This window comes from Ursus arctos, unplaced genomic scaffold (genome assembly GCF_023065955.2).
Source record: "Ursus arctos isolate Adak ecotype North America unplaced genomic scaffold, UrsArc2.0 scaffold_12, whole genome shotgun sequence".
Taxonomy (NCBI): Eukaryota; Metazoa; Chordata; class Mammalia; order Carnivora; family Ursidae; genus Ursus; species Ursus arctos.
This window is the reverse complement of record NW_026622786.1, coordinates 2,554,916-2,672,543: the sequence shown is the minus strand read 5'-3', so window position 1 is coordinate 2,672,543 and position 117,628 is coordinate 2,554,916. Positions and strand designations below refer to the sequence as shown.

The 117,628-nt window shown below is 39.4% G+C and overlaps 3 protein-coding genes across 3 annotated transcripts; all 3 read right to left on the bottom strand.

Moving 5' to 3' along the window:
- Positions 1-33,124: 33,124 nt before the first annotated feature.
- ENSA (endosulfine alpha) lies at positions 33,125-43,055 on the bottom strand. The gene is made up of 4 exons (XM_026486626.4): positions 42,849-43,055; positions 41,006-41,131; positions 39,575-39,741; positions 33,125-36,604 (listed from the first exon to the last, which is right to left on the bottom strand). Exons 1-4 carry the CDS (start codon positions 42,903-42,905, stop codon positions 36,589-36,591), a joined length of 366 nt encoding a protein of 121 aa, XP_026342411.1. The 5' UTR covers positions 42,906-43,055; the 3' UTR covers positions 33,125-36,588.
- Positions 43,056-54,609: 11,554 nt separating this feature from the next.
- On the bottom strand, positions 54,610-94,578 carry GOLPH3L (golgi phosphoprotein 3 like). Its single transcript, XM_026486624.4, has 5 exons — positions 94,377-94,578; positions 92,306-92,500; positions 70,875-71,006; positions 68,743-68,857; positions 54,610-57,392 (listed from the first exon to the last, which is right to left on the bottom strand). The coding sequence occupies exons 2-5, from the start codon at positions 92,486-92,488 to the stop codon at positions 56,965-56,967; spliced, it is 858 nt and encodes a 285-aa protein (XP_026342409.1). The 5' UTR covers positions 92,489-92,500; positions 94,377-94,578; the 3' UTR covers positions 54,610-56,964.
- Positions 94,579-95,868: 1,290 nt separating this feature from the next.
- On the bottom strand, positions 95,869-113,808 carry HORMAD1 (HORMA domain containing 1). The gene is made up of 14 exons (XM_026486621.4): positions 113,495-113,808; positions 112,617-112,761; positions 109,063-109,126; positions 108,471-108,507; positions 106,673-106,693; positions 106,382-106,408; positions 104,795-104,862; positions 104,132-104,283; positions 102,445-102,704; positions 101,028-101,094; positions 100,871-100,947; positions 100,074-100,157; positions 97,982-98,053; positions 95,869-96,079 (listed from the first exon to the last, which is right to left on the bottom strand). Exons 1-14 carry the CDS (start codon positions 113,525-113,527, stop codon positions 95,999-96,001), a joined length of 1,188 nt encoding a protein of 395 aa, XP_026342406.1. The 5' UTR covers positions 113,528-113,808; the 3' UTR covers positions 95,869-95,998.
- Between the last annotated feature and the right edge of the window lie 3,820 nt (positions 113,809-117,628).

Sequence of the window (117,628 nt, the reverse complement as noted above, 5' to 3'; positions counted from 1 at the left end):
AAATGGGGACGCTCCAAGAACTGCCCCATGGATCATTTATATGTAAGTCGACTAAACGAAATTGTTCTGCCCCTGGTTAAGTTTTATTCCTGCCTCCCTACTTGCTTTCTCTCATCCCCTATCTCTACAGTCTCTGGTTATTTACATGTAAGCTTTACCCTATTAGCATCTCTTCTGAGACTCATGACACTTTTTTTTTTTTTTTAATTGAGTGTGAGGCACTTTTGATTCTAGGGGTAAAACCTCTTAAGGAAAGGGATCCTGCTATATGCCATATATGTAAGTTAACATTAATGGAAGCAACCCCTTTTTTGGTTAAAAATATCTGTAGAAATAATAATAGCTAAAATTCAAGAGCCAGGTGTTTAAGGGACATAAGCTGGAAAGGTGAGCAAGGTTCCTGTTCCCCAAAATATCACAGATTAATAACGAGATAGGGCACCCATATTATGTATTTGGGCAAGACCTAGAACCATGGGGATTTATAATATGTGGCAGAGAGGATGGAGAGAATTATCCTGTAGTTGTAATGAATAAGAAATGGTTTCTCTAAACTGGGGCAGCCACTCTGGAGCACAGTATGGAGGTGCCTCAAAAACCTGAAAATAGAACTACCCTATGATCCAGCAATTGCATTACTAGGCATTTACCCAAAGGATATAAAAATACAGATTCAAAGGGATATATGCGCCCTGATGTTTATAGCAGCATTATCAACAATAGCCAAACTATGGAAAGAGCCCAAATGTCCATCGACTGATGAATGGATAAAGAAAATGTGCCATATATGTGTGTGTGTGTGTGTATGTGTATATATATATATATATATATATATATATATATATATATATAATGGAATATTACTCAGCCGTCAAAAACGAAATCTCGCCATTTACAACAACGTGGATGGAGCTAAAATGTATTATGTTAAGTGAAATAAGTCAATCAGAGAAAGACAAATACCATATGATTTCACTGACGTGGAATTTAAGAAACAAAACAGATGAACATATGGGAAGGGGGGAAGGAGACGGAAACAAACGATAAAGAGACTCTTAATGATAGAGAACAAACAGGGTTGATGGAGGGAGGTGGGTGGGGCATGGGCGAGATGCATCATGGGCATTAAAGAGGGCACTTTTGATGAGCACTGGATGTTGTATGTAAGTGATGAATCACTGAATTCTCCTCAAACCAATACTGCACTGTATGTTAACTAACATTAAAAGAAAAAAGAATGGTTTAATTTAAGAAACTCGTCATCTTACACAGTACTACGAGAGATGGAATACATGCTCCATAGGAGGCGTCAACATTTATTTTTGGAGTTGAGAGGCTGGAAAAATCACTTGGGCTGGGAGAGCTAGCTGACCTTATGGAAGAGGTAGCTTTTTTAGTGGGCTTTCTAGAATGCAATTTTATCAGATACACAAGGGAAGAGAGATTGAGGAAGCAGCAAGTGCAAATGCTTTTTCTTTTTAAAGGCTGAAAAAGGAAATGCATTGCTGCTTTCATTTAAGTTTATAGCTAGAAATCTCAAGTGCTCAGCATTCCTACTGCATTTCCTCAGTTCACTCTCCTGTGATCCAAAATGACTATTGTACACTTTCTCTTCTGTCCCTAAACCTCTAATGTTCCCTCCTGCCCTCCTCATTCTCAGCTGTTTAACTTACTTCACTGAGAAAATGGAAGCAATCAGAAGAGAAAAACTTCATTTCACACTACCAAATCTACGAATTTACTCCTTCCACCATTCTGCCCGCTTTTCGTGTGGTTAAAATAAATGAGCCTTTCCTGCTATCTCAGATCAGCCGCTTCGCTTGTGCATCAGATCCCACTTCTTTGCCTCAAGTACTTGCAGTTATCCCTTTACGTTCTTTTTTTTTTTTAAGGTTTTATTTTTAGAGAGAGTATGCACGTGTGTAAGTGGGGCAGAGGGGGAAGGAGAGGGAGAGAAAATCTGAAGCAGAGTCCACGCTGATCATGGAGCTCGGTGCGGGGCTTGATCTCACTGTCTTAAGATCATGACCTAGGCCAAAACCAAGAGTCAGACACCTACCAGACTGAGCCACTCAGGTGCCCCTGTCCCTTTACATTCTTGTATCAACTTCTCTCTGTTGAATCATTCCCACCAACATACAAACCTGATGTTCTCTCTCACATCCTCAAAAAGCCTTCCCTAGAACCCAAATTCTTTGATTCTCTCCTTTATAGCAAACATCTTCAACCTTCTTACCAGCTTTCTCTCTTGAACCCACCCCATCAAGCCTACATTCTCACCATTCCACTGAAACCATTCTTGTCATCAATGACTTCCACATGGACAAATTCTAGGGGTCAATTTGCAGTCCTCATTTTATTTTTAAGATTTTATTTATTTATTTGACAGAGAGAGAGACAGCCAGAGAGAGAGGGAACACAAGCAAGGGGAGTGGGAGAGGAAGAAGCAGGCTCCCAGCGGAGGAGCCCGATATGGGGCTCGATCCCAGGACCCTGGGATCATGCCCCAAGCCGAAGGCAGACGCTTAATGACTGAGCCACCCAGGCGCCCCTGCAGTCCTCATTTTACTTGACCTTTCACAGTATTTGATGTGGTTGATCATTCCCTTCTTGAAACACTTCATTTATGTGTTTTTTCGGGCACCACACTCTCCTGGTTTTCCTTTTTCCACCCTGGCTACTCTTCAGTTTTATTCATCTCTTCCACTGGCTGTCCACTTAATGGGGACATTACAGAGGGACTGTGTTTCCCTCTGTAACCCTAGCCATGCCTAGACCCTCCATTGTTGAATGGATGAATCTGAATGTTTACTAGTATGGGATATATAAAGGCTAGAAAAGTGGGATGGGGTAATATTACTGAGTGCTTTGAGAGCCAATGAGCTTTGAACTTTTCTAGGCAGTTGGGATCCACTGAGCACTAGAGTACTGTGATATATGCTCTAATTTAGGTTCAGTATTCTAATTGTGGGTTTTAGAGTGGATTGAATGAAAAAGGATTGGAAGCAAATAAATTAGGAGGTACTACAATAATGTAGGCAAGAATTATAGGTGAACTGTGCTTAGGTGATGATAGTGGAAATGAAAAGGATGACATGGAGAGACACTGTGGAGGCAGAGTTTATAGTGCTTGATGACTAAGAGGATGACAGAAGCGTTGTGACACTATCATAATGTAGACATCCATATTACACAAGATTAACAGGTAGACCACCTTCCAGACTCCTGTGGACTGCCCTACTGAACTACTAATCTCACCAGTAGGAGAAAGGGTCTGTATGGCTTAGAAGCAAGGAGTTAGGGCACTTGGGTGGCTCCGTTGGTTAAGCAACTGCCTTTGGTTCAAGTCATGGTGCTGGATTCCTGGGATTGAGTTCCACATCAGGCTTCCCGCTCAGGAGGGTGTCTGCTTCTCCCTCTGATCCTCCCCCCTCTCATGCTCTCTCTCTCTCTCTCAAATAAATAAATAAAATCTTAAAAAAAAAAAAAAAAAGAAGCAGCAGCAAGGAGTCCAGGATATCTGGGAGGTCCTGTCCTCAGGGAATTTGAGTTCACTTAGGACTTCTGACCCCTAGTATTGTTCAGAGTCACAGTAACCTCTGGATCTGTGTACACACCCTATCAAGAATGGTTCTTGTTCTTAGGAGAACTATTTTGGCCACAGTCCTGACCCTCAGTAGAAAACCATTGTTGAAATCCGGACTGTGCCAATCTTTTTTTGTAGGCAAGTATTAAATCCTTTGAAACTTCCCCAAACTGTGAGCACATTTCCTCTTCAAAATGTGCCTTTGTTTCAGAGAATTCATTTACATCATTTCTTTAAAAATAGGAAAAAAAAATAGGTCCCAGTGTAGGAACTAAGATGTCTTCTTTTGTTGTTTGTTTGAGAGAGTGTAAGTTGGATGTGGGGAGGGCAGAGAGAGAGAATCTTAATAAATAAAATCTTTTAAAAAAATGGGGTGCCTGGGTGGCTCAGTCAGTTGAGCTTGGACTCTCGATTTCAGTTCTGTCATGATCTCAGGGTTGTGGGGCCAAGCCCCACGTTGAGCCCCACATCGGGCTCCACGCTCAGCACGGAGTCTACTTAGGATTCTCTTTCCTCTCCCTCTGCCCCTCCCCTCCCGTGTTCTCTCTCTAAAGAAATAAAAAATTTTAAGGATTTACTTGTTGGGGGGGAGGGGCAGAGGGAGAGAGAGATCTCCCGCTGACTCCCTGCTGAGTGTAGGGCTTGACTCCACGACCCTGAGATCATGACAGAACTGAAATCAAGTGTCCCATGCTCAACTGATTGAGCCACCCAGGTGCCCCAGAACTAAGATGTATTCTAATAACCTTGTTCTCCATCTTTTGGGGCCTGAAATTTGGTGTGCTTAATATTTCATGTTGCCTTTCCCCTTCTGTAATGAAAAAACTCTTGCTCTCATCCTTATTACCTCTCCTAATTATTCATTCCTCTTACTCCTCAGGCTGGGAAAGCAGTATTTTTGTTTTGTTTTGTTTTGTTTTAAGATTTTATTTCTTTATTTGAGAGAGAAAGTGAGAGAGCACGATCTGGGAGGAGCGGCAGAGGGAGAGGGAGAAGCAGGCTCCCTGCCGAGTAGGGAACCCAACTCGGGGCTTGATCCCAGTACCCTGGGATCATGACCTGAGCTGAAGGCAGACGCTTAACTGACTGAGCCTCCCAGGCACCCCCCCTTATATATATATATAACTTGAATTTTGAGAGGATCTCAACTCTGCTGATAGAAATTTCCAGAATTACTGGAGCACCTGTTCTCTTTCTCTAAGGTGAGGCTAATCTTTTGCCTTTAAGCTCTAAGGCCCCTTTATGCCACACTATTTCTTTTTTTACACATTTCAAATTTTTATTTACCTCAATAATGAAGAAATTAACAGAATGGCAAAACTGATTCTGTGAAGATACAAAAATTGAGGCTTATATTTTTAGAGAAAGAACTGCTGAAGAAGGGTGCTAAATTAGGTACAAAAGCAGTTAATGTCCTATAGGGCAATAAACTATAACTTTTGGGTTTGTCTTTTTTTAAAGATTTATTTATTTATTTTGAGAGAGAGCGAGCAAGCACAAGTGGGAGGGGCAGAGGAAGAAGGAAAGAGACTCTCAAGGGGACTCCGAGCTGAGCATGAAGCCCACCGCAGGGCTCAATCCCAGGACCCCGAGATCATGACCTGAGCCGAAACTGAGCCATTCAGCCAACAGTGCCCCTGGGGTTATCTTCTTTAGTAGACAGGAAAAAAATCACTGCACGTTACCCTCTAACTTTTGAAGGTTGTAAAACTTTTGGGTGCTAATCAAACAAAATTATATTCCCCAAGATAAATTGGTGACCCTCAGGCAGATTTCCTGAAAAAGCTCTAGCACGATGTTAAAAGATCACATAGTCATTTTTTGGCCTTATTTCTAAGGTGTGCATAATTTTTCTTAAACAGTCCCCCCTGTGACCATATTCTCTAATGGTTATTTTTGCTTGTACACTAAAATGGTTGATCTCCTGGTTTTTTTTTGTCAAAATCATTAACTGAACTTGCTTAGTTGGCCGTTTTCTACACTTCGTACTGCAAGTCTTACTCCTTCACACCGCGCCTTCGGCATCGGTATTTTCCTACCCTTCCATCACAACACTGTAATTGTCATCTTTGCCTACAGGATTACAATTTCAGACTCTAGTGCCCACAGGTTAAACTAGCATATAACTAGGTTTCAGTTGCCTCTCAGAAGGTGTGACAAACATTGCTAGTTGCCTTATCCAGTATTCATTCTTCTTCCTTTCTGCTGACAGAAGCCAAAGTTGGCATGGTGGTTCCATTGTGATTAGGAACTCCTATATCTTCTAATATGTTGTTCTGGTATCCTCATGTGTGCTTTTTTTACTTCATGGCTAGCTTCACCCATGTTACCTGCATTCCAACTAGCAGGAAGGAGAGAAGAGAAGGCAAATGGCATCTAATTTCCTTTAATGACACTTCCCATAAATTGCATACTATTTTTGTTATTATCACGTTAGCCAGAAATTAGTCACATTATCTCTTACCTGCAAAGGAGGCTATGAAGTATAGTCTATTCTGAGTGTCTATGCGCCCAGCTAAAAATTGGGGATTCTGTTATTATAGAAGAAAGGAAGCACAACTAGCAGATTCTACCACTATGTGCAGAACTATGTAGGAAAATTATAAAACTCTATTAAAATACATTTTACAAACCCAAATAGAGACCTAAACCATGTTCCCATGTAGATGGACTCATAATTGTAAAAATCAGTTCTCCTTCAAACTGATATACATATTGAATGCAATTCCAAATAAGGAGCTGGGTAAATTGATTCTGAAACTTATAGGGAAGACCAAAGGGCCAAGATTAGCCAAGACATTCTTGAAAGAAAAAGAAAAAGAAAGGAACAACAAGACAGGTAGCCATGCTGGACATCATGACTTATGAGTCTGTAGAGAAAAAAAAAAGTGTGGTATTAGCAGGGATAGACCAATACGTAATATAACAGAATAGAGGACCCCAGTAGACTGATGTATATCTGGAAATTTGGTAACAGAAGCAGCATTGCAGATCAGTAGGGAAAAGACAGATTGATCCATACACAGAGCTAGGATACTGGATATTTATATGCAAAACAATAAAGCTGGATCTCTGCCTAATACCATGTATAAAAAAATATTCCAGGTGGATTGAAACTGAAAACATTATATATATAGGAGAATATTTTGTGAACTCAGTGTAGGAAAAGAGTTATTAAACAATATAAAAAGCAGTAACCACAGAGGAAAAAATTGGCAAATACAACGACATTAAAATGAAAACATGTTTGGTGCTAAAAGTAGACTTATGAGCAAAATACATAAGCACCCGGAGGAGGGAAAAATGCCTTGTTTAAACTTTGCCTTGGGAGAAAGTGATTTCGAGGTAGGTTTTGAAGTGTGTGTGAGTGTTCACTGGGAGTACATGAGGCAGAACATTCTAAGCAGAGGGAAGAACCTATGCCAAGGTACAGAGCCAAAACAGTGTGGCGTAGTCAGGAACTACCATAGTGAAGTATACAGTAGAGAGGGGCTGCGTGACAACACAGCCTTTCAAATCAACTCAACTCAGCTCTGCCAATTACCGCTTCAGCGACCTCGCCCAATTATTTAGTTTCTATTTTTTCTTTTATTTTTTTTATAAATCTTTTTTTTTTTAAAGATTTTATTTATTCGACAGAGACAGAGACAGCCAGCGAGAGAGGGAACACAAGCAGGGGGAGTGAGAGAGGAAGAAGCAGGCTCCTAGCGGAGGAGCCTGATGTGGGGCTCGATCCCACAACGCCGGGATCACGCCCTGAGCCGAAGGCAGACGCTTAACCGCTGTGCCACCCAGGCGCCCCTATTTTTTTAAAGATTTATTTATTTTAGAAAGAGAACGTGTGAGTGAGCGGGGGAAGGGGCAGAGGCAGATGGAGAGAATCTCAAGCAGACTCCCTGCTGAGCACAGAGCCCAACATGGGACTTGATGCCATGATCCTGAGATCATGACCTGGGCCAAAACCAAGAGTCAGACACTCAACCACCTGAGCCACCCGGGTGCCGCTTTCTTTTTTCTTTTTCTTTTTCTTTTTCTTTTCCTTTTCCTTTTTTTTTTTTTTTTTTTTACAAATTTATCGATTGAAGTATAGTTAATATATTAGTTTCAGGTCTGCAGCATAGTGATTTAAAAATCATATACATTACAAAATGCTCACCATGATAAGTGTAGTTATTTTCCACCACCATATGAAGTTATTACAGTATTATTGACTCTATTCCTTATGCTGTACTTTTCACTCCTGTGACTTACTCATTTTATAATTGGAAGTTTGTACTTCTTAATCCTCTTCACCTATTTTGCCCATCTCCCACTCCCCTTCTCTTTGGTAACCACCAATTTGTTCTCTATATTTATGAGTCTGTTTCTGTGTTTTGTTTTGTTCATTTGTTTTTTAGATTCTACATATAAGTGAAATATATGGTATTTATTTTTCTCGGTGTGACTTCACTTAACATAAAACCTTCTAGGTCTATCCCTGTTGTCCCAAATAACAAAATCCATCCTTTTTTATGGCTGAGTAATATTCCATTATGTACATATACCACAATTTCTTTATCTAGTCATCCATTAATGGAACTTAGGTTGTTTCCATATCTTAGCTATTGTAAATAATGCTGCAATGAACATAGGGGTGCATATATATTCTTGAATTAGTGTTTTTGTTTTCTTCAGGTAAATACTCAAGTGAGATTACTGGGTTGTATGGCATTTCTACCTTTAATTTTTTGAGGAACTTCTACACTGTTTTCCATAGTGGCTGCACCAATTTACATTCCCACCAACGGTGCACAAGGGTTCCCTTTTCTCCACATCCTCACCAATACTTATTATTTCCTGTCTTTTTGTTTGTTTGTTTTAGTATTTATTGTAGAAATAGATTGATTTCCTGTCTTTTTGATATTAGTCTTTCTAACAGGTGTGAGGTGATATCTTATTGTGGTTTTAATTTGCATTTCCCCAATGAGTAGTGATGTTGACTATCTTTTCATGTGCCTGTTGGCTATCTGTAGATATTCTTTGGAAAAATGTCTATTCAGGTCCTTTGTCCATTTTTAAATCGGATTATGTGATTTTTTGGTATTGAGTTGTATGAGTTCCTCATATATTTTAGATATTTACTCCTTATCAGATATAGCATTTGCAAATATCTTCTCCCACTCAGGAGGTTGCATTCTCAATTTGTTGATGGTTTCCTTCATTGTGCAAAAGCTTTTTAGTTTTATGCAGTCCCAATTGTTCAGTTTTGCTTTTGTTTCTCTTGCCTGGGGAAAGATATCCAGAAAAATATTGCTAAGGCCAATGTCCCAAGAATTTACTGCCTATGTTTCTTTAGGAGTTTTATGGCTTCAAGTCTTACATTTAGTTATTTAATCCACTTAGTTTATTTTTGTGTATGTTGTAAGAAAGCGGTCCAGTTTCATTCTTTTGCATGTAACTGTCTGGTTTTCCCCAACACCATTTATTGAAAAGAGTGTCTTTTCCCCATTGGATATTCTTGGTTCCTTTGCTGTAGATTAATTGACCATATAAGTGTGGGTTTATTTCTGGGTTCCCTATTCTGTTCATTTTGAAACACTTGGAAATACTCCTTCCTCTTTTACTTTTTGGGATAGTTTGAGAAGGATAGGTGTTAATTCTTCTTTAAATTTTCGGTAGAATGCCCCAAAACCAGAAGCCATCTGGTTTTGGACTTTTGTTTCTTGGGAATTTTTTGATTACACATTCAATTTCTTTACTAGTAATCAGTCTATTCAGATTTTCTATTTCTTCCTGAGTCAGTCTTGGAAAACTGTTATGTTTCTAGGAATTTAGCTATTTCTTCTAGGTTATCCAATTTGTTGACGTACAGTTGTTCATAGTAGTCTCTTATGGTAGTCTCTGTGGTATTGGTGGTAACTTCTCTTTTATTTGAGTCCTTTCTCTTTTTTTTCTTAATCAGTCTGGCTAAAGGTTTATCAATTTTGTTTATCTTTTCAAAGAATTAGCACTTAGTTTCATTGATCTTTTCTATTGTTTTTAAGTCTTTATTGAATTTATTTCTACTCTGATCTTTATTATTTCCTTCCTTCCCGGGAATTGGTGTTTTCTCAAAAATAAACAAAGTGAGCCAGTCACTTTAAGGAAAAGAACAAACAGTATTTGTACCAGTGATAAAATTTGAGATTTCAAGCAAAACTTTTAATTTTGGAAAACTTATATCTACTACAGTGAGCTTGACAGCTTCCCCAGCACTTAAAAGATTTGCTGATGGGTTTGGTTGTGATTTTAATGAATGTGTTTTTAAATTTATTCCTTCCTTCCTCTCCCACCCTCCCTCTCTCTCTCTTTCTCCTTTCCTTCCCTCCTCCCTTCCTTCCTCCCTTTCTCCCTCCCTTCCTTCCTTTCTTTCTCTCTTTCTTTCTTTCTTTCTTTCTTTCTTTCTCTTCCTTCCTTCCTTCCTTCCTTCCTTCCTTCCTCTTTTCCTTTCTTTTCTTTTGTCTTTTCGTTTCTTTTCCTTTCTTTTCTTTCTTTTCTTTCTTTCCCCTAGCATGGGGCCTGAACTCACGACCTTGAGATCAAGAGTTGTGTGCTCCTCCAACTGAGACAGCCTGGTGCCCCTTAATGAATTAAAAAAAAACATTGGGCTCCCTGCTCTGCTGGGAGCCTGCTTCTTCCTTTCCCACTCCCCCCTGCTTGTGTCCCCTCTCTTGCTGGCTGTCTCTCTCTCTGTCAAATAAATAAATAAATAAATAAATAAATAAAATCTTAAAAAAAAACCCAAAAAACATATCAAAACATTAAATGCATAAACAGATAAGAAAATCAAGCTGTTTTTAATTAAATCAGATATTAAGAGATTTGCAAAAATATAAAAAGATATTTTCTTGAAAATATGTCATTTATATTAACCTAAATTTGGTTGTTTATTATTATTATTATTATTACATAGATTGCAGCATACAAGGGAGAAAAAATCATATTTATTGTCTGTTACATGCTATTCTTCTTCTTCTTAGGTTTATTATTGTTGTTTTAAAATGAATTACTGTTTTAGAGGCACGTGGCTGGCTCAACCAGTAGAATATGAGACTCTTGATCACGGGGTTGTAAGTTCAAGCCCCATGTTGGGTGTAGAGATTACTTAAAAATAAACAAATCTTTAAGAAAAATAATATTTTATTATTTCTATTTTAAAGATTTATTTATTTGAGAGAGAGAGAGCATGAGCAGGGGGAGGGGCAGAGGAAGAGGGAGAGAATCCTCAAGCAGAGCACCCCTACCCTACTGAGTGAGGAGCCTGATGTGGGGCTTGATCCCAGGACCATGAGATCATGACCTGAGCTGAAACTAAGAGTCAGATACTTAACCAACTGAGCCACCCCGGCACCCCTGAATTACTCTTTTTAAAAGTTTCTCAGCTTTAATTTCTAAGGTGGTAAATGTCAGTAGATAAAGCCAAAATAAACACAAAGGTCTTTGGGGTCCTCAATAACTTTTTTTTAAAGTTTTACTTATTGAAGTAATCTCTACACCCAATGTGGGGCTCAAACTCACCACCTCAAGATCGAGAGTCACATAGTCACATGCTCTTCTGACTCAGCCAGCCAGGCACCCCAATGACTTTTAATAACATAAGAGGATTCTAAAACCCAAAAGTTTGAGAACCACTGGTCCATGAGTGTGTGTGTGTGTGTGTGTGTGTGTGTGTGTGTGTGTGTGTTTATAAAATTTATCACAGGATCCGGCATCTAAGGACTCGCATAAATAGTGGCTGTTAGTCTGCAGTAGGAAGGAGCACAGGGGAGTGGCAGGAGCTAAGATTGAAGAGAGAGTTTGGTGCCAGATTGATTGTGAAGTGCCATTGATAGCATTTTAAGCAGGGGATGACCTGACTGAATTTTGTATTTTAGGAATCTAATCTGAGAGCAGTAGGCAAGAAGGGCTAGTTCCTGGAAACCTGGCTAGGAGGTTAGTGCAATTGTCTGGGAAAGATTTGACAAGTATTTGAATGAATGTATCTAGAATGGGAAAGGAGGAAAAGACCTAGATTTGAGAAACATTTCTCAAGGTAGAAGCAGCAGAATCTGATACCTGATTGGATGTGTGACATGAGAGAAAGGAAAGAATCTGGGATAACTGCAAGATTTTTATAATGGGAGACTGGGTAACTAGTATGCTTTTAACACGATAAAGGTATATATTTGGAAAACAAGGTTTCTTGGGGAAAATGATACATATTGAGCCTGAAGTGCCTGTGAGACTTGTAGGTTGGGCATCTAAGAGGCAGTTAGAAATGCAGAATTGAGGCTACAGGAATTGTCAGGGCTACTGATACTGTTTCAGGAGTTATTAAGAGAGAGATTGCAGCATAAAAGGGAGAAAAGCATACTTATTGTCTGTTACACGCTATACATTCTGGTAAATGTGCATGGGTAGGGCACTTATAATTGAAAGGGAAACCATATACGAGGAATGGAGGGGTGGGCAGCCACATGGACTTCTCGAGAAGAGTTTGGGACTGCTCCTTTGGGACTTTAACCAGTCTTAATCATTCTCACAGAGAATGTTCCTGTCTTTGCTGAGGTTCTTTCCTTCTGATGAAATAGAAAATTCATTGGAAAGGATGGAAATTCCTTTCTACTTTACCTTAACATTTAGCTATATTCACAGAGCATAGGCTTTGAGATCAGATAGATTGGACTTGAATCTTCTTCTGTCCCTTACTAGTTGAGTGACTCTGGTCAAGTAATTTAAACTTCTGGCCTGTTTCTACATCTATAAGATGAGTAAAATAGCTACCTTGTTGGGTTATTATGAAGAGTAAGTGAATAAAGAGGGTAAAACAATTATTAGCCCAGTCCTTTATATATGATAAGTACCGAACAAATGGTATCATCATCAACACCATCATCTTTCCAACAACTCTGAGATAAATATGAATTATCCCCACTTTTATAGAAAAAGAAAATTAAACATAGATTCAGAAACTTATTTACAGTCAATTTTTATTATTTTTATATTTATTTTTTTAAAGATTTCTTTTTAAGATTTTATTTATTTATTTGACAGAGAGAGACAGCCAGCGAGAGAGGGAACATAAGCAGGGGGAGTGGGAGAGGAAGAAACAGGATCCCAGCGGAGGAGCCCGATGTGGGGCTCGATCCCATAATGCTGGGATCATGCCCTGAGCCGAAGGCAGATGCTTAACGACTGCGCCACCCAGGCGCCCCTAAAGATTTATTTTTTTAAAGTAATCTTTACAACCAGTGTGGGGCCTGAACCCACAACCCTGAGATCAAGAGTTGCATGGTCCTCTGACTGAACCAGCCAGGTGCTCCTACAGTCAACTTTTTTTTTTTTTAAAGATTTTATTTATTTATTTGACAGAGAGTGAGAGAATACAAGCAGGGAGAGCACAGAAGGAGAGGGAGAGGGAGAAGCAGGCTTCCCACTGAGCAGGGAGTCTAATGTGGGGCTGGATCCTAGGACCCTGGGTCATGACCTGAGCTGAAGGCAGACTCTTAACTGACTGTACATCCCAGGTGCCCCTCAACTTTTTAAAAAGGATTTATTTATTTGAGAGAGAGAGAGAGAGCGCAAGACAGTGTGCATGAGGTGGGGGGGTAGGGAGAGGGAGAGAGAATCCTCAAGCAGACTCCCTGCTGAGCACAGAGTCCCTCTTGGGGTTCGATCCCAGGACTCTAGGTCATGAGTGGAAACCAAGAGTCAGACGCTCCACTGACTGAGCCACTCAGGTCCCCCTACAGTCAACTTTTAAATGGTGGCTAGCCTTTGAATTCAGAACTAATTTTAGAGTGCTTTCCACTGCAGGGAAACTATATAGAGGAAGAGAGGAGAACCATATAGAACTCTGAGGAATACCAAAACTTAAGGGGTGAACAGGAAAAGAGATATCATCAAAGAAGAATCAGAGATAATAGTTTGTTAGGGCTGCCATAACAAAGTATTTTGGGCTTAACCAACAGAAGTTTATTTTCTCACGGTTCTGGAGGTCAGGAGTCTGCAATCAAGGTATTGTCAGCCTTGTTATTTCTGAAGTGTCACTCCTTGTTACACATAGCTGTCTTCTGTCTTCACATGGTCTTTCCTCTGTGCACGTCTGTGTCCTGATCTCCCTTGGTAAGGACACCAGTTACATTGGATGAAAGCCCCCCTCATGACCTCATTTAACCTTAATTACCTCCGTAAAGATCCAATTTCCAAGTATAGTCAAATTCTGAGCAACTGGGGATTAGGACTTCAACACCTGCATTTGGGGAAAAACAATTCACTTTATTATGTATTATAGCATTCTTAATTTTCCTTCACAGCATCTATAACAATTTTCATTGTGTTTTAATAATAATTCTAAATTACTTCTTTTAATTATATGTCAAATTTCTAGATCTTAATTGTCATTTTTATAGTCTTTTATCCTTCAGTCATAACTTATATTTCCTTTAAGTTTATTAAACATACTTATTTGTATGCTGTATTATTCCAATCTGTGGGCTTAGTTCTGCTATTTATAATTTCTGCTCATTCTCATTCATGGTGCCTTATTTCCTGTTGCCTTGTGTTTTGGGACTTTTGTGAACTCATATTTGAAGAAATTTTAGGGAATTTTTGAGGTCTGGATTGAAGCTGCCTTTCTTCAGAGAGGATTTGTGTTTGTTTCTTTTCTTCTCTTTCTTTTTTTTAAGAACGCCCAATGCAGGGCTTGAACTCACAACCCTGAGATCAAGACCTGACCTGAGATCAAGCATTGAACACTTAACTGACTGAGCCATCCAGGTGCCCCTGTGTTTGTTTCTTTCAAGTGCCTGGGGATACTACCAACTTGTAAATTACTTTAAAATAAAATCTGAGCTTAAGTTTCCCTGTTTATTCAGGTAATGTGAATTTAAGCTATAAACCCCATGAGAGGACTAACTTGTGAATTCTAAGGAAAGATCTTTTTCCCTTCACTCTAAGGCAAGACTGAGATAAGGACATTTCTTTTCCATCTGTCTTCTCAGGGTGGGTATTTTCTAGTTTACCCTTTCACTGAGAGTGGAGTCTGTGGAGTCCTAGCCTTATTCAGGGGTATTCCCATCCAACTGTTCTTTTTGCACAAGCCCTAGGCTTTGTCTGCTGTCCCTTGAGAAATCATTAAGATGGAAGCTCTGTCTCTGGGGCTTAGCAGATGTCTCTAGAACAGCCACCAATTTCAGCCTTATGTTTTTGGATTCATGCTTTTGCTTTTTATATTTAAGCTGGTGTTTTGAGGTGTTTTGTTGTGGAATAGTTGTCAGGGTATCTGGCCTGTTATATTGCTAGAATGGAAGTCTGATTCTTTGTTGAATGTTGGTGACCCTACACCCTCCTGTCTCCCCCACTACAAAGTTCCACGAGAGCAGTGGTCCATCTTGCCACTGCTATTTTCTGGCACACGGAAAGCAATCGATAAATATTTATTGACTGTATGAAAGTGGGAAAGAAAGGAGTTCCCTGAGAGGGAAGAAAGGAAAAAATTCAGGTAAGAACCGAAAATAGGCCACTGTACTTAGAAATTAGGTCATTTTGAGAATAGATTTTATAAATTAATGAGGGCAAAAGCTGAATTTCACTGGGTTAAAGAGTAAATAGTACTTGAAAATTTCTTTATGAAGAAATTTTAGAAGGATGAGAAAGCAGAGGGTGGTTGGGTTGAAGAAAGAATTTTTTTTTTAGAATGAGGGATTCAAACATTTGTAGGTTAGGGAGAATGATCACCTGGCATGAAAGGAATTATAAAGGAGAGAGAAGGGAGGCACCTGGGTGGCTTAGTCAGTTATGAGTCTGACTCTTGATTTCAGCTCAGGTCATGATCTCAGGGTCATAAAATGAGCCCTGTGATGAGCCCCAAATGGGGCTCTGTGCTCAGCAGGGAGTCTGCTTGAGATTCTTTCCCTCGTCCTCTGCCCCTCCCCGCACTTGCACACACACTCTCTCTCTCAAATAAATAAATAAATCTTTTTTTTTAAAGATTTTTTTTTTAATTTGAGAATTAGAATGAGAGCACAAGCAGGGGGAGCAGCAGAGGGAGAGGGAGAAGCAGACACCCTGCTGAGCAGGGAGCCCCACGTGGGACCTGATCCCAGTACTCTGGGATCATGACCTGAGCTGAAGGCAGACGCTTAATTGAGCACCCAGTTGCCCCAATGAATAAATCTTAAAAAAAAAAGAAGAAAAAGAATAAGAAGAAGAAGAGGAGGAGAAGGAAGAGGAGGAGGAGGAGGAGGAGGAGGAGGAGGAGGAGGAGGAGGAGGAGGGAGAGGAAGAAGGAGGAGGAGGAGGAGGGAGGAGGAAGGGGGAGAAGAAGAAACAGGAGGAGGAGGAGGAGGAAGAAGGAGGAGGAGGAGGAGGAGGAGGAAGAGGGAGAAGGAGGAGGAGGAGGAAGGAGGAAGGGGGAGAAGAAGAAAGAGGAGGAGGAGGAGGAGCAAGGGGCAATTGATAGGGCACAGTATTCCAGAAGAGACAGATGGGAGGGCAAAGTCAAAGCCTCTATAAGGAGCTCGTCTTCTTTATTTAACTAGGCAAGATAGGGTGCCCATTCCTTTTGAGGTGGAATGCAAGGTGGTCTACAAAAGCCAGAGGCTAGGACTAGAGTGAGGTACTTGAGGAGAACAGCTCTTGGAAATGCACAAGGGATCTAGCTTCCCATGCGGACTGCCAAGTTAAGGCTGGAAACCACACATGAGTACTAGTTCTGACTCCCATAAATGCTATCCCATAAAGCAGCAGCCTATAACCAGAAGTAGAGAAAACACACTTCTATCCCCAATACCCAGAACAACTCTTGGCACATCAGTAGGCAGTTGATAAATATTTCTTAATAAACATAAAGGTTAGAGTCATTAGAACTGGGGAGTGGCGAGGTAGTTGGGACCAAAGAACAAAAGACAAAGGTAATTGAGGGTGTGGTACCGTGTCTTGAGGTAGATCATTGTCCACGGAGCCTCAGGTGGACAGGCTAAGAAGTGAAGCCACAAAGGATCTGATAGGCTGCAACTGTAGTTGGCCCAAACTAAGTGATACAAAATTTAAGAATGAATGACATTTTTTAAAAGATTCTTTATTTGAGAGAGAGAGAGAGAGAGAGAGAGAGAGAGAGATTGAGCACACAGAAAGAGAGGGAGAAGCAGGCTCCCCGCTGAGCAGGGAGCCTGATGCGGGGTTCAATCCCAGGACCCAGAGATCATGACCTGAGATCATGACACTTAACCAACTGAGCCACCCAAGTACCTCTGAATGACATTTTCTAATTAAAAAAAAAAAAAGATTGTATTTATTTATTTGAGTGAGAGACAGAGCATGAGCAGAGGGGAGGAGCAGAGGGAGAGGGAGAAGGAGACTCCTCACTGAGCAGGAAGCCCAACGCAGGGCTCTCTTCCAGGACCCTGGGATCATGACCTGAGCTGAAGGCAGACGCTCAACCGACTGAGCCACCCAGGCACCTCCATTTTCTAAGTTTTTAGAAAATCTGTAGATTCTGAAATGGAAGAAGCAGATCCTTAGAGAAGCTGACCCAGATAACTAAAACCAGGAAAGGGGCAGTAAACTTGGTTTATTACCCAATTTCAATGTTTCTTCTTTTGACCTGGGACAGGGAACTCAGATTGACTTCTCTAATGTACAGTCTGACAATGGGACCTGCAGCTGCAGGTTCCAACTGAACCAGGCTCTTGATTGCTATAAGGTGAAAAGGCAATGTGAGCACTACCCAGAATCCCATTAACTAATAATAGGTTAATACCAAATTAGAGGTCCCTAGTACATTCCACCAGGCTCTAACCTGAGAGCTGTCCTGTTCAAGGTTTGTACAAATGGCTTAGTTAAGAACACTGGTGACAGCCGCACCTGGCTGTGGTGGTCTGCAGTTGGTAGAGCCTCGACTCTTGATCTTGAGGTCATGAATTCAAGTCCCATGTTGGATGTAGAGATTATTTTAAAAATTAATTAATTTTAGAAAAAAGAACATTGGTGACAGATGATCACATCTGTAGATAACAAGAATATGGGAGGGATAATGAATATATTGTTGGAGAACAGAATCAGAATGCAAAGAGATCTTGGCAGGCTAGACCAAATCTAACAAGATTTAGTTTAAATGGGTTAAATGTAAAGTGTAGCACAAAGGGTGTGTGTGTGTGTGTGTGTGTGTGTGTGTGTGATATAGGAGATATGACATAATATGTTTTGAAAATTACTTAGGAAACTGAATAGAATTATGGGCAAAGTAGAGGGTGCCTGGGTGGTCCAGTTAGTTAAGCCTCCGATTCTTGGTTTTGGCTCAGATGGTGATCTCAGGGTCATGGGATCAAGCCCCATGTTGGGCTCTGTGCTCAGTGCAGAGTCTGCTTAAGACTCTCTCCATCTCCCTCTGCCCCCCCCACCCCGCTCGCTCACACTGTCTGTCTCTCAAATAAAATCTTTTTTTAAAACATTTTATTTATATATTTGAGAGAGAGAGAGCGCGCGTGAATGAGAGAGCGAGAGAGCAGAAGCAGGGGCAGAGGCCGAGGGAAAGGGAGAAGCAGACTCCCCATTGAGCAGGGAGCCCAACGCTGGGCTCAATCCCAGGACCCTGGGAGACACTTAACCAACTAAGCCACCCAGGTGCCTCTCACATAAAATCTTAAAAAAAAAAAAAAAAGAAATATGGGCAAAGTAGGCAATTAAAATAGAGGACATACAAATGGCATATACACACATACACACTTACATATATACATACATATACATGTATGTGTGTATTAGTATATGAGATAACTTTTATTTATCTTTCTTACTGGCAAAAACTTAAGACTGCTAATACCAAATGTCAGCAAAAGTATAGGAAAGTGTCCAAGGTATTCACACAAGGTTGGTGGGAATATAAATCATTTTAGGGAATTTTTAAAGTATATATTAAAATTTTAAAAGTACATATCCTATAACCTAGCAATTGAATCTTTTAATATTTACCCCAGAGAGTCTCAGTTGGGTCAGCATCTGACTCTTGATCGCAGCTAAGTTCTCAGTCTCATGGTTGTGAGGCCTGTGTTGGGCTCCACGCTGGTCATGGAGCCTACTTTTTTATTTTGTTTTTTTGTTTTTTTTTACCCCAGAGAGATACTCCTGTATAGCACTGAGTCATAAAGAATTTTCAGTGAAACATTGTAATAACCAAAAATATGGAAACACCGCGTGTGCAACAACAGAATGGTTAAACTGATACGTGCATACGATAGGATACTATGTGACAGTTGTAAAAGGGAGATAGCTTTAGATGTACTGATGTGAAAAGTTCTCTGTAATGTGTTAAAGTGAAAAACGATGTAGAATAGTACAAATCGTTTGATATATTTATGTTTTAAAAATCTCTTACAAACTACATATTTCCACATGTAAATATATATCCATGTAAATACATAGGAAAAAGTTTAGAAGGATACATACCCAAAATGAAATAGTATGTATCTCTGGAAGGAAAGGACCAGGATTTGGGACAATGGTCAAAGAAAACTTGGGAGGGGGGCGCCCGGGTGGCTCAGTCGTTAAGCGTCTGCCTTCGGCTCAGGGCCTGATCCCAGGGTCCTGGGATCAAGCCCCGCATGGGGCTCCCTGCTCCACTGGGAGCCTGCTTCTTCCTCTCCCACTCCCCCTGCTTGTGTTCCCTCTCTCGCTGGTTGTCTCTCTCTCTGTCAAATAAACAAAATCTTAAAAAAAAAAAAAGAAAATTTCAGATTTGTCTGTCGTTTTTTTGAATGAAGATTTTTAAAAAAAAATTTTTTTAAAGATTTTATTTATTTATTTGACAGAGATAGAGACAGCCAGCGAGAGAGGGAACACAAGCAGGGGGAGTGGGAGAGGAAGAAGCAGGCTCCCAGCAGAGGAGCCTGACATGGGGCTCGATCCCAGCACGCCGGGATCACGCCCTGAGCCGAAGGCAGACGCTTAACGACTGCGCCACCCAGGCGCCCCTTGAATGAAGATTTTGATCCCTATTATTTACATGTTTTATAAAGTTAATGCATTCATGTTATTCATGAAGTCAAAACAAATTAAAACAACCCCACCTCACCCCATAGTTACACCTGTAGGTTTTATGTAGTATCAGTTTTATTTATTTATTTTAAAGAATTTATTTATTTATTTGACAGAGAGCGAGCACAAACAGGGGGAGCAGAAGGCAGTGGGAGAGGGAGAAGCAGGCTCACCGAGCAGGGAGCCCTATTTGGGGCTCGATCCCAGGACCTTGGGATCATGACCTGAGCTGAAGGCAGACGCTGAACAACTGAGCCAGCCAAGTGCCCCTATAGTATCAGTTTTAATGAGTCGACAGTGTGGAGCACCTGGGTGTCTCAGCTGGTTAGGTGTCTGTCTTCAGCTGTGGTGATGGTCTCAGGATCCTGAGGGCTCGATGTCAGTCTCCCTGCTCAGAGGGGAGTCTGCTTGTCCCTCTGCCCCTCCCCCTGCTTGTGCTTTGTCTCTCTCTCTCATTCTCTCTCAAATAAATAAAATCTTAAAAAAAAAAAGAGTCAACAGTGTGACAGGGTAGGCAGTGACTCTAAGGATGCCTAAGGCTCTCTTACAGTCCAAGTCCACAACCAAGCAAGTGACGGTTTAGTTCGTGGCTCAGTCAGGCCACATCTGGACCAAACGTAGGCGCATTGACATCCTGGAGCTCTTCCAGAAAGCAGCCAGGGTCATACCAGGAGTGCACATCACATCAAGGAGAAATAATTGAAGGAAGGGAGAATGCTTAGACTAGTGAAATGAGATGCAGAGAGATGTAGAACATTTGATACTTGAATAGTTTTAAAGATTTTATTTATTTATTTGAGAGAGAGCGCGTGAGTGCATATGCACGCAAGTCGGGGAGGGGCAGAAGAAGAGCATCTTCAAGTAGAGTCTCCACCGAGTGCGGAGCCCCACATGGGGCTTGATCTCACGACCCATGAGATCATGACCTGAGCCGAAAGCAAGAGGTATACACTCAACTAACTGAGCCACCCAGGCACTGCTATACTTGAACAGTTTTAATGAGGATGAAAATAGTAAATTTCAAGACACTGGAGTTATTCAAGAAAAGCCTGAATGATCACTTGTCAGGGATGCTGAGGAAGAGATTAATGCAGGAGGAATTAGTTGGAACTAGATGATATCCAAGGTTTCAACTAACTTTAAGAATCTATTTTAAATTCCCTTGGCCTCAGCCAGATTTGCCAAACCCCAAATCCCTAAAACTCCTTTCTTTTGAGTTGTCTTGTTATAGAGAGGATGTTAACTTTTCTTTTTTTTCCTAAGATTTTTGTTTGTTTTATTTTGTCTTTTTGAGTAGGCACTAAGCCCAGCATAGAGCCCAGTGTGGGGCTTGAACTCAAAACCCTGAGATCAAGACCTGAGCTGAGATCAAGAGTCAGATGCTTGACTGACTGAACCACCCAGGTGCCCCTTTAAGATTGTATTTTTAAGTAATCTCCACCAAACGTGGGGCTTGAACTCACAACCCCAAGATCAAGAGTCTCATGCTCTACTGACCGAGCCAGCCAGGCACCCCAGAGGATGTTAACTTTTCAAAGGTACTTTGGCAGACCACAAACTGGAAAGAATAGTCTCAATTCCACGAGTGCCAATTAAATGCCTCAAAGAATACAAAGATGGTTATAACTGGAATGCTTAACAAGTACCAACTGAAGGGATGTAATAAAAATTAAAAGTTTGTCTCCCCCTGCCTCTGCAAAGTTTCAGTGGGAGAAGTTTTCCTCTGACATGGATGAAAATTCCAGCACCCCTCCTTATCCTTTCATTACCTTCAGGTAACAGCCTTGCAGTCACTTTAAGCAAAAGACACTCCTGATTCAGAAATATGTTAAGAAACACACCAGTCTTCATCGTATGTGAGAACATCTCCACCCCATAGCTAGGGTCAATGCGGCCTGCCTTTATGGAAGAGGGGTGGTTGGCTTCTCCTCTCCTTTTGCTACATGTCCTTCTTCACTTCCTGGATGCTGACACTGACATCTCCAGGAGTGGAGCAGAAGGGAGATGGTGAAATGCTTTCTAGGCTTGGCTGATGTTGCAGGCTGATGGTCTCATGGGCATTTGTACGGATCCATCAGGGGCTTCCCTGCTGGGCCTTTCCAATGGCAATGGCAGCTTTCCTGACATTAAGATGACATTGGGATGATGCATTGTATTTCTATGGCCACCACATCCCCTCTTATCCTTCTGTTTTCCAGAACCCTTTGTGAAGAACCCCACTATGCTTCTGCAAAGTTCTCCTGAGTAGGATTTAAACTGGCTCCATACTTGGTCCCGAGGATTAATGTATATTTGACCTTTTGTCAGAGGGAGTGCAGTTACTACCAAGATGTAGCTGTTTACTTGGTTATCTCAGGCTTTGTTGCTAGCCAACCTTTGCCTTGAAATTTCTCTACCATGAGTCATATGCAGTCTAATGACTATCCTCTACCCAGAGACAAGCATCAAATGCTTCAGTGGTCCCTCAAAGCCTCTCTTCCTAGGCTTGAGAAGAAGAGAGAAGTGCTCCCGACTGCTTCTCCTTGGAATTTGGTGCAGCTCACAACAGGGTAATAGCTGCCTCCAAAGAAATCTCTTTTGAAAACCCTGTGTATACACTTTTTATATGAATAGAATTTCTTATCTATTATATGTCAGTATCCCAGCTGAAATATCCAATTTAAAATCTTTTTTTTTTTTAAGATTGATTTGAGAGAGGGGCGCCTGGGTGCCTCAATCGGTTAAGCATCTGCCTTTGGCTCAGGTCATGATCCTGGGGTCTTGGGATCGAGTCCTGTGCGAGGCTCCCCGCTCAACAGGGAGTCTGCTTCTCCCTCTCCCTCTGCAGGGCCCCCGCCCTCCGCTTGTGCTTGCACTCTCTCAAATAAAATCTTTTGGTTTTTTTTTTTTTAAGATTTTATTTATTTATTTGGCCCAGAAAGAGAGAGCATGAGCAGGGGGAGCCGCAGGCAGAGGGACAGGGAGAAAGCAGATGCTTAACCAACTGAGCCATCCAGGCGCCCCTGAATAAAATCTTAAAAAAAAAAAAAAAGATTTGAGAGAGAGTGTGTGCGCACCTGCTCAAGTGTGAGTGGGGGAGGGGCAGAGGGACAGAACTTCAAGCAGACGTCCCACTGAGACCAGAGCCTGACTTGGGCCTGGATCTCATGACCCACGAGATCATGACCTCAGCTGAAACCATGAGTCCGTTGACTAACCAACTAAGCCACCCAGGCAGCCCCCAACTTAAAATCTTACTAAGAGGCACTCGGCTGGCTCAGTTCCTAGAGCATGTAACACTTTTTTTTTTTTTTTTTTTTTTAAGATTTATTTGGAGGGGGAAGGGGTGGAGGGAGAGGAAAGAGATACTCCAACAGACTCCCTGATGAGTGAGGAGCCTGACTCGGGGCTGGATCCCACAACCCTGAGATTGTGACCTGAGCCAAAATCAAGAGTTGGATGCTTAACCAACTAAGCCACCCAGGCGCCCTGAACATGCGACTCTTGATCTTAGGGACACGAGTTCAAGCCTCACATTGGGCGCAGAGCTTACTTTAAAAAAAAAAGAAAAAAGAAAAAGAAAAGGGGCGCCTGGGTGGCTCAGTCAGTTAAGTGGCCGCCTTCAGCTCAGGTCATGATCTCAGGATCTTGGGATTGCACCCCACGTCGGGCTCCCTGCTCAGAGGGAGTCTGTTTCTCTCTCTCCCTCTGCTTCTCCCCCCAGCTTGTGTGCACCCACTCTCTCTCTCTCTCTCAAATAAAGAAAATCTTTAAAAAATTAAAAAAAAAAAAGACAGACACTTTAAGTGTCTTGTCAATAGATAAATAAATAAATAAACAAATAAATAAATAAATAAATAAAATCTTATTAAATATAGGGACCCCTGGCTGGCTCAATTGGTGGAGTGTGTGACTCTTGATCTCAGGGTTGTGAGTTCAAGCCCCCAAAATAAAATCCTATTAAATATAAAACATAATCTGCTTTATCAATTCTGCTTTACAGCCTTCCCTGTTTCCTATCTGGAGTCTATGTGATTCAGTCATACTTCACAGGTCAACTCATAGGGTAGTCAGCAAGTTGTTCTGACATGGTCTGGGCAAGTTCCCCTTTAGCGATTAAAAAAAAAAAGAAAAGAAAAAAAGCCAACCCAAGGCCTAGGGCTAGACAACAATTCCATTGCCCGTGAGATGGAAAGTTCAGGACTCCCTCCTGGCTCTAAACTTACTTCTCCCTGAGGGTTGAACACAGGGCATTGTGGTGTGGTAGAACAGCCATGGACTTTGGAGTCTGTCAATTATCAAGTGACCTTAGATAAATTACCTTTTCTGAGCTTCATTAAAGTTTTGTAAAATATAAAATAGTCCTTTAAGTCAAAATTTAATTTTTAATTACACAATTAATACAAAAATATTCTCCTTGGGAAAAAAACATGACAGATGAGACTAAATTTCCTTTGATCACCACCTTCAAGCCCACTCCTTAACCCACTCCCCAATGGCCTCCCCGAGGTAACCACAATTCTCAGTGTAGTATTTATCTTTCCAGGACTTCTTCAATCAAAAACAATTTTTTTTCTTGGGGCGCCTGGGTGGCACAGCGGTTAAGCGTCTGCCTTCGGCTCAGGGCGTGATCCCGGCGTTGTGGGATCGAGCCCCACGTCATGCTCCTCCGCTATGAGCCTGCTTCTTCCTCTCCCACTCCCCCTGCTTGTGTTCCCTCTCTCGCTGGCTGTCTCTCTCTGTCAAATGAATAAATAAAATCTTTTTTAAAAAATGATAATAATATCTATTCCATGAGACAGAACAGTGGTGAAAATGCAAGTGCATAATGTTTTCTTCTTTCTGTTTCCTGAGTGTGTTGGAAGGAACTAAGACCTCCTGCAGGAAGAGAAATCTTACCTATTTCCTGGGGTAGAACTGCCTGCCCTCTATCTGGTATTAGAAAATACCAATTTTTGTCTGTTTTTTCCCCCCAAAAATTCAACAGACATCATGCACAGAATCTACAGCAGGAATAAGCCGCAGCTTGTTACATGGACAGAGCCAGCCTCCTCTTGAATAGGGGTCTGCTGGAAGAGGGTAGCCAGAGCCAAAGGTCCAGAGAACATTTTGCCTTTTTATTCTTCCATTTTAGCCAGGCAAGGATAAGTTAATGTCTTCTGCCTTCTCTTCCCTGTGGCTTTCATTTTACACTGCAGAAAGGAAGAGATCATACGCCCAGATTTTTCCTCCAAAACAGCTTTCTGAGTACAACAAAGACAAAAAACAAAGCGACCCCCCCCCAATTCTGCTCTTCTGTCACTCCACAGGACAAGGGGTACTCCCACAATAGCTTTTTCCTATTATCCGGGAGGAAGCACAAGCCAAGATTTCCAAAGGCATTAGTGGTTGGTTCCCAGGCGCCCCAGACCAGGATTTTATTTTAGCACAACAAATTCCATTTATTGAGCACCTACTTTGCCAGTCATGATACAAGTTTCTTTACATATTTGTTTATTAATTCTAATTGATTCTAACAAAAGCCATATAAGTTTTGTATTATAATTATCTTGTTATTACAGACGAAGGGACTGATGCTCAGAAAGGTTAAGTATTCTTTTGGTGGGGGAGGGGCAAAGGGGGAGGGAAAGGGATAGAGAATCTTAAGCAGGCTCCATGCTCAGCACGGAGCCCAACGCGGGGCTCAATCTCACAACCCTGACATCATGACCTGAGCCAAAATCAAGAGTCAGACACTTAACCAATGGAGCCACCCAGATGCCCCCCAGTTCTTTTATTCTTCTTTTTTTTTTTTTTAAGATTTTATTTATTTCTTTGACAGAGAGAGAGACAGCCAGTGAGAGAGGAAACACAAGCAGGGGGAGTGGGAGAGGAAGAAGCAGGCTCCCAGCGGAGCAGGGAGCCCGATGCGGGGCTCGACCCCAGGACCCTGGAATCACGCCCGGAGCCGAAGGCAGACGCCCAACGACTGAGCCACCCAGGCGCCCCCCCCAGTTCTTTTATTCTTAAACTGTGACTTCCTGAGGCAAAGGAGATATTTAAGAACAGTACTTGTCAGTAGGAAGTGGTATCTGGAAGCAGGAATGAGAAGCATGGAAATTTGTGGAGAACAGAAGAGGTAGGGAATAGCAAATTAAGAAAAACGCAGGTCCTGGCAAGAACTGCCATTCACCCCACTGCTCCGCCTGGGCCATGCTTTGGGGGTGAGTGTGAACAAATCTCTATAACAACCATATGGTTTCTGTCTTTCTACAACACAGGCTTGCATGTGTCTAAATATGGGCACTGGTGAGGATGAGTGTGGCTGGGGAGGGGACATTGATGGCTGAGTCAAGAGAAAATTGTGCAAAAAAGGCAGATTCTTTTGGTATGCCCTCATCTGCCTCTCCCAGCCCAACCCCGAGGTAGGAAAGGGCTTAAGGCCCTGATCTCTCCTTGATTCACAGTAGTCACAGTTAAGAGCTAAGCCCTGCGTACATTTTGTCTTATTTTAACCAAGTATGTAAATTCTCATGCAGTCAGGGGGATCCCCTTGCTGAAAGAAGGGGAGGGTAGAAACTTTTGCTTCCCATTTCACCCCAGGTGCCACTTTCGGGGCCACTGAGGGCATGGTAGCCCCAGAGGGAAAGGTGAGGGAGAGAAGCCAGGCATAGGGGTACAGGAGTAAGGATAGGCACTGCTCAGAGGATTAAATGGGACCAGGACTGAGTTACAAGAGCCTCTTCCTTAAGTCAGCACAGGGGTTCTCAACCAGGGGAACCCAGGGGACATTTGGCAATGTTTGGGGACTTTTTTGTGGTTCTGCCTGAGCATATAGTGGGTAGAGGACAGAGCTACTGTTAACATCCTGAAATACACAGGACAGCCCCCACAACAAACATGTGTCTGGTCCGAAATGGCCACAGTCTCAAGGTAGAGAAACCCTGAGTTAGAAGAGCCCTCTCCTTGGTCCACTGCAGGACACCATCATATTACTTGAAGGGGATACCATGGATGCCAGCTTGTTCGCCTGGGCCCTGAGTTCCTCTCAGACTTCCAACCCAAGTATTTAGTTTGTTTACTTCTAATAAAAGCAAATGAAAACCAGAGTCCCAAATTTGCTGTGAAATCAGCTATTTTTTTTTTTAAGATTTTATTTATTTGACAGAGAGAGAGAGAGAGAGAGAGCTAGCAAGCACAAGCAAGGATAACAGCAGGGAGAGGGAGAGGGAGAAGCAGACTCCCCGCTGAGCACGGAGCCCGATGCGGGGCTCCATCCCAGGACCCCGGGATCATGACCTGAGCAGAAGGCAAACACTTAACCAGCTGAGCCACCCAGGCACCTCTGAAATCAGTTTCTAGAGAAGAGAGCCTTGGGTGTAGGAAAAGCCGCCTGATAGAGGCTGTGCAACTCCGGGCAAAAGGTACCATCTCTTGGCCTCAGTTTGTGTGTGTGTGAAATGAGCACACTGAACACAATGACCTCTAATGTCCCATTAGTTCCAAAACTTGTCCTTCTGAATATTTCCCATATGTAGTTGTACCAGTTTGGGTCATTGGAAAAGGAAATGACTCAGAAATTCGAGGAGGAACGTCTGAGGATGACTCAGACTTTCCTAGTCATAAAAGGCGTTTCAGACACGGACCTTAATGCCGAGCCAGGACTCCTGATCACTGAGTGATGCCAGGACTTCCGTTTGTATATATGAGTAGGTGGTCTCCTCATGGGGTAATTTCAGCAACAGTAAGTTGCTTCTGCTAACCGGCCCCCCCACCTCTGCTCCCTGCTGACAGGTCTGCTAATGCCTGAGAGTTTTCTTTCTAGCTGAAAATAGAAGCATTCTAGCGTAAGGATCAGTGTGATGTTACTAACTGGGTTTGAGGTGGTAAGGCAGGTAGCCGGCACTGGATCAAGAATGGTGCTTGTTCAGGGCTATGCAGTCCTAGCAGTTAATGTGAATACTGTGAGAACAGTTCATTTACTGTGTCCATTCCATTCTATTTAGTTGGAGCTTTTCAACTAAATATTATAATAAAGATTTAATAACCAAGAGTTCATATTTTGTATTAATCTCTAGTATCTACCTACGATAAATATGTCAAAACAAGGCTCAAAAAAAGTCCATCTAAATATACTAAGTGCCTCTGTCACCAAACTTCCATTTATATCAAAACTTTTTTTTTTTTTTTTTTTTTTTACCTGAAGGGGCCTCTTGACCGCAGTGTGGTTATCAGTATCGAGTGCTCTCTTCCTGTCATAAGGAGACACTTTAATGTCTTGAAGAAAAGCTATCCTTGGTTGATACAGTATTTGGCTCTTACTTGTTCTTAGTCATGTGGCTCATCTAAAAGTTTTCCAAAAGAGAGGCCCAGCTGTGTCTGTCCAGTGTTGTTCTCTCGTTAGAGGTTTCATCTCTGCTTATCCATGATTGCTGCTGCTTAGAGACTGCTGAGAGAGGTCAAACTCTTTGTAATATTTTCTGAATATTGATAGACTCACAATGAACAATTCCTTCCTTCAACAAATATTTATTGAACACATATTATGTGCCATTCTTGATGGTGAGGCTAGACCAATAAATAAGACAAAGTCCTGGTGGTTCAATGCGTACTTGTGAAATGAGTGAAGGACCCTCTTCCAGTTGTTTGCTTTAGGCTAGCCTACTTGCTCCTCTTTGTAATCAGTTTAAAACTACCACTTCATTCTCTTTTTTCCCCTAGGATACGTTCTCAGAGGTGGAATGCTTAACCTATCACTTAGCACCTATCACTCGGGCAGGCCTGAGGAGACTGGGCCTCATAACCCTTTGAGGCCTTCGGTCAACATGGACACCAAACAACTTTTAAACCAAGTTGGGAACCTTAAGGCTAATTCATTGCACAAGTGGTTCCCATCTCTCTATAATCCTTGGATTCTGCCCCAAATGCAGAAACTCTCCCACTCACACCTTCATCCCTGGTCTACGCATTTCTCTGATGCCTCACACAGAAACTCTTTAGAGAATTTCCCTAAACCCACGCATTCAAATTACACCTAGGTTTCCCCTAAGACACTGCTTTGTTTGCAGCCCTAGAGGTTCCCCCCCCACTTCCAATATCAGAAAGTGGGAAAACGGAGATACTTCCAGCTCCCTAATGTCACTTTCAGGTCATTATTCTTCCAAGATATTTACATGCCATTCCTCCTGCTTTAGAGTTCATTCCATCAGGCTAAGCTCTCCTTTATGTTCTTTGCTAGTCCTGGTCACGTTCTGTACCAGGATGGGACTAGGCTTCATCTTCTCCCCGATCCTGCGTAATTCTGGATTCATTCCAACAACCTGATTTTCTGATCCAACATTCCACACCTATAATTCTTCGTTGTTGTTTTCTAAGCTAAATGCTTTAATCTTTTATAAAAAAAATACAGTTGGGTTTAACAAGAGATAACAACAAACCACAAATACACGAGCCACCTACCTTTGCAGCTGGATGTGGGAACTCCCTTGTTCTTTAACACTCTGACGACCTTTACTTTTACTCCACTTCAGACACCTGTTCCTACTACCCATGTTGTTACACGGAAGAGTTTCACCTCTAAAATCTTCAACTCTTAATGTCATTCTGACTACCAGGTCCCAAGCTTCCAGCTTAACCACTTCTTTGACTTCTAAATCATCAGCTCTTTGACCTTATCCAGACTTCTCTTGACCAGAGTTGATCATACCTTCCTTAGCCTACCTTGTTCCCCGGCCTGAATCAGGTGGATTTCTTGAGCTCTCTCCCCAGCACCTTTCATCCCCTTATACCCTTGTCAGTCCACTCCCTGTGTCTACACATCATGATCCAGGAGCTAAACAATAATGTATCTTCTCTGCTTCTGTACCCAGGCAGCTGGGTGTTGCTAGAGAAAGCAGCAGAAATACACAGATTGGCACCATTCCAGTAGATTACACATTCCAAGGATTATACATTCATGGTTTCCAATCTGTTAGACCTCGGCACTGTTCCCTAAACCTTTTACTTGGTATTATTGTCCGCTCTCTTCCATTCTCCTCCCTTTCATCCTCTCTTCTAAACGATGGCCACTCTTCTTAAACCCCCTAACCCCCACCTCCCTTTCAACTTGACATCTCCACAAAGAACAATGAAGCTGTCAGACAAGGACTCCCATCAATCACCGACCCCCAGTCACAAACAGCTGTGAGTTTACCCATTGTTATATCTTCACCTTGAATCTCAAGCCGGATGCAGTATGCATCTTCCTGCTTGAGACCAATTTCCTACTTAGCTGGCTTCCCACTGAACTAACCCCAGCACCTCCCCTTGCATAGTGGTTGGCACATAATAAGTGCTTAATAAATGTTTGTTGAAGTGTTTAATTGACCACATCCACCTGAACTAGTTTACATCCACTCCTTTCTCTCCAGAACCCTTTTTAGTTATCATTCGGTACTGAGCTTCGACTTTTACTTGTTCCTTTCACTCAGTCAATAAATGTGCCTAAATCATTCCCATCCTAAAACAACAAAATCTTCCCATACTACTCAGTTCAATAGGCAAGATTCCACCTCTACCAATCCACTGACACTGGTGGATCAAAACGGTTACTAACTACCAAATCAAATGGACACCCTTTAGTCCATTTTTGAGAAAACATTTTGAGATTTTTATTGTTTTAGAATTAAAATGACCTCTATCATATATATACTCATTGCCAAAATCTTGAAAAGTACAGAAAGTGGACAGACATGTATACTCTAAATTATATTCTTGACAAATAGTTACTGGCTATTGTGGCACATTTCTTGGACACTTTAGGGCACTTTTTATTACAAAGGTGAGATAGTCTAATTTTTGCTTCATCAACCTCCAATAGCATTTTACATTATTGACTAACCCAGTTCTTCCAGTAAACTCTATCACTGGGCACCACATCTTCCTGATTCTCCTATTTTGTCAGGCCCTTTTCTTTATTCACTTCACATGTTAGCTTTCATCAGGGTCCGCCCTCCAGTCTTTCTGCTCTGTATGCTTTCACTTCCATGGTTTTACTAAGTATATCTTGAAATCCACAGAATCTACATTTCCTATTTTGATTTCTTCTCCAACCTCTAGACTCATAAATCCAGTAACTTCCCAGTCATCTCCTCTTGGATGTCCCCTAGAGGCACCTCAGATCATCCCTTTTGCAACACTGAACTCATTATCTTCCTTGTTAAACTTGCCCTTCCAGTAGTAGTGTCTCTCTAGGTAATGGCATCATCCCTTACACAGTAACCCAGGCCAGAAGCCTAGGAATTTTTTATTAGAGTTCTGTCTCTTCCTAAGTCGCACACCGTCTCCCCCCATCAAGTTCTGTTGATCGTACTTTCCGTGTATGTCTTGAATTTGTCCACCCTTCTTCATCCCCACTGTCCTTTCCTTCTTTAACTCCTATTCATATCTAACCTACAGCACTGTAGCAACACAATAGTCTCTCTTACTCATAACCAGCCCATGGTAACGGTTAACTAAGTGGAGTGTAGTAGAGAAGTCCGCACTTAAGTGTTTCATTGCTGCTTGGAATTTATTATGCCACAAATTGAATCATCATCTTTCTCTTCATGACAACCATATCCCTTAACTTTTCCAGCCTGTTATCAGCACCTCTAAGAAATACATAAATTTTACCCTCTCCAGTCTCTTGCCCACACTGTAGTCAGAAAGATTATTCTAAAGAGCCAATCTGATTATATCATTCCCTTGCCCCAAATCCCAGCAGCTTCTCATTGCCTCCAGGATCAAGTCCAAAGGGCCCTTTGTGACTGGACCCATTTCTCAGCACCTCATCTGCTGTTTGGTATGCTACAGCTACTCTCAATTCTAATTATTATTTGAAGATTTATTTATTTTAGAGAGAGAAAGAGAGTGCATGAGCAGGGGGAGGGATAGAGGGGAAGAGGGAGAGAGAGAAAATCTCCGGCAGACTCCCGGCTGAGTGGGCCTGATCTCATGACCCTAACTGAAACCAGGAGTTGGACACTCAACCAACTGAGCCACCCACGTGCCCCTCAATTATTTTAAGTTCCCAGAATGCAATCCTCTAAATCTTTTCACATGCTGTCCTTCCATTTGGAAGACCCCCTTCCCCAATCTAACTCCTTAACATGACTATGTCCTACTGCTCTATCAGATTTCAGCTTACAGCTACTTTCTGTGAAAGGATTTTCCTGACTATTCTTCCACCTCCCCAGATTAGGTGGGTGCTTTCAGAGCATTCTGTGCTTATCCCATCTTTCCCATCTTGTATTCTAATTGTCTGCCTACCCGTCTTTATTACATCCCCCTATAGTCTGTAAGCTCCTTGAGGGCAGAAACCGTATCTTATGTGCTAATACAATCCCTGAAGGGCTTTACACATCTTATTTTGTTTAATCAGCACAACCACCCTTTATGGTAGGTATTACATCATTCCTATTTTACAAATAAATAAACTGAAGCAAAGAGAGTTTAGGAAACTTGTCCTGAGTTAAAAATATATCAAAATCAGAGTTTAAAACCAGACAGCTTGACACTAGAACCAGTCCATCCCGAAATCCTTCACCTTTAATTTAAATCCTTCTCCACACAATTTGATAGTAACCTACCTAAACACAGGTCTGACCAGGTTTTTTCTTTGCCATCCCCTCAGAGGTCCCAGGCCTGCCGGCCTGCCATATCCTCTGTAACCTGGCTGTCTGCCTTCTTGGCCTTGGACCAACCACTCTCTAGGACTCCTGACTGCTGCTGAAGTGCCACCCGTTCCGAAGGGTCTCATGGTTCTCCGAGTGTTGGTCTGTCCACCAAAATGCCCCTTATCACCTTATCTTTCTGGAGAAATCCTGTTCCTCTCCTAGAACTTACTCCATGAACGTATTCCCCATCACTGTTTCCCCCTCCCTTTGCAGGCATCGGAGTGACTCCTGCCTCCACTCTCAGAAGCTGTGTGACTTGGGCAAGTTATTGTTTTAGTTTCCTCACTTGTATAATGGCAGGAATATGACTGCCTACTCATAGAATTGCTTTGAGGAATGAAAGGATCTAAGTTAAGCGCTTAGCATGAGTACATCCTAAGTACTCAAAAACATTTAGCAATTATTAACTCATCCCTATTTGTCTATGTAGCTAGGCCTTATGACCCAAGTTTAACACTATAGTATGTTTTCTTCATGTGGAAAAAGAAAGCACCCACATATCACTTATATTTTAGCACAGTGCCTGGCATATTTTGGGCTCTTATTAAGTAACTGAACTGGACTATTTATAATTTTTTAAAAGATTTATTTATTTTTAGAGAGAGAGAGGGCGGGGACAGAGGGAGAGAAAGTCTTAAGCAGATTCCATGCCAAGCTGGGAGCCTGACATGGGGCTAGATCTCACCACCTGAGCTGAAACCAAGAGTCGGAGGCTTAACTGACTGTGCCGGCCAGGTGCCCCTAAAACTGGACTATTTAAGTACTGCCCATCTTTCAAGGCCCAGTTCAATTTCCATTTCTACCAGTAATATTTACCTAATAATTCTGGCCCTTTGGATTTTCCCTTCTGAGATTTTTTTTATTTTTTAAGATTTTATTTGACAGAGAGAGAGCACAAGCAGGGGGAGCAGAAGGCAGGGGGAGAGGGAAAAGCAGAATCCTCGCTAAGCAGGGAGCCCGATGTGGAGCTCGATCCCAGGACCCTGGGATATGACCTGAGCCGAAGGCAGATGCTTAACCAACTGAGCCACCTAGGAGTCCCTGAGAATTTTTTAAAGGATTTATTTGAGAGAGAGGGAGGGAGAGAGAAAACCCAATCGGACTCTGTGCCGAGCATGGAGCCCGACACCGGCTCAATCTCATGACCCTCAGATCACAACCTGAGCCGAAACTAAGAGTTGGTTGCTTAACCAACTGTGCCAGCCAGGCGCCCCTCAGAATTCTTTTACCACAGCCTGACTGATGATATGCAGTCTGGCATCACACGTAGAAGTGCTGTCTCAATGAGGCTTCAAGTTCCTCCAGGGCTGACACCATCTCTTACACTGTCTGTCTGCCCACCAACAGCTAGTATTTCTGATTGCAAAGTGAGTGTTCACCAGTTACCTGTGCATGAACGTATTCTCGCCCAAGCATGGGAGGCCTCACGTTATCATTAATAAACCCCCCATCTCTAAGAAGATTCAGCTAACAACTCATCTCCTGACTCTCCTTCCCTCGGCTCTTGGCATTGTGCTGAAACTACATGAATTTGCCTTTGTTGGTGTGCTTCTGTCAGGGTTCGCCTCCCTTTCCTTGGGAAGCTCCCTAAGGCCCAGTAGAGGGCACTACACACCCGCTGGCTGCTTGTGTGGGTGCTGCTTGCTCACTGCAGATATTCTCAATGGCGCCCCTCCAAGTTATTTTTCCTTTGCCTGCGTTCTCCATGCCCAGGCCACATCAGCTTCAAATGAATGCTGCTGGAAAAGAGTCATGGTGACTGCATCCCTGCCGCCCTGCCTATCAGACAGCTGAGAGGCTTGTCAGCAGAAGCCTCACTCAACCATGGCGCACGAAAGGAAGAACGCTTGAGTCCACCGTTTGGAATACGGGCAGGAATCGCTATTTGAAGCAGTGCAGAGCAGACTGGTCTGGTTGTGTGGCCCCATAGTAGGGGAGTGAGGGAGAAGGAATGACAAGGTTTTACACTACAGTAGAGATTGCCACAATCCTTTCTTGGCACCCCAAGATTCTTAAGACTACAGCTTAAAACTACGGACCAGGGAAGCCAGGAATAATGGAAAAGTCATATAAAAGCCTAGATACAGGGCACCTGGGTGGCTCAGTTGGTTGAGCGTCTGACTCTTGATCTCACCTCAACTCTAGCATCCTGAGTTCAAGCCCAGGGTTGGGCTCCACGCCCAGCGCGGAGCCTACTTTAAAAAAGAAAAAAACAAAAAAACAAAAAAAGCCTAGATACTATCTCAGGCTCTTCAGTGAACTAACTGCTACCTTAAAAGCAATTTATTTCTATACTTCAACTTCTTTACCTGTATTAAAAACGGAACTGCACCAAATGATCCGACATTCAGCCTCACTGATCTCACTCCCCAGCTGTATCCACCTGGCAAACATACACTAGGGATGGCGTGCTCAAAAAGAAGCCATGGGATTGGTTTAAGGGGAATAGGGATGAGAAGACTCACTACCCCCACCACTGTAAACATTCTAATTTGTGTATGTATAGCTCCTAGCTTTGAGTTTATAACTTCTGAAGTACGTGAACTTTTGCATAGCTTTTCTTCCACAAAGACAATAAACCTCACAAAGGTAGGGAATGTTTTCAATGTATCTCCATACTGGCTCACTCAGAAAGGCCAATGGTTGGGAGGTATCACAATCCCCTGACTCAATCAGGAGAGGGCAAATCAGTAGTATCCTGAGTAGCTGAAAACATATTTGGAAAACTTCTGATTAAGGAGAGAGAATGAGTTAGATACTGAGAACAACATTCCTAGTCCAGTTTAGAATTGCCCTTCCCCCTCAATAAGATGGAGAGTTCTCTGGAATGTCTAGGTCTACTGGACCTTGTTTATCTTCCTTGATGCACACTCATTCGAGAAGCCAATCTCGTGTGGGGAAATATACTCTCCTACTCAATGCTGGGCAAAATGGGCAAGCAGGCTACCACATATGAATGTTGGTGTGTGTCGGGGAGACAGGTGTGAGTTTGTCAGTAACGGTCTTTTCAATAATACATTCAACAAGCAGTTTTTAACTTCTAGCGGCAGGATTCTGGTGATGCTTGGGAGGTGGTGAGAAAGAAGTCACTCTGCCTCCTGCTGGCCACAAGCAGAAAGGCTTGAGTTCCTTTTGGCTTATTACTAGAGGTCCCATTTCTCCTTCACGAACATGAGAACTTGTGAAGGAACGGAAGACTGAAAGGGAAAAGGAAGAGTGGGCTTCTCTTTTTTGCTTAGCGTGAACTAAGCTCGAGGTGTTAATACACTATGTAGATCACATTCCTCATTTTGTGAGCCAAACCTGAGGCTGATGCATCTTCTACGTTAGCCACAGAAACAGAAGGATAGACAGGAGTCAGGAAAAGCCCGCATCTGTATGCTAACATCCCTATTCCCTCTCCCTGAGTGATGGAAGCCGGGAGCCCAGTCACATCTCGTATTAAGGGCCCCTGTTCTCATTTAGAACTCAGGGCCTCACACCAGCTTCTTCCCTGAATGGAGTCTTCAGTTTCATTTTCTTCCCTTTCCCCAAGCCCCAATAAAACACACCAACTGCTTCAGAATATTTCTGGGTTGTGTTTTTTTGTGGGTCGTCGTCTTCTTTTTTTATTTCAAATACTGAAAAAGTCTCCTGGGCTCTGTGGGGCTCCCCACGCTCATGGCCCCCTTTCCCCACACTCACTGCCCTTCTCCGCACAGCAAATCTATTCCAAGGACAGCACTTTTTTCAATGAACAATTAACATTGTGTTCTCAGCTTGCTCTGCAGAACCAGAGGAGCTGTTTGCATCTGTCATATTTAGATGGACAGTTTCTTTCATCTGACACCAGATCCCCAGCCACATCCAAGCAAACAAGGCATTTTTCTACAGAGCTGAATTAGAACTCCTCATCTGGAGTCTACTCCACTCCTCCCCCTCACACCCATCCCACACCAGCCACATGGTTAGGAAGGAGGATAGTCAGGAATGTTTTTATCAACTCCAAGCCCTATTTCATATCCCCCACAAATTTCCCACCCCACCCTCTCAAACACCACACCCGCACCCCCCCACCCCCTCCCATCCCCGCCAGGATTTCACTGAGATTTCTCCCAACAGTTATTTGGAAAAAAGGTAAAACAAAAAAGGTTCAGGGTCTTGGTGCTCAGCCCAAGGGGCTCCATGCGCTGGGACACCGACGGGCAGGGGCTTCTGCCTCTCCAGCCCGCGCCCGAGCCACCTCCTGACCCCTGGCTGCAAAAGCAGGGAGGGGCAGGAGCCAGCACAGGACCCAGGAGGGCAGCGTCTCAGGATCTGGCGGAGCCCCGGGCAACATCATTCAACTTGGCCACTGCGGACGAACACAGAAGAAGAAAAAGAAAACACTGTCAAGTAATAAGGGAAAAAACCCGAAGTTCCATCCCAGTCCCTACCCCAGACTCTTCCATACTTAACAACCATTAGGCTACCTGGCACAAGCCTGAATCCGATCTGCAGAGAGTTGGGAGAGAGACAGACAGAGAGACAGAGAGACAGAGAGACAGAGGAGAGGAGAGGAGAGGAGAGGAGAGGAGAGGAGAGGAGAGGAGAAGAGAGGAGAGGAGAGGAGAGGAGAGGGAGAAGGGGGAGGGGAGAGGGAGAAAGAAAAAGGGAGGAGGAGCGGGAAAGACGGAGAGAGAGGGAGAAAGGGGGAGAGGGGGAGAAAGGGGGAGGGGGGAAGAGAGAGGGAGAAAGAGGGAGAAAGGGAGAGAGAATTTCAGTTTTTCCTATCCACAAAACAAAGTGTTCTCCGTCTTTCTGGAGATACCCATGAAAACAATACAGAAAATTCTTTAGACAAGATCAAAATAACTGGAGGTTTGCAGGGCTTATGCTGCCTGGCTTACAGCAGGCTTGGCTCCACAGGCATGGCACAGCCACTTGCAGCAGCAGAGACTGACGAGGGCACACAGTGATGAGGAGGTGACGGCATGGAAGCCAGGGCCCGACAATACACATGTTGTTCTGAGTGGATTTAATAATCTAGGTTTAATCAAAGTGATCTGGATTTGGAATTGCGAATGACCCTTCTCTGCCAGGGAAGTGATGTTATTTCATGCTGTGGAAACAGGTGGCAAATACAGAAATGTGGCTTGTTTGTTTTCTTAGCCTTGAAGATGACCAGGTGGAGAGAGAGCAAGGGAGACCAACAGTTTTCTGATTTCCCTATTTCTTCTATTTCTTCCTAGAAAACAGACTTGTGACCTCAGTCTTGAGGATTCAAGTGACCAATAGAGAGAGCAGCTCAGACAGAAAAGAAAAAAGTACAAAATTCGAGAAGATCGGAGATGAAGAAAACGTACAAAATTATATATATATTTATATATATAATAACATGACATATCTATGTACAACATGGCTGGGACAGTTGAGGAAACTATACAAGGATGTTCGGCATTTTCCCCTTCCCACACGGACTTTAGACTAAGGAAGACAGCATGAGGAATGGAGCAAGAAACACAAAAGTTATATACAATTACAAGTGACAGTCAAAGGAGTCTGGGGGCCAGGGAATCCAGGGATCCTGCTCTCTCCATTCCTTCCTCACCAACTCTGTCCTATCCAATCTGAGCGATAGCCTGAAAAGTGAATGGCCGGTCAAGAAAGAAGTATACACACCTGCCATCACCCCGCATGCGCATCAGCAAGTTCACGGTCATTCTCATTGGGCCAAATGTTTGGCATATCGGAATTAATGAGGTGAGACGGCAAGAGAGGATTACAGAACCTTGCCCTCTTGAACAGTTAGTTCTCACCCTGGCCCTCTCTGTACTAACTAGCAGTAGGATTCAGGCCAAGTGAAGTAGACTGAAGGTGCCCGCCACCTGCACCCCTTTCCTCCACCTGCTCACGAATCCGCATTGCTGCTTCTCATCCCACGGGAGCTGAGTTACTGAGCTCTAGAAAGGCAGAGATTTCTTGGAGATCTCTCCCCCTGACCACCTCCCCGCACCAGCTTCCTCCCAGGTGAACCATCCCCTAAGAACCTGCCGCTCTCCCTGCGTAGTACCAAGGCCCGGAGGCTGGCTTCAGCTTGTCCCTTTTCTTCTGCTCTCCCTAACAATACACTTGACGTCTGATTACATCTGAAACGTGGGACTCCACCACATGTGCGTGACTGAGCATGTGTCCTCAGGCCTGCAGATGGGCTGCCAGAGCAGCTTTTTGGCAGCAAAGATCCAGACTGGAGGCCGGGAGAGTGGGTGCGGGCAGAGGCAAGAAGCTTCCATAGAAGCTAGCTTCTTAGAACTTTTTCCTTGAGCCTTGAGACCGTGATACTTATGAGGCCCTCTTGACTGAATTTATAACTCCCACATCTCAATGTCCTCTCTCCCCATGTAGTCTTCAAATGGTTCCCTCTGTAGGCTCACCCACAGGTCTTCCCCGCTTAGTTTTACAATGAATAGCAAAGACTTTTTTTTCAGCTGGAGGTTAAACGATTTTTAAATTTGAATCAATCTTATCTATATTCAGTTCTTTTATAGATGAGGAAATGGAAATCCATAGAGGTTAAATGACTTGACCAAAGTTACACATCAGCTCTGCTCAGACAAGTGCAACTAGAATGCAGATAACTTCAAACCCAATGCTCTTCCCACTACCCCATACTTGCAAAAGCAACATACTGGAAGAGAGAGAGAAGGTGCCCATTTCGTGTAAATGATGTTCTCCAATCTTTACATTACTTAGGAGCCAGGGCAAACTGTCAGAGACACTCAATGAGTAAGGGAGGTTAAGTGGGCATTGTAGTTTTAGGCAAGCAAATCACTTTTTCTTTTTGAGGATTCTCTAAACCTGCCATAATGGAAACACGAAGCAATAGCAGCCTAAGGGAAAAAACACTTAGAAGCACAGAAAACAGATCTCATTCAATCTACCTTTCCCAGCTATGTCAGGTTAGCCTCTGGATGTAAACCTACCAAATTATTCCCGAGGCTTAGCCTAACCAATTTTGGGATATTCTCTTCCAAAGGAAAAATCACATCTTCCATTTCTCATACAAAAGAAAAAAGAGCATTTGCAGCATTATCCAATCCTAGTCTCTTATTCCTGGGCCCCTACCTGGGCTACAGTGAGGGTGTGGAAATCTCAATTTAATCAAAGAAATGAACTCAGAACCCCTTTCCAACCCACATCACCTTCTCAGCAGCCCCCAGCAGAATCACCGTCATTTCTGGCTAGCAAGCTGAGAAGAGCTAACTAGGCGCTCATTCCATCCCTGCCTATGATATATAAAAGTCCAGTGGGTGAGGAAGGGGACGGGGGGGAGGGCCCAGGTTACCCCGCAAGCTTGCTGGTGACGAGCGAGGACTTTCTCTGGGGCAGATCCTGTGGGGTGGGGATGTGGTCACCAGTCACCAGGTTCTTGTCTGGTCCTGCACTTGGCAGCTGCTTATTCTTCATCTTGGCTTTGGCCATGTTGTAGTCTCCTGAGTCAAAGTACTTTTGCTAAGAGACAAGAGGAATGTTTAAGTGAGTGAGGAACTCTGGCCTACCTCAAAAGCAAGGAGACTCACAATCATTATAAACCCTCATCAACTTAGATCTTTCCAGTCTTCCTTGATTAACCTCACGCACACATAGTTCAGCATTAATTACACGTACTTATGTCTTCTCCCCAATGTGTTCTGACTTTTTCAGGTATGTAAGCAGTTTCCTAGCTATTAGGAGTTAAGAGATAGCCCCTACATCCTTTATACACCCACCAGTACAGGATGGTTCTACCAAATTACTGACTATTCATAAAAGCTTACTGAGGGGTCAGTCTCCAATGGACTTGGTGCGGAGGAAACAAATGATAAGATATAGAGAAGCGTCAATCTGGGGCTATCCTAGCAGTCAGCAGGAGATCAACCTCAAGTCAACAACCTCAAAATTAAAAACGATTCCCTCAGACCATGAATAGAAACTGGGCTTGTTCATGAGGATAATGTACTTTTCCTCTGACTCCCACGGCTCCCACACATGTTCCATGGCTGTGACAGCCTGCCCACGCCTGCCTTGCCTACAGCAAGGTAAACTGCAAATCAGCATCACATCATCATCTGTGACTAACACTCAGTAACTAGGATTCTCCACAGGGATCTGTTTTACTGTCCATTTCACCACACCTAGGAACACACTCCAGTTTAATGACTCACAATCCTCAGTTAGTTTTAGGTACCTCGGGACAGAGAACCCGGGTCAGGAGCTAGATGGCTATGAAGGCAGATTCTCCCTTGGTGAGGAGGACCACTCTGGATGGAAAAATAAGTCTCTTGAGGGAGTACAGTTAATGGCTGGTACTAATTTCAAGGATCTGAAGAAATCTATTTCAAGTTGAAGAAATCTATAGGACAGATGGTTTGATCTTTTTTTGAAATCATGCACCCCAAAATTGAGCTCTAATCTTAAAACATGCAGTCCTAAAACTCCCACCATCTAAACACACAAATGCCTGGGGGAGTCAGCATTTCAGTTTCTAACGTCCTTCTTTCCGTCAATCCCCCAATGCCCCCACACCCAAATGTCTCAACTTAAGCCTTAATATCCTGTATGATACCAAATCAGGGATTTATAATCATTTGCCTTGCTCTTTACAAGTTTCTAATTCTTCTCTGCTACTGCCCAACAACAAAACCTCCAGATAAGCATTCAGGAGAAGCTCTACAGTTCTCATCCCTAAAGCCCCCTTGGGCTCTGAAGTAAGAGTATAAGAGATTGTGTCCCATACCCCCTTCTGGAGTCTCTTCATGAGGAAGTCGGAGCCTCCAGGCTTTTGTCCTAGGCTTGGATATTTGGCCTTTAGCTTTGCCTCCTCAGCTCTCTCAGGGAGAATACCTTCTTTCTCCTGTGTGTCCTGGAGGAAACAAAAGGGCCAATTAAATTAAAAACTGAGAAGCAACTGCTTCTAATATCTAATAACTTTTATACTATCAACTTTTCCTAGAGATGCACCCTCTTGTGAACATACTGTCTCTATTCTGCTCCTAAATAAAGCTAGACCTTTGTTCAAATCCCTGAAGCTCAAGATGACTGTACTGTGAGGAAAAACAAAAACAAAAACAACCAAGCTGCTTCTCACACTACACCCAAGGAACCACCTCAGTGACCTGGGAGTACTGGGTTAAAGATAACACCTAAACAAAATACTTCAATCAAGAGCAAACCATAGCTCATTCAGCACAGAAGCTAGGGAAGACAGAGAGAAAAGAGCTAACCAGGGTTTCTGGTGACCCAAGATGAGTAGCAGTTCTCTGGCAGTCCCTAACACACAGTACAGGTCAAACAGAAAATCAAAGGGGATAATTCTACTGAGATGTTCCTCTTATCCAGAGTCTAAGGTAGTGATCTGATAAGTCTCTCTTTGGAGGAGACCAGAGCTATGTGGCCTTCTCCAAAAATCTCCACCTTAGTAATGGAACAACATCGCTTCAGCATTTCCATAAACATTAGGTAGGAAGGTGACAGGTAAACAGAGATGAAAATGACACTATTGTTAACCCCAGGAGAATTAAGATACAGGAGGCTCACTAGTATTTACCCACAGTTGTTGCCAAAAAGTCAACACCTTCCCAAGTGGGGCAAGTAATGGAAGTTTGGGGAACATGCCAAGAGCGTGTAACCGGTTTGCAGGAGGCTCACACAGTTGTTATTACTCTCTTCTTGCTTTTTGTGAGCCCCAATGCTCTTTTCTTTGGTGACTTTTTACAAGGACCTGAAGCTAAATTGTGGCTCTTTTTAATGGAATATATTCCCTTCCCTTGACAATCCGGCACAGTTACAACCAGGTGCCTTTCATGAACTCCTAAGCTCAGTACTAAATGTTGTAAGTCAAATACAAGCCCCAAAAGAGGCTTACTTGGGGTGTTTTCATCCCAGAACTGTGGGTGAACTAAGGCCCATTGCCTTGGAAGTTGGGGGGGGGGTGGAAAAAGGGTGGCGTCTTTCTTGTCACGACTCTTTCGATGTCTTTTCTAGGTTTAACCTCCATTATTCTGTATGGAACTCTAGTTCCTCTTCAAGCCTATTCGTTCCTGACTGTGAGTGGGCAACCGACCATCCCCAAACGTCAAAATAGGTCTCTTGAGAAAGTTGCCGCCTTAAACTAGCCATGATAATAATTACTTCTTCTCCCTTCTCCCAGTGCTGGTCTTTTAAACATCTTTACCTCCACTTCTACCTTTCTGATGCGGGCCCCAGCCTGGTTGTTGGGTCATTTGCCTCCATTAACCAATGATACACATAGCTTCCCGGTACCACCAGCCCCCTTTCATTCACCCAGTCTTTCCAAACACCCGCCCCGCGCCCAAGCTTGGCCAATGATAGCATAGCTTCAATGACTAGAGCGGTAGGCCTATTGGCCAATCAGGAAGAGCACGGCACTGACAGACAAAGGGCCCAACTAATCAGAGCCAGAGCTGCGAGCTGTGTTGAAGCTCACCCGGCGTGATGCAAGAAGTGGCCAACCCCTGCAGAGCTTGAGACCATGGCGACCAATCCGCACTGCTGGGAGACCGTCTCCCGCCCCCTCACAGTCGCCCCCGGCTCGCCCGCCCGCACCCCCTCCATTTCACCTGCTTCTCCTCGCCGGTCTCCTCCGCAGGGTTCTCTTCTTCTTGTTTCTGGGACATGGCGGGACCAGGACTGTGGAGTGCAGGGGGCCTGGGAAGTCAACCGGAGAAGGGAAGGGGGAGGGGAAACGGGGACAACCTGCGCTGCTGCTTCGGCTCCTGTCAGTAGGTTTGCTCAGTCAAAATGGCGGCCCTTCCCTGTGACGTTGTGGCCGCCCCTTCCAATGAGAGCCAATGGGAATGGGGTAGATGGGGCAATGACGTAACGATCTACCAATAGTCACTGGCTAAAGGCGGGGTCTTTGGAGGCGACAGGCAAGCTGGAACACCAATCTGAAAAGAGAGTGAGCCCCAAGGACCAATTGGAAGCCCGTGGGGGATTTTAGGGGACGGCGCTGCTAGCTTTGGCATTTTTGTTCCTTTGGTGGGAGCAGATATTCTTCAGCTCTGGCACCCGGTGCCCGGAAGGCTTTGCTGAACTTCAAACTGGAGAGCGGAAGGATGGAGACCTTTTATTTTCAGATGGAGAGGATTAAGCTTTGCGCAGTGTTAGGAGAAAATTATCACTCTCCAGAAAATAATTTGGAGGTCAGAGTGCACCTTAAATTGGTACACGTTACTATTGTAATATATGTACTTGGCGTGTGGAACGGAGAGACTGGGACCCCAAACCAAGTTGTCCGCAGAGATGGCTTTACGTTCCATGATTTAACTCATCTGTACAGTTTTATACTTGTTCGGGGTCAGCCCATGGAGAATAAGTTCCTTGAAACGGAAATACAGTTCTAGGTACATACAGTTAACACAAGTTAACGTATCCTGAGTCACAGTTAACAATATTTCTTGAGTGTTGGTGTGTAGATGGTAATGTATTAGTTTTACAGGGGTACGTATAGAGTAAGACAGTCTTTGCCCTTAGAAAGCTTAGTTTAGTGGGCATGTGGGGAGGGTTGTCACAGTGTGCCAGGTGAAACCCAAATCCCTGAGATGAGATTATAGATACTGGAGCGTTAGTTCACATTTTATATTAAAAACATTAATACTGATAACACTGCAAAATTCATATTAAAATGTAATTTTCCAGGCAGCTTCTTGTGACAGCCTTGGGGCTATCTGCTCATTTTTCTGTATAATTAGGTGTACTTCTGGAAAAGTCTGGGAGGCATTGTAATACACAGATTATTATAGAAGGCAAAATCTGGTAAGCATTGAAATAAAAATGTTAAAGTACTTATAAGGGTTCAAAAGAACACTAATTCAGTTTAGATTCCACCCCCCCCCCAAAAAAGACTTCATGAAGGAGGTGATATTTGAAACAAGTTTGTTTGTTTGTTTTAGGAGAGTGTGGTGTTGGGGGGGAAGGGGCAAAAAGAGAATCTTAAGCAGGCTCCATGCCAGCGCAGAGCCTGAAGGGTGGGGGGGCTCGATCCCATGACCCCAAGATCATGACCTGAGCTGAAATCAAGAGCAGGACCCTTAACCAACTGAGCACCCAGGCACCCCTGAAATAAGTTTTAAAGAACTTAGCAGTTTGCTGGGTAAAGATGAGGGAAGGAAGGGTATTCTAGATGAAGGGCTCAAAATGAAGGCCAGAAAAACAGAATTGAATTCAGATATGTAGGGCTTTGAATGCCAGGATAAGGAATTTGTGAATAATTTAGTAATCCATCAGAGACATTTAAGATTTTTAGGCCAGAGACTGGCAGATCAGAACTTCCCTTTAGGAAGATTAATTAGGAGGTAATAAATAAAAATAATTCAGAATTCTAGGCAGAAAGACACCAGAGACCTGGCAGTCTAGCCAGGAGTATACTGCAATATTCTATGTGGGAGATAATTGGGATTTAAACTGGAAATGTGATAGTTTAGAGTAGAAAACTGAATCTAATTGAGAAAGTCTGTGGCAATGGAGTCTATGAGATTAACAGCTGAGTGAATATAGGGAATGAGGAGGCCATGTGCTTCAGGGTGACTGCAGAAACAATAAATTCAAGAAGAGGAGTCAATTTGGGAATGGAATCGGAAACAGAAAATGAGGTGTTCAATTTTGACTTTTTAAAACCAGTGGGCTATTTTGTAGAGATATCCAGGCAATGAAGCGTTAGATAAAGACCTCTGAGATCTCCTCCAGAGCTAAAATTTTCGAGGTCTAGGAAATGTAGACCTAGCGTCTGGGAGAAAAGTAGAAGGTAACTATGAATAAAACTTCTTCACATAGGGTGCCTGGGTAGCGCAGTCGTTAAGCGTCTGCCTTTGGCTCAGGGCGTGATCCCGGCGTTCTGGGATCGAGTCCCACATCCGGCTCCTCTGCTGGGAGCCTGCTTCTTCCTCTCCCACTCCCTTGCTGTGTTCCCTCTCTCGCTGGCTGTCTCTCTGTCACATAAATAAATAAAAATCTTAAAAAAAAAAAAACAACAAAAAGTGACATAAATGTAAATAAAGTTGTGGAAGTAGATGAGATCACCAAAGGAGAAAGAAAAAAGGGGCCCCAAGATGGAAACCTGAGCAAAAGTTGGCAAGGGACACAGACACAAAAGATCAAAGGGGTAGGAGAAGAACAAGGAGAAAAGTGACAGAGAAATTAAAGATGGAGAGGACAGGGGCACCTGGGTGGCTCAGCTGGTTAAGCATCCAAGTCTTGATTTCACTTGGGTTGTGATCTCGGGGTCCTGGGATCAGGCCCTGCGTCACCCCCCACCTCCGTTGGGCTCCATGCTCAGCAGGGGGTGTGCTTGAGGATTCTCTCTCTACCTCTCTCTGCCCCTCCCCACCACTTGCAACATGCATGTGTGCACGTGCTCTTTTTCTCTCTAGAGTGAATAAATAGATCTTTAAAAAAAAAAGATGGTGGGTACAAAACTAAGTGCATGTGGTTGAAGTATGAGGAGGTGGTAACAATATTTAACTGTAAAGCAAAGAAGGGAATCAGCAATGAATTGAAGAGGAAGCAGCAGAGGATTTTCTTTTTTGGAAAACAGGAAAAATTCAAGCATATTTTCAGAAAGGGCAAGGCGCTAATTGATAGAAACTAAAAATGTAATTATCCATTTTAAAGAGAAGATAATGAAAGAATTAAAGTCTCAGAGGACAGCATTAGATCAAGAGGGAGAGAGGCCGACAGGTTGGAGGGGAATGTACAGAGAGATTTTGAAGTACCTAACATTTAGGGAAGTCACATTGCATGGCCTTGCTTTTCTGAGGTCAATCTTTTGAGAATAAAAAGGATGGCGGGGTGGGATAGAGAATCTAGGAAAAATGGGGGTAGAAACAGCACTATAGAAAATAGTAATGTTTTGAAACAGCAAGAAAGATCCGAGATTAGATGGGAATGAATTTCTAATAGTCCTAATCACCATGACTTTGGTCAATAACTCTTGATTGCCTTGGAATGGAGAAAATAGACATCCTGTTAACAAGGGAAAAGGACTGGAAAAGAAGGAACAGTGGAGGGAGGACGATGAGAAGTCCAGATTGCTTTGCTGGTTTGTTGAAATAGCTGACCATGGCATCTAGGCTCTTTAGGAAAGACAGAGTAGAAAGGAGATGAAGAACTGGTCATGACGCAGATGAAGCTCAGATTTGGTGGGAATGACAGGGAGAGGCAGAAGAGTAGGAGGCTGCAGTGAGAGGGGAGTTTCAGTGTGTATCTAGGAAGGTGGAGAAATTACAGGTTATGATGAGCTCTAGCCTATAATTATACTTGATGCAGATACGGCATGGCTATAAAGTCACAGACTTTGATGTAATCAAGTAAATGTGAAGTCACAAATGTTGAAGTCTCAGAGCATAATCATAGGGAAGGAGGTTAGGACAGGGTAACCCTGAACCCTGTGTTGGGAATAAGCTGTAAGTCTTCAGCATATATATATTATTTAAATATGTAAGGCACCACGTTGTAATACCTACAATATTAGTAAACATCTATGACACTTACCAAATGAGTTGTATTTGTAAGTGTTTAAAAGAACATTTCTGGCTGACCTGGTCAAGGAATGTTTCAGACAAGGTAGAACCTAAACTGGGACTGTAAGGATGAATAGGAAGGTTGGAGATTGGGGGGGGGGAAGGAAGACAATTTAAAGGACCACCTTATCTTATAAAAGGTTAGAGGGTAAATGAGGACAATGGAAAAGAGAGAGAGAAACTATACTAAGAGTAACAACTTCCTAGAGGGAGAGAGACCCTACTAGCCCAATCTGTATTTTTGAAAAGCTCCCTAAAGAGAGTCTACGGCTAAGGCTGATCTGGGAACCTGTGTAGAAGCAGCAAAACACGAAGCTGTTCAGGTTGCTGGGGTCCTGAGGAGACTAGTAATAAGTCCTGCTAACGTTTTGGGGTTTCATGAAGACAAAGGGGAACCCAGTTTCAAGCAGGAAAACGGTATTGTTAGACTTGGGATTAGGCAAGATTTAACTGTGGTAGCTGTGTGGAGTGGACTAGAGGGAGGGGGAGGCCAGCTGGACCTCTGACTGTGGTAGTCCAGGCAAGACTTGAGAGGCCTGGGGCGCCTGGGTGGCGCAGTTGTTAAGCGTCTGCCTTCGGCTCAGGGCGTGATCCCAAGTCCTGGGATCGAGCCCCACATCAGGCTCCTCCGCTGGGAGCCTGCTTCTTCCTCTCCCACTCCCCCTGCTTGTGTTCTCTCTCTCGCTGGCTGTCTCTCTCTCTCTGTCAAATAAATAAATAAAATCTTAAAAAAAAAAAAAAAAAAGACTTGAGAGGCCTGATCAAAGACAGGCCATGTGAATGGAGAAGAGCAGAAGAGACAAATGATACTGGATGTGGGAAATAAAGTTAAGGAGAGGACCAAGGGTGAATCCCAGGTTCCTGAGTGAAGTGCCATTTACAGAAAACCAAGTCCAAGGAGAAGAGCAAATTGGAGGAAAGGAAGTAAGGAGAGAATGGGACTTGACCTCCTTAACTTTCAGGGATTCTTCTTGCCTCTGTCTGAATTTCTTAAGTCGGGACCTAAATCTGTTCACAGAGCATGAGATGGGCTATCTGGAGTAACACTGTAAAATGTGTCCATGCTTTAGCTACGTTCTACAGAAGAATGGCTATTAAAAAGAAGTGAGACTGCAGAAATACCTGGGTTTAAGACCTATGCTATTAGCACCCTCTGATGGGCCAAACTGAGAATACCAGGAAATTAACCAAGCTCTAGCCTCTCCTTGCCTCCTTTACAAACATATACTTTTAAAACGGGCCTGAAGTATAGCCTAAGGAAAAGTAGCTAAGTGATCAGAATAGAACAATGTTAAAGACAATTTTTTTAAGGATCTTATTTATTATTTGACAGAGAGTGAGAGGACACAAGCAAGGAGGAGTCGCAGGCAGAAGGAGAGGGAGAAGCAGGCTCTCTGCTGAGCGGGGAGCCTGATGCGGGGCTCGATCCCGGGACCCTGGGATCATGACCTGAGCTGAAGGCAGATGCTCAACTGACTGAGCCACCCAGACGTCCCCTTTGCTCATTTCAAAGTCTTCTATCATTTTTTCCCTGAGAACAGAAAAGCCTCTCTTTTCATAAGCACCTCACCTTGGCCTTTCATTGCATTGAAGTTCCATTAAAGTGACAACATATTACTCAGAAGATACCAAATCAATTATTATCAGTTGCCATTTTAAATTTGGGTTAAGTAATCAGATAAACTTTAACTAACAGCTACAATGTGAAATATTGGCCCAGGGAAGGCCCTAGAGAAAATCACAGAAAAGGAAGAAAATGTACCTAGTGTCAGCTACTGATAGCAGCTTACTCTTTGTTGTAGTTTTTGTATTTAAAAGAGTATTCAGCCAAAAGGGGGCAATTATAACCCCAAAGAATGGATCACTAATGAAATTTAATGTGCTACCTGAGACTTGTGAGGGAGAGTTGGAGCAAAGGGCTTTCAACCTTAAAACCCTGTCAATGGAGGTGGGGTAGAGAAAGAGGTAGGAGGCTGGAACAGGAGAAGGAAGCAAGCTTTTTGGGGGGGGGGGGTGCGGGGAGAGCGAGAGAAAGCATGAGCAGAGCAGAGGAAGAAGCAGACATCCCCCCTGAGGAGGGAGCCCAACACAGGGCTCCATCCCAGGACCCTGAGATCATGACCTGAGCTGAAGGCAGACACTTAACCTACTGAGGCCCCAGGTGCCTGAAAGAGGCGAGCTTAAGGAGAGTATCACAGTTGGGTTTCTTGGGCAGCCAAGCAGGTAGCAGATTTTCTTTCTTCAAACCTCCATTTTCCCTCCCTCCCTCCTCATCCTCATTTTCTTTCCCTCTTCCCTTCTCCTCTTTTTAGATCATCTGGACCTCTCCTTTCCAACTTCGTTTCCTCCACTAAGCTGCTTTATCTGAAAAACCCTGTTAAGGTAAAACTGGTCAGTGTTGTTAGAAGTTACCCTCAGAGGGTAGTAACTGGGAGGGAGCACAAGGCAGGTTTCTGAAGTGCTAGTAATGTTCTGATTCTTAATCTTGGCGCTGGTTACATGGGTGTGTTCAGTTTGTGAAAACTGAGCTGTACACTTAATACATGTGTACTGCTCTGTAAGTGTATTTCAATGTAAGTCTTAAGCTAACACAAAACAACCCCCCCCACTTGTTTCACTTGCTTCAGGGAAGTGATTGGATAATAAAAGGGGGTATAGAGGAGTGTAGAAAATGATCTTCATATTTTTGCCCACAATCACCAGCCACTGTTCCCAAGGTCTCATGACTCCAGTTTTGGCATATTGACAAGGGCCAGTGGCAGTAGGAATGGAAAGGCACAGAAGAATGAGCCATCTCAGTTACCTTAAACAAACAAAAAGATGGAATCGAATACACAGAACTAACTGGGAGAGGTTTGGGGGATAGGAAAAATAGAGAAAGGAGATTAAGAGGCAAAAGCTTCCAGTTATAAAACATTCATGGGGATGAAGAGTACAGCATAAGGGGGCGCCTGCATGGCTCAGTCAGTTAAGCGTCTGCCTTCAGCTCAGGTCACGATCCTGGAGTCCCGGATCCAGCCCTCATCGGGCTCCCTGCTTGGCGGGGAGTCTGCTTACCCCTCCGCCCCTCACCCTGCTTGTGCTCTCTCTCAAATAAATAAATAAAATCTTAAAAAGAAAAAAGAAAAGTATAGCGTAGGGAACATAGGATCTTGTAATAACGTATGGTAACACGTGGTGACCACACTTACAGTAGTGAGCACTGTGTATAGAATTGTTGAACCACTCTGTTCACCTGAAAATACACATTTACGTCAACTACACTTTAATTTAAAAAGCCATCTTTTTTTAAAAGATTTTATTTATTTTAGAGAGGGACGGATGGAAGGAGGGGGAGAGAGAGAGTGTGTACCAGGGGAGGGGAAGAGGGACAGAGAGAGAGAGAGAGAAGCAGAACTCTGCACTGAGCCTGGAGCCAGACTCAGGGCTCAACCCTAGGACCCTGACACCATGACCAGAGCTGAAACCAAGAGTCGGAGGCTCAGCTGACTGAGCCGCCCAGGCACTCCAAAAAATCATCTGTTTTTGAAACATGTCTTGTATTGCCTTAAGCATTTAAAAATAAGTATTTCCTCAGTCTTTTAAATGTTCATGATGTTCTTAAGAATCTGGGGCGCCTGGGTGGCTCAGTCAGTTAAGCACTGGCTCTTGATTTCGACTCAGGTCATGATCTCAGGGTCCTGGGATCCAGCCTGGTGTTGGGCTCTGCACTCAGCGGGTTGTCTGCTTGGAATTCTCCCTCTCCTTCTCCCTCTGACCCTCCCTGCTGCTCTCTCTCTCTCTCTCTCAAATAAATAAGTAAACCTTAAAAAAAGAATCCATTCAGCTATTCTGCTACCTTCTGTACTTTTCCCTCTTTGATCATAACCATCTCTCCCACAACCAAACAGAAGTCTAATTTAGGTTTTTTTTTGTTTTTTTTTTTTAAATATTTATTTGAGAGAGAGAGAGAAAGAAACAGAGAGTGAGCATGGGGGTGGGGAGGAGCACAGGAAGAGGGAGAGAGAAATGCAAACAGACTATGCACTGAATGCAGAGCTTGACGTGGGGCTCGATCCCACAACCCAAGAGGTCATGACCTGTGCTGAAACCAGTCTGACGCTTAACCTACAGGCGCCCCTAATTTAGTTTAATATAAATCAGTTTAACCTAAGTTATCTACGAACTTTTTGGCCTCCACCTGAAGTTTAAGAGAAGCTGAGGTGACAGAGCTGGGGATAAATTTTTGTTTTTAATATTAGGCTAACTCAGAAATATTTTGAGGTATGATGGCTTTAAATATCCAGAAATCTTTGAAGAAGTACTCATCTTAGCATGGGAGTGGGAGGAATTTCAACATCTCTGAAATGCAAGAAAAATTATGGCTTTGAATTTTTCCCCATCAAATCAGGAAAATGATGCACATCTACTGGGCCTATTTATGTGTCAGAAACATGTAGATTTGGTCAAGAAGTCCTTCTGAAGGGGTAAAAGCCCCTAGATTCCTGATTTCTAAAGTAAGTTCAGATAAACTATGCTATTATACTTAGGGAGGTTCAAGTAGGTTGAAAAAAACCAAAGTGGTAGACAGATTATTGATAGGGGAAAAAAATCTACACAAAACGTGTCTATTTGAAGAGCTCTTAGGGAGTACTTGATCTCCCCTCCCCAGTTGAATCAACTTCTTTATAATTTGGAATGTAAAGGAAACTAATGGCAGTAAGTTGTACTGCTAGAAATAGATTTTTGCCAGGATGTGACCCTTTCTTTGTCTGACTTGCATTCTGAGAAAATTTTACTGCTTCCTGGGAGAGATGGCTCCCTTTCTCGCTTAATACACAGTCATGTCTGTCTGGCTTTTTTTACTGGAATTCAATGAAAAAAAAGGGAAGACAGACCAAAGCCTGGGGAAGAATTGGGGACACAGGAACAGAGATCATGTATATATGTAATAGATAATAGGGGGAAAAAAGTTCTACCTTATTTCAGCATTAAAGCAATTATTTTTAGTATTTAGGGATTAAGACATTTTTAGAAGTCATATGAATATATGTCTACAGATATTTTCGCTGTATGGAAAAGGGGAAGAACAAATTTTTAATCTTTTTAATTAGAATCCTCTTCACAGTTTTTAAAAAATTTGATGTCAGAAAACATGCATGCAAGGAGAGAAAAAAATATTTAGTGTTATAAAAAAATAACAAAACAACTCTTTAACCTAGAATTCTATATTTAGTGAAATTATCCTTCAAAAGGGAAGGATAAATACTTCCTCAGACAAAAACTGAGGGAATTTATGTGCAGCAGATATGCCTTTTAAGAAATATTAAAAGCAGGGGCGCCTGGGAGGCAAAGCGGTTAAGCGTCTGCCCTCGGCTCAGGGCGTGATCCCGGCGTTATGGGATCGAGCCCCACATCAGGCTCCTCCGCTATGAGACTGCTTCTTCCTCTCCCACTCCCCATGCTTGTGTTCTCTCTCGCTGGCTGTCTCTATCTCTGTCGAATAAATAAATAAAATTTTAAAAAAAAGAAATATTAAAAGGAGTTAGAAGGAAAATGATACGTCAGAAATTCGGTTTTATATAAAGAAAAGCGTCAGGGAAGGAATAAATGAAGATAAACAAAAACAGATAATTTTCTAGTTTCAAAAAACTTTTATTTTTATTTATTTTTTAAAAGATTTTATTTATTTATTTGACAGAGAGCGAGCCAGAGAGCACAGGTAGGGGGAATGGTGGAGGGAGAAGGAGAAACAAGCTTCTGCCCTGAGCAGGGAGCCCAATGTGGGACTCGATCCCAGGACCCTGGGATCATAACCTGAGCCGAAGGCAGCCGCTTAACTGACTGAGCCACCCAGGCGCCCCTCAAAAAACTTTTAGTTAACTTCAATATATTTCCTTAGAATGGTATCTTTTAGAAATCTAAAGACATGTGAATAAGCACACATATTCACAAATTCCAGCACATGACAAATTATTTTGTACATACTGTTCTCCTGCCTCAACTAGCTCAGCTCTTCCTCCTCAACCTGAAAAGATTCTTCAAGACTGAGTTTAAATGGAGGCAGGAGAGAGTGGTGGCTAAAAGCATGTGTTTGAACTTAAGGTCTGCATTGTGTCCTTAGGCAAGCCTTATTACCTGAGTTTTCCTTAAAATAACATTATAGGATTTAGTGTTGTGAGGAATAAATAACACAAAGTAGCATAGTACCTCACAAATGCTCAGTACATGGAAGCTACTATAAATTAATATAACTCCTCTAAGTCTGTCCTAATGGTCCCAGGAAGAAGGTTACTTCTTTCTTTGTGCGTCCAAATATTAACTTTAGGGGCACCTGCGTGGTTCAGTCGGTTGGGCGTCTGCCTTCAGCTTGGGTTGTGATCCCAGGGTCCTGGGATAGAGCCCCATGTTGGGCTCCGCAGGGAGCCTGCTTCTCCCTTTCCCTCTGCCTGCCATTCCCCCTCCTTGTCCTCTCTCTGTCAAATAAATAAATAAAATCTTAAAAAAAACCCCACAAATATTATGTTTCTATTAGAGCACTTATCAAAAAGTATCTTATTTGCCCACTTTAATGTGAATTCTTGGGAGTGAAATTGTGTCCTACACACTTTTTATTGTCAACACCTAGCAAGTGCCAGTTTTTGGCACTTGTAAGTGCCAAATTTGTAAGTACTCAATATTTTGGGGATGAATGAATTACAAGCAATAAAATATCAAGCGGTGTTCTCAAAATTTAACATGCAGCTTTTGGAGACTGTATTTAAAATGCAGCTTCTTAAGCCCCTAACCTACCAGAGACGGATTTACTAGGAACCTGCATTTTAGCAAGGTAACCCCCACCCCAAGGTCATTTTTGGTGCAGTACTCTTTGCACCACATTTTGAGAAACGTATAAAGGATGACTTAAGGGAACAATGCTTTGCCTGAAATAAAATTAACAAGTATAAATAATCCTAGTAAATATATTCTCGTCCCTTGTGCTGGAGACATTATAAAGAAGGGAAGAATAATAAGCCAATTACAAGCACGATTATCTTTTTGTAGATGCCACCTTTAGGCAACAGGCTTGAGCAATGAAAACTTGAGCAAGGCAGAAGGGCCCACCATAACCCCCTGGCCGAATACAGACAGGCCATCAGGTGACACACCTCAAAATATCCAAAGACCCCAACTAACCAAGGGGCTACTTACAAACAGGCACAGTTACCCAAAAAGGGAAAATCCCCTACATCCCCATACCTCCTCACCTTCTCCTTTTAAATACAGTCCCCACAGTCTCTGCTTTGCTGTCCTGCCCACCACTCCCTTGCAGTGTATTCAGTAAACTTCTATCTTCTTTGTTCTGCTTCAGGTGAAATCCTTTCACCACTTGCACCTCCAGATTCCACCTGACTGGGCTGCCTCACATCTAATGGGGAGAGACACCATATTTTTCACATGTTGTTAACTCTGGCACAGTGAGGTATGTTACCTGTGTTGTGAACTTAAGACTTTCAGCTCTTAGATAAGTTTAGGTGTCACTTGCAAGTAGATATTAATAGGACAGAACATACTCCTTTTCTTCATGATAATAATGTTATAATTGGGTAAATTATTTTGATTGAGAAGGAGACATTATCCAGACTACAACATTAGCTGCTTTTCAGGTTAGCCTTGATGTGCCCTGCCCCCCAGCCTACATATGTTACAACTCTATTTGTGTATTCCTAATTTTCTACACAGGATGAAACAGGCGGGTCTCCTGGTGTAAAGGGATAGTGTTACTGGCCTTGTGTGGAAAGTTCTTATTTCCAGTTAAAATAACTGAAGTTGTAACACCAGAGAACCAATAATTGATATTTATTATACAGAAATGTGAAGGCCATATGCATTAAAGCAGAAGGTGTTTTGCAGTGAATACAGATTCAAACTGAAGACATCCTCATTGAGATACAATATAAAAATAAACACTGACCAAGAGTTGCAAGAAAGAACTCAACTTCTACCCCCCATCCCCCCAATCAAGCTGATACTTTCCACAGGAAAACCTGGTTTCAATTCGTGCTGAATTGTTCAAATGGAAAGGAAAACTAAATCAGGTAGATACAACACATGGACTGGTTTTTGTACTTTCAGAGAGCCAGACTGAAACCCTACTCAGGCTCACATTTAGAATTCATTTCACACTAAAACTTGTATGTCTAGTCACATAAGCAACACCTGAAGTGAAAAACTTAATTGAGTTGAGTTGGGGAATTTGGTGGGGCTAAAAAGGTTTGAGGGAAGGGATGAAAGTTGCAATCATTTGGGGCGCCTGGGTGGCCCAGTCGTTGAGTCTGCCTTCGGCTCAGGGCCTGATCCCAGGATCCTGGGATCAAGCCCCGCGTCAGACTCCTCTGCTGGGAGCCTGCTTCTTCCTCTCCCACTCCCCCTGCTTGTGTTCCCTCTCTCACTGGCTGTCTCTCTCTCTGTCAAATAAATAAATAAAATCTTCAAAAAAAAAAAATTAAAAAAAAAAAAAGAAAGCTATTTTCTAAAAAAAAAAAGTAAGTTACTGAAGATCTGGTATCAGGTCTGGGTTGTCTGTATTAGCCCTCTGACAACCTGTTTCTCTGTAATGGTCAAGAAGCATGATCCATTAAAAAATATTAGCATAATAACTGCTTGACCTTAGCACAACTTGGTGCCTGTCCTCTTTATACTCCCAAACACTAGACTTTATATCAGCATGCTTTGACCCAAATTGCTCTTCTAAATAGGATTTGTCCTAATCTTCACTTTGTACTCACTACTGAATTGAAAAAATTGAAACTTTTTAGAGATTTGGGTAGATAGATGGTTGTGTTAAAACAAGACTAATGACTAGGAGGGTAACTGGATTAAATACAGACAAAAATACTCCTAGTACCCTTAAATATAGACAGAATCTATCAATTTATGAAGGAAGGTGAAAATGGGGAGCAAGAACATCTGGAGTTTAGATGGACTGTCTGGACTCAGGATGCTGCTGTTCAGCAACTGAAATTTCTAACTCCCCTCAATTCAATCAGAGACATGTAGAGGAATCTGGAGGAATCAGGACAGTCATGTGCTAAGGGGTGGAAATTCTCAGGCTACCTCCCTCCCTTGTAAATCATACTGCTGACTGAAGGACATGGTTGAGAGATACATTTTTTTTTTCATTCAGATTTTTGTCCTAATGAATGAGGGAGTAGGATAATGCGAAGAGATAGTATAGAATATATTTCTGATTCTAGGGCTGTGAGAACCAGGCAATCAATTTGTAATATTCTCATTTGGTTAGAAAAGGAAAGATGAAACAATCATTAGTGGGACCTACAATCCCAGAGACCATCTGCTCCAAAAATAAGTTTTGTTTTCACTGCCCCTTATTCAAAGAGACAGTTATTTCAATAACTACATTACTTAGTAGAGTCTGAAAGACAAAGACTGTGAAAACATGTACTTAAGGTAGAAAACAGGGGTGCCTGGCTGGCTCAGTTGGTAGAGTATGTGACACTTAATCTCAGGGTCATGAGTAAGCCCCACATTGGCAGTGGAGCCTACTTTAAAAAAAAAAAAAGGATAGAATACAAACTTTAAAAAACTTAATAAATGGTTTGCTCTATATCTCATTCACATTTTCTTTTTTTTTTTTTTAAAGATTTTATTTATTTATTTGACAGAGACAGCCAGCGAGAGAGGGAACACAAGCAGGGAGAGTGGGAGAGGAAGAAGCAGGCTCCTAGTGGAGGAGCCTGATGTGGGGCTCGATCCCAGAACGCTGGGATCACGCCCTGAGCCGAAGGCAGACGCTTAACGACTGCACAACCCAGGTGCCCCTTCATTCACATTTTCTGACTGGAGAACTCCAAATCCCACTTAGATATTCCTGCTTATCCAAAAGCACACTGGGTGGAAGTAAACCAAGAAATGAGAGAAAATGATTATTGGGTGTGTGTGGGTTCACCTAGTTTATTCACCTCTGTAGTGGAAAAATACGGGGAAATAAAGTCTGTTTACAATGGCCAAAGTTTATGGAGAAGCCCTGAAGCTGCTCTCCCCAAATCACAAATCTGATTCAAGAGAAGGAAAAAAAAAACAAACGATGAAAAACATCTCATCACACAAAACTCAGTGTGGTGTCTCTGACAGTCACCAGCCAGCAGGGGAAAAAGAAGAAACCCACCCACTGGCTTTAGGATTTATTGAAGGCTGCCAACACAGCCCAGATCATCTCTGTAGCACTGTGCTTTGTCCCCTCCACTTCAGGGTCCAGTTCTACTAGGTCCTTGGCTCGATTCATAGCCACATCATACTTGTCATCTGTCAGAGAGGAGAAGACATTCTCTAGCACATCAGAGGAGTGGGCTAGCACCAGGAGTGCTAGTGTTCGCTTGTCCATACGCTGAGGGTCATTTACCCACCGCTCTAGGACACTATCTTGAAGTTTTTTCACTAGTCGCTGTTTCTCTGTTGTATTGGTCACTGGATGAGTAGTCATGTCAAATAGGAGGAAATTCTGCTTCTCAGTGGTTAGAATACCCTTTTCTACTAGGTTCTTTGCAATTCGCTCTCTTACATTTCTTAGCTGGTACTGTAATTTGAAGGGGTTCCAGGTCTCACCTTTGGGGGAAAAAAAAAAGAAGACTTGAACAACACTATAACTAGACCTAACTAGACCTAACACGACATCTACAGAACATTCCACCCTAACAGCAGAATACATATCCTTCTCAAGTGCACATGGAACATTCTCCAGGATAGACCATATGCTAGGCCATAAAATCAGCCTTAACAAATTTAAAAGGACTGAAAACATCCAAAGTGTGCTATCTAACCACAACAGAATTAAATTAGAAATTAATAGACAAAAATTTGGGAAATTCAAAAATATGTGGAAATTAAACAACACACTCCTAAATAACCAATTGGTCAAAGAAGAAATCACAGGGAAATTTAAAAAAATGCTTTCAGTTGCATGAAAATGAAAACACAACAGACCAAAATTATGAGCTGCAGCTTAAAGCAGTGCCAAGGCAGAAATTTATGACCCCAAATGTTGTATTAGAAAAGGAGATGTCAAATCAATAACCTAACTTTCTACCTTAAAAAAAGCAGAAAAAGAAGAGCACATTAAACATGAAGGAAGCAAAAGAAGGAAATAATAAAGATTAAGAGAGGAGATAGAAACAATGAAAACAATAGAGAAAATCAATAAAATCAAAAGTTGGTTCATTGAAAAGATCAACAAACTGAAAAACCTAGACTGATCAACAAAAGAGAAGACTCAAATTACTAAAATTACGAATGAAAGAGGAAACATCACCACTGACCTTAAAGAAATAAAAAGGACAGTAAGAGGACACTATAAACAACAGTATGTCAACAAATTAGATAACCTAGAAAAAATGAACAAATTTCTTGAAACACACAAATTACCTAAATTGACTCAAGAAGAAAGACAAAATCTGAATAGATCTATAACAGTAAATAGATTGAATAAGTAATTTAAAATTCCCCCTCAAAAGCATGGTTAACATGGGTTAGTGGTAATTCTACCAAATGTTTAAAGAATACTACTAATCCTTCACAAACTCTTTCAAAAAAACAGACGAGGAGGGAACACTTCCTTAAGTATTACTCTGATACCAAAACCAGACAAAGACATCACAAGAAAACTATAGACCAATACCCCTTATGAATATAGGTACAAAAATATTCAACAAAATACTACCAAAAAGAAAATCAAGCACATATAATAAACACTATGTAACAAAATTAGGTGGGATTTATACCAGAAAGGCAAGGTTGTTTTAATACCCCAAAATCCAATTATGTAACACATCATATCAATAGAATGACAGAAAAAACCAAATGATCATCTCAATCGACACAGAAAAAGTATCTGACAAAATCCAACATACTTACATGATAAAAACACTCAACAAACTAGGAATAGGTAGAAACTTCCTCAACCTGATAGACAGCATTTACAAAAAACCCACAGCTAGCTTCATACTTAATGGTGAAAGAGTCAGTTTTGTCCTGCTAAGATCAGGTACAAGACAAAGATGCCATTTCCATCACTTCTATTTAGCACTGTACTGGAGGTTCTAGCCAGGGCAATTAGGCAAAAAAAAAAAAAAAAAAAGAGAGAAAAAAAAGGAAAGAAAGAAAGAAAGAAAGAAAAAGAAAGAAAGAAAGAAGGAAAGAAAGAAAGAAAAGCATTCAGACAGGAAGAAGTTAAGCTATTTTTATTTTCAGATGACATGATCTTGTATACAGAAAAATCTAAGGAATCCACTTAAACTATTTCAACAAATAAATTTAGCAAGGTTGCAGGATACAAGATTAATATACAAAAATCAATTGAATTTCTATTCATTAGCAACAAATAATCTGAAAATAAAATTAAGAAAACAATTACATTTATAATAGCATCAAAAAGAACAAAATACTTAGGAATATATTTAACAAAAGTAGTATAAGACTGGTACACTGAAAATTACAAAATATTGTTGAAAGAAATAAAGATCATCTAAATAAATGGAAAGACATCCCATGTTCATGGATTGGAAAACTTCATATTCTTAAGACAGCAATATTCCCCCATACTGATCTACAGATTCAGTACAATTCCTATTAAAATCCTACCTTGCTTTATTGTAGAAACTGACAAGCTAATTTTATAATTCATATGGAAATGCAAAAGACCCAGCATGGCCAAAAAAATCTCAAAAAAGAAGAATAAAGTCGGAGGGCTCACGCTTCCTAATTTCAAAGCGATCATAAAACTATAATAATAATTAAAAAACACCAAAAACAAGCAAAACCTACAATAATCAAGAGAGTGTGGTACTGCATAAGAATAGACATATAGATCAAAAAAAGAGTCCAGAAATAAACCCATACATTTATGGTCAAATGATTTTTGACAATGGTACCAACATAAATCATGGAGGACAGAACAGTGTGAGGACAAATAGTGCCAGAACAACTGTATTTATGTTTTCATGCAAAAGACTGAAGTTGGAGCTCTACCCCATACCAACTCAAAATGGACGATAGACCTAAATGAAATAGACAAAGCCTCTTAGAAGAAAACACAGGAATAAATTTTTAAAAAAGATTTTATTTATTTGAGAGAGAGGGAGCACATGTGTGCAAGAGAGAGAGCACAAGTGGGAGAGGGAGAGGCAGAGGGAAAGGGAGAAGCAGGTTCCTCATTGAGCAGGGAGCCCAATGCAGGGCTCAATCCCAGGACCCTGATATCGTGACCTGAGGTGAAGGCAGACGCTTAACTAACTGAACCACCCAGGTGTCCCAGGAATAAATCTTCATGTTAGGTTAAGCAATCATTTCTTAGCTATTACACAAGTAATAAAAGAAAAAAAGATTAATTGAAAAGTATTAAAATTGAAAAGTTTATGCTTTGAAGGACACTATCAAGAAGTGAAAAGACACAGAATGGAAGAAAAGTTTTGCAAATCCTGTATATGATGAGATTTATATCTAGAATATATTTGAAAAGTACAAATCAATAGTAAAAAAAGGTAAACCTAATTAAAAAATAGGTAAGGTATTTGAATAGACAATTCTCCAAAGAAGATATACAAATGGCCATACATAAAGATGGTCAATATCATTAGTATAAGGAAAATCCAAATAAAAATCACGATATACCACTACATACTCATTAGGATAGATAAAATAAAATAAAAAAGAGAATAACAAGTATTGATGAGAATGTGGAAGAATGAAAACTCATACATTTAAAATCTAGTATGGGGTGATAGTGGGGAGACAAAAATAGTATTTGAAGTGGGCCCTAATGACAAACTCAAACTGGACATAGATGATAAGGTTCTCTAAATTGTTAATCATTGAGGTATGACATCAGGGATGATGACAGAGTATGAAGTGCCAGACATTCATATCTTCACGTAGACAACAATTACACTAGAACCTAGAATCTTTCCTTTTTCCTTTTTTAAACTGGGTTCCACGCCCAGGGTGGAGCCCAACACAGGGCCTGAACTCACAACACTGAGATCAAGAGCTGGATGCCTCACTGACTGAACTACCCAGGAGCCCCTAGAATATATCTTTTTAATAACTATTTGGAACTCTGGAACCAATATGAATGCTCGTAGGTTCCAGGCCGAGGCTTGACTGGCAAAATGTGGTTCATATAGGCCAATTTCAGCCTTCGGCATGATAGTGGCTACTTAGCCCCTACCTCCCAGCCCTGTGATAGGAACCTATAGGGAGGGCAATCTGTGGTTTTGGTGAAGCTTGCTGGAATCAGGGTGGGCAATAAGGACCTTGTCCTTGAAATATCAGGATCTGTGTTCTGATTACAGATTGCAGTTTCTCATGGCTGACATGAAACTAGAAGCTGGATGCCACTGTTCAAATCCCCACCAGCTAAAGCAGTTTCCAGGGGATATAAAGGATAAGCACTGTGGGGTTGTTTCTGTTTTTACACTAAAAAACGTATCCTTGCTCAGGATAAGATGTACCTCACAAAAAACCCGAGTCTGAAGCTTTCTCCTCAGTTTGATCCACAGCACAAAGACACTGTGCAACAGCAAACCCTGGGAAATGGGGAGACTGATTTCCAGAATTACCACATTATAAGATTCAAATGTTCAGTTTTCAAGAAAAAAATCACAAGGCATACAAAGAAAGAGCAAAGTATTACACATTCAAAGAAACAAAAGAAATGGACATAATATGTGCCTCAGCAAGTTAGATATCAAATTTACCAGACAAAGACTTGAAAACAACTGTCTTAAAGATGCTCAAGGGCTAAGAGAACACATGGACATAGACAGGGAAACAACATATGAACAAAATGAAAATATTAATAAAGAGAGAGAAATCATAAAAAGGAACCAAAAAGAAAGTTTGGAGCTTACATACAATAGCTGAAATGAAAAATACACTATATGGGGTCAAAAGCAGAACTAAGTAGGCAGAAAAAGAATGAACAAACCTGAATATAGGAAGCTGAAATTATATAGCCTGGGGAACAGAAAGAAAAAAATGAGAAAAGTAAACAGAACCTAAGGGACCTCTGGTACACCATCAAATGGACAAATACATGCATTGTGAGAATCCCAGAAGGAGAAGAGAGAGAAATGGGGCAGAAAGACTATCTGAAGAAATAATAGCTGAAAACTTTCCGAATTTGATAAAGGACATGAATCTATAAATCCAAGAAGCTTAAGGAACTCAATGTCAGATAAAGCATCCATACTGAGACATATTATAATCAAACTGTCAAAAGCCAAAGATAAAGAACCTTAAAAGCAGGAAGAAAGGAGTCATCACATACAAGGGATCCTCAGTAATATTATCAGCTGATTTCTCATCAAAAAAAATTCAGAGGGCAGAAGGCAGTGGGCTGATATATTCAAAGATATAAAAGGGGGAAAAAAAACAGTAAAATGAGAATTCTATATCCAGAAAAACTGTCCTTCAAAAATGAAGGAGAAATTAAGACTTCCCAACATAAACAAAAACCGAGGAAGTTTATTACCACTAGACTTGTCCTGCAAGAAATACTAAAAAGGAGAGGACCCTGGGTGGCTCAGTCTTGGTTTTGGCTCAGGTTGTGATCTCAGGATTGTGAGATCAGGCTCCATGCTCAGTGGGGAGTCTGCTTCTCTCCCTCTCCCTCTGTCATTCCCCAGCTCATGCTCTCACTCTAAGATATATAAATAAATATTTAAAAAAAATACTAAAAAGGAGTCCTGCAGGTTGAAATGAAGGGAAGTTAGACAGTAAGTAGAAGCAATATGAAGAAATAAAGATCTCCAAAAAAGGTAAATACATGTACAAATATAAAAGCTAGTATTGGTTTGTAACGCTACTTTTTTTTTTTTTTTTAAAGATTTTATTTATTTATTTAACAGAGATAGAGACAGCCAGCGAGAGAGGGAACACAAGCAGGGGGAGTGGGAGAGGAAGAAGCAGGCTCATAGTGGAGGAGCCTGATGTGGGGCTTGATCCCATAACGCCGGGATCACGCCCTGAGCTGAAGGCAGACACTTAACGAATGCGCCATCCAGGCGCCCCTTTTTTTAAGATTTATTTTAGAGAGCAAGTGAGTGAGCATGAGCCAGGGGAGGGGCAGAGGAAGAAGGAGAGAATCTCAAGCAGACTCCCCGCTGAGCATGGAGCTGACTTGGGGCTTAGTCCCACAACCCCAAGATCATGACCTGAGCCCAATCAAGAGTCAGGACACCCACCACCCAGGTGCCCCTATATGTTTTAAAAGATAAATACATTAAAAAACAACTAATTTATGTTACTGGGCACACAACATATAAAAATATAATCTGTGACATTAAAACAGAAAGAGGGTGGAATGCAGCTTTATAGGGGCAGAGTTTTTATGTTATTGAAGTTGGTATAAAATCCAATTAGGTTGTTGAAACTTTAGGATGTTAAATTCTATGGTAACAATAAAGAAAATATCTATATAAAAGAAAATGAGAGGGAATACAAATGTTTCACTACAAAAAACCACCTAAACACAAAAAAAGACAATAATGCAGGAAATGAAGGACAAAAACCTATAATCATGCAGCAAAGAAACAGCAAAATGGCAGAAGTGTCTTTTTATGAGTAATTATTTTTATTTATTTACTTATTTTTAAGATTTTATTTATTATTTATTTAAGAGAGAGCAAGTGGGAGAGGATGAGTGGGGGAGGGGAGGGGCAGAGGGAGAGGGAGAAGCAGGCTCCCCGCTGAGCAGGGAGCCCAACACGGGGCCCAAACCCAGGACCCTGGGATCATGACCTGAGCTGAAGGCAGACACTTAACCAACTGAGCCACCCAGGTGCCCCATGAGTAATTACTTTAAATGTAAATAGATTAAGCAATTCAATACAAGACAAAGATTGGCAGAATGGGTTAAAAAACATCATCCAATTATATGCTATCTACAAGAGACTCACTTTAGTCACATTATTGACCAATAACTCTTACGAATATTGATGCAAACATCCTTAATCAAATATTAGCAAATTGAATCCAACAGCATATTAAAAGGATTATTTACCATGAACAAGTAAAATTTATCCCACGAATGTAACATAAAAAAATCAAATGGGGAAAGGATCTGAATACTTTTTTCCAAAGAAGATAAAAGATGGCCAACAGACACATGAAAAAGTGCTCAACATCTCTAATCACCAGAGAAGTGCAAATCAAATCACAATGAAATATTACCTCACACCCGTTAGCGTGGCTGTTATCAAAAAGACAAGAAATAACAAGCATTGAAGAGGATGTAGAAAAAAAGAGAACCTTTGTGCACTTTGTGTGAGAATGTAAACTGGTGCAGCCACTACAGAAAACAATACAGAAGTTCCTAAAATGTTAAAAATAGAAGTATCATATGATCCAGCAATTCCACTTCTGAATATTTATTCAAAGAAAATGAAAATGCTAACTGGGAAAGATATATGCACTCTGATGTTAAGTGAAGCATTATTCACAATAGCCAAGACATAGAAGTAAACTAAATGTCCATCACTGGATGAATGGATAAAGAAAATGTATACACACACACACACACACACACACACACACTATGGAATATTATTCAGCCATAAAAAAGAAATCTTGCCATTTGCAACAACATGGATGGAACCTGAGGGCAGTATGCTAAGTGAAATAAATGAGACAGAGAAAGACAAATACTGTAATGATCTCACTTACATATAGAACCTAAAAAACAAAAATCCAAAAGGAGTGCCTGGCTGACTCAGTCAGGGGAGTGTGTGACTCTTGATCTCAGGGTTGTAAGTTTGAGCCCCACAATGAATGTAAAGATTACTTAAAAATAAAATCTTAAAAAAAAAACAAAAACAAAAACCCCAAAACAAAACAGAAAAGCTCACCGATACAGAGAACAGATTGATGGTTGCCAGAAGCAAGGGATGGGGGGGTGGGCAAAATGGGTGAATGTAGTCAAAAGGTACAAACTTCCAGTTATAAAATAAATAATTCCTAGGGATATAATATACAGCATGGTGACTGTGGTTAATAACACTGTATTGTATATCTGAAGGTTGCTAAGAGAGATCTTAAAAGTTCTCATCACAAGAAAAAAAATTGAAACTATATGTGGGGATGGATGTTAAGTAGATGTATTGTGATCACTTCACAATTTACACCAATCCTGAATCAATGTGTTCTACATCTGAAATTAATACAATGTTGTATGTCAATTATACCTCAATAAAAAAATAAATAACAGAATACATCACATTAATAGAGTGAAAGAAAAAAGCCAAATAGTCATCTCACTTGACTCAGAAAAGACATTTGGCAAAAATGAACCCACTTTCAAAACAACAACAACAACACACTTTCATGACAGAAAACTAGGAATAAAAGGAAAATTTCTCAACATTGTAAAGGATAGGTATGAAAAATCCACAGCTAACATCACATTCAATAGTGAAACTGGAAGCTTTTCCTCAAGGGTCATGAACAACACAAGGATGACAGCTTTCCCCACTGCTATTCAAACCAGAGCTGTTAGAGAAGGGAAAAAAGATGAAAGGCATCCAAATTGGAAAGGAAAAGCTAAAACTATCTCTGTTTGCACATGACATGATCCTATCTATAGCTGACCCTTGAACAGCCTGGGAGTTAGGAGTGCCAAACCCCTGCACAGTCCAAAATCTGTGTGTAACTTTTAATTCTTTAAAAACTTAACTAATAGCCTAAACTGAAAGCCTTACTGACAACATAAACAGTCAATTAACACATATTTTGTATGTTATATGTATTATATACTGTGTCCTTATAATAAAATAAGCTAGAAAAAATGAAATATTAAGAAAATCATAAGGAAAATACATTTAGAGTAATGCATTATATTTATTGAAAAAAATCCATGTATACATGGACCTGCATGGCTCAAATCCATGTTGTTCAAGGGTCAACTGTATAGAAAATCCCAAAGAATGCATAAAAATGCTACTAGAGCTAATAAAATAATTCAGCTAAGGTGCAGGGTACAAGAAAAACACACAAATATCAATTGTTTCTACATACCGGTGAAGAACAAAGGAAATTAAGAAAGCAGTTCCATTTATAATAGTGTCTAAAAGAATTAAATACTTAGGAATAAGTCTAACCACGGAGGTGAAAGATTTCTATGCTTAGAACTATAAGACATTGCTGCAAACATTAAAGATGACCTAAATATGGAAAGACATCCCATTTTGATCGACAGGCAGACCTGACATTGTTAAGATATCAATACCACTCAAAGAGATCTACAGGTTCGAAACAACCCCTAACAACATTCCAATAGCCTTTCCCACCAAAACGGGGAAGCTGATCCTCAAATTCACATGGAATTGCATGAGACCCAGGATAGCCAAAACAATCCTGAACAAGATAAAGTCGTGGGACTCATACTTCCCAACCTCAAACCTTACTATAAAGCCATAGTAACTAAAACAGTATGGTATTGGCACAGGACAAACATAGATCAATGCAACAGAACAGACAGCCCAGAAATAAATCCTCACGTCTATGATCAACTGATTTTCAACAAGGCTACTAAGATTATTCAATGGGGAAACAGCAGTCTTTTCATGGATATGAGACCAAAAGTGCAGGCAACAAAAGAAAAAATAGATAAACTGGATTTCATCAAAATTAAGAACTTCTGTGCGTCAAGGATTACCATCAAACAAGTTGAAAAGACAACCTAAAGAATAGGAGAAAATATTGGTAAATGATGGATCTGATAAGGGATTAATATCCAGAAAATATAAAGAAGTTCTAAAACTCATCAACAATAATAACAACGAGGAGCCAACAGGGTGGCTCAGTTGGTTAAGCGTCTGCCTTTGGCTCAGGTCGTGATCTTGGGGTCCTGAGACCGAGTCCTGCGTTGGGCTCCCTGCTCAGTGGGGAGTCTGCTTCTCCCTCTCCCTCTGTGTGTTCGCTAGCTCTCTCTCAAATAAATAACTAAATATTCAAATAAATAAATAAATAAAAAAAATCTTTAAACAGAAGCAATAACAACAGACTCCAGTTAAAAAATGGGCAAAGGACTTGAATAGACATTTTTCCAAAGAAGATCTATAAATGGCCAATAACCTATGAAAAGATGCTCATCATTGGCCGTTAGGGAAACGCAAATCAAAACAACGAGATATCCCTTCATGCCTACTAGGCGAGCTATAATTAAAAAAACAAAACAAAACAAAAAACAGAACAAGTGTTGATGGCAATGTAGAGAAACTGGAACCCTCATGCATGGCTGGTGAGAGTCTAAAAGGGTGCAACCTGTTTAGAAAATAGTTTTGTGGTTTCTCAAAACAGAACTATCATATGACACAGCAATTCTACTCCTAGGTATATATCCAAAAGAATGGAAAGCAGGGACTTGAATAGATATTTGTATACTAATGTTCATAGCAGCATTATCCACAATAGCTAAAAGGTGGAAACAACCTAAGTGTCCATCAACAAATGAATAATAATAAAAAAAAAGGGTAGATCTAATCAATGGAATTGATTGGCCATAAAAAGGAATGAGACTTTGATACATGCTACAACATGACCAGACCTTGAAAACATTATGCTTAATGAAGTAAGACAGATATAGAAGGACAAATATCATATGATTCCACTTTTATGAGTTACCTAGTACAGGTAACTTCATAAAGACAACAAATAGAAAAGAGGTTGCCAGAGAATGGGGGGCGGGAAGAAATAAGGATGTTTGGGATGATGAGAAAGCTTTGGGTATAGAGAGAGGTGATGGTTACATAACACCTTGAATGTATTTAATGTCACTGAATTATACATTTATGAATAGTTAAGACAATAAAGATTATGTTATGTGTATTTTACAGTAAAAAGAATTAACTATACACCCAGAAGAAATTAAAACACATCCAAAAAAACATGTCTGTGAATGTTCATAACAGTACTCATAACAGCCTAAAAGTGGAAATAATCCAAATGTCTATCAACTGATGAATCAATAAATAAATGTGGTACATCTACACAACGAAATATTCTTTAGTGATAAAAAGAAGTCAAGGTAAAACTGGGCAAGTTCTAATAAGATTGGTGGATTGTATCAATGCCAATATCCTGTGGGTCAGATTATATAATAGTTTTGTAAAAGGTTATCACTGGGGGACTCTGCGCAGAGTGTATAAGGGATCTCTCGGTATTATTTCTTACAACTGCATGTAAATCTACAAATATCTCAATAAAAATTTCAATTAAAAAAATTGAACCAGAAGGTGACACTGGCTGTGATCTCAAAGTGTCCTGTTTTCTCCTAAAATTCTACTTACTTACATTAAAGTTTTTGAACTTGCCCTTAAAAAAAAAGGAGGATGAGGTATTGGTACATGCTAAAACATGGATGAACCTTAAAAATATTGTATCTTAAAGCCAGTTACAAAAAAAGTTGTACATTTCATTTATATGAAATATCCAGAATAAGCAAATCTATAGAGATAGAATGTAGATTAGTGGTTGGCTAGAGCTGGGCAGGAGGCTTGGGAAAAACTGCTAATGAGTATGGGGTTTATTTTTGGGGTGATGAAAATGTTCTAAGTTTAGACTGTGATGATGGCTGCACAATTGTGTGAATATACTAAAATCCATTTAATTGTGTACTTTCCATGGGTCAACTGTAAGGTGTGTGAATTATATATCAATAAAGATGTTAAAAATTTTTCTTGTGAAGAATACTGTTAGAGAGCTGGGGTGGGGTGGCAGAAGTAAAATGAAACTTTGGAAAATTTTTTGTATTGATTAACCATGCCTTTTCTGTCCCTCTTTAATAGTTAAACAGTGAACCATATATTTCTTACCCAGCAGCTTGAAATCCTGTACTCATTTTCTTGAACTAGTAGGATAAAGATTACAAAGTGTGGAATTTTTGAACCATTTTGAGCCATTTTACCTGTGAGTAGCTCTATCCATGTCTGGACGGTTTCTGTGGGTTCAGTTGCTTTGATGTGTTTGAGAGTTTCATCCAGTAAAACATCCCCTGTTGGGCTATCTGACTTTAGCAGTACCTTTAAAAGAAGAATCAAGGGACCCTGGTTCATTTACTTAATTCAAATTAAAATCTTTCAGTATACCATATATACATTATTGGTCAAGTGTTGTAGGAAATGCAAAGCAACATAGTATACTGTCCCTTTCCTCAAGAAGTTTAAAATCTAGTATGGGGTAATAGTAATGAGACAAAAATAACATTTGAAGTGGATCCTAGCAACAAACTAGATATAAATGATCATGGAGAAAATACACAATAATAACTCTTTGGGTCTGGAAAACCAACTTGGCTTTTTAAAAAATATTTTATTTATTTATTTGAGAGAGTGAGAGAGAAAATGAGGAGGGCCGGGGGGGGGGCGGTGCAGGGGGAGAGGGAGAAGCAGACTCCCTGCTAAGCAGGGAGCCCAATGTGGGACTCAATCCCAGAATGACCTGAGCCAAAGGCAGACCCTTAACCAACTGAGCCACCCAGGCACCCTGGAAAACCAGCTTGTGAAACAATTAATAAAGGTAGGAAAGTCAGAAAAGGAATCAGTTTTGGGGGAAATGTTGATTAAGTTTAGTTTTAACTGATAAGGGATAGCCAAGTTGAAATGCCTACTCAATAGTTAAATAGGGTAGAAAAAGAAGGCCTAGGATTTGATAGGTTAATATCATGGAGGTGATAGATGAAGCTGTGAGGTAAATGATATCTCCAAAGGGACAGGAAGTTATGCAAAAGGATACAAACTGAGACTTAGATGTTAAGGAATGGAGAGGTATAAGAAATAGGGTACAGCCAGAGAAGCAAGAAAATGTAATATGACAAAGGCCAAGAATGGAGAAAACCTCAAGTAGGAGGTGGTGGTCAAAAATGTCAAATGTCACATGTAGCTTAAAAGAAAAATAAATTGAAGACAAAAGAGAGGGTGGTGATGGGGCACCTGGCTGGCTCGGTTGATAAGAGCATGTGACTTTTTTTTTAAAAGATTTTATTTATTTGAGACAGGGGGATAGTGAGAGAGCAAGAGTGGGGTGGAGGGGTACAAAGAGAGGGAGAAGCAGGCTCCTGGCTGAGCAGAGAACCCGATGCAGGGCTCGATCCAGGACGCCAGGATGATAACCTGAGCCAAAGGCAGATGCTTAGCAACTGAGCCACCAAGGCGATCCCCCCGGCACCTTTTTAAAAGATTTTATTTAATTGACAGAGAGTGCAAGTGACACAAGCAGGGGGAGCGGCAGAGGGAGAGAGAGAAGCAGGCTCCCTGATGAGCATGAAGCCTGCTGCGGGACTCCATCCCAGGTCCCCAGGATCATGACCTGAGCCAAAAGCCAGATGTTTAACTGACTGAGCCACCCAGGCGCCCAGAGTATGTGACTCATGATCTCAGGGTTGTGAGTTCAAGGCCCATACTGGGCATAGAGCCTGCTGGTGATACCTAAACAATGTAGTTTTGGTAGAGTTCTGAGTATGACAGTGAAGTTATGGGTGGAAAAAATAAGTAGTAAAAAATAGAGACAGGAGTATAGCTCACATGGTGGACCCGACTTGCTATAAATGGAAGGAGAAAAATCTAATGGTTATCTGAGCATGACTAGAGTTCAACAAAGACTAACCTGACCGATGTTTGCCCCCTCCTATATAACACTCCATTTCATAATGTTATAAATATACAGGGCGTAATAACAGCATCTTAAAGTGATTTTTCTGAATTAAAAAGACAAAACCATAACCTTCTTATAACTCTTTAGATGATGGATATTTGAATTTCTCCCTCTGCTATAGGTTAATTAAACCTGTTAGACAATGGGACAACTGAGTCAGTGGTATTTATCTTGTTTCACTACTCAGATCTTCCCATTCCCCCCAGGGGCACCTGGGTGGCTCAGCTGGATAAGCGTCTGACTCTTGATATTAGCTCAGTTGATCTCAGGGTCATGAATTCAAGGCCCTCGGGAAAAAAACAACAACAAAACTTCCCATTCCTCCAAAATGGACCATTGGTATCTGCCCTTTTGTAAGTTAGGAGGATGTCCACAGAGATGCTGTACCTTTCTGTCCAGAAGTCGCTTCTTACGCATTGTGGGGGGTTCCAGATAGATTCGACCCCGCATGGCCAGCTCTATCAGGATACCCCCTCGTAGGCCAGATGATATGCAGTCATTCCAGAAAGATGTGTAACCCTAGAAAAGGCAAAAGAGAAGAGAGAGAATGTTCTGAAAGGGTTATAGACTTGCAGCAAGCACCTTAAGGATGGCTTACTTTGTTGTGATTCATTTCATGTCACATTACATGAACTCAAAGCACAGAGTAAGAAAATAGAATCTCTTTAATCCCCTTAATCTAAACCTCCCCCCCCCAAATAAGGTTTTCTGTCTGACTTCCAGCTCTTTGTGAATTCCCATGGTTCAGCTGTTAGTTGATAACTGGCATGTCAAATTTTAATTTTTGAAAAGAATTTTGGCTTCTTGGAAATGTTTCCATGACACCCTAAATTTCAGAGTAGAATATAAATAAGGAGAAAAATGTATACACCATTTGAGCCTTTTACTCCTCCAAGACATGTTTTATTTGCAAGCTATTTTGATGGGTGGTGTGGTAGAAACCCAGCTCTGCCACTGACCACTTAAGTGCCTTGGTATGTTATTTAACCATTTTCAAGTGCAATGTCCTCATCTATAAAACAGGGACACTACTATCTATCTTTCTAAGTTTGTTGTGAGGAATAAATTAGATGTTACATACAAGAAGGCATTTAGTAGAGTGCCTGGCATATAGTAGGCACTTAAATATTAGTTTCCCTTTCCTAGGAGCTATGGGGGTACAAAGACAGAAGAAATACCCACTGTCTTAAGAAACAAAAAAACCTAACTGGAAATACCATAAAAAAGTGAGGAAAATTATGTGATAATATAAATTTTAAATAAAAGCTCAATTGAAAAAGCAGCAGAAGACTGGCAAAAATGACTACTGGAAGTTTGATTTAGATGATAGTTTTTCAAACTATAAATCACATTTGGGCTAGTCGGAAACTTTTATGGAACTTGAACTGGGGTTTGAAGAACAGGTTGAATTTTTCAGAGAAGGGAGGGTTTTCCAGATGAAGATGAAGGAAATCACCCAAATTCTACTATTTGTCAAAAGGGCATTCTAAGCAAAAGCATAAAGGAAAGAGACATCAAATATGTTTAGAGATCTAACTCAAGGACATGAGATCAAGCTGGCTGGGGCCAGGCTGTGGAAAATCTTGATGCTCTGAACTTTTACTGAAAGGCAATATTGAATCCTGAAGGTTCTGAGCAAGGAGTTACGATTAACACAAGAAGACCCGTCAGTTATTAGAACTGTTCAACACTAGCCATCTTTCGGTGCAGCACTCCCTCTCCTGGGAGAGAAGACGGGTGAGATGTTGGCAGGAAAGTTTTAGCATGGCTTTAAAGTATCACTTTTAATGTTCACTATATAAATCACTATTTAAAGATTTTTATTTTACTTATTTACTTAGTTTTTAATTTTTTTAAAAAACAAGCTCCATGCCAAAATGGAGCTTGAACTCATGACCCCAGGATCAAGGGCCTCATGCTCCACCAACTGTGCCAGTCAGTTTTTGTGCCAGTCACAACTCACTATTAATAGTAGTAATGTCTAATATTTATTGGATACTTACTATGTAGATTTGCATTTAGCTTTTTTTGCATGCACTATCTGATCACATCTTCACAACAACCGTACAAGGGAGGTACTACTATCCACACTTTAAAGATGAGGAAACTATGGGGCGCCTGGGTGGCACAGCGGTTAAGCGTCTGCCTTCGGCTCAGGGCGTGACCCGGCATTCTGGGATCGAGCCCCACATCAGGCTCCTCCGCTGGGAGCCTGCTTCTTCCTCTCCCACTACCCCTGCTTGTGCTCCCTCTCTCACTGGCTGTCTCTGTCAAATAAATAAATAAAATCTTAAAAAAAAAAAAAGTTGCATGTTACACTGACTGAGCCAGCTAGGTGCCCCCAGCTGGGACCACATTTAAACCAAGCTTCCCCATTTTATCTCAACTCTGAGGTTTATTTCTGACTATCCAATTCCTGGATCTCAGGACTGATTTGATAATTTGTCCCAGGGCAATGTGGTGTTCATGTTTGTTTATTGCTCATCTCTAGGATTTTAAGTTTGGTGCTGAAGATTTCTTATTTTCCAAAGTCCCAACAGTACTTTAGAAATTATGTCTATTCAAGACTTAATATCTCTGACCACTATACTGTCAGAGACAGAGGTCTTCTAATTCCAGTTTTCCCATTATAGCCAGGATGATCTTTATGCTCAAAGCTAATAATGATATAACTCTCTTCCCCTCTGCTTAGAACTCTTTGAAATGCTCCTCCCAGTCAAGTCCAAATTCCGTAGTGTAACACTCAAGCCAAGAGGTTACTCACTGGTCTCTCCCTGGTGTCTTTTCCCTAGAACACTATGCTCAGCTTTCCAGAACTATTTTTTTTTAAGTTTATTTTATCAGTAATCTCTAAACCCAATGTGAGGCTCAGACTCATGACCCTGAGATCAAGAGCTGCATGCTTCTCAGACTGAGCCAGCTGGGCGCCCCCAGAACTATTTAAGTACTCTTAATATATCATTTTCGCCTATTGGCCTTTGTACACATTGTTCTCTCTGTCCAGAAGAACCAGTACCCCTCTTTTCCCAATTCCTCCTTGTTCTTAAGGACTGTGTACAGGGATAATCTCTTCTATGTACCTTCTCTGACAATGTCTTTCCTTCTACTCCACCCTCTAGGTTAGGCTCCTCACCTGGGTGTGCCTATATATACTTATCCCTTATCATTTCTTTTATCACACTGCAATCAACTGTCCTCAGTAGACTATAAATTCCTTAAGGAGAGAGTACCTGACTAATAATACATAGCATTTCCCAATGTTTCTTGACAGCCTAAATTTAGGATTTGAAGTAAATATGTTAACCTGGCAAAAGCTCAGTTTGAACCATAAACATCCCTAAACCTATCCACATTTCCTGTGGGCCTGATCTTAGATTCAAAACTGGGATTAGATCCATCTACTACCTGCCTCATGGCTACATCAAAAGAGTCATATTTAGAACTCCTCTTTAAGGAGGGTGTAGTCTTTTTTAAAGATTAATCATTGGTTTCATGCAATTCAGCTGCCTAATTAAGGTTAAACTATAACTTTCTTCAGGACACATAATTTATTTAGGCATAACTTTTATATAATCTTGGTAATTTTATAAATCTCAACAGGTGTGCAAACACATCAGCCAGTATTAAAGCAATTAGAGGAAACTAATTTGTTTGTTTTTTTCATTTCTTCCTGACCACACAACTTCTGTTACAGTAACAGTGATGTCAGATTGTCAACAGAACTGTAAATGAGAAGCACTGTAAATAAAGAAACAATGGAAAGCAGGATGTAGAAATTATGCTTTTTAATATCACTCCCATCATAGCATCTAACGTAAAAGTCCCCAAATGAGTTTTTTTAAACTTTCTTTTTATTGAGTCATGCATCATAATAGAAAAAAGCTTAAAAATACACACATGGAGTTTTAAAAGATAATTATAATTTTAAGGTCCATATTCTTCTAAATAAATACATCCAGCTGTACTGGTGAATTCTGAAACCATCTATGATAAAGATTCTGTGTTAAAGGGCCAGTGCTTCAGTATGCAGGCTGATCTCACACACGCATACTAAAGCTCACCATTAGTCATCAAATTTGGTTATCAAAGTCTCTACACACGAGGGAAAAGAGAAAAAGAAAATTTTAGGATTTACTAAAACAAATGGAATCACACATTGCCTCATGAACAACAGAGAATCTTGAAGGCTTGGCAGAATAAGATCTTTGAATAGTGGACTTTGTTTTGTCTTAATTAGAAATGTAATAAATGATTATAAAAAAAGGAAAAAAGACCATATTATAGAAATGTATAACTTATAAACTGAAAGTTTATCTGGAGGGAATAACAGTCTACTGTGTATTTTCTAGATTTTATATACATATTCTATCTTTATTATTATTATTTACAGAAACTTTTACAGAATACTGAGTGGCAACTTTTTCACTTCACCATTATTTTGGCTCTCTCTCCACATGAGTAAATACAGATCTACCTCATTCATCATAATGGCTACACAGTATCGCACTTTAAATGTACTATAATTTATCTATTCAAGACTTTACTGGCGTACATTTGCTTAAAATTTTTGTCGTTACAAAAAAAATGCCATGAAGAAATATCATTGTGTGTGTTTCTGTTGAATAAATTCCTAGAAGAAATTTTGGGGTCAAAGATTATACATATTTACATTTTTTAAAAGAGAGTTATTTATTTGAGAGAGAGAGCATGCACGGGCATGGGGGGGGGGCAAGGGACAGGAGGAGAGGGCCGGAAAGCCCTAAGCAGACTCCCCGCTGAGCCAGGAACCTGACTAGGGGCTCCAACCCAGGATCCCGAGATCACAACCTGAGCTGAAACCAAAAGTCGGATGCTTCATCTACTGTGCCGTCCAGGTGCGCCCCAGATCTACACTTCTGGCACTGTCATTTTGTTCTTTAAAAAGGTAGGGCAATGAGATTTCTCTCTCTTTTTTTTTTAGATTTTATTTGAGAAAGCACGAGCAGGGGGAGGGGCTGAGGGAGAAGCAGACTCCCCGCTGAGTGGGGAACCCTGCATGGGGCTCAATCCCAGGACCCCAAGATCATGATCTGAGCCGAAGGCAGATGCTTAACAGACTGAGCCACCCAGGTGCCCCAGCAATGACACTTAAGTAAATTCAGACAGTCAACATTTTATGCTGAATTTCCATCTAGTCAAATATTCCTTATTTAAACTTCCTTAAAGCCACGCCTTAAAACAACTCTGAAAGTTAAAAGATTTTAAAGTTGCCTGGTTGTGGTAAAAAGGACAGAAAACAAGAAACTTAAAGCATCATTAAAAACTATGCTTACAAGGAGTTTTAAAAAATAATGTTAGAAAATTCTTGCGAATTTTCGCCTGGCTGGCTCGGTTAGGAGAACATGCGACTCTAGGGGCGCCTGGGTGGTGCAGTCGTTAAGCGTCTGCCTTCGGCTCAGGGCGTGATCCCGGCGTTCTGGGATCGAGCCCCACATCAGGCTCCTCTGCTGGGAGCCTGCTTCTTCCTCTCCCACTCCCCCTGCTTGTGTTCCCTCTCTCGCTGGCTATCTCTCTCTCTGTCAAATGAATAAATAAAATCTTAAAAAAAAAAAAAAAAAAAAGAACGCGCGACTCTTGACCTTGGGGCTGTAAATTCAAGCCCAATGTTGGGTGTAGAGATTATTTAAAAATAAAATCTGGAAGAAAAAAAAGAGAGAAAACAAAACAAAACAAAACGAAAAGAAAATTCTTATGATAAAGTTTAATGAAAAACAGCCAAATACATAACTGCACATTCAAGATTATCACAATTACGTAAAATACCTTACTTTAAAAAATGAGGCTGCTTTAAAAAATGGTTTTCTAATTTTTCCAAGTTATATACACTGAGAAAATATCATTTTATTAGAAAAAAATCTCAGAAAAAAATAATCTTTTCCTCTCTCCAAATATAACATTAGAACTGCTTCGCCTTCCATGAGAGAAGAAATCTTACCTTTTTTTTTTTTTTTTTAAGATTTTATTTATTTATTTGTCAGAGAGCGAAAGAGCACAAACAGGGAGAGCCAGCAGGCAGAGGGAGAAACAGGCTCCCCGCTGAGCAAGGAGCCTGATGGGAGATTCAATCCCAGGACCCTGGGATCATGACCTGAGCCAAAGGCAGATGCTTAACAGAATAAGCCACCAAGGTGTCCCCTTCCTGCGTCTTCTTAAAGTCTTTTCATATTATATGCCTAATGTCTGTATAATGACTTCTAGGGGATGTCAAGAATTACCAGAAATTAAAAAAAAAAGAATTATCAGAAAATTACACAAGCAAAACTAATTTTTTTCCTCTAAAAAATTACTTTAAAAATAGTTATTACTGTTTTTCTTTAAAGTGCTTTATTGCAATATTAGCTTCTAAGATTTGAATTAAATTCCTCTTATATAAATTAATGTGATTCATTCTAACTCCAATTAATATTTCTATGCCCACATAGCCAATAGAGACATTTCATAAAAGAGATTAAGCATTAAAAACTTACTCAGCTTAATCATAACGGGGAATGAGGAACTGTGACCTGGATGTTATTCCGGTTTAACACACGATCTCGGCATGACTAAGGATAGACTATTAACCTAAACAAATGGACAAAATTTCTCAATCATGAGAAGAATCTTCATGAAGATTATATCCTTTCAGGCTTATTCAGGAAGTTGGGTGAAATAAACAAAGCTAGTCATAATGATCAGTTTATTAATTTTCTCAACTTTGTTGAGTTTTTTCTTAAAATAAAGCCATTATCAAAAGTTCAGGGAAAAAAAAACATGACAATGCTTTATCAGTGAAAAAGAAATTCAAAATAAAGGAAAGCAACTGGTAATCTTTGGATAGTCCTACATAAGCTTTAAGTCTCATTCTTGCCAACAAAAATATGCTGAATTTTTTACTTTAAAAAATTTGAAAGTGATTATAGCATCAAAACAAGTAACTTACATGCCTTTCTTTTCCCACAATTTGCTACTTATAAGGAAAAGGATAGTGCTACACACTATCCAAACAGAAAACAGTTGAGAAAAGGGAGTAAAAATCTGAAAACACGTACGTAACTCTAAATCTATTTCCCCGCAACTCCCAAGTAATTTAAAATAGATTTAGAAACACTTCCTAAGGCAATTATGGCATCAAACCTCAGAAGAGCAAAACTTAAGTAAATGCAGATTCATCTTGTTTTCAAACAGCTCTTTCTCCCTGATTAAAAAGTAGTATAGATATATTTTAGAAAATTAGGAAAGAAAAAAATCATAAGAATATAAATGACCCATAAATTTCATCATCCTATTATCTTTTGGGTATATGTAAAACCAGATTTTTCTTTATACATACAGTACACATGTCTGCTCTCCTAAACACTAATTTTCCCATATGCTTCTTCCCCAACTTCAATTTTGGGCTTTCCTTCAGACAATAGCTTTGTGTGAATTACGAAATGATGGAACCTATATATTACAAGTTTTCATACAACATTGGGGAATAAAGATAGAACAAACTGTGAGAGTGGTAATTTCATCATCTTTCATAACAGGGAGTCAACAGGATATTGTGTAAAATGGAATCATGTGGTTAAGAAAATGTCATTTTTTTTTCTTTTTAACATTTTTGGCTTAACGTTCCCAACACACACAAAATAGAGAGACTATAAACCTCTATATATCCATCATCTAGCTTCAACAGCTACCAATATAATCATCTCTCTTCTATAACTCTCCCTGCTCATCAGATTATTTCAAGACAAATCCAAGTTATTTTAACATATCATCTATAAAATATTATCATACTCTCCCCAAGGCAGGAAGGTTTAAAAAAAACTGTAATAATATCACCCCTAAAAATTAATAAGATTATTTTAAAAAATTAACAAGAATTCCTTAATTTTATCAAATATTCAGTAGGCCTTCAAATTCCACCAAATGTTTAATATATATATATTATATATATATATAATTTTTTTTTAAGATTTATTTGAGAGAGAGAGAGAGAGCAGGCACATGTGTGTGGGGGGGTGGAGGGACTGAGGGGGAGGGACCGAGGAGGAGGGAGAAACTCAAGCAGACACTGTACTGAGTGTGAAGCCCAAAGCAGGACTGGAGACCCTGAGAGTATGACCTGAGCAAAAACCAAGGGTCAGCTGCCTAACTGACAGTACCCGTATATATATACATACATATAAATATATATTTACATATATACATACATACACACACATATGTACATATATACACACACACATATATATGTACATACATATATATATATACATACATATACATACACATATATATGTGTGTGCATGTGTGTGTGTGTGTGGTTTTTTTTTTTTTTAAGAGATGGAGAGAGAGGGAGGGGAGGGGCAGAGGGGCAGAAAGAGAGGGAGCAAGAGAATCTTAAGCAGACTTCACGCCTAGCGAGGAGCCCGACTTGGGGCTTGATCTCACAACCTTGAGATTACGACCTCAGCTAAAATCAAGAGTCAGATGCTCAACTGACTGAGCCACCCAGGTGTCCTGCTTTACACTTATTTTATTTTATAGATATAATATTGACTTCATAGTGCTATTGTGAGAATTAAATTACATATATAAAATATTTAACTCAGAGACTGACATGTATAAATGCTCCATAAATAAAGTAAAATAAGACAAAGAGAAATACTGTATGATCTCACTTATATGTGGAATTAAAAACAAATCAGGGGTTGCCAGGGGTAGGGGGTGGGGGGGTCAAAAGGTACAAACTTCTAGTTATAAAATAAGTAAGTCTTGGAGATGTAACGCTCAGCATGATGACTGCAGTTGATAATACTGTATTATATACTTGAAAGTTGCTGAGAGTTCTCATCACAAGAAAAAAAAATCTGTAAGTCTGTGGTAATGGATGTTAACTAGACTTAGCATAGTGACCATTTCACAATGTATACATATTGAATCATTATCTGTCAATTATACTTCAGTTAAAAATAACCATATAAATTTATAATTTAAAAATTGGGAAGTAAAGGAATAAAGATGGGAGAAGGTATAGGAGAGATGTTAATTTTTATTTTTTATAGCAAGAAGTCAGCTGGATATTGTCCAAAATTAAAACATTCAGCTAGAAAAAATGACCCCAACCTCTTAATAATCTTTCTTAAGCTTAGAAAGCAGTGTTTTAGGAGATACCTCTGATAATAAAAAAAATGTTTGAAGTTCAATAATAATTCCATCAGTTTCACTTCATTTTCTTATGTTAAATTTAAGTAAAATTTTATTTATTATATTTTACTTTAAAAATAGCACAATAAGGGGTGCCTGGGTGGCTCAGTTGATTAAGTGTCTAACTCTTGATTTCAGCTCAGGTCATGATCTCAGAGTCCTGGAATCAAGCCCCAGGTTGGCTCCGCACTCAGCATGGAGTCAGCTTGAGATTCTCTCTCCCTCTACCCCTCCCCCTGCTCTCTCTCTCTAAAAATAAGTATAAAATCTTTTTTAAAAAATCGCACAACTGGAATGATTGATTCCATTTTGTTAAAAAGATGGTAAGGGTAATGTTATTTGAATTTTACATAAAAGGGTAATTTAGGTTAAACTGAATATTGCTTTTCTTCATCACAAAATATTCACTGAAAGGTCCCACAAAAGTTAAAAAAAGAGCTTATGAAAAACATAAAGCTATGTATGTGTGGACCTTGTTTGGCTCCTGATTCAAACAAACCAGCTATAAAAAAATTGTCTGCTTGAAGATTCTCTCCCTCTCCCTCCACCCTTCCCCTCACTCGCCAGTATGAGTGCACTCTCTCAAATAAATGAATAAATCTTTAAAAAAATGTAGTAAGTGGTAGACTTTTTTTAAAAAATAGTATTTAAAAAAAAAGATTTTATTTATTTGAGAAGGAAAGAGAGAAAGCACAAGCAGGGGGAGCAGCAGAGAGTGGGAGAAGCAGGATCTCTGCTGAGCAGGGAGCCTAATACAGGGCTTGATCCCAGGTCCCTAGGATCATGACCCAAGCCGAAGGCAGACACTTAACCGACTGAGCCACCCACGTGCCCCTAAGTGGTAGACTTTGAATCTGAATGTAGATATATCTGATTCCAAGTCCTGTGTTTTTATTTTTTTTAATTTATTTTATTTAATTAATTAATTTAATTTTTTTTAAAACATTTTTTTTTAAGATTTTATTTATTTTTTTGACAGAGACAGCCAGCGAGAGAGGGAACACAAGCAGGGGGAGTGGGAGAGGAAGAAGCAGGCTCCCAGCAGAGGAGCCTGATGTGGGGCTCGATCCCATAACGCCAGGATCACGCCCTGAGCCGAGAGCAGACGCCTAACGACTGCGCCCCGCAGGCGCCCCCCAAGTCCTGTGTTTTTAAACAATGCGTATCAGAAAATTAGAAAATACACTAACTAAGCACATTGGGAGATAAATGCAAGGGAACTTAAAGAATGGGAAGGTCATCGTTTTGTGATGTTCCTTCTCATCACTGGATTTGTGATGGACTTTAAAAGGAAATGCAGAGGCTCTTACGTGGCTCAGTCGTTAAGCGTCTACCTTCGGCTTGGGCCTTGATCCCAAGGGATCAAGCTGTGGGATCGAGCTCCACATCAAGCCCCACATTGAGCCCTACATGGGGCTCCCTGCTCAGCGGGGAGCCTGCTTCTTCCTTTCCCACTCCCCCTGCTTGTGTTCCCTCTCTCACTGTCTCTGTGTCAAATAAATAAAATCTTTTAAAAAGGGGGGAAATTTATTTAAGATTTATTTTTAATTTTTAAAAAAGATTTTATTTATTTATTTGAGAGAGAGACAGAGATAGCAAGAGAGAGCACGAACAGGTAGAAGAGGGAGAAGCAGGCTCCCCACTGAGCAGGGAGCCCAATGTGGGGCTCAATTCCAGGACCCCGGGATCATGTTCCAAGCTGAAGGCAGATGCTTAACCAACTGAGCCACCCAAGCGCCCCATGATTTACTTATTTTAGAAAGAGAGAGAGAGGGAGAGAGAGTATGAGCAGGGAGAGGGGCACAGGGAGAGGGAGAATCTCAAGCAGACTCCCTGCTGAGCCTGGAGCTGACCTGGGACCCTAAGATCAGGACCTGAGCCAAAATCAAGAGTCGGATGCTTAACCAACTGAGCCACCCAGGAGCCCGAGGAAATGCAGAATTTAAATTAAAACAAACTACAGGGAAGGTAACAAAAGAGAAATGTGGGGATTCTGGGAAGATGACAGAGCAGAAAACCAGAAATCTTTGTCTGATGTGATCAATTTTTTTTTGTAATTATGCATCTCTGTGTGTGTGTATATATATATATGCACAGAAAACAGTCTATAAGCATATATAAAAATATTTTAATAGCAGTTATCTTTCTGTGGTGACATTATGGGTGATTTTTATTTTCTTTAAACTTTTTACAAAAAACTGAGGTATAGGGGGCCTGGGTGGCACCTGGGAGTCTGCTTCTTCCTCTGCCTGCCACTCCCCCTGCTTGTGCTCTCCCTCTCTCTTTCTCTGTCAAATAAAATCTTAAAAAAAAATACAATTAAAAATTGAGGTATAATTTATAGAGAGTGAAATGCACAGATGTTAAGTTCAGTTTGTTTGACAAATGCATATATCCATGTATCTCATTCCCCTATCACTAAGTTTTCTCATGTAGACTTCAGGATTTCCTAGTATAATCTATTTTGCTTTTTAAAAAATTTTATAAGATTATTTATTTATTTATTTATTTGAGAGAGAGAGAGAGTGGGGGAGGGAGGAGGGGCTGAAGGAGAAACTGAAGAGGGAGAGGGAGAAGCAGACTCTCTGCTGAGCAGGGAGCCCAATGCAGGACTCGATCCCAGGACCCTGAGATCATGACCTGAGCCAAAGGCAGATCCTAACCAATTGAGTCACCCAGGCACCCCTATTTTGATTTTAAAATAAAAATAAAGCTATTTTTTTAAATCTTCGACATACTTTTTTTTAAAAAAGTCAATAATAGCAACAAGGGGTGAGCACAATCTACCAATGAGCACATGGAAGCCTGAAAACCATTGATTCAGTTGGAGGGTTTATTTTTATTTTTTTGCCATTCCCACTTTAAACCTTCTGGACAACTGTGAATAGGTGAGGACAAACATAGAAAGTACAAAGTAACATCCAAGGAATTTCCTCCTCTTCAAGTTTTTGTTTTTATTTTTTTCCTTTTCCCTGTTCTTACAGCGCTTTTTGTACCTTTCTTACAGCACTTACATATTGTATCTAGTAGTATGGTTATTGTATACAGATCTTTTCTCCCATGTCAGATTCAAATGCTTCTTGAGGAAATATAAACACATCTTAATTACTTCTCTTTTCCCTTATTTTACTCAGTGCCTTGGACAGAGCAGGTGCTCAACTAATGTTGGCTGACTTGAACTGAAGGAAAAATCACATCCTTATAATAGTTTTAATGACACTTTCTGAGGCTGAAGTGTACTCCAGGGGCGTATAAATAAATAATTACAAAATTATCTCCAAAATCTATTTCCTCTCAAACCTTTCTAAATAATTGTTATGGGGTGAAGTGTGTCTCCCCAGAATCCATATGTTGAAACCCTAACCCCTAATACCTCAGAACATGACTGTATTTGGAGATAATGCCTTGAAAGACGTGATTAAGTTAAATAAAGCTGTTAGGGTGGCAGCTCCTAATCCAATCCGACTGGTGTCCTAATAGGAGGAAGAAATTTGGACACAAGGACACTAGGGATACACGCACAGAAGGAAAACCACGTGGGGACACAGTGAGACGATGAGCAGAGAGGCCTCAGGAGAAACTGATCTTGGACTTCAAGCATCTAGAATTGTGCAGAAAAGAAGTTCTGTTGTTTAAGCCACTTAGTCTGTGGTATCTTACTATGGCAGCCCTGGCAAACTGAGCAACATACTCCTACTGAAAAACCTAGACGGAACTTATCTTACGTTTTAAAATTAAAGAAAAAAGTACACTACCTACTCATTTGTATCTTTTTCGTTAATAGTCTCCTCCTTCTATAATGAAGATATATGACATGGGCTGTAATCTATGGCCGGCATTGTGAACTGAGAAAGAAAAATATAAAATGCCTATTTAATTACACACTAAACTTTCTGAAGACATGGTTATAATAAATCAAATCAAATATTATTTACTGCCTGAAAAAAATTTTTTTTAAGATTTTATTTATTTGTCAGAGAGAGAGCGGCAGGCAGAGGGAGAAGCAGACTCCCTGCTGAGCAAGAAGCCCGATGCGGGCTTGATCCCAGGACCCCAGGATCATGACCTGAGCCGAAGGCAGACGCTTAACTGACTGAGCCACCCAGGTGTCCCGTGTTTACTGCTTCTTTAAACATTTTTCATTTTGAAAATTGGGTTCTTTAAACTTCTTAATTGGACTTATTGCTCCTTATGACCAGAGTACCTTGACAGAACAAAGAAAAATGAAAAAATGTGTAAGACGTTCATATTTCCTCCTTAAATTGTGAGGTAATGGGATGAAATATAAAACAAAACCATATCATTCAGACTTGCTAAATGGTACTTTCCCTTATTTTGCCATTATTGATGTCAACTTAATATTTTTTTATGGGATCCCAAAATCTTTAAAAGCGAAGCTTGCTAAAAAAACAAAACATAAAAACAAAAAACACAAAACAGAGTGAGCTTTGCTAGAGTATTAAACATTCAAATAAGAAAGCCATGGATAAGACTTGAAAAATAACTTGGGCCAAATATTACTGCAGAATGTAATAATCTTCTATCTTACTAGGAGGTATAAGTTAAGCTCTATATGAAGCTATCCTAGAAAATGAAATTCTTGGGTTTCCACTAAGCATTAGTAATCCTGAACAATTAATTCTCTTTGTTCAGCAAGAAATACAAAAAAATATGTCATATGTGCTTTGCAAGCATGTCCTTTTAAAAACTGTCTTTAGAGTCAATTTGAACATAAATTCCACCACTTATTGGCCAATTAACCAATTAACTTTGCTTTCGTAAAGAGAAGACAATATTTGCCTTGCAGGATCAAGCATGAGAAAGTGCAAAATGTTTTGAAAACTCTAAGTTATACAAACACAAAAAATGGAGGACACAAAAGACATGGAATGGCTCACATCAAATTTATAGGTTCAGTGGCTACAACCAAAGGTCCAAATATAAGTAAGGGGTTTTTATTTTAATATCTATACCAGATATTTTGGAAGAGAACAGTGTGCAATTAGGGGTTGGGGGATAGGGAGAGGCAGGCTCTCAATGAAATAGCTTAAACTATTATTTCCTACTGTTAAAACAGGACTTTGGTCTCCCAGTTTATTTCCTTTTGTACCCATAGTAAATTTGGGGGGGTTATATGAATGGATATAATAAAACAATAGTTTTTTTTTTTAACAGCCTATGTTAATAAAAACCACAAAACCTGACAAACAAGTCCTTCTGATACACTTACTTGCCCTATTCACAATGGCAACGACTACTGACAAGGGATTTATTGTTCATTTTGTGCAATCAGGAAACTAAAAGACCAGGCAGTGACCTAAATGAGACTTTTAGTCTTTTGATTTTAATAAAATGTTTTAGGACTGAGCAACTTTTTAAGAGGAGCACTTTTCTCCATTGATAGCCAGTCAGTGACAAGTTGTATACTGACTTCTTGCGTTTTTTTTTTAAGTTTATTGATTAGTTTACCAAAATTTTTTTTACCAGCTTTAAAAAAGCTTGTCCTTCTAATCTCCTGTTGCTAATAAATTATAATGAATTAATGAAAACTGATGGATGATCATTAGTAGCTTGAAAAAGTTGGGCATTAACATATTTTATAACTTACAAGTTTTATCCAGTCTGATTTATCATTTTTCTTTTTTTAAAATATTTTATTTATTTATTTGACAGAGAGAGACAGAGAGAGCACAAGCAGGGAGAGCAGTAGGCAGAGGGAGAGGGAGAAGCAGGCTCCCCAACGAGCAAGGAGCCCGACGAGGGGCTCGATCCCAGGACCCTGGGATCATGACCCAAGCCAAAGGCAGATGTTTAGCCGACTGAGCCACCCAGGCGCCCCATATCATTTTTCTGTATGTATGAATACTGGCATTGTTTGAAAGAACATAACTGATAAATGTAAGAATAGTCTTAGTAGCACCGTTTATAATGGACTCCTGAATGTCTGTTAACCAGTAGATTCAATGAATAGTGGAATAGTGATATAACCGAAATTCTATATTGCAGTGAACTGAATTAAATTATATGCAACAACACGGATGATTCTCGAACATCCTATTGAACAAAAAAATACTTAACAGTATCAACCAAATAACATACAGTTTAAAAACAGGCAAAACTAAAATACATTGTTTAGGAATATACACACACATGTTAGAAGTATAGGGAGGTGAAGCAGCATGTGATTAGGGAAGGACACAGAGGATGACCCCACAATGCTGATAATGTTCTTTTGGGGGTGGTTACATGATTGTTTGCTTTAAAATTACTTGTTAAATTGTACATATGTGTTTATATATTTTTTTAGATATGCTGTATTTCACAATTTTAGAAAACTTAATAAAATACATGACTGAATACTGAATGTCCAGCTAAGTTTTGGTAGTTGAGTTTGAAAACATCTGAGTTCATTTAAAGGAGATGAGATGCCTTCAAATACCTGTGGTTATTCCAGTTGCAAATCACTGAAATTATCACATTAAGCTGATTTTTTTTTTCTTCCTAGAACCTGTTTCTCCTCACAAACTACCTCTTGCTCATCTTCAGAATTCCAGTTAAGAGTTATCACATCCCAGGGGCACCTGGGTGGCTCAGTCGTTAAGTTAAGCCTCTGCCTTCGGCTCAGGGCGTGATCCCAGAGTCCTGGGATCAAGCCCTACGTCAGGCTCCTCCGCTGGGAGCCTGCTTCTTCCTCTCCCACTCCCCCTGCCTGTGTTCCCTCTCTCGCTGGCTGTCTCTCTCTCTCTGTCAAATAAATAAATAAAATATTAAAAAAATAAAAGAGTTATCACATCCCAGAATTCTTTCCAGTATCTCTTTCCTCCCCTCTCCCACTAGCATTTTCCACCACGCATCTGGGTTAGGTACCTTTCCTCTTTGTTCCCTCTACCCAGAACACAGTCACACACACATTACATGTACTGCAATGGTCTGCTAGCATTCCCAATCCCCTTCCCAACCTCTCCAGCCACTCTCATCCCACTAGACTATAAATATCTCAAAAGCAGGGACAATTGTCTTTGTTCTCTTTCAATATCTAGCACTTTATATATGAGACATTCAGTAAGTTTTTGGTGACCAAATGAATGAAAATATATTTCCATAATTCCAACGAGCAATACTTCTTGCCAATTTTGACTCCAGTGACATGAGAAATATGACTAAAACCTTTTACGTCACAGCACGTAAGTATTCAATAAATGGCATTACTAGGAGAAATCTTTGCAAGGAAGGGAAGAGGGTTAAAACACTATCCACAAATTAAAAAGATTACTGCCAAAAGTCAAAAGCTCACTCCTCTTATAAGTAACTTAATTTAATAATAAAGATTTCATAAAGGAGAAGTTTCAAATATCCTAGCAATTTAACTAAAGTATTAACTGTCCACAAGTCAATAATATCTATATTAAAACTCCTACCAAAGGGAATAATGATAAATAAATAGGATTTTGATTTCAACAGAAAATAAATCTATATTATTTTGGTCAGGTTGGTGCTCAAGTTTAATTTTCTCAGTTGAGGGCAGTGTTGTTGAACTGAGATTTTTATTTTATTTTATTTTCATTTTATTTTACTTTTTAAGTAGGCTCCATGCACAACGAGGGGCTTGAACTCACAACCTTGCTATCAAGAGTCTCATGCTGTACCAACTGAGCCAACTGGAGGCCCCTGATAACATCTAATTTTAAATGTACTCAAAAGGTTAGACTTCAACATATACTTAGATTTCCTGATTATTTTCACAAGACGGTGAAGCTTAACACAGTTGACCCTTAAACAACAGTAGGCTATTTGCAGCTAAGCTAAGCAAAAAGTTACACATGGATTTTCAACTGTATGGGTAGTAGGCACCTCTACCCCCCATGTCGTTTAAGGGTCAACTGTATTTTTTTAAAGATGTATTTATTTATTTGAGAGAGAGAGGGAGAGTGTAAGTGCATGGTGGGGAGGGGCAGAGGAAGAGAGTCTTAAGCAGACTCTTCGCTGAGCCTGGAGCCCCAAGCCGGGCTTGATCTCACGACCCCAAGATCACAATCCCAGCCAAAACCAAGAGTCAAACATTTAACTGACTGAGCCACCCAGGCGCCCCTGCCACAGAATAGCTTTAAAATACAGTTGACCCTTGGGGCACCTGGGTGGTGCAGTGGGTTAAGTGTCTGATTCTTGGTTTAGGCTCCGGTTGTGATCTCAGGGTTGTGATATAAAGCCCCACTTCAGGTTTCGGGCTCTAGGCTCACTGCAGTCTGCTAGTCCCTCTCCCTCTGCTCCTCCCCTGGCTCTTGCACTCTGTCTCTCTCTCTCTCTCTCTTGCTCACTCTCTCAAATAAATAATCTTTCTTTTTTAAAAGATTTTATTTATTTGTCAGAGAGACAGAGAGGGAGTGGCAGGCAGAGAGAGAGGGAGAAGCAGGCTGCAGGGAGCCCGATGTGGGACTAGATCCCAGGACCGCAGGACCATGACCTGAGCGGAAGGCAGACACTTAACGACTGAGCCACCCAGGCGTCCCACATAAATAAATAATCTTAAAAAAAACCCCAAAAAACAAAAAACAACATTCTATGGCAGCTACGCTTCAGAGGAATCTCTCTCTCTCTCTCTTTTAAGATTTTATTTATTTATTCGAGAGACAGAGCAAGTGAGAAACAGCATGAGCATTGGGGGAGGGGCAGAGGGAGAAGCAGGGAGCATGAAGCAGGGCTTGATCCCAGGAACGCAGGACCATGACCTGAGCCGAAGGCAGATGCTTAACTGACTGAGCCACCCAGGCGCCCCGCCTCAGTAGAATCTTAAGAAAGGGATGGCAGTAATATTTCACAAGTGATTTGACTATATGTGACCTACTGTCATTCTTTTCTAGGCCTACAATTCTTCAAATATTAGTTTCTTTATATTAGTTTCTACTCTATTATTTTCTATTTTCTACTTATTATTATTATTTTTTTTTTAGAATTTATTTTAGAGAGAGAGAATGTGCACAAGCAAGGGGAAAGGGAGAGAATCTCAAGCAGACTTCTTACTGAGTGCAGACCCTGACATGGGGCTTGATCCCAGGATCCTGGGATCATGACCTGAAGGCAAATGCTTGACCAACTGAGCCACCCAGGCATCCCATGTTTTTTTTAAAACAGATACAATTTAAAAAATTATAGTATTGTGTTCTAAACAAAGAATCTTATGGAAATCTTGAGCAAAAGTTAACTTTGGGACTTTGAGATGCAAAGTTTAACACTTAGGATTTTTTTGACATGTCACAAACCTCAAGCCATTATATACATATTAAAACATATATTCACAAAGAACACAGAGCAAAAATATAATTAAGTCCTTAATTTGGACACAAAAATGAAATGGGCTTTGCTGTTTTCATTAGGCTGATCCCCTTACTTAAAGGAAAGAATCTATAACTATAGAGAACAAATTGATCATTGTGAGGGGAGGTGGGTGGGAGGATGGGTGAAATAGGTTAAAAGGATTAAGAGTACACATATCGTCATGAGCATTGAGTAATGTGTAGAACTGTTCAATCACTATATTGTACACCTGAAACTAATATAATACTGTATGTTAACTATACTGCAATTAAAATAAAAATAAATAAATAAAGAGTCTAAAAGTCTCTGCCTGGCACTCAAAATTTGCCACACTCTAGTCTGAATCTAATTTGCCAATTTTGACTCTCATTGTTCTCCAAGAATACTTCAGTCATAGTGGGTACTTAATTATCTCCCAAACTCATCAAGCTCATGATAATTTCAGGTTCCCTCATCCAGAATGTGTTTCCTTCACTCCATTTATGTTAATCCTATCTGTTCTTAAAGGCCCAGCTTGTTTTACTGCCTTCATTCTTTCCCCGATTATTCCAACCCATTACATTCTCCCTTCCTTCCAACTGTCTTGGCTCTTACTGTTCTAACATGGAAAAACTTGCTGGATTTTTACTGTTATTTACCTCTTTAGAAATCTTCTGAACTGTGAAATATAATACATACACAGAAGAGTGCATGAAACAAAAGTGAAAAAAGCTCAATGATTTATCTCTAAGTGAATATACATGAAACTTTCCCCAAGTACAGAAACAGAAAACTGTTAGTACCCAGAAAGCCCCCTCATGTTCTTTTCTAATCACTAATACTCTCATCCCCTACAAAAAGGTAACCACTATGCTAACAGCTACGGTAAAACCTTTCTTGCTTTTCTTTATAGTTTTAATCATCTAAACATACAACCCCAAACACTATAGTTTAGTTTTTTTGAATTTTATATACATGGAATCATACAGTATGTCTTTTGAGTCTGGCTTCCATTACTGAACATTACATGAGAATCACAAATGTTTTGTAACTGTTCATTTTCATTCTGTAAGATGTTCATACTCATTTAGATAAATGGACGATTCATTTTTATCCATTCCACAGTTGATGGACCTTTGGATTACTTAACTTTTAAAAAGTATGTATGTCTTGTCTCCCCAGCTGGCATGCAAGTTTCATGGGGGTAGCGACCATATATTACACTATTTTATATTTATGTTACTATTTGCATAATGCTAAGCGCATAATGGTGCCCCCAATCACACTAAACAATGATTAAATAAATCTATGAGTACTTTAGGAGGTGAGAAGAGATAGTTATATTACTGGCATTTTGAACAACACTACTGCTTTAATAAATCAGAAGGTTTGACCTCTCCTACTTATTTACACCTAAGAATTTATCATTTCTTGTTCGTCTTGAGCCAACTGAAAGCTAAAAATGTAATTTACCAACTATTTTCAAAAATAAAATTAGAACAACTCAAAGGGTAATTATTCAAAAGGTTAATTATCTTTTCATCTTTGTACAGTATCTCACCAGAGCTCCTTTACTTTTATTCTATTTCCTTATATTAACTACCAACTATTATAAATTTAAAAACACATAAAGAGAAGTCCAAAGTTAGATTCTCTACAAAACAGAAGCAAAAATTCTAGTATCTAGGGTCAGCAGGAAATTAATCATTCCCATTCAAAAGTAAAACAAGGGGCGCCTGGGTGGCACAGCGGTTAAGCGTCTGCCTTCGGCTCAGGGCGTGATCCCTGTGTTGTGGGATCGAGCCCCACATCAGGCTCCTCTGCTAGGAGCCTGCTTCTTCCTCTCCCACTCCCCCTGCTTGTGTTCCCTCTCTCGCTGGCTGTCTCTATCTCTGTCAAATAAATAAATAAAAAATCTTAAAAAAAAAAAAAAAAGTAAAACAAACCAAATAGCTTTTTAGTTCTAATATGCTCTTCTACAGTCAGTGAGCATTTCCTTGGCATTGTGTAAACATCTCAATACAGTATTTATACTACCTAATCTTCAGACCTACTCTCTTGGAGAGTCAGTTTTGCATTGTCATTGGCTTGATTTTCATAAAACTAGAGCTTCATCAACTTTCTCAGCAAATAGGAAAGTACACCTGCGGGCAAGATTTTCTGATATATCTGTGTCTTGGAAGTACGTATGTGCATGTCTCTAATATCAGTTTTAGCAATACACAGGCTATAAGAAGTCTTGTAAGTTTTGTTCAAGTAATTTGACATGACAAAAAACAGAGAACAGAAAAGTGGTAAAGAAAATGTAAAGTCTAAGAAACAAGGATAATCCCAAATTAAGGAATCAATGCAGAAAAGAACATATGTTACTAGGTGTATGTAGCGAATTCATTACTAGCTAAGGATAATTATCAAAGCCAAATTTACTCTTTTTTAATGTAAAGTAACATTTTAGTTTAAGTTTTCAAAACCAAGGCCAATAATAAATGTGACATTATTATTATTATTATATGTCCTAAAGGCTTTCTTGGAAAAGCCCTGGAAAAGAAGTAGATTGTTCAAATATTAACAGTTATAGTTCTTCATAACCTCTTCGTGAAGGAAGAAAGTGAAACACAATGAAAGTTAAATTACAAATGAAGGATAATGTGCTACAGTATGAAAACCAACAAATATGTGATTATACCATAAGACTTGCTATCTCAAGACTAATTCTATTGTAAAGTGTTCTATTAATAAGGGAAAACTCAGAAAGAGAAATCTACAATTAATTTAAAATTTTTTCTAAAATTAAAATATTCTTTTATCAGTTGTTATTTAGTTTCTAAAGATCCACAGACTAGAATTAAAAAAAGTTATTTCTACTGCATTGTAAGTTGAAACCTATCCACTGTTTATTTTTGTAAAACAGCTAATCATACATGTTTCTTGTCTTGTCATTTAAAAGATTTTCCTCCTCATAGTTCAAGATAATTTCAATGTGTGCACCCTCTTTCTTAGTTTAATAGGAGGCTATTTCACCATTAATTTCACTTGGGAAACTGCAAATACAAAAATTTTACATGTTATACTCTCTCGTATCTTCTAAAATTTTGGAGGAATTTTGTAATTAAATTACACTTCAAGTAAATATACTTCTGGATTTTATCCTCCAAGTATCAGCCACCCTCCCAAACTCCCCCAGCCCCCAGATGGCTAGAGCACCATTCTATAGCCAATTGAGCATTAATGAAAAATATTTTGTCAGATTACTTCCTAAAAACATTCAATATTCAAGAATCTTTGGGAGAGCCCAGCAAACCCAACTGTGTTACCTCTTTATCTTTCAGTCCCAGGAGCAATACTTCTTCCATAAGGGTAAGGCGAATATCCTTAGAGTCACCAGAGTCCTCGTTGTCTGGACTCCTGTCTCGATTAGTGTCTTCCTCACTTTCTACCTTCTTTTCAGAGTTCTTGCCTACCTCAGTGCGACGGGCTCGGTGAGTTAAAGTGGTCATTCTCACCTGTTTCTGGGGGGTGATGAAAGAAAATATGTGTAAGTGAGCTTATGCAAACAAAAACATATACATATTCATACAGACCCAGTACAAATATGAAATATATATAAACTTAAATAGAAAAAGAAAGAAGTAATGACCAGAAAAATTAGGCGGGTAACACAGTATGTTTTCCAAAGTACAATAGCTTGAAGGCACAGAAGGCATTGACAGAAAATCAAATCAGTAATTTTAAAGACTGGTACAACTGATCTATCTATCTATCTTTCTTTTCTTTCTTTCTCTTTCTTTCTTTCTTTCTTTCTTTCTTTCTTTCTTTCTCTCTCTCTCTCTCTCTCTTTCTTTCTTAGAAATGATCATCTTTTAAGCCTGCTGATTTTGTGCGCATAATTTATTATCCAGGAGTATATATACATCATTGTAACTCCTCTTTCACAGAATGAATCCTCCCCAAGTAAATAACATGGGACAGCAAAAAATTGTGAGACTCCAGGCCCAAAATTCATGTAATAATTTATATGTAACTTCTATAAACATTCAATGGCACATCATAAAATATAAAAAAAAGTAAAAAAATAAGAAAAACTAAATATATATATTCTCATATTTTCTTCCCATAATAACTCATCTCATGCACTCCCTTTGGAAATCACATCTACAGAGTAACACTCAGAAGATCATGTGTATAATTCCATATAGACAGAAAACATTCATCGCTATCCCTAGCTAGCCATCTTGCAAACACTCAAATAGCTGCCAACAAAAAGTATCAGCAAGAGAATGTTAAAAAGATTAACAACTTCTTTCTCAATTGCAAAAATAGTCAAAGCACATGCCCTTTTATACCATGTACAACAGATGTTTTAAAAATCTAGTCAAAAGAGAAATGGCACTAAATCATGTATGATAAAGTTTAAAGTTAGCATACTTTATTTTAAAATAAATCTAAACGTCAGTTTTTAAGATGACATACAATAAATCTTTTTAACCAGTAATTATTTAAAAGAACATCTTTTTCAAGATCAAAAGAATACATTCAAGAGCTTCTGTGATTGGATCCTGTTCTAGCAATATTTCCCATTACGTTACTTTCAATTACGTACTGTTAACAAACCATTTCTAAAACATGTCCCATGCTGCCATTTCTGCTCCTTTGTACATGCTGGTGTTCTCTCCCCTTTCCTTTCCTCTTTATATTCTACCCATTCTTCAAAGGCCTAGTGAGGATCCAGGTAAAGCCTTAAGTGAATCCCCTTCTCCATTACCCTTATGTCCCATGGCCAGAATTGGTCTCTCTCTCAGCTGTACTTTCACAGAACTTTATTTATACTTACATCCTTTAAAGTATTTATTATAGTCTTTCTTTTGGTATGGCTGTCTCTCAACTGTAAACTTCTTGAGGGCAGGGACATTGTCTTCTTGGGTTTTTATAGTCTCCATAGCAACTAGCACAATGTCTTTAACGTTGTAACTGCTCAATAAATATATACTGATTAAAATATATACTCAGAAATGCATGTGAACATTTTTAAATAGAAATACAAGTGAAGTGACTTACAAAAGATTCTTTGTACAAGGCTATATTTCAAATACAATTCTTGGTGGGAGGCGGGAAGAAGGGTGAAGGAGAAAAAAAAAAATGAAATAAATGCTTAAGGGAACAGGGTTTATTTCCTAACCCAATCCAAGAAACTTAAGTCTTCAGAGAAAAAAAGGGGGGGTATTTTGAGGAACTGACACCCCCTGGACATTTACTAGTTAAAAATTCTATTTGGAAAAAAAAAAAAAGACCAAAAAGTAACTAAATAAGACCTCCCTCTCCCCATAAAATAAAAAAATCTGTAGGCTTTTTTTGGACATTAGGAAATGTATATCCTCCGTTGCTTACCTGTCGTTACTCCTGGGTTACGGCCGGACGCACGCAGCAGCTTGCGCTCTATTTTAGGGGGACACCTGTTCCCCCACGTCCCTCCCGCCTCGTCCTAGTAGGTGAAAAAAACTTCTCAGCCACGCAGAGAGCACAAACTTCCTGATCCTTCGATGCAGAGAAGGAATAACACATCAGCTTCCTTAGGATCCCTAGGCAACCTACCTTGGTGTTTCTTCATTGGACCAATCAGAAACCGCCAAGGTTGAGTTCAGCCAATCGGAGCTTACAAGGGGAGGCTCTCCTCGGGCTATTGTGTTGCGATCCCGACAAACACCACCAAAAGGAGGCAGGTTTGGGTCAACCTGACAGCTGGTCAATCCAATGAAGTAACCTTGGTAAAAGGGAGGTGCGCTCCCCACCCCCATTAAACTGGCCAATCAAAGCGTTCAGTGAGCAAGCGCAAGCTACCCATCTACAAACGTTTTTGTTGGTCGATCTGTGGAGCAGGTGTGTTAACTGCAGCAGCGTCTTCTAGGACAATTAGGTGAGATGTGCTAGGAGCCAAAAAAAGCTAAGAATAAATAAACATTTTAAAATTGGTTGTTTTCGACAAGTAGCATGTCCCTAACTTTCCTGTTCCAGAAAAACCTGATCTGGGTCAGTCTGTGGACGTTTACTTGGTATACATTAAGCAGGATGGGTACATTTCTACCATTACATGCACACCAACCTTCTCTGTTAGCACTTGTTACTGGCAAACCTATGGATAATCTATGTTTTATAATATGGCTGCTGAAACTGCCAGAAGCATACACACCAAGTTTTAAGTCTTCCTTTTTTAAGGCAAAAGAAATGGTGGAAGCTGAAACCAGGTCCCAGGTTTCTCACTGAACGCACAGTACTTTTCACACTACCATTCAAAGGTTCTGGGAAGTGTGCTCGACTCTTGCAAAGCACCATCTATCAAAATGATCTCAAAATTAGTACCTAAACATTTTCTGCTAATTAAATAAAAATTAGAAGCCATGAAAGAGTCTAGATGCTGAACAATATTTTATTTATGCTGCCCGAAATGCCAGACCTTAAAAATCGGTCCTCATTTTGCCTTGAAAAAAAAAAAAAAAGTTAAAAAAGATAAAGAACCAATTTTTAATGGTATGTTATATATTACCATGTTAATACACTCCATCAAAGTACGGGAGAACATTGTTTTAATGACACAGGGACAAACAGCCAGTTAAGTGTTATTGTTTTAACATAAGTAAAAAGTAAACTCCTACCAAAATTTAATAACAAAATAAACATTATTTTTTAAAAATTGGCTCTAGAGGGCCTTAAAAGTTAATACATGTTTAAAGGAAGTATCCACCAATATGGAAGATAGATCAATATTGAGTAGGTAATGAACAAAATCAATTATGATACTGGTACTTTTGGTTTTATTCAAAAGTTCTCTTGCATTGTCTCAGATAAGATAAAGGATCACAATATGACAGCTAAAAATTCATTTTAGTGTACTAACTGCTTAAGACTACATATAAATTTTCACAGGTAGGCCAAATACACGTTAAAATAGTAATACAGTGTCCTGTAGTTTAAACGTTGAGAACTTCACCAACATGCAGAAGAGAAAATAATTTTTATATATGCTCCTTTGGTTCACTAAACTTTCTTCTTTTTGGCACTGACTCTTGACTAGAAGAATCAAAGTGATGAAGGACCTGTCAAAAGAAAACAACTACTAAGGATACTTTCCAGTTTACATGTCTTTACTTTTAGGTTTTTTTCACGTCTCTGAGGTTTGTTTGCTCCTTCCTTCCCCCCCTTTCTTTTTAAAATTATACATAGTGTAACTATTTCTTACTAAGATAGGATACCTGAGTTCTTTAAAAAGTAGGGTAAATTTTATTACTGATATATCTTCTGATGGCTGCTGAAAGTATATAAATTATAAAGTGTAAGGTCTTCATTAGGGTTGTTGGAGAAGTCAAAAACATAGATCTAACATTATGTCCTCAAAATAGTAAAATATTTTGGGGGGATAAGAAGAAAAAAAGATTTTAAAATGAGCTGCAGATAGAGAAACATTCTATGTTGGCACCATGTAAGATTTAAATCATGTATTCTTTTTGTATTCCTGGTACTTAGCAATGCCTGATAGAAACTAGACATCACTGCACACTTTTGAATGAACGGGAGGACAAATAAAGAAAACCTGGGGCGCCTGGGTGGCTCAGTCAGCTAAACATCTGCCTTCTGCTCAGGTCATGATCCCATGAATAAATAAATGACCCCGAATAAATAAATAAAATCTTAAAAAAAGAAAATTCCTAAAAGTATTCCCTGAGTTACTTAACTTTGATTTTTTTTGAAAAAACTAATGATACAAATTGAATGATTTGGAAAAAAAATCAAAGCTTAATACGCTGGGAAAAGTTAGACAACTTAATATGTTAATGAAATGTCAGGTTATTTCATTCCCTTAACTTATATAAATTGAAAATAATATTAACTACATTTTTGAGATTACCCTTTTAACATTAGATTTTTTAAAAGCAGTCTTAGATATTCAGTTGTCTAAATGTTAACCTACTAATAATACTAAAAATTCTAGTTGAAAATATATTTATCTCAGAAATGACAAATACAAGATCTGATATGGTAAAATAAAGTCCTAAATTTGAAACAACTGTTAAAAAAATTAAGGTCAAGAAAATTTTTCTTTCTCCTAAGGTACTAAGAGGAGATGCTATTTTTTAGGGAACAAGTTCATTTAGTAACTTATTTATACTTCATTTTTGTTCTCTAGGAAGCTCAGCTCAAATTTGTGACCCAATTTTAGCTCTACATAAATTAAATGGCCTAAATATTCTTATACTCTCATTTTCTCATTCTACTCATATTTTTCTGGACATACTGATTTTAATTTTTTTATTAATTCCTCCAACTACTTCAAATTATTCATGAAATCAGTAAATATTTACGTGGAAAAAATTAATAAACATAGCACATCTTATTTTAAAATCACCTCTTTTTTTAGAACAAATTACATATAAACAAGATTTGGATATCAGTACTTTGAGGTAACATCCAGGGATATTATCATATTTATCATTTAAAATTTAATCTAGGGGCACCTGTGTGGCTCAGTTAGTTAAGCATCCAACTCTTTTTTTTTTTTTAAAGATTTTATTTATTTATTCGACAGAGATAGAGACAGCCAGGGAGAGAGGGAACACAAGCAGGGGGAGTGGGAGAGGAAAAAGCAGGCTCATAGCGGAGGAGCCTGATGTGGGGCTCAATCCCAGATCGCCAGGATCACGCCCTGAGCCGAAGGCAGACGCTTAACCGCCGTGCCAGCCAGGCGCCCCAAGCATCTAACTCTTGACTTTGGGTCAGGTCAGATCTCAGGGTTGTGAAATTGAGTCAGGCTCTGCGCTGGGCATAGAGCCTGCTTAAGATTCTCTCTCACTCCCTCTCCTTCTGACCTTCCTCCCTGCTCTCCCTCTCTAAAAAAAAATAAATTAAAAATAAAGAAAGAAAGAAAAATAAAATTTAATCTATAGTAATCATAGTCTGATACTTGCCATTTTATTCAACCTATATATTATCATAAGACTTACTGTTTTCCCAGGTTCGAGCTGACTTCTCTTCCGATTTTCTTTAGAAGATTTTACTGGCTGATTTCCATTAGCCTCCACAAAGATGGAATAATTACTAATTGGTTATTTCTCAAAGAACAACCAACACTTGATTTTTTAACGATAGGCAACTATATGCAGTTTTTTTAAAAAAAGCTTTCCTGAGATATAATTCAGATGCCATACAATTCATTTGAAAGTTTACAGTTCAATAATTCTAAGTATATTCAGATTTGTGCAACCATCATAGTGGTCAATTTTAGAACACTTTCATCACTCCAAAAAGAAACCCTGAGGTTGGTTGATTTGTTCCTTCCTTCATTCTCTTTCTTTTTAAAATTATACCTAGTGTAAGACAGAATACCTGGGTTCTTTGAATGTAGAGTAAAGCTATCACTTCCTGATTCCCCCCTTCTCCCACTAGCTCTAAGACTTTCTCTCGCTATAGAAATCCCTATTCTGTACTTTCAGATAAATAGAATCATATAATATGTGGACTTCTGTGACTGGTTTCTTTCATTTAGCATGTTTTCAAGGTTTATCCAGTTGAAGCATACATCAGTACTTCATTCCTTTTATGGCTGAATATTAGTCCATGGTATAGATATATTACATTTGTTTATCCATTTGTCTGTTGATGGATATTCAGGTTTCTTCCACCTTTTGGCTATTGTAAATAATGTTATCAATGTGGTTTTTTAAATGAATATTGGATGATGACACATTATTAGCTGTCATATTATTATTCTCTAAAAGGACATACTTATTTTCTGATGCTAAAAATGTACTTTTTCAACGATAACTTTCTTACTGTATATACTATTAAAGATTTTCATTTCTTGCCTTTTCCTAACAATAATTCAGCCATGATTCTCCAAATCAGGGGTACTGTGGCAGATAGTTCATATTCAAAAACATGGGCAATTTCAGAAATGAATGTCCCCAAAGTATCTTAATGTCATATTAATATCCTAATGAAGGATACTTATCCTAAGTAGAAGCTGCCTCAAAGACCATTTTGCTGCTAGTTGTACTAATTTTTGAAATTCTTTTATTTTTTGCTTTCATCAGCATACTAGTTTGAATACTGCCTTCTGCCAGTTCAAACTTCCTATGGAGAATGTAGAAAAAGGGGGCCTGGCCAGCTCAGCTGGAAGAGCATATGACTCTTGATCTTGGGGTCATGAGTTCGAGACCCAATTGTGGATAGAGAATACTAAAAATAATAAATAAAAACTTTAAAAAAAAAGAATGTGGAAAAAAGGACACCAAAAAATGGCACTATAATCAATGGTGTGCTGGTAAATGTTTAACAACAAGTTCTCCAGGAGTAACAAATCCTGAGTTGAGGCATTTGTTGATTTCCATGCTGTGAATATTCTCTTCATGTCCAATTTCAAGCTACCAATATGATGTCACTGAATGAGGAGTTGGGGAAAAAATACCACTATACCACTGTTAGAATGTGCTATTTGTTTCCTAAATTTAGATATAATGTTTTACAGAATGGTTTTTCTTCATCTCTGAACCTTTGAGTAACTTAAAGGTCTAAAATAAAATATAAATTTCCATTTAGTAAAAATAGAAAACTAAAATAAAGCAGTGGGTTTTTTGCTTAAAACATGAGATTCATTTTATGCAAAAATATATACTAAACATTCATTTTTAATGTCTTATTAACAAGACAATCTATTTACAGGATAGAACATGAGAATATTTTGGCATTCTAGGCCTAGTCTGGATGACAGTGTCATTTCTCAAAGCTTTTTCTGAATTCTCCTCTTTTATGTACCTACAATAAAATTCCCCATTCTCTCCTTTGTTCCATGTAGCCTATTCAAACTTCTATCATGGCCCTCTATCACTGCTTGTTGACCTCCAATTACTAAATTTTTAGCTAAGAGAAGGAACTATATTCATGTTATATCTCCAGCACCTAGTAAAGTACCTGACACATAATAGGTGCTTACTAAATATTGGTCCAGTAAAGGAAGGATTAAGAAGCAAAATAAACTCACATGTGGGAAAAAATTATAAGGTTAGAATGGAAAAAAAAATCTAAAGGTACACTTACTATTTTATTCTGAAAGATTTTTCCACTTCTTGTTTTGCTTTCAGACACATCAAGTTCAGATGTTTTACTGACTAACTGTTCAACCTAGAAAATAACACAAAATCACATAACATAATAAAAACTTTCCATAACACAATAATGGGGCTCCAAAATTCAATACCATAAAATCTTGGGTCTTATGTTAATGAAAACCGTGAATTTTAAGTAGTTCTTACTGTCACAAAAAGTGCAAAGGTAAAGATAGTGAAACTGACACTGCATGTAATTGCTCACTCACTGAACTGAAAAAGTCTCAAACGATCATCAGGCGCTACACTACTCTTCCAGAAGATAAGGATGTCAGCTCCCTCCCACTGGAGAAAGGGGAAGTGCAGAGGAAGGTGGACAATAACCAGTCCCATTATTTTCAAGTTCTTTTTATCTAAAGGTTATATCAAGATTTTATTGTCTATGGAAAACAAAATTAATCACGTCTGCTCCAGGCAACAAAAAGTATTATATTCTCCATTTGTAAATACAAAAGGCAGTAGAATAATTGCTTAAAGATTCTATCTAGCTCTGAAATTCTGAAATGCTATGAACAGTATTTAGGTTTATTACTAAATAAACCCAGTAAAATACTCAAAACTTTTCAACATATACTTTTCAAATTTTGTTAAAAAGCATTCTTAAGACCTAATTTTCTTCTAAAAGACCTTGAATATAATAAAAAAACCTGAAAATTAACTAAATAAGTATATAAGTAATAGTCTTCTGAAAAAAAAAGTTAAAAGTTAGATGAATTATCAAATTTATACCTGAGAATGAGAAATTGAAAGATCTAGACTTTCTTTAGACCTCATAATTTCATCTTCCTCACAAACTAAACTTGGTTCTGTTAAAAAAAAAAAAGAGTTAAAGTGTTATAAAATTGAATTGGAAGTGAGTTAATCTACGTTTTCATTAATTTCTTACCTCCAAGTTCAGAAGATCCAGGGTGTTTTTTCTGCTCTTCCATTTTAGTTTCAATGTCAAAATCATCCTACATAATTACATGAAGAAAAAAATGGATACATTTCAAAAAGCAATTAAAACAACTGGGTAGAAGTATTTATGAACAAATGTGTTTTACGCGAAGGTTAAATATAACATAACACTACAACTTACACTTGCTAGAAATAAAGTCCTATAATTACCATAAAAAGGTACCATATTTATCCAAAGTATAAACTATTCCTTTACTTTGCAGGGTTGTTTTAAGGACTAATATACAACTTTCTCAAAATATATAATGGTTCTAAGAACCCTTAGCTCTCACTGTTGTTTGAGGGCAATGAATTAGACAAGTTTATACAACTACTACTTCTATATCTCCAGAATTTCTATATAGATGCTATCATATACTCTGAATAAAAAATGCCCCAACCCTCTTCAGGGAGTTAGTGAATAAGCCCAATCATGGTATGACAGAAATAGCAACAAGTTTAATATCTACTTTATGATTCTTTTTCTCTTTGTGACATACATCAAAGAGCTTTAAATATTTTAAAGAATGCTACATAAATTCCAGCTATACTTGTTTATAAACTATCACTGGGATTTAGGTTTTGAGAAGACTTCTTCTTTGACTAAACTGGTTGAAAACTGAATTTTCTATTTGTTAGAATGTGATAGAACCTAAATTAGAAAAGTTAGTCTCTCTATATAAATACTGAGGTTATCATTTAGAATAAAATGAGGTAACAGAACAACAAAGATTAGATTTAAAAACAATCACGTTAATGTGAAAGATTTCCTGGGAGTGAGGCAACAACAACAACAAAAGCCTTTTTTATACTTCTGTTCATCCATTCATTCAACCAATACTGAGAATGCACACTGTACACTAAAGTGCTAGGCACAGGAGGATTACAAAAATGAAAGACACTTTCCCTGCCTTCTGGGAACTTCCAGGCTGCTTCAGGACAGTGACTTTGCAGGCCCCAAGGAAGTTCAAGCACAGGTCTAAAATGAGCACCTAGTAGGGGTATGTATGGTAGGAAGGATTCCAACATTATTTGGGCAATTGGAGCAGTTCAGTGGTTTTCAAATTATGCTCCAGACCAAAGAGTTTCCTCAGAGTCCACTCTGAGGGTAGTTGAGGGAGGCTGGGCCTCCAGGACCATTCCCTGCTTCATTCCGAATAGTTGTGCTTTTACATTTCTGAGAATGCTTGCACCAAGGTAAAAAGTTTTAAAACAAAAAGCCCATACCTTCTTTAAGATCCCTACCGACCCTGAGTTTATGATTATAATACAGTATTTACATAAATATTAATGAGAACTACTAGTCTTCAGAATTGAGGCAAACATTTGTTACTATTGTACTTTATAACTCTTTAAAATGTACTGACACTTATATAATGCTCCTGTTCATCCTCTACATCATCTTTGTCCATGAGAATTTTTTGAAGTGGTGTTTTAAATTGTTTTGGTGATAATATAGCTGAATCAATATTTTCCATTCGTTCTCTCTCAGTAGTCACTTTTACTTTGAAGGTGTGAAAAGGTGTTGGGACTTCTCCCACATTTAAGTACATAGGCTCCCCTTCAAATATCACTCCTTCACAATCACCATCCTTAAAACCAGGAGGCTGGTAATCTGGAGGTGTAACTGCAAAAAATAATGATGTTCATGAAATTGAAGAGAGCATCATCATCATCATCATCATCAAAACAGATTGAAAACATTTCAAATAGTAGAGAAAGGAAACCTTTTTTTTTCTTCACTTGACTGACTGTATGACCTTGAATAAATTATTTATCATCCTTGATTTCGTTTTCTCATCTGTGAAATGCAGATAATAGTAGTACCTACCCCATGGGGTCACTGTGGGTATTAGATGAATTAAAGTGTGTAAAATGCTCAGACCAGAACTGGCACATTATAAGTATTCAATAAATGTTAGTTATTATTATTGTTGTTGCTTTATGTTCTTCTAGAAGATATTACACATTTAAAATATATATTTCATATATATGTATATCCTTAACAAAACACAAATAAGATCATGTTGTTCGATACCTAGCTGTTTTTTTTTAGAGATTTTATTTATTTGAGAGAGAGAGAGAGAGCATATGTGTGTGCGCATGCGGAGGGAGAGGGGGGCTTGAGGGTGGGGAGGAGCAGAGGGAGAGGGACAAGCAGACTGGTACTGAGTGCGGAGGCCCAAAGTGGGGCTTGATCGACTCTGAGATCATGACTTGAGCCGAAATCAAGAGTCAAGTCTTAACCGACTTAGCCACCCAGGTATCCCTATACCTACCTAGGTATTTTTAACATTTCTTTTTAATCTATATTTAACATTCCTTGGATAAATTACCAGCACATTCTTTTTAATAGCTTGCACGGTATCCTCATAAACATATAACGTTGCATGTTTGTGTTAAGTATATTCCCAAGATATTTTTCTAGCTAAAGAATTTCTGGATTAAAGAGAACGTGCATCTAAAATTTTGATACTGCTAAATTGTCCTCTAAAAATGTTGCACCTGTATACATTCCCTCAAGAATTTATAAAAGTGCCTGCTTTCCCCCACACCCTTGCCAATAATTGATTTACAAATTTTACTACTCTGGTTAAGTGAAAAGTGGCATATCAACTGTTTCATTTCTATAATTATGAGTGAGGTTGTACCTCACATGGATATGTTCGTATCACTGGAAAAGTTTGTGTATATTTGAAAGTCTATTTTTTCAAATCTTTTTTTTTTTTTAAGATTTTATTTATTTATTGGCTAGAGAGAGAGTGAGAGAGAGAGCACGAACGGTGGGGAGGCACAGAGGAAGAGGGAGAAGCAGACTTCTCGTTGAGCAGGGAGCCTGATGCAGGGCTCAATCCCAGGACCCTGAGATCATGACCTGAGCCAAAAGCAGACATTTAATTGACTAAGCCACCCAGGTGCCCCTGAATCTTTTTCAAATACTGATATTAAATGAAAATTTTATAATTTCAAAAACTATATTACAATTTAGGTGCTTAAAATCATTTGGGATGGAAACCAATTGTTTCAATAATATAACATTGACACCAATAGTACCTTCATCGTAGTAAAAAAGTTTCATGGTCAAACAAACATCATTAGGTAAAGGTCCCAGATTTTGCATTAGAATATAAATCTTGCGAATGAGGAGAATACTTGCTTTCTTGGTGTCAGCAGACGACATACTAGATTCATTGCTTTTGTTTTTACTAGAAGAGAATTACACGTTAATTTCTTTTATGACACCCATAGCTTCTAGTAACAACTTCACGTTTTACTATTTGAGATTCTTATTCCTATTATATCACTAAATTTTTAAGTTGAAAGTTACCATAAAATGTGTTTTAATGACACTATTATTAAAATTTAATATCACTAATATCATTATTAATAACGTTATAAACTAATAATTTTATTTAAATTAATATGCATTTTATATGAGATGGTCAAAAGAAATGAGTGAGGGACTTTAATTAAATTTCTAATCACTCAAGCATACAATAGCTTTCCTACTCTTTGGCTCTGTTTCACAATTAAAATAGTATATAATTAGCCACACATTCTGGGCTTGCAGCTACTCGAAGGATATTTTGTACAGCCGCACCTCAATGGTTAACTGGGGATGTTTGAGAAGTTTCAGAATTAATCCTGAAGTTTAGCAATACAGTATTAATATAAATAAGTGGTAATCTGTAATACAAAAAGAAAATGATAAAATACCTTATGAAGTCCATGATTGGTCCATTATTAGTATACTTGAATTTAAATTGGTAACATTCTGAAATTGTCTTAAATAGAAAACATTGCAATTATGTATTTGATATACAGTACTGGTGGCCAAGTCGTTATATATAGCTTTTGTATGACTCTTAACATTGATTTAATAGATTTTTCTGCCATGTTAATCCTTACTGGTCCACTGAAACTCTCAAGTCCTAACAGTAAATTCCCATGATTTGGGATTTGGGGCTTCAGTTTTAAGAGAGATATATATTCTCCCACTAATTGCAACGTATATCATATACACCAGAGGGAAGGAACTCCTTAGCAGGCAGGTAAGAGGGGCAGTATTATCTCTTACTCAAGCAGAATGGCTTTAAGCACAGGGCTTAAATCCTTGCTGTATGTAACCAGAAGCAAGTTATTTAAGTCTTCTAGGTTTTAGTTTCCCCAGCTAATAAAAGGGGTTGAAAATAGTATCTATCTCATTGGTGGTTGTGAAATAGGATAATTTATACAGAGCCCTTAATAAAGTGCCTGGCACACCGAACCATCAATAAGTATTAGTGAATCAACAAGGTTGCTCTTTTACTGAAAGAAAAAATGTTCAACTATATAAAACGTCGGAAACTAAATGACTATTTTCTGAACAATTAGTTAGCTTCTGAACAATCAACTAATTCACAGCTGTTGTCCATGAGATTTTTTGTCCCCGTGGACATATATTAAGCATTAATTGCAGGCATGAGTATCAAAGAGAAGACACACTGCCAGCCCTCTTGAAGCTTTTTTTATTGCTTTCTTTACATTTCAGTGCTCACATAGGAACAGGGATCAGCTCTCTTTAAAAAAAAATCTGCTTCTCCATGACTGAACGAAAAACTATATTATAAATAGTGATACTGTAATGGTTAAAGCACCAAGATCATGGACTGGCCTTCTTAGGTCCGAATTCTGGTTCTGCCACTGTGACCTTAGGCAAGAAAACTTGTATCTAGGTTTCCTTATCTATAAAGTGGAAATAATGGTAGTTACCTCTTGAAGGTTATGATGAGTAAATGAGACAATTCAAAGAACAGAGCCTAATAATAGCAAGTACTCAAAAGATCTTTCCCCTTTGTTTCTTATTACTGGTTTTCCCTGTCACTTCTTATAATCCCTTCTTTGTCAGATGAACAGTTGGATGTGACTGGATTGGGATGAATATTCAAAGCTCAAGGATAAGTATCTTATTTTTGTCAAATTCAACCCCTTTCATAATTTTATAAAAAGAATGTTATATAGAAGCAGAAGGCAGGAGACTTAGGTTATTTCTAAGGGGTTTTGGATTTGTGGCCCAGGATCAGTCACAAAATCTCTCTGGTAGTAAGTATATTAATCTGTTTAAAGATAACAATACAAGCCTTGTCTTACCTCAAAAGAGCCCTTATGAGGTTCAAATGTGAAAATACATGTGAAAGTGAATACAATTAAAGGCATAAGATAAAAAAAAGAAAAAGAAAAAAATAAAAGCATAAGATATTATAATTTATGTTATTTTTTGATATTAGAGATACTATGTTTCTTTACTAACTTAAGCACACCTACCTGAGGGTCTTCTGGATTGGTGTATACCTATTTAAAAATAATTCATAATTGAGTTATATAAGACTAAGTATTCAAGGAGAACTAAATTGGATGTTTAGACTAAACTATTAAATGGATTCAGAAAAACAAAATACAAAATGACCCCCCAAAATATTAGTTACTTTTTTCCCACTGAATAGATCATTTGTTTGAATAAAGTGACATAATCAATGCTGGTTTTAATGTTATTTAAATAAGCAAGGCCGAATTTGACTGTCTTTAAGAAAGAACATACAATTTAAAAATACTTACAGCTAGAACAACCATCCTTAGCTGAAATATAACAAAGAACAAAAATCTTACTTTTACTTTATAAAATATTTTTTCATGATGGATCACAAGAATTCTTTGTCCTATTTCAACATTTATTCCTCATAAGAAATAATATTGCAGAAAATATGATGTATATAAAGCAACACCCTGGATGTTCTTCCTTATTCCCCCAAATATCTATTTCTAGTTGACTTACTGAAGGTTGACATTCATGTCTTTGATGTAAGCAAATACAGGCATTTCTGCCAGTTACAAGGAAAATATATACTGTGAAATAACACGTTAAACCTTACCAGTGTAAGAACTGATTTTGAAAAGAGAAAAGCAGAGTTCAGGACTCTGTTCCTTTAATAAAGGGAAGAGGTTTTGAAGACCATAGGAATAGAGAATCGCAGGAAATAACCCACTCAGGTAATCTGTCAAAAATCTGAGTCATCCTCGGTTTGGATCTTTTCCTTACATTCTACAACCAATCTATCAAGTTCAATCAGTTCTACTGCCAAATATATCCCGAATCTTTTCATTTCTTTCCTTCTCTGCCATGCTGGTTCACCAGAACTGCATTAACAGGTTATGCACCATTCTCCTTGTTCTCCTTCTCCTGTATATTGTCTTAACAACAGCGGGAGTGATTTTTAATTTAAAGTATAAATCAAATGATGTCACATTTCTACTAAAACCTTCAAATGGCTTTTATTTGCACTTAAAATAAAATTCAAACTCCTTCGCCTATACAGTTCTGAATGCCCTGGCCCTGCTTACCTCCTCAGGCTCCTCTAGGCTATTCTCCCTCCCCTACTGCTCATTGCATCCCATTCCCATTCACACTGGCCTTCTTTTTGTTCCTTGAACTTTCTAAATTCCCCTTCAACTCTGTATTTGCTGTTCTGCCAGGAATATTCTCTCCCAAAGTCAATGCCTGGCTGGTTTCTTCTCAATCAAGTCTCAGCTTAAATGTCACTTACTCAGGACCACCCTATCTAAAGTTACCCCACCTCTCCACCTGTGACACACTTTCTCGCAATATTTTATTGGCATTTAACACAATTGGAAATCATCCGATTTACTTGTTTTATTGACTGTTTTCCCACTACAGAAGGGACCCTCTTTGTCTCATTGATCACTGTTAGTTCACCCAGCTCCTACCTAGAATATGTGTCTAGCACATAGCAGGCACTCAATATTTAATTAGTATTAAATATTTAATGCCTTAATAAGGGAGATTAGTGACCATGGATAAAATTTTATCTTTTTTACAATTTTGTTTAGAGCTTGACTTCTTCATATATGCTGATATAAACATAAGTATATAAAAATGCTTATAGTCAACAGTAAACACTTATTAATTGAAATTTCACTTATTCAGAATTTGTGACAATTTAACCTAGATCACACGGAAATTTATTTTTGAACTCTCACAAAGAAATAATTTATTAAATTATTAGTATAAACAAAATTGTAGAAGGCATGTAAATTAATAAATGAATTATTTTAAAAGACTTTTTAATTCATTAAGTTTTTGTAAGTTAGTATGTGTTACTAAAACAAATACGTGTTAACAGTTAACACTGGCTTGGCAAAATCTGTCAAGTATTAATTCTATTGGCTTAAAATGAGTTGAATATTAGTCTTTAAAATATTCAAATGTTCAAACTTTTGAGTAATTTGGACTGGCCTATGCCAAAGTTAGTTTAAATTAATGTTTTACTTTGTGGCAATTGCTGTTACATTTGTAGAGTATAAACTGTAGGAAAAAGATAAAGAAATATTGACTTACGTATTTTTTTTGTAAAGCATCATAGCATCCTAGCATCCTAAAAAATAACGAAGGATTCATTTTTAGACTGAATGCATTTCCAGAAAAGAATTCTTTTAATAAGTCTCCATGTTATCTCATTACTAAATAATACAAAATTTTCTTATTAAAGCTCCCTTTTTTTTTAAGATTTTATTTTTTTTAAGCAATCTCTACACCCAATGTGGGGCTCAAACTTACAACCCTGAGATCAAGAATCACATGTTCTACTGACTGAGCCAGCCGGCTCTCCAAAGCTCCTTTATTAACCACCTTAAAATAGTAAAACAAATAGTGGCAGAAATATAAACTGTTGATAGAGGATGGCTCGGGATAGGAGGTAAAATATCTGACAGCTACTCATGGGGAACATTAACAGGAAAATGAATGCTGTTCACATGAAGCCCAAAATAAAGGAAAGTTTTAAGCAAAAATCCAAAGACCTACAAAAATGGTATCTAGTGTTGAAGGGAGAATTACTAAAATTGGGTTAAATACTGAAAGGTATCCAAGGTATAAAAAAAAAATGTGATTTAAGAAAAAAATTAACATCATTAGGTATTCTTTTACTTACCACTTCACTAACTGTGTAGATCCTGGACAGTTTTTATCTTCTCTCAGAATTTTGACACAAAGATCTAAACACCAAAATGATATAAATATAGAGTTGCTTAAGATTAGTAAACAACTAGAGGCGCCTGGGTGGCACAGCGGTTAAGCGTCTGCCTTTGGCTCAGGGCGTGATCCCAGCGTTATGGGATCGAGCCCCACATCAGGCTCCTCCGCTATGAGCCTGCTTCTTCCTCTCCCACTCCCCCTGCTTGTGTTCCCTCTCTCGCTGGCTGTCTCTATCTCTGTTGAATAAATAAATAAAATCTTTAAAAAAAAAAAGATTAGTAAACAACTAGAAATTTAACTGAGGATTATTTTCTTCAGCTGTGTATGAAATATATTATTAAATGGCAATGACCTTCCAGATGATTGGTATTAATATAATTTAAAAGAAGAAAGGTTTTATGGAAACAAAGATTTTTTTATCCTTATTATAAAATGGCATCATAATGATTAGGATACATGTTGATGGGTAGAAAAAAAATAATTTTTCAAAGTTATAAGATATTTAAAGTTAGATATAATGCTTTCACACAATCATTACCCAAGAGTCTCAGACTATTTGCATGGGCCCTTATCCCAATTAAATACTTGTAAGAGACCAAGAAGTTAACTAGCTATCAGAGATAGAAACCTGCAAGAAAACAACAGGTAATACAATGGAAAGGACTGAGATCTCTGTCTCAGGTTTCTTATCTGAAAAACAGAGATAATATCTAACTCAAAGTCCGGTAATATGAATTAACAAGATATAATACATACCATAGCACTTAACATATTACCCAGCATATAGTTAGCACAAAATTAGGTACATACTATCACTGGGTAATGAATTACTACTGTAGTATAAATAGGTTATATTATTTTTACTTCGTTAAAATAACACAAGAACATATACTACCACTGTACAAAGCTATTAATAATAGAATGCTTGTATCTACTTAGTTTGTCATTATAAAAGTAACGTCAGGTAAAATTAAACTTGAGAAACTGAGGAAAAATTTTATGATTAAGTGCTTCTAAAGGTATTAATATACTTAAAAAAAAGATTCATGTATTTCAGTGAGAGAGAGCATGCAGGGGGGAGAAAGAAACTTAAGCAGACTCTGGGCTGATTGCTGAGCCCCACATGGGGCTGATCTCACGACCCTGAGATCAGACCTGAACTGAAACTAAGAGTCAGATGCTGAACCAACTGCACCACCCAGGCACCCCTTGAATATACTTTTTAAAAAACACTGGGGCGCCTGGGTGGCACAGCGGTTAAGCGTCTGCCTTTGGCTCAGGGCGTGATCCCGGCATTATGGGATCGAGCCCCACATCAGGCTCTTCCGCTATGAGCCTGCTTCTTCCTCTCCCACTCTCCCTGCTTGTGTTCCCTCTCTCGCTGGCTGTCTCTATCTCTGTCAAATAAATAAATAAAATCTTTAAAAAAAAAAAAAAAACCACTTAGTCCACACAAAAACTTGTACATGAATGTGGCATAATTTATAATAGCCAAAAAATGGGGTTCCTGGGTGGCTCAGTTGGTTCAGCAACAGACTTTTGATTTTGGCTCAGGTCATGATCTCAGGGTCATGAGATAAGCTCCACATCAGGCTCCATGCTCAGTGCAGAGTCTGCTTGAGGTTCTCTCCCTCTACCCCTCCCTGGTCCTGCTCGTGGGTGCTCTCTCTCAAATTTAAAAAAAAAGAAAGAAAGAAAAAAAATGTAATAGACAAAAAGTGGAAACAACTGAAACAAATGTTCATCAACTGATGAAGGATAAATAAAATGTGGTATATCCATATAATGGAATATTATTCAGCAATAAAAGAGAATGAAGTACTAATTCATGTTACCATATGGATGAACCTTAAAAACAAATTAAGTGAGAGGAGCCGTTCACAAAGGACCACATATTGTATGATACCATTTACATTAAGTGTCCAGAATAGGCAAATCCATAGAGACAGGGAGCAGGTTGGTGGATGCCTAGGACTGGGGAGGTAGGGGAAGTGGAGAGTCACTTAGTGGGTATGGAGTTCTCTTATGGGTTGACGAAATGTTCTAAAATCGACTGTGGTAATGGTTGCACACCAATTTGAATATACTAAAAATCATTCAATTGTGCATTTTAAATGCATGAATTATCAGGTATGTGAATTATATCTTAATAAAGCTATTATTTAAAAAAATATCTAAACAAAAAATTACAGTATTACAGTTTTATCTATTATTTTCCCCATTTTAATTTTTTAACATAGATTTAATTAACATATAGTGTATTATTAGTTTCAGAGGTAGAGTTCAGTGATTCATCAGTCTTATATAATACCAGTGCTCATTACATCACGTGTTCTCCTAATGTCCATCACCTAGTTACCCCACCTCCCCCCCCTCCCCTCCAGCAACCCTCAATTTGTTTCCTATTTAAGAGTCTCTTATGGGGGCGCCTGGGTGGCACAGCGGTTAAAGCGTCTGCCTTCGGCTCAGGGCGTTATCCCGGCGTTACGGGATCGAGCCCCACATCAGGCTCCTCCGCTATGAGCCTGCTTCTTCCTCTCCCACTCCCCCTGCTTGTGTTCCCTCTCTCGCTGGCTGTCTCTATCTCTGTCAAATAAATAAATAAAATCTTTAAAAAAAAAAAAAAAAAAAAGAGTCTCTTATGGTTTGTCTCACTCTCTGATTTTGTCTTATTTTTCCCTCTCTTCCCCTATGATCTTCTGTTTTGTTTCTTAAATTCCACATATGAGTAAGTTCATATGATAATTGTCCTTCTCTGATTGACTTATTTCACTTAGCATAATACCCTCTAGTTCCAGATACCTGGGTGGCTCAGTCAGTTAAGCATCTGCCCTCAGCTCAGGTCATGATCCCAGGGTCCTGGGATGGAATCCTGCATCAGGTCCCTGCTCAGCGGGGAGCCTGCTTCTCCCTCTGCCTGCCGCTCTCCCTGCTTGTGCTTGCATGCACTCTCTCACTCTCTCTGATAAATAAATAAATAATCTTTAAAAAAAAGAAAAAAAATACCCTCTAGTTCCATCCATGTCATTGCAAATGGCAAGATTTCATTTTTTTGATGGCTTAGTATTCCATTGTGTGTGTGTGTATACATCTTCTTTATCCATTCAACTGTCGATGGACATCTGGGCTCTTTTCATAGTTCGGCTATTGTGGACATTGATGCTATAAACATTGGGGTTCAGGTGCCCCTTCGGATCACTACATTTGTATCTTTGGAGCAGATACCTAGTAGTGCAATTGCTGGGTCAAAAAATCACAGTGTTAAAGCAAGCCAAAATAAAAACATGTTTAAATAAAGAGTTTTGTGTGTGCGTGTGTTTTTAAATAGGCTCCGTGCCTAGCATGGAACCCAACACAGGCTTGAACTCAAGACCCTGAGATTGAGACCTGAGCTGAAATCAAGATTTGGACACTTAATCCACTGAGCCACCCAGGCACCTCTAAAGAAAGTTTTAAAATGAACATTACATTTAAAAAATTGAAACAAAAAAAACATAAACATGACATTACCATCTAGATATCTTGTTCCATAAGCACATTCCGGAAATATTCCTCTCAAATATGTGATGCAGGATACTGAAACTGCTAGGAGCCTCTTCACTAATACTAAGGACTGTTGTTCTGTTGATATCTTATTGGGAAACACCAGCGCACTCTAAATTCAAGGAAAATTAAAACATTTTATTTAGATTAATTAAAACATTTTATTTAGATTTATAAAAAATAACATCTTCCTGAACTTTGAGTAGATCTAATTTTGCATATGCATGTTACTTTCCCTAAGAATCCTAACCATAAAAAAAAAAAAAAAATTCCTAACTATAGTGGTTAGTAATCCCCAAAAAGTCAGGGTGGCTTCTAAGATGTGAGGGTAATTCCAGGGTTTCAGCCTAAAGATAGAATGCAAAAAGTGGTTAAGAATCATGGTAAAAATCCTCCTGCAGGTTGACTGTCTGTAAGTGCATAATACATGATAGACAGCACTTCTTTTCTCTTTAGTTACTGACTAGGTTTGACACAGGTAACTATAATACAAGAACTGTGCAAAGATGAGAATTTTATCTTTGTGAGGCATAGACATTCATTTCCTAGGAATGGACTGCTAAGAATGATAATTTTATCAAAGCAACAGAATAGCATTTATTAACACCTAATGTAAATTGAATATGAACCGGTTATTTAATGCAATGCATCAAATATCTAATACAATTCTCCACTGACTCTATAAAGAGTTTAGTAAATATCTTCATTTCTTAAAATATGGAATTTTCTGATCTCATTAAACCCTCAAACAGTTGACTCTAACTTTAGAATATAAAAACAGCTGAGACTTCAAGAAACAATAAAATTAGCTAAATTAAAATATATTAAAATACATGAAATCATACCATGGAAGTTCTTTGCAATTGTGCAGTGGCCATCTTCTGATAAAGTCTTTTCTTCAATTCAACCTAGTGACACAAATACAAGCTTTAACTTCAGATCTTATTTTTATCCCTAATTTTCTTTTCTTTTTTTTTAAGATTTTATTTATTTATTCAACAGAGAGAGAGACAGCCAGTGAGAGAGGGAACACAAGCAGGGGGAGTGGGAGAGGAAGAAGCAGGCTCATAGCAGAGGAGCCTGATGTGGGGCTCGATCCCACAACGCCAGGATCACGCCCTGAGCCGAAGGCAGACGCTTAACCGCTGTGCCACCCAGGCGCCCCTATCCCTAATTTTCTAGTTTACTACATGTAAAGTCAGAAAGAACTTTACGTAAATAAATGAAAACAAATTTTGTGAATAATTTCATGTAAATAAATTTTACATTAATAAATAAATCACAGTATTCAAGCATTGACTACATTGCTACAGTTAGGTAGGTATTAGGTATGAAAACTGCCCCTGCCAAACTCTTTAAAATAATCTTAAAATTTTTGTTCTGGATGTGTCTGAGGGTGTTGTGGATGAGATGAACATTTGAGTTGCTGGACGGAGGAAAGCAGATCCTCCTCCCTAGTGTGAACATGCTTCAATTGACTGAAGACCTGAATGAAACACAAAGCCTACTCTGAGTAAGAAGGAACCCCTCCTGGCTGACTGTTATGCTGGGACATCGGTCTTTTCCTGCCTTTGGACTCAAACTGAAACTTCGACTCTTTCTTGGGTCTCCAGCTTGCTGACTACAGAGCTTGGAACTTTTAATTGTGTGACTAATTTCTTACAATAAAAATCTTTTGTATACGTATACCTGAAACAACAATAACAACAACTGTGGGGGCGCCTGGGTGGCTCAGACCGTTAGGCGTCTTCCTTCAGCTCGGGCTCGGGTCCTGATCCTGGGGAGCCGCTGCTCTGGCTCCTGCTCAGTGGGGAGTCGGCTTCTCATTGCCCCTCTGTCCCTCCCCCCTGCTCGTGCTCTCATGTGCGCGCTCTCGCCCTCTCTCGGGTGCTCTCTCTCTCTCTCTCAAATGAATAATAAAAATCTTCAAAAAATAAAAATAAAACAAAAAAATGTTAAAATTCTTGTTTTAAGTCTGTAGGTTCAAAATGACTGAATCAGGTAGCGTTTCCTCCCTGAACTTCAGCATGGCTCTCGATATAATAACATATCGTCCTACTGTGTGGTACAACCACAAAAGACGAACAGAAAATATTCCAGATTTTGGCTGATTCTGATTTCTCAATTATAACTGATCTTTTCATGTAAGTTTCCATTTTTTTGGTCCCCAGTTTCACTTTTCTTAATCAGACAATTCAACTGGAAGAGGTCCCAGAAGAGACGATTTATTGTGTTTTAATCGATCCTGACGAAGGCTGGACCAGATGCCATAGTTAACCCTCGTCTCAAGAACCTCTTGTGAAAAACAAGTAGGTCCACGTTTCCCCCCGTATGTTTCACCATTAACTCTTTAAGTAACTTAAAAGTAGTTGGGAGGTGTTAGAAAAAGAAATTAAAAAGCCAACAACAAAAACGAACACGAAAGAAAGAAAACAAACAAACAAATACGTTACGGAACGTCTGAGTGCTGGCGCCGGCGACCTGGAAAGCTGCACCCTGCACCACGCCGCACGCACTTCGCCTGATGCGCAGGCGTCTTCCTTCAACGGTCGCCCGCAGAGGCGCCACCGCAACCGTGTGACCTCCAGTTGCTTTCCCGCCAAGAGCCGCGCAAGGCGCTCTGGGAATCACGAGAGGCTGAAGAGCCACTCTCAGCCCGAGAAATGCCAGTTTGCCAGCAGGCTAAGGTTAAGTAATTGCATGCGCCAAGCCTTCCCGAAATACTGAGCTTTCCTACAGTGACGAAAGTATTCTCCACCGCCGTTTAATCTTGTTAATTTCTGATTGTTTTCTAACTGTCGATTTTGTTAGTGGATCTGCCACAGACGCTTTCCCACCCTAGTCTCTCTCGTGTCTTGGGGAAACCAGGTGCTCTGGCAGTCTCCTGCTTAGGTATTTCTGCTGTGCTGTCTGTGGGGACAGTGGATAGCTTCGAGGGTAGTTACTGTCTCATTTAGAAACAATAATGAAGTCAGAGCTGGTCAGTAGTTGGAGATTGCTAAAGAGTACAAGCTGTTTACAAATTGTTATATATCCGAATAAATTGTGTTAGCAGTGTAAACATATCATAATTATTCATTAACTTTGATTTGTCTGCATCACCAGTTAGGAAACAGCCACCCCAGTATGAAAAGATTTGCCCAGAGTCAGTGAGGAGAGGAATGAAGTCTAGAACCTTGTTTTCAGTCAAAAATTGTGAAAACCCCCTGGTCTCATGATTATTTTGCTTTATAGTTCTCTCACTCTTGAAGTTTCAAGGGGCTTTCAAAATTCACTATTTTATTCTTCTATCTTACTCCTACTTTGCTTCTTTTAAGACCTTTGTCTTAGGAGGAAAACACAAGCATTTCTCCTGTTTTAGAGATGAGAAAACTGATTCAGGTAAACTTGGTTTCCTGAGACCACAACCAGTTTCAGCCCTGCCAGAGGGGGAGCCAGGACACCACAATAATGGACAGGTCAGGTTTATGATTTGGTGCTTCATATTAAATTTACCTGTTGAGTTATCGACAACCATAGAGAAAAAAAAGTAAATAGCTCATCTCGAATCACAGAATCAAAATAATGCTGTAGGGGATGAATAATTTCTCCTCTACTTTCTTAGGGTCTCGGGCTGGACCTATGAATTTAACTGACAGAAAACAGAGTAACAGGAAAATATATACAAATTTTAATTATATCTTCTTTACATGCGCCTGGGAGTCTTCACAAGAAAAGTTAAGGCCCAAAGAAACAGAGTTGAATGCTTATATACTGAGTTGGACAAATAGTGAATTGTGAAAACGTGACCAGGCAAAGGGGCTTGGGCTGGAACAGTTATATGAGTGAAGTGACTAGAAAGATAGGGGTTAGGTTAACAAGGTTTGATAGATTTATCTTGGCCTCGACCTCATGCCCTTGGTGACAAGAAATTCTCTTTCCTTCTAATATAGGGAGGATATCTTTCAAATGGGCATTTTATCTCCTGCTTTCAAGAAAAGGAAGGATATTCAGAGTGTCCTTCTTGCAGCTGCTATTTTTCAAGGGCTTTTAACTCAAAATAGTCAGTATGCCAGAGCAGCATGTTTTTGGGTGCTGTGTTCTGAACTCCTTCAATACAATCAGTAACTACTGATTTAACTAACTATATCACTGGCTGTATTTTGAGAATGAAAGTGGAGAAACTGGTGATGTTGATACAAGACCTCTAAAACATCGATTACCATAATAGTAAGTAGATAACATTAAAAAGAGCAGTACAAATACATTAGAAACCTGAAGTTAAATACTAAAAGAAACAGCTAAAAGAATTATCATTGATTTAGAAGTATTATTGATTTAAAAAATAATTGGTTAAGGGTCGCTTGGGTGGCTCAGTCAGTTAAGCATCTGCCTTCAGCTCAGGTCATGATCCCAGAGTCCTGGGATCGAGTCCAGTATCAGCCTCCTTGCTCAGCTTCTCCTTCTGCCTGCCTTGCTGAGCTTTTCCCTCTGCCTACCACTCCCCCGCTTGTGCTCGCTCTCTCTCTTTCTCTGACAAATAAATAAATAAAATCTTCAAAAAAAATTTGGTTAGGAGAATGGGACGTTAGGTTTTTACAGATACTCACTATAAAACAACCAACCTTCAGTTATGCATAGTGTTAATCACAGTACCATTTTGAATATGCCTCTGAATTGTTTGATAACAGCTACTAGGTACTTACTGTAGAGAACATAACATTTTTGCTGTCTAGAAATTCATAAATTTTCGGTTATATTACGCAAGTACTGCGCAAATACACATATCTATATACTATGGATCAGTTTTTGTACAATTTATCATTTGCTGTTTGAAATTGTTGGGGAGGAAAATCTTTTCCTGTATCCTTTTCAATTTTGTACTTGGGGGCCTGCAATTTAAATGAACAACAGACGGATCAGCAAGAGGGAAAAACAAATTTAAGTATGTATATATGCAAGGAGTTCACAAAGAAATGTGACTCAAGGATGTGGTTAGA

What these genes read in the sequence shown, in the direction of transcription:
- ENSA (XM_026486626.4), bottom strand. Translation starts at nt 42,905, where the DNA reads ATGTCCCAGAAACAAGAAGAAGAGAACCCTGCGGAGGAGACCGGCGAG. An exon ending in AGACCGGCGAGGAGAAGCAG is followed by an intron (nt 41,132 to 42,848) that starts GTGAAATGGAGG and finishes TGTTTCCTCCAG; the next exon opens with GACACACAGGAGAAAGAAGG. An exon ending in TGAAGAGACTCCAGAAGGGG is followed by an intron (nt 39,742 to 41,005) that starts GTATGGGACACA and finishes CTTGTCTCTTAG; the next exon opens with CAAAAGTACTTTGACTCAGG.
- GOLPH3L (XM_026486624.4), bottom strand. Translation starts at nt 92,488, where the DNA reads ATGACCACTTTAACTCACCGAGCCCGTCGCACTGAGGTAGGCAAGAAC. An exon ending in AGCGACTTCTGGACAGAAAG is followed by an intron (nt 68,858 to 70,874) that starts GTACAGCATCTC and finishes CTTCTTTTAAAG; the next exon opens with GTACTGCTAAAGTCAGATAG. An exon ending in ATGGATAGAGCTACTCACAG is followed by an intron (nt 57,393 to 68,742) that starts GTAAAATGGCTC and finishes TTTCCCCCAAAG; the next exon opens with GTGAGACCTGGAACCCCTTC.
- HORMAD1 (XM_026486621.4), bottom strand. Translation starts at nt 113,527, where the DNA reads ATGGCCACTGCACAATTGCAAAGAACTTCCATG. An exon ending in ATGCTTTACAAAAAAAATAC is followed by an intron (nt 106,694 to 108,470) that starts GTAAGTCAATAT and finishes GTTATATTTCAG; the next exon opens with CTAAGGATGGTTGTTCTAGC. An exon ending in TTTCAATTTCTCATTCTCAG is followed by an intron (nt 100,158 to 100,870) that starts GTATAAATTTGA and finishes GTTATTTTCTAG; the next exon opens with GTTGAACAGTTAGTCAGTAA.